At 43.1% G+C, this 144,179-nt stretch overlaps 2 protein-coding genes across 6 annotated transcripts; one reads left to right on the top strand and one right to left on the bottom strand.

Annotated features, from left to right (window-relative positions):
- Window positions 1–79,820: 79,820 nt before the first annotated feature.
- On the bottom strand, window positions 79,821–112,472 carry RPAP3 (RNA polymerase II associated protein 3). Of its 5 annotated transcripts, none has more exons than XM_015414042.1 (17): window positions 112,399–112,472; window positions 108,495–108,658; window positions 107,217–107,357; window positions 105,119–105,241; window positions 103,158–103,285; window positions 99,396–99,517; window positions 98,124–98,194; window positions 97,911–98,039; window positions 97,109–97,236; window positions 95,675–95,796; window positions 94,962–95,032; window positions 94,723–94,839; window positions 93,079–93,308; window positions 91,189–91,378; window positions 82,603–82,700; window positions 81,120–81,220; window positions 79,821–80,289 (listed from the first exon to the last, which is right to left on the bottom strand). In XM_015414042.1, exons 2-17 carry the CDS (start codon window positions 108,645–108,647, stop codon window positions 80,204–80,206), a joined length of 2,010 nt encoding a protein of 669 aa, XP_015269528.1. In that variant the 5' UTR covers window positions 108,648–108,658; window positions 112,399–112,472; the 3' UTR covers window positions 79,821–80,203. The 5 variants fall into 5 exon arrangements, with proteins under 5 accessions (XP_015269528.1, XP_015269507.1, XP_015269501.1 ...); XM_015414021.1 differs by lacking the exon at window positions 112,399–112,472 and adding an exon at window positions 112,292–112,387 and having other exon boundaries at window positions 108,495–108,679; XM_015414015.1 differs by lacking the exon at window positions 112,399–112,472 and adding an exon at window positions 112,292–112,387.
- XRCC6BP1 (XRCC6 binding protein 1) lies at window positions 112,470–127,322 on the top strand. Its single transcript, XM_015414050.1, has 6 exons — window positions 112,470–112,846; window positions 118,177–118,222; window positions 118,346–118,427; window positions 120,208–120,345; window positions 125,155–125,238; window positions 127,004–127,322. Exons 1-6 carry the CDS (start codon window positions 112,663–112,665, stop codon window positions 127,205–127,207), a joined length of 738 nt encoding a protein of 245 aa, XP_015269536.1. The 5' UTR covers window positions 112,470–112,662; the 3' UTR covers window positions 127,208–127,322.
- The last annotated feature ends 16,857 nt before the right edge of the window (window positions 127,323–144,179 follow it).

The raw sequence follows: 144,179 nt of genomic DNA, 5'->3' as shown, positions 1-144,179 counted from the left end.
TTCAGTGAGTTATCTACTACAACTCCAAGATCTCTCTCTTGATCAGTCTCTGCCAGTTCAGACCCCATCAATGTGTATTTAGGATTTTGGACTCCAATGTACATCACCTTGCACTTGGCCACATTGAACCCCATTTGCCATGTTGACGCCCACTCACCCATCCTTGACAGATCCCTTTGGAGTGCCTCACAATCCTCACTGGTTTTCACCACCCTGAACAACTTCATATCATCCACAAATTTAGCCACTTCACTGCTTACTCCCAACTCCAAATCATTATTGAACAAGTTAAAAAGCAGTGGACCTGCGGTACCCCACTGCTTACCACGTGTGTGGAATAAAATGTTCAAAGCACCACGTGAAGGATGCGTAGCCGTAATTCCGACCAACAGGACAGCCCAAGCACGACCAAATTCTTCTTTCATTTTCTGTTCTGACTCACACTTGCAGGGCTGGACTAAATGAGTCCCGGCCATCCCCCTTGCCATTGAGATCGTGCTCACTGGAGGGACTATTTTGCATGTCAAAAGACCCATCCTCCCTCCAGCTCCCATCCCATTAACCCATCGTCCTTAAACTCACAGGTCATTCAAAACATTGAAGTGTTCATGGCGCTGGATTGGGGTTCCACAGCCTCATTTTTAAATGCGTTTAAGCGCATATTGAGTAGTGGGTTTTTTTTTAAATCGTGCCCGTTCGGGATGGTTTGACGTCAGACCACCCCAATGGGATCAGACAAGTGAAAGTCCACAGTTGTCCCATCAGGACCAGAAAATTGCAGATTTAAAGTGGTATCTTTTAAGTACGGCTCCGAAGCGCAGCAAAACGGGATGACCATGGAACAGGGACATTTCCCAGATATTTGTGTCTGGACATTACCTTTAAATCCACTAGGCACTCGTGCCTGGTGCGGATCTAAAGAGCCATCTGAATGGACCCTTAGTTTTAATGTACCATTTTCTTTTGGGATATGTTATTCTGAATTTGACTATTCATAAATTTTTCCTCTACAACTGTGGTATATTCTGTGGTTTTATCTTATTTTTATCTTTCTGTACAGGCCACAGCAGAGAACTCAGACCAAGCGTGATCCACCTGGAGAAGGAAATGGCAACCCACTCCAGTATGTTTGCCAAGAAAACCCCATGGACAGTATCAAAAGGCTAAAAGATATGACGCCGGAAGATGAGCCCCTCAGGTCGGAAGGTGTCCAATATGCTACTGAGGAAGAGCAGAGGACAAGTACAAGTAACCCCAGAAAGAGTGAAGCGGCTGGGCCAAAGCCGAAAGGACGCTCAGTTGTGGATGTGTCTGATGGTGAAAGGAAAGTCCGATGCTGCAAAGAACAATACTGCATAGGAACCTGGAATGTAAGATCTATGAATCAAGGTAAGCTTGACGTGGTCAAAAATGAGATGGCAAGACTGAACATCGATATCCTAGGAATCAGTGAACTAAAGTGGACAGGAATGGGCGAATTTAACTCAGAAGACCATTATATCTACTACTGTGGCCAGGAATCTCGTAGAAAAAATGGTGTGGCCTTTATAGTCAACAAGAGAGTGCAAAAGGCAGTACTGGGATACAATCTCAAAAATGACAGAATGATTTCTGTCCGATTCCAAGGCAAACCATTCAACATCACAGTAATCCAAGTCTATGCCCCAACCACTGATGCAGAAGAGGCTGAAGTGGACCGGTTCTATGAAGACCTACAACACCTCCTAGAACTAACACCAAAAAATGATGTCCTCATCATCATAGGGGACTGGAATGCTAAAGTAGGAAGTCAAAAGGTAACTGGAATAACAGACAAGTTTGGCCTTGGAAAGCAAAATGAAGCAGGGCAAAGGTTAACAGAGTTTTGTCAAGAGAACACACTGGTCATAGCGAACACCCTTTTCCAACAACCTAAGAGGCGACTCTACACATGGACATCACCAGATGGGCAACACCGAAATCAGATTGACTATATAATTTGCAGTCAAAGATGGAGAAGCTCTATCCAGTCAGTAAAAACAAGACCTGGAGCTGACTGTGGTTCAGATCATGAGCTACTCATTGCAAAATTCAGACTTAAACTGAAGAAAATTGGGAAAACCACGAGGCCATTCAGGTTTGACCTAGATCGCATCCCTGATGAATATACAGTAGAGGTGAAGAATAGATTCAAGGGTCTGGATTTGATAGATAGAGTGCCTGAAGAACTATGGACAGAGGTTCGTGACATCGTACAGGAGGCAGCAATCACCACCATCCCAAAGAAAAAGAAATGTAAGAAAGCAAAGTGGCTTTCTGATGAGGCTTTACAAATAGCAGAGGAAAGAAGGAAAGCGAAAGGCAAAGGCGAAAAGGAAAGATTTACCCAACTGAACGCAGATTTCCAGAGAACAGCAAGGAGAGATAAGGAGGCCTTCCTGAATGAACAGTGCAAAGTAATAGAAGAAAACAATAGAATGGGAAGGACTAGAGATCTCTTCAAGAAAATTGGAGAAATCAAGGGAGCGTTCCATGCAAAGCTGGCCATGATAAAGGACAAAAACGGTAGGGACCTAACAGAAGCAGAAGAGATTAGGAAAAGATGGCAAGAATACACAGAAGAACTATACAAGAAAGACCTCAATGTCCTTGACAAACACGACGGTATAATCACTGACCTTGAGCCAGACATCCTGGAATGTGAAGTTAAATGGGCCTTAGAAAGCATTACTAACAACAAAGCTAGTGGAGGTGATGGTATTCCAGCTGAGCTATTCAAAGTCTTAGAAGATGATGCTGTTAAAGTTCTGCACTCCATTTGCCAGCAAATTTGGAAAACGCAACAGTGGCCACAGGATTGGAAAAGATCAGTATACATTCCAATCCCAAAGAAGGGCAATGCCAAGGAATGTTCAAACTATCGCACAATTGCACTCATATCACACGCTAGCAAGGTCATGCTCAAGATCCTACAAGCTAGGCTTCAACAGTACGTGGATAGAGAACTACCAGAAGTACAAGCTGGGTTTCGAAGAGGTAGAGGAACGAGAGATCATATTGCCAACATTCGCTGGATTATGGAGAAAGCAAGAGAGTACCAGAAAAATATCTACTTCTGCTTCATTGACTATGCTAAAGCCTTTGACTGTGTGGATCACAACAAACTATGGCAGGTCCTTAAAGAGATGGGAGTACCAGACCACCTCACATGTCTCTTGAGAAACCTGTATAAGGGCCAAGAAGCGACAGTTAGAACCGGATACGGAACAACTGATTGGTTCAGCATAGGAAAAGGAGTACGACAAGGATGTATACTGTCACCTTGCTTATTTAATATATATGCAGAGTACATCATGCGAAATGCTGGCCTGGATGAATCACAAGCGGGAATTAAGATTGCTGGGGAAAAGATCAACAACCTCAGATATGCAGATGATACCACTCTAATGGCTGAAAGTGAAGAGGATCTAAAGAACCTCTTGCTCAGAGTAAAAGAGGAGAGCGCAAAAGTGGGCTTGAAGCTCAACATCAAAAAAACTAAGATCATGGCATCCGGCCCCATCACTCCTTGGCAAATAGAAGGGGAAGCTGTGGAAGTAGTGACAGACTTCACGTTCCTGGGATCGCAGATCACCGCAGACTGTGACTGCAGCCATGAAATTAAAAGACGCCTGCTCCTTGGGAGGAAAGCGATGGCGAACCTAAACAGCATGATAAAAAGTAGAGACATCACCCTGCCAACAAAAGTCCGCATGGTCAAAGCAATGGTATTCCCAGTAGTCATGTATGGCTGCGAGAGCTGGACTATAAGGAAGGCCGAGCGCCGAAGAATAGATTCTTTTGAACTATGGTGCTGGAGGAGACTCTTGAGAGTCCCTTGGACTGCAAGAAGAACAAATCAGTCAATCCTCAAAGAAATCAACCCTGACTGTTCCCTGGAAGGCCAGATAATGAAACTGAAGCTCAAATACTTTGGCCACCAAATGAGAAGGGAGCACTCACTGGAGAAGACCCTGATGCTTGGAAAGATTGAAGGTCAAAGAAGACGGGGACGGCAAAGGATGAGATGGTTAGACAGTGTCATCGATGCAACGAACATGAAGTTGAGCCAACTTCAGAGGACGGCAGAAGACCGGAAGGCCTGGAGAGAGCTCGTCCATGGGGTCGCGAAGAGTCGGACTCGACTGTGCGACTGAACAACAACAACAAATACTATAACAATAAAGGTCTATGATGATGATGACTTGACAGCACTTTACACACACACATGCTTTATTTGCATGGGGTGGTATCCTATTATTAGTTGGGGAAAATTCCTCCAGCCCAAGAAGCCTTCCAAGTGCCTCTTCTATTGGAGGAGGAGCCACAAATTGGGGGAGGTCTCTTTAGGCTGGAGAATGGGTTCAAATGTTGCTTGATGGAGTGGTAGGATACCGACCAGTGTTTTCATTCAGTTGGTTCTTGATTACATAACCTTTGACATATCTCATTCCTGCCCCTCGCTATCCTCCCTTCCCTTATTAGGAGAAGTTTGAAAGGCCCCAAAACTTCAGTTGACATACCACCAGAAAGCTTGGCTCTGAGCTCATTGGCATTCCCCTCTCCACCCCCAGAAAATCAAATGCTCTGTTGCCTGTCAGTCCTTATCTCCTGCATCCGGAACGGCAACAACTCAGAGTATGCTTAGTGCTCGGACCTAGAGGCTTTGCACTCTGCTGCATACTCTTCAGTTCCCTTCCAAACACAGTTGCCACTCCACACACTTTCGCATGGCTGCTTCCATGTGAGCAGGACATCCAGGCAAGAGGTCCCTGTTTTAAAATGGCTTGAATGTTGCTTTCTCCTGGCTTAAAAATTGATTGAACAAGCCATTGGGTAGACTTACAGTGCAGAGAAAGAAACTGAGACAGAATATATTTTATTCTGAACTCTCTCTCTCTCTGTACTTTTCCTCTCAGTAAAATAAAAGCATTCACATTGTTCTGTATATCTCTGGAAGAAAAAGACAGAAGGCTTCTTTTATTTCAGTCACCTTGGGCTTAGCTACACTGCCTGACAGGCTGCATGTGTCTCTCTAGAGAGCAAAGAGAGCCATTAATAAAGAGATTGTCAGAAAGATGCTTTACTTAGCACCAAATGTCTTTGCCATTGCACTCCGGATACCAAGCGACAAAACTTTTATTGCTGTCATGTGTCAAGGTAAGTAACTTTAAATCTTAAGGGCCTCTTTGCCTTTAGATTGCTGATGACAGAGTATTTTATTTTCACAAGATAGCTGGAGTTTGGTAGAAGATTTGGAAATATACATTTGGGAATGAAAAAACTGAGGCAATAATTTCAGAAGATTACTGTGAAGATGAAAAGGGTAGTATCTTTCCTTTGGGATAAGATGAGCTTGAAATCTAGAGTAATTTCTGAAGCAATGCCTTGCAGCTTCACGTTCAGGGAAAGTAAGCATAAAAAAGAATACTCACCTTGGCTGTGCATATCCCAGCATTACTTTCTTATCTGCTTTATAAGGAGTCAGGACATTGATTTATCTAGCTCAATGTTCTCTATTCTGACTGTTGGCAGTTCCACCAGGGTCTCAGGTGGGGATAGATCATTCCCAACAGCTCCTGCCTGTTCAAACTAGAGATACCAAAGACTGAATTTAGTCTGCAGAACTTATCCACTGAGCCATGGCCTCTCTATATAATGGAAAGTCACCTCTACACATCTCAATGTATAGTCCATAGGACTGCCAGGTCCCTCCTGGGAACCAGCAGGGGATGGGGGGACTTACCAGTAGAAAGAGAAAGGCCCAAGCCATGTTGCTGGCATCACACAGGGAGTGACATCACCATGCCAGTGACTTCCCAGGTGACACTGTTGTTTGGGTAGAAACACTATGGTAAAACCAACTTCCACCATAGAATTTTTGCCCAAATACCAAAGCATTTCCTGGAAGTCACTGGCATGATGATGCCACTTCCTATGCAAGTCTAACAATGTGGGCTGGACCTTCCTCTTTCTACTGGTAAGTCCCCCCACCAGCCAGCTAATTGGTGGCTGGGGCAGGGCCTGGCAGTGGAGGACCCCCGTCTCCACTGGGGGATCTGGCAACCCTACTAGTTCATATGCAATAAACACCTACCAGGTTCATTGTTTCCTTTATGCAGTCTTAATCTGCCTTTCTGGGATGCCTAGGACAACTCACATAAAAAAAACTTAAAAATAAAATACTTAGTACTAAAATAGCCCAAACCTAACAAGTAATAAAACAACACTGAACACATGAAACTGCCTTATAGTGAATCAGACCATTGATCCATCAAGGTCAATATTGTCGGCAGCTCGGGTTCCGGTCCCAGCGACAGCACGTGGTACCGAGCGCGCTCGGTACCAACACTGTATTCTCAACCATTTTTTGAGAGATTTCATGGAGTCTCCTGTTTCTCGCCGAGAGCTCCTGGAGGGAGACTCGTGCAAGGCTCTTATCCTGGGAGGAGATGCAGGGTGGCGGCCTCTTTGGATTCTATGGAAAATCAATAGATTTGGATAAAATCTGGCTAAATTCAGGAGAGAAACTTATAAAGAAATTGTATAGAGTTCTGTTAGAATTTAAAATGCAAGATGAATTGGTAAAACCTGTTATGATAGCATGGCCTCAAGATTTAGGCCATAATATTGAATTAGACCAGTGGATGAAACTGTAGGAAACTAACATAAAAATTACTAAAGCCACGGTGTATAAAGAAAGTATCTACAAAGTGGCGCATAGATGGTACTTATATCCAGCCAGGCTAGATAAATGCCAAGTAGATGCTGTACCACTGACCCACGGCCCCAATTAACATAATGAGTTGATGTTTAATTCTCACACTGTCTACCTCAACTAGATAATATCATGTTAGCAATATAGGTATATTTGAACTGGACATCACCAATATGGGTCCCTCAAATATGAGAATTAGTAAAGAGGATTGCTTCTGAGCATGTCCAAAGGAAAGCAGTTAACTCAAATCAGTGACTACACATCTGAGTTTAGGATGGAACTTTCATGTTGGAAGATCCGGCTCCCCAATGCTTTTCATACATTTTCTTTGCAGAACATGCTTGAAGAGTCAAAACTTTCTTCTGGTTGTTAATTAAAAGATTCTCTGGAGCAGCTTTGGGACATAAGGACAGAAGGGAAATAAGGGCAGATGGCTTTGCTAACAAGTCACCAAATTGAATTTCTTTCAGATTTTGGGTTCAGTGACCAGCTGTATTGTGGTCATATCACTTACGGTAATATTTTCAAGATCAGAGGGTTTGTTTAGCGGGGGGGGGGGGCTTTTGAAAATTGTGCTGCTGTTCCCGGTATTTCTTGTTCATTAGGCACATACTAATCTTTCTTAATTTCCAGAAGTTTATAAACACAGTTAACTTAACATTCTATAAGATTTACAGTGCCTTCCTAAGCAGAGTTACATCCTTCTAAGTACATTGGACTTAAAGTGTGTATTTTTCTGCTCAGGATGGCACTGCTAAATCCTTTAGAAGAGATAAACAGATAATAGCCCAGCTCTCCCATTAATGTAATGTTTTTGTGTGGTAAAGGCATCAACACAATATGACTACTGCTTCTTCTGAATGTATCCCATTTATTGATATATTAGACTTCATGCCCCAGGAAGAGCATTATGCTCAGGACACAAGAACTTGCTGGTGGTCCCAGGCCTGAGAGAAGTCCAGTTGTCCACAATCAGGGCCAGGGCTTTCTCAGCCCTGATCCCTGCCTGGTGGAATGTTCTGCCAGAAGTTATCTATGCCCTGCAAGAACTGTTACCTTTCCACAAGGCATAGTAGTGAAGGATGATAGGGAAGTAGTGAAGGATGATAGCGAAATGACTGAGAAGCTGAATGCATTTTTTGGCTCTGTCTTCACTGTGGAAGATGGGAAGTGCTTGCCCACTCCAGAACCGCTGACTTCGGGAGGGGTATTGAAAGACCTGAGTCAGATTGAGGAGAGGAGGTCCTAAAACTGATAGACAACTTAAAACTGATAAATCACCAGGCCCAGATGGCATACATCTGAGAGTTCTGAAAGAACTCAAATGTGAACTTGTGGATCTCCTGACAAAAATATGTAATCTTTCATTAAGATCTGCCTCCATTCCTGAAGACTGGAAGGTAGCTAATGTCACTCCCATCTTTAAAAAGGGTTCCAGAGGAGATCCGGGAGATTACAGGCCAGTCAGTCTCACGTCGATACCAGGTAAATTGGTGGAAACTGTTATTAATGAAAGAATTAGTAATCACATTGATGAACAAAAACTATTGAGGCAGAATCAGCATGGGTTCTGTAAGGGAAGATCTTGTCTCACTAACCCATTAGTGTTCTTTGATGGGGTGAACAAACATGTGGACAAGGGGGACCCAATAGATGTTGTTTACCTTGACTTCCAGAAAGCTTTTGATAAAGTTCCTCATCAAAGGCTCCTAAGTAAGCTCAATAGTCATGAGATAAAAGGACAAGTCCTTTTATGTGCCTACTAATTATTTCCTTAATAATGGTTTCCACCAATTTACCTGGTATCGACGTCAGACTGACTGGCCTGTAATTTCCCGGATCTCCTCTGGAACCCTTTTTAAAGATGGAAGTGACATTTGCTACCTTCCAGTCCTCAGGAATGGAGGCTGATTTTAAGGAAAGAATACATATTTTTGTCAGGAGATCCACAAGTTCACATTTGAGTTCTTTCAGAACCCTCGGATGTATGCCATCTGGGCCTGGTGATTTATCAGTTTTTGCGTTGTCTATCAGTTTTAGGACCTCCTCTCTCATCACCTCAATCTGACTCAGTTTGTTATAAGGATTTCTTGGGTTGCTTTTTAAGAAGTCAGAAGTGGTGGTGTTTAAATTCATTTTTCAGTATAAACTGACTACTAGATGACCACATTCAATGAACTTGAATCGAACTTTGAGCTAAAAGCTAATTTGTTAAGCAGTACGTAAGACCACCATCTCTTGGGTTTTTAGTGGGTTTTCTTTACTTTCTCCCATAGTATGTAGATCCCCTCCCTAATTTCGTTGTAGTTTATAGAAAATGCAAATTAAAAAATCCCTTACGGGGGGCATAAAAAAAAGCATTAATAAAAAAGCACACTATGGCCTTTTTCACATTACCGTTCTAAGCTGAAAGATGGAAGTGACATTTGCTACCTTCCAGTCCTCAGGAATGGAGGCTGATTTTAAGGAAAGAATACATATTTTTGTCAGGAGATCCACAAGTTCACATTTGAGTTCTTTCAGAACCCTCGGATGTATGCCATCTGGGCCTGGTGATTTATCAGTTTTTGCGTTGTCTATCAGTTTTAGGACCTCCTCTCTCATCACCTCAATCTGACTCAGTTTGTTATAAGGATTTCTTGGGTTGCTTTTTAAGAAGTCAGAAGTGGTGGTGTTTAAATTCATTTTTCAGTATAAACTGACTACTAGATGACCACATTCAATGAACTTGAATCGAACTTTGAGCTAAAAGCTAATTTGTTAAGCAGTACGTAAGACCACCATCTCTTGGGTTTTTAGTGGGTTTTCTTTACTTTCTCCCATAGTATGTAGATCCCCTCCCTAATTTCGTTGTAGTTTATAGAAAATGCAAATTAAAAAATCCCTTACGGGGGGCATAAAAAAAAGCATTAATAAAAAAGCACACTATGGCCTTTTTCACATTACCGTTCTAAGCTGAATGTTATTCGTTGTTGGCCCAATTTCGAGTAAAGCAATACAGGGACAGGGGTTTTATACAGCAAATTTTCTTCCATTAATGAGCCATCTCTGAGGCACTATGGTCATTTCAAACAGTGCCGCTTCCCCACCACCACCGTTTTTCACTGCGCAATCTTCCTCTGACTTAAAACCCCCCAACATTCTAAGGTAAGCGCTATAGCAAACCACAGTGATTTAGGAGTGCAACAAAGGGGTTGAAAATGGGGAAAAGCTGTTTCCCTCAAAAGTGGCTGAACCACGCTTTGCTAACCTGACACAAGTGGGTTTGTATGAACAGGTAAATTAATTCCTCTAGCAGCCGGATACTAAAACGGGCCTGTCCGAAATGACAGGAAAAATCCATTAGCAACCAGTTACTAAAACAGAGTACAAAGGCAGTTTGAAAAGGATCTATGTGTGCTTTCTGCTATGTATGCACTTTTGTGGGCACTACTTCTCTGTCAAGGCCAAGGTCCATCTGTTTAGTATGGTATCATCAATCTCTAACAAACAAAGCAAAACTGTGTCATTTTCAGAAGAAGTGCTGGTATTCTAACATAAATGTATACAGAACAGCCGTATGTTCAAGGTAACAGTCTTCCACTGTATGCATACAAACAATTAATCTGACAGAATGGGAGCAAATGAATTTGTGGGCTGGAAAGAGAGTGGATTTTTATTCCTTTAGCAGGCATATACAAGTATGAACTGACATAAAAGTAGCATTTTTAAAAATGCTAATTTTAAAAAGAGGAGCAAGATCATCAATATATCAAACTTGGAATAAGGCCCGTAGTGGAAATAAATACAACAAGATCTAGAAAGAGGCTCTTGGAGAGTGCTCTAGCTTTGGGCAAACAGTGTCAGTTTGCTGTGGTGACCTCAGCAGGGTATAATGACAGAGTCCACTGTTTTCTCCAGAGGAAATGATCTCTGCTACCTGAAGAGCAGTTGTAATTTTGAGTGATCTCTAGTCCTCACCTGGAGATTGGCAACAATTGTTACCCAGGATGAAATGGCTGGTTTGGAGGGTGGAGTCTATGGCATTCTACCTGTCTGAGGTCCCACCCCTCCGCAAACCCCACCCTCTCCAGGCTCCACCCCTCAAATCCCCAGGAATTTGCCAGCCTGGAGTTGGCAACCCCATCTCCTTCCCAGCTAACCATCAACCTACCATTATCTGCCCCTTTGACTTCAGCTGACTTCCGCCCTCCCTTCTGCAGAGCAATTGTAATTTTGAGTGGTCTCCAGCCCTCACCTGGAGATTAGCAACAATGGTTCCCCATGAGGGACTGAGTGGTTTGGAGGGTGGAGTCTATGGCATTGTACCTGTCTGAGGTCCCACCCCTCCTCAAACCTCACCCTCTTCAGGCTCCATCCCTCAAATCTCCAGGAATTTCCCATCGGGAGTTGGCAACCCTATCAGGATTGGCCCCAATATGTTTTCTCCCAAAGGCCAAAGTAGGTGACTGGACCAAACTAAGTTGCCTACCATCAGGCACTGAGGGGAAAGTAGGGTTGCCAGCTATAAGGAGGGAAATACCTGGAGTTTTGGGGGGTGGATTCTGTAGAGGGCAGCATTGGGCGGGGGGGCGGAAGGACTCAGCAGGTATAATGTCATAGGGTCTACCCTCCAAAGCAGCCATTTTCTCCAGGGGAAACTGATCTCTGTCATCTGGAGATCAATTGTAGCAGTGGGAGATCTCCAGGTCCCACCTGGAGATTGGCAACCCTAGGGGAAAGTCAGCTGCACAGCAGGGGGTTGAAGAGAATGGTTTGATGGGTGCTGGGCCAAGATTGGCAACAATAGTTCCCCAGGAGCAAATAGCTGGGTTGGAGGGTGGAGTCTATGGCACTGTAACCTGTCTGATGTCCCCCTCTCCGGCCTCCACTCCTCAAATCTCCAGGATTTTCCATACCTAAAGCTGGCAACTTTATCTCCTCCCCTCTCAGTAGCCTCTTATTTTGCCTTAAATTGGTTTTGATGCCAGCAGAGTGAGAAAATGCCAGAGGCTCTGGGTGGGTGCCTCATCGTAAATGCACCAAACAATTCCTAAAGATTTGCCAAAACACTACTCTGTCATCCCTAAAATATCCTGGAAGTTTCCAACCTTGAGTTGGCAACCCTATGTCCTTTTCAGGCAACCATAAGCCTACCTTTATCTGCCTGTCTGTCTTCAGGTTTACATTCCCCCCCCCCCAGCCTCTTCCTAGGGAGAGGGCAGTCTTTCCCTGCAGTGGGAACCAAAGCAGCTGACATCATTCTCCTCTCCCCCGTATGATCCGCACAACTACCCTATGAGGTATGTTAAGGTTGAAAGTGTGTGAATGGTCCATAATCCCCCAGGCAGCTTTTAAAACATGAACCTGGGACCTGCACACCATCCTCTGAAGCGCTCTCAGGTACATATCTGTGGCAGAAATGGGGTGACTGCTGGCACCGTTTGCTATCATTTTTTGCCTTGTGGTATTCTGCTTGTGGTGTGATCTGTCTTCTTTGTGATGTGGCATGATTGTGTTATTGGGTTTGTTTCTTTTGAAGGGGAAGTGATGTGTTGTGAGTGAGGACATATTTTACCTCAGAATACACCAGGTCGCATAAGCAACTGACAGTTCCAACTGTCTTGTGGGGGGGGGAGTTTGAGGTGTGGAATGGAGTGAAGTCCAATCAGCTTCCATATGCAAAAGGCCTTGAAACGCTGGGCGGGACTGCACAAAGCAGCCAGTCAACCCAGCCAGCGTCTTCTGACTGACAGTTCTTGCGGCCAAACACTAAAGGTGTGCATTTGGAACGTTGGAGCCCACTACAGTTTTATATATAAGGGAGAGATTCTCAACAGGCCAACATCTATGGATACTTAAATCCAGAGACTGGAACCATGAACAGAGAAGACAGATCTCTCTAGAAATCTGGAAAACATCTCAGGTTAAACCCCCCCCCCCACCAGAAGCATCGCCTATAGCTCTAAGAAGTGGATGTCCTCAGTGGCCATAGCGAGGCAACCGTATCCTCTTCGAGCCTCGGTTTATGTCAGGAAAAGACAGGGGGGGCAAGGCCCTTTCCAGAGCTACTTTGGCCTTTGAGGGAGAACTCATTGGGGCCAAGCCTCACAGCAATGCCTTGCTGCCACACAATTTGCATGACTTACCCAGACCTGTTCAACAGAAGCCACCCCACCAAAGCCAGTGTGGTGTAATGGTTAGAGTTTCAGGCTAGGATTTGGAAGACCCAAGGGCTGAACCACCATTTTCCTACGGAACCTCATTGTGTGATGTTGAGACAATTACATATCCTCAACCTAACGTATCTCAAAAAGTTGTTGTGAAGAGAAAATGCAAGAGAGGAGAATGATGTAAGCAGCTTTGGGTACCCTTTGTGGAGAAAAATGGGGCATAAATGAAATAATAAATATAGCTGAAGACTGGAGCAGGAAAAAAGGTAGGTTGGTGGGTGAGAGGAAGAAAAAAGGAAGGAAGCAAGGAAATGTGAGGATATGAGTGTTGCCAGGAACAGGGAAAGTAGAAATACTGTGGGCAAGGGGATGAAGGGGGAAATGGCATGTCCCCTGCAATTCCTTGTGAGATCCTCACTACGCAACTGGGCCCAGCCTGCTGGCCAGCACCATCCAACTGAGCCATAGCCTTCCTAGATAGAGGCTGCCATAGGGAGGGGAGGATGGAAAGCTGAAGACATGGGAACAAAGATAGGTTGGCTCATGGGTTTGAAAGAGAGGGGGGGAAACAGAAAAAGGGGAGAGACTATAGGGCTTTCAGGCAAGGGTGAGAAGAAATTATGTGGAAAGGAGAAATTAGATGCCTCCTGCAAGTCTGTGTGGGTCCCCCACTTGTAATTTTATAAAGGCAATGCAGTGCAGAAGTGACTAGTAGGTTCCCATTATTCAGAGAGTGTTTAAACAGTGCAGGCATGATTTGATTTGATTTATTAGATTTCTACCCCGCCCTCCCGGCCTTTTAAAAGTCAACCTTTGATAGACTCTAGATTCAAGAATGGACCTTCGATAATGTTTCATATGATAAAGGGTTCTAGGACATTCTCATCTCTTTTTTTCTTTCCCTCCTGATCTTGATGAATAATCAGGGGTGAGAAATAGCTCAAAGACAAAAAATACATAGCTTTCACACTGCTTACCTGCCAAGAAGCTAGAGTGCCCCCTCATTCAACAGATAAAGTGATCATCTGTGAGGGTTTCTGTTAAATACTGGGTTCAAGACACATTGCAGTGAACAGCTCTACTTTATTAAGTGATTTCAGGAACAAGACTGAAGATTCCAGGGCAACAGCCCTGTTTAAGTAGCATGTAAAAACCACACCCAAACACACCCCGCTCCCAGCAATAGGCTATTTATATAACAGTGTCTCCTCATTGGCTACCTCTATTTGCATAACATTGCCTTCTCATTGGTTGCCTCTCGAATCCTGGTGGTCTATAGTTCCAGAGTTCCATGCTCAGCCCGTCTCTTATGGACAGACCTGGGATATTCCAGCCCAATACATAACACCCCTCCCTCCTAACTTCCAAAGCACTTTAACACTTGTATTCTTCCAGGTACACTTGCTTGCGTCATTCCCGCTGGAAATGCCAAGGCTCCTGTGGTGGTGTAGGCAACTCCGGAGCCGGGCTTGGTATGCCCAAAACTGCTCTGGAGTCCTGCATGGCGGGGACAGGGTCTGGAAGGTCTCTAGCAGGTGGTACAGGGCTTTCTTCTTCCCGGCACTCTGGCTGTTCGCTGTTGTGGGGTTACTCATTCCCGGTCAGAGGTGATGGTGGTGATGGTTCCAGGTTGCAATCCCCCTCCCTAGTGGAGGACGATTCAGGTTCCTTGGGCATCAGGCAATGGCGCAGCTGGTCAATGTGCCTGCATAAAAGTTGGCCCCTGTCTGTCGATACCTCTTATGATAGGGGTCCAGTGACTCAGGTAATCCTTGCTGGGATCTACGCAGGACCACTGGAATAGTTCTGCACAAAGAAAGGGTCCCCTGTAGAGAACCCGCTGGGGGGCCTCCTGGTTCACTGGAGTTTGGTGCAATTCTGCAGCTCAGTCTGGGTGCAGACGGTCCAGCTGCATCATGAGGCGGTGGCCAATTAAGAGTTCTGTGGGGTTGCGGCTGGTGGATGAGCTCAGGGTCACCCAATGGCCAAACAAGAAGATAGCTAGTTGGCAGTCCCAGTCTCCATGAATGAGCTGCTTTAGCGATTCCTTGGTAGTCCACACCATTCTCTCAGCCTGTCCATTGGTAGCCAGGTGGAAGGGAGCGGATCGCATGTGCCTGATGAGGTTCTGGTCCAACTCCTGGAACTCTCCTGAGATGAAGGCGGTGCCATTTTTGGTTATGACTGTGTTTGGTAAGCCATGGGTGCTAAAAATCTGTCTCAGGGCCCAGATGGCTGTATGGGAGGAGGCAGAGGTGACTGGCATGACTTCTAGCCACTTGGTGTAGGAGTCCACCAGGAGGAAGAACAGCTGCCCCTGGAACGGGCGTGCAAAGTCCAAATGTACCCATGCCCACGGCATGTGAGTCAACTCCCACTGGTGCACGGGAGCTCTCGGAGGTTTGGGCTGTGTCTCCTGGCAGGCCTGGCAATGCTGTACCCAGGCCCCGATTTCACTGTCCATTCCTGGCCATCACACATAGCTCCAAGCCAGTGCATTCATCCTCACAATTTCTGGGTGGGTTTCGTGCAGGGCTACCAAAACCCATTTGCACAGTGGTGGGGGCATCACTACCCAGCTACCCCACAGAAGGCACCCCTTGTATGCTGAGAGTTCATTTCTGTGGGATGCAAATGCTGTAAATTCTGGGCCCACCCAACCGGTGGGCCATCCCCTCCCCACCCAGTCCAGAATGTGGGAGAGGATGTGGTCCCTGGCTGTGTGATGTGAAATGTCCATGCCGTGTAGGGGGCAGTCCGGCATGTCTTCTGGTGCTTGGGGGCTGGGTTGACTGATCTGAGCAGGAGGCAGCTAAGAGTGTCAGCATGCCCCATAGACTTACCTGGATGATACTTCAGGACGTGGGCCATCCCCTCCCCACCCAGTCCAGAATGTGGGAGAAGGATGTGGTCCCTGGCTGTGTGATGTGAAATGTCCATGCCGTGTAGGGGGCAGTCCGGCATGTCTTCTGGTGCTTGGGGGCTGGGTCGACTGATCTGAGCAGGAGGCAGCTAAGAGTGTCAGCATGCCCCATAGACTTACCTGGATGATACTTCAGGACGTACTGGTAACCCCCCAGAAAGATGGACCAGCGCAGGACCCTGGGCGACAGCATCTGTGGTGTCTGGTGATCGGAGGCAAGGAGACCAAGCAGGGGCTTGTGGTCAGTGGGGATGGTGAAAGGGCAGCCATACAGGTAGTCATGGAACGTCTTCACACCCAAAACAATAGTGATAACACAGTACACTGAGTACAGAAAACAAACAAGCACTGTATAAATAACGCAGACCATGGAGTGCACAAAGGTCATGCAAAGGCAATTTATATTATAACAAAAGCAAAAATAACAAAAGTAACAAGGGACCACAGATATCAGTAAAGCAAGATTACATCACAACATGTGCAAGTCCATATATAGTATGCATAAGTTCATAAGTAGTTGACGAAGACACCGGATTTTGATCTTCGTTTCAAGGGTTCTTCTTCAAAGAGTTCAAACTACTAGAATTGTAAGTAAAATCCATACCATTATTATCATAGTGACAATAAACCAAACCATATCCTATATAAAGGTAAAGGTAAAGGTTCCCTTGCTCGAAAGCCAGTCGAATCGACTCTAGGGATGTGGTGCTCATCTCCGTTTCAAAGCCAAAGAGCCAGCGCTGTCCGAAGACGTTTCTGTGGTCATGTGGCTGACATGACTAAACACCAAGGCGCACGGAACGCTGTTACCTTCCCACTGGAGTGGTACCTATTTATCTACTTGTAATTTCTTGCTTTCGAACTGCTAGGTTGGCAGGAGCTGGAACTAGAGACGGGAGCTCACTCCATCATGCGGCACACTCGCGTCTCGAACTGCTGAACTACTGACCTTCCACAGCCTGCAGTTCAACATCTTAACCACTTGAGCCACCGCAGCTCCTATATATCCTATATACCAAAAGGTAAATATTACCTTCGTCAAGTACTGATAATGTACAGAGAGTACTTCCACTCAGCTGATGACAGGGTCCTTGAGTAGTACACCACCGGCACTTCTCTCCCATCCGGCAGTTGATGGCCCAATACAGTGCCGACGCCATAAGGAGAAGTGTCGCAAGCTAAGACAACTGGCAGCGTCTTGTCGAAATGGGCAACAACGTCATTCGAGGTGAGCAGCTCCTTTACAGCCTGGAAAGCAGCAGCCTGCCACTGGCCCCACACCCACGGGGCCTTCTTGTTGAGCAGGCGGTAGAGCGGCCCAGCAATTGCAGCTTTATGGGGTAGAAAGGAGTGGTAAAAGTTCAGAAGCCCCAAGAAAGCCTGTAGCTCAGCCTTGGAAGTAGGAACAGATGCATTATTGATGGCGCGGATCTTTTCGGGGGCTGGCTGAATGCTGGCAGCGTCCACAGAGAACCCCAGGAACTCAACACAGGGGACCCCCAGGAGGCATTTCTCCCATTTCACCTTCAGCCTGGCAGAGTCGAATTGCTGCAACATGGTGCACAGGTGGTCAGCAAAGTCCTCTTCCATGGGGGTGGCGATCAATACATCATCGAAGAAAGGTTGGATCCCAGGGATGCCTGGGCTTCAGCTGATTGGCAGGGAACAAGTGGCCCGTTGACTAGCTGGAGGGCCCTTTAAATATTTTAGCAGGGATGGAGAGGGGCTGTCTTTGGAGTGGGATGGTGGCATGTGGGCCTGAATCCCAAGTGGTGAATCGCCACTGGGAAAGGAGCCCCACACCACTGCTCTCTCCCCCCCCCCAGCAAAAAGACCCATTAAAGAGTCTTTCAACCGGTGGAGGTGTGGCCAGCAACAGCTTCTCTCCCTCCCTGCTAAAAGATTTAAAGGGCCCTCCAGCTGATTGGCAGGCCACATGCTCCCCACAGATCAGCTGAAGCCCACCCCCAGAATGCCCCCCAAATCCTCCTGCCGGTTCGACCAGGGGACCTGGCAACCCTAATCTTGAGATACACCACTCCCATGCTATTTGCAAGCTCAGTTCTAACTTCTGTTCCACATTTATAACCAGTAAGGATGATTACCATTATATTATCATGCATGGAGCTGCGGTGGCTCAAGTGGTTAAGAAGCTGAACTGCAGGCTGTGGAAGGTCAGTAGTTCAGCAGTTCGAGACCCGAGTGTGCCGCATGATGGAGTGAGCTCCTGTCTCTAGCAGTTCCAGCTCCTGCCAACCTAGCAGTTCGAAACCAAGAAATTGCAAGTAGATAAATAGGTACCACTTCAGTGGGAAGGTAACAGCGTTCCATGCGCCTTGGTGTTTAGTCATGTCGGCCACATGACCACAGAAATGTCTTCGGACAGTGCTGGCTCTTTGGCTTTGAAACGGAGATGAGCTCCGCAACCCTAGAGTCGGATTCGACTGGCTTTTGAGCAAGGGAACCTTTACCTTTAAAGGGTGGAGGGGGGGGAGCATTCTTTTACTGCTTTGATAGATGATAGGGAAATATTATCTCCCTCCTTCTGTTCATAATATTAACAATGGTTTGCTGCTATACGACTATTAAATATGCTCAAAGCTGCCAAACAGGATGGAGAAGAAGGAGTTGGGACCAAGACTGAAAAATGGGGGGATTAGAAGGAGGGAGAGAGGAATGAAGGCAGATCATGAAAGGAAAAGAGAAAAATGAAGGAGGAGAAAAGTGTGGAAAAGAGGAAACAAAATTAGGTAAAAGACAATTTTGCTTCCACACACTAACAGGTTGTCCCTTTAGAAGATCTGTTTGCACAGTCGGGACTATTGAGTTTGGTGGAACTAAACGAAGAGGAAACTAAAGGAAGAGGACTGATGAAGATAATGACCTTGTTAGGAGGCTACATCCTGGCAATGAATGTAGAAATCATGAACAGTACTGGCTAGTCTTGCCTTACTCCAATGCTGGCTTGGTTGATGGGTTTAGCAGGATCTGACCTTCACCCACATAGTAAAATTGGCAGAAAGGTCCAGCCAGCACAGTCTGAGCAATTGTTGTTTACTGTGCTCTGCATTCCCTGCATCCCTAGTGGCTGCATTGCAAAACTGCATTAGAAGTTTTAAAAAATGAAATTGCATTCCATGACTCTGCTTAGGGTGGCACTGTTTGTATACAAAAAGAAGAGCATAAGTACAACTCACTTTGATTCCCCCAGTCTATTGTACAGCTTATCAGAGAACTGGCAGAATGTTACAGAGATTGCAAGCTGTGCTCTGACATCCCCCCACCCCCAGACCCCCACAGAATTCTTGTGGCACCAAGCTCCAAAACAAATGGACTATTTCTGGTTAGACATGTACTAAATCACTTCCATGGGAAAGGCATGTGTTTCTCTTGGGTATATAAACAATCTCAATTCAATTCATTCCAGAAAGTGTATTATATGGAAGAGGGAAAAATTCAGTGCCCCCTTAGCATTATTAAGTCTCTGTCTAGTTTGGAATAAGATAAAAGAGGTCTCCCGCATAAAACTGCTTACCTCTTATCAGCTGCTTACACAACTGCCTTTATGTTTCTGTTCCAGGAAAGGAGTATAACAACATTTGAAAGCTGGGCCCTAGTTTACTCAGATGTAATAAGTCTCCATCCAGTTTGATGCTGTATGTTACTCTTATTTGGAAACAATTGGACAACATGAATCTTTAGCTGTACATAAGTTAATTTCTGACCACACTTGCCAGATATGTGGATGTGAACTTTTGACTGCAGTTTGCAGATCAAGCCCCGTTCATTTAGTAAATAAGTCTTGAAAGTTATGAAAGCTTAGATCTACCCAGTTCCAATGTTTCCATAAGGAAAAAAAAGCTGCTAGCCAAGTGTAAGCGACTGATGCATTTTAGTATTTTCCTGTATTTCCATGATGTTTTGTGCTTTCATGCCAATAAAGGTTTTGTTTGTTTGAAAAAAAAGCTGCTATTTTTCAAAGTTTCATGCATAATATGCGTTCTATTTTCCCCTACTTCCCCCCTACCAGTGTTTCCAAGAGCCATCAAAGGCCTCCAGATAGAATTGCTTCCCCCTCCCCCCATCAGATCTAAACATCAGATGGAAGCAAACCTCATACTGGGCTTTATGTGCCCCCACAGGGTGACCATGACCCCTGGAAACCTGTTCTTCTCAGGAGCCCTAGGTTCCCCTCCAGGTTGGAAGCTTTAATTCTTGAGTTATCTATTGCAATAGTTCTCAACTTTTCATATCTTATATGCCACCATTGACTTAAAAACTTGGGTCTCATCATGATAGAAACAAAAAGCCCATTTTCCCAAGAAGGACATTTATATGTTTTAAAGCATTTTGTTATTATATTTATCATTTGCAGTAAGTTTTAAGGACATAAAAAGTTGCAGAAGCACAATGGATAATCCCCGGCAGATAGGGTTGGCAGGAAGTGACACATCAAAGACAGTTGCTGGTGATGAGGCGGAATGGAGGATTAGGAGAAACACAGAGTGTTCAGGGTTACTACTAGCAGGCCGAAAGGTGACAGATGGATAATCGGTGTCAGGTAAGGTTGGCAGATGGCAGCATGTCAGACTTGCCAGTGGACATGGGGACCGAGGGAGAGTGAATTCTTAGTAATTGTTTATTTATTTTATTTTATTTATAGCCTGCTCTCCCCAAAGCCAGCTCAGACCGGGTAACATCAAACCATAAAATACAATTTTAAAACCTCTAAAACAGCATACAATTACAATAAATACAACAACATACAATGTTCTGTGTCCCACAGGACATATGTGCAGGCCTCTCATCCTGCCAGAGCGCCCCGGTACGTCGCTCCGGGAGAGATGCTCCGGGGGGCGGTCACATGGTGAAGCCCCACCCCCTTCTTCAGGCCGCCCTCTGCTTCGAGCCTCATTCTGTTGAAGAATGAGGATGAAGCAAGAGGGTAAGTCGGCTTCCCCACCCCCTCTGCCTAGCTGAGGCTGCTGGAGCAGCCTTGGATAGGCCTGGAGGCCCCATCCCCCCTTTCCCGGCGGAGCGCAAAGCTGTGCTCTGCCGGGAAAATCTTTCTCCCCCCTCCCTCATCCTCAGGCTAGCAAGGCTTCTGGAGCAGCCATGCTATGCCTGGAGGCCCATCTCCCCTTTACCCACGGAGCCCCCCTCCTTCATGGGAGGGCTTCTAGATTTCAGGCCCCGCTGGTGGACCTCTGGAGGGCCCCTGGTATTTTTGGCCGATGTCTGACACAGTGTGTTGGACTGGATGGGCCACCTGCCTGATCTAGCATGGCCTCTTTTATGTTCTTATGTTTGGCGCAGTGATGCTCTGCGTACTTGGTGCTTGGGTTGGCAAGAGTGGGAGGGCTTCTGGATTTCAGGCCCCACTGGTGGACCTCCGGAGGGCCCCTGGTATTTTTGGCCGATGTGGGAGGGCTTCTGAGGTGGACCTTCTGATGTTTTGTCCGTTGTTACCTCTAAGTGCAAGGTAGCTAACAGTTTTTAGCCTCCGGCTCATACATTTTTGTCTTAGTTCTGGAAAGATGTCTCCAGAGCAAACTAATTTATGCAGTAGCACAACAAGGAAAGGATTGAAGGAAGCTACTTCTTTTATATTTGTATGAATCTATTGATTATAAACATCTGTTCTCTTCTCCCCAGTAGGGACCCCAGTAGCTTATTTTTGTTATATTTATTATTAATTTACTTAATTCATTTATACCCTACTTTTCTCCTTAATGGGGGCCCAAAGTAGCTTATATCATTCTCCTTCCCCCATTTTATTCTCACAGAAATCCTGTGAGATAGGTTAGACTGAGAGAGTGTAACAGGCCCAAGGTCACCCAACAAGCTTCTATGGCCTGAGTGGGGATTTGAACCTGGGTATTCCAGATTTTAAATTCTCCTATCAGATCTGCTGTGCTCTTCTAATCTTTCTGTTGTAACATCTAGCCTAGAAATGCTGCACAAAAGTTGATCCTACTTAAACTGTTACACAGACAAATCTATCCCTTGACTGTGGTGCCAGAAATAAAGAAGCAATATCAGTCAGCTATTTCATAGCTTCTACATATCTGGGTACCAAATGTTTGATTTGTTGCTACTGACATTGATATCGGGAAAGCAGATCTTCAGTTTTCTTAGGCCAGAGGCTCAGAGCTAGATTTTATTTAAAGGAGGCTTCTGGCTTTTACTGCAAAGAACAGTCCCTTGTCTCTTCTGCTGTCTCTCGTCTATTTGTGCACATTGATAACCCTGCTTTTTTTCCAAATGGGACCCCTCCAGAAGGCTTACAGCATCATTCTACTCTCCTCCATTTTATGGCCCTCATTCAGCTAGGAGGAGGCAGGAGAAGAGGGAGGGTACATTGCTTCCTCCCTGCCTCTCTCCCCCCCTGCCTGCCTGGGGCCAGGGAGGGCCTTCGCGGGGCTTCCTTGCACTCCCGCCGGCCTTGCAGGTCCACCGCCGGGCCCCTCATGGGGCTCGGCAGTGGAGCTGCAAGGCCGGCAGTGGCGGCCGGAACCGTTGGGGGCGGGGTGTGTGGCCTTATGACACACTTCCGGTGATGTCAGGGGGTGTGGCATATGCTAATGAGTTATGCTAATGAGCTCCGGCAGCTCTTTTTCTACAAAAAGACCCCTGCTCCTAAGTATTTATTTATTTAAAACATTTTGGGTGCGTTCAGATGGCTCTTTAGATCCGTGCAAGGCACGGGTGCCTCATGGATTTAAATGTAATGGGTAGACATCAACATCTGGGAAATGTCTGTCTTCTGTGAGCATTCCGTTTTGCCGCACTTAGGAGCTGTACTAAAAAGATACTACTTTAAATCTAGAGTTTTTGGTTCCGACGGGCCAATCGCGGACTTTCCCCTGTCTGATCGTTCCAGAGCGCAATTAAAAATGGCGCCCGTTCAGGATGGTCTGACGTCAGACCATCCCGAGTGGGCGCCATTTTTAAAAAATCTTGATTTTGCGCATGCGTGGATAACCAAGGACACAATATCATGCCTACGCGCATGCACAAACTTTTGTTTTTTTTTAAAGTCACTGCGCGCCTCATTCAGTGGACACCGTCTAGACGATCCACAGCAGAAGCAGCTTCCCCCGGGGGATGTCTGGTCATGCGAGGATGGATTTAAAAGATCGGGATAAAATTTGAGCCGGCATAATAATGGGATTAGCTGTCCGTCTGAATGCACCCTTTGATTCTGCTTTCCACCCAAATAGGGTGCGGGATGCCATGAAGCAATCCAGAACTTGAATGGGAACATCTGTGGCTTTCTACTCATGCAAGGGCATCTTGGGATCCAGCCTTATCTGTGAGGGGTTGTATACCATGGTGTTTGGGGTAACATTAGCAGGGGTTCCTATATTAATAAACAGTGTTGAGCATGTCTGAACAGTAGGTGCTTATTTAAGAACAAGTTTCCATATTTTGGTGCAGCTGAAAAGGGAAGTCCAGTGATTCCTGAATCACTGGCAAAGAGCAACTATTTTATTAATCTGGCTGCAAGCCAGTTTGGCAGCTGTTATACCTTGGTGAACTTGAGTCTTACAATAAGTGCCAAGACATATGTGATTAATACCCTCTAGAATAAGCTACAGAGAGAGGAGTATGGCAAAGCCCCCCTAGATTACACCTTTTCACTGTGAGTAGTGAATAAGGTGGGGGAAGCTGTGCCTAATGATATGGAAAGTGGCTTTTAGTATCACAGCATCACTTCCCCAGCTGTCAAAATAACAATTTGTTTCCATGGCTTGAAGTGGACTGTGTACAGCTCCTTTACAGAAACACTTCTAGCTATTGGTGGGCTTATGGAGTCCATGTGGGTGCTTTAGAAAGAAGGAACAAATGCCGCCTCCATGTTGTGAGAACAGACAAAAATGGTTGATTGAGCTTGTCCTGCAAATCCGGATGCTGTTACACAAAATCAGCCTTTACACAAGACAAATAGTGGAATAAATGGCTGAGCAACTGCTTTGTTCTCGGGCTTTTAATGGAACAAAAACAGTTTTTATTTCAAACTGGGTGCTTGGTGAACACCAACAGTTTGGAAATGATTGCACTATATTGCTCTGTAGTCTTGAATATTATCTTCCATTGTGCTGTGAGAATTTGTTGACAAGATATCAAGAGGGAATGATGGAAGTATGTAGGTGTAGAAAGGCTCAACAGCAATACCCACTTATGTTGTGTTTGATCCAGCTCCTGTGGCTATCCCAAGTGGAAAAGTGGCTAAAAGAAATGTATGGGAAAGTGCAACTCGAACATGCTACAAAATGGATCTAAGTAAATTTCATGCTATCCATTTTGCAGTACAGACATGCCTTGATAACTAAACCACAAGTATGGAAGGGGGGCCATAGGTCTTAATTGAGCCTATCTCATTCCTTTTCTATCTTGGCACATAAGCTGTGGAATATGCTACTCAATATGCAGAATTCAGAATGTACATTCAGCTATTAATTAATTAATATCTGAAATGATTCCACGATTATATTTAATACTCAAAATTTAATTGCTAAAAATTGCAAAGGGTGGAAATATCCTGAAATCGTTAGAAATGTCTGACATACCTTTTAGTGCCTGAGCTGTCTGCTTCTATTAGTCATATGAAGACGAAGCAGGGGGAAAACACTGAGGGAGTAGGTCAGAAAGTGGCTCAGAAAGTAGATTATCCTCTGAAGAAGTGAAAATGTCTTCCATCCAGAATAGTAGATGTTCCAGCAAAATTGACAGAAATTTCTGTGCACAGCTTTCTACCTCCTGTCATGGTGTCAGCTTTGGAAAGGCTTTCTAGATCTATGTACATCCGATATCCCCTGGCGGCTTGTTAGATGAGCTTGTGGAGGACTGGCATAACCAACTCTCTGCAGCCATCAATGAGATCACTCCCCAATGCCCTCTGTGCCCTCACTCTAGGGTGGCATCTTGGTTAACCCAGGAGTTGCGGCTGATGAAGTGAAGTCTAAGATGGTTAGTGAGACAGTGGCGGCACGCCTGTAACAAAGCTAAAAGAACATCTTATAGGGCGTTTATGATATTTGTCAGCTTCACTGACATTTGTGGGTGAGGAAGGGGGCCAGACCAGTTCCAGGGTTGAGGCTTCTGAAGTAAGGATGCTGCTTGATCTCAGATAGCCAGGCAAGGGACTGGTTACTTCACTGTCCCTCAGCCCAACTTATATTTATTTATTTATTTAATAGATTTCTATCCCGCTTTCTCCGCTCAGGGTGGCTCACAACAGAATACGATCACATCAAACCATAAAATCATAAATACAGTATTAAAACTCAAACATAATAGCACATAATAAAGTGCTAGTACATTCCTTGATCTCGGTTAACTCTTCGGCCTTCTGCGGCTGTCCAGGGTGATTGGCTCAGGCAGTGTTAAGGGGACCAGCAGGCCAGGGTTCCGCCAGCATAGATATTAGTTGTTGGCAGTAGAGGTGTTAGTGGTGGCAGCTCCAAAGGCCTGGTGGAAGAGCTACGTTTTACAGGCCCTGTGGAACTGTGAGAGGTCCCGCAGGCCTTGATCTCTTCTGGGAGCTCATTCCACCAGACTGGAGCCGCCACCGAAAAAGCCCTGGCCCTGGTCACCACCAGTCTGGCCTCCTTAAAGCTTGGGAGAGCCAGCCGATTCTGGGTCCTCGATCGCAGCATCCTCTGGGGTATATATGGGGAAAGGCGGTCCCTCAGGTATGCAGGTCCCGGGCCATAAAGGGCTTTAAAGGTAAGAACCAGCACCTTGAAGCGAACCCGGTATGCTATAGGCAGCCAGTGCAGCTTCTTTACTACAGGTCGGATGTGCTTCCGAATCGGGATTCCAATCAGCAATCTGGCTGCAGCGTTTTGCACCAGCTGAAGCTTCCAGATTTGCGACAAGGGCAGCCCCATGTAGAGGGCATTACAGTAATCCAGTCTCGAGGTGACCATCGCATGGATCACTGTTGCCAGGTCATTGCATTCAAGGAAGGGAACCAACTGCCTGATAAGCTGAAGGTGGTAAAAGGCCGACTTGGCAGTGGCTGCTACCTGGGCCTCCATTGTTAAGGAAGCATCCAGGAGCTCTCCCAAACTCCTAACCTCCAGCGCTGGCATGAGTGGTGCCCCATCAAAGGTCAGGAGCGGGATCCCTACCCTCAAGCCGCTCCGACTCAGGCACAGGACCTCCGTCTTCATTGGATTCAATTTCAGCCAGCTCAGCCTAAGCCAACCAGCCACAGCTTGTAGCACCCAATCTAGGTCATCCGGTTTGGAGTCAGACTGGCTGTCTAACAACAGATAGAGCTGGATGTTGTCTGCATATTGGTGACAACCCAGCCCATGTCTCCGGGCAATCTGGGCAAGAGGGCGCATATTGATGTTAAAAAACATCGGGGACAGCACAGCCCCTTGAGGCACTCCACATTCCAATGGGTGCCTTCGGTATAGCTGATCCCCCAGCGCCACTCTTTGTCCCCGGTCATGGAGAAAGGAAACAAGCCACTGCAAGGCTAGTCCGTGAACTCCAATGCCGGTGAGGCAGTGGGTCGGTAGCTGATGGTCGACTGTGTCAAACGCAGCTGACTGGTCTAACAACAGCAGCACTGCCGATCCGCCCCGATCCAGATGCCTCCGGAGGTCATCTGTGAGGGCGATCGGTGCCATCTCCATCCCGTGACCTGGGTGAAAGCCAGACTGGAAGGGATCTAAGATGGAAGCATTATCCAAAAAGCCCTATAACTTGGCTCTTATTTCCGAGTCGCCGGATTCACGAGTATCTCACTCTCTCTCTCCCTCTCTTCTCCGCACCTTGTTCCTCCTAAGCACCAGGTGTCATTCTCCCTGGTCAGCGTTTGTTCCCCCTTTTTTAATCCTCCCCCTCCTTGCTCTCGCCCTGCCTTCTTCCCTTCAGAGGAGCATGGCCACGGGATTGGCCCACTCTCCGTTCCCATCAGTGTGCTCCCAGCCGGCTTCCTCATGATCCAGCCAGTGCCACTGAGTGTGCCACCCATTTCCTCCCCTGTGGCCTCCCTTGGCTGTCAGGGTTCCTTGGGTGGGCCTGGGAGGCAAAAGACTGGGACCACCTGGGAATCCTCGGAGGGTTTTCCCTTCTGGCTGTCTCCAAAACAGGGGAACCCCCTGTGGTTCTTCTCTGGGCTTAAGCCTCGGGCCTGTCCCCCATGGCTGCCTTCTTTGACCCCTATGGCAGCTTCCAAATCCTGGAGTTTGCAGAGGCCCAGTCCCTCTGCATCCTTGGTGGAGTGAGGAATCAGCAGGAGGGGTTGGTGAGGATTCCCCTCCTGACAAGATCCTATGAGATGACAGTCAAAGCAGTGAAGAGAGAGTACTATGCAGCTATGATTATGGCCGCGGTCACACGGACCTCTTACCATGCTAGTTTTCCCGCAGTTCTTCTATCCGCGACATTTTATATCGCTTGGAGGTGGTCAGACAGTCCCTCTGTCTTCCACTTCACTCGCACGAAGTACAGATCACACAGCGCGCCATCCCCGCGGCGGCGACATTTTATATCGCTTGGAGGTGGTCAGACAGTCCCTCTGTCTTCCACTTCACTCGCACGAAGTACAAATCACACAGCGCGCCATCCCCGCGGCGGCGCGGGATTTTAAAAAACAACAACTGTGCATGCGCTTGGGCGTACATACAAACTAAGAAGACCAAAATAAAAGCTAGTGCCTGTTTGCACATGCACATAACTTAAACCGGAAACACCAAAAAAGGGGGGGAGGGTAGCGCGGTCACGGTGGATTGTTGTCTAGATGCCAAAACCGTGGATACAAAGCGCGAGATATCGGAAAACACCTGTTCCAACGGGTGTCAGAAAACGCGGATAAAAAGAGCGGAAACTGTGGGACTGAGCCCGCTTCGGTGCAGGAGGCGGGTTTGCCAATATGAACAGGAAACTTTAATGCGTGAGGGATCAGCAGCGAAGCCTGCACTAAATGTCTGTGTGACCTGACCCTTAGTTTGTGAGCTCACGCCCAACCCAATTATTTAGAACAATTTGATCTATGACTGTTCTGCCACAAGGCAAACCAAATGGTAGGGAACTGGACATTGGCTGTGAGGCCTTTGCAAGCTATTTCACAGATAAAGTCTTGTCACTCCACCGTGATCTCCCTGCCACAATTGAGACAGTGAATGAACTTGAGGCTCCATGCATGTTTTCTAGTCAGGTTAGGGATTATTTCAGTCCGCTCAGCCTAGAGGAAGTTGACAAATTGCTCTCAACTGTATGCCCTACCACGTGCAGCCTTTACCCATGCCCTTCATGGCTAATTAAAGCTGGTTGCGATGGGTTTTAAGGCACCCTAAAGGAGATTATTAACAAGTCCCTCTCTGAGGGACTGTTCCCTAGGGCACTCAAAGAAGACAAAACCATCCTTGGATCTGGCAAAATTGGCAAATTACCGGCCAGTTTCTGAGTTGCCCTATTTGGGCAAAATAATTGAGAGGGTGGTGGCAATTCAGTTGCAGAGCTTTTTGGATGACACTTCCATATTAGATCCCTTCCAGTCCAGTTTTCACCCAGACCACAGGGCAAAGACAGCACTGGTTGCCCTCACAGATGACCTCTGGAGACATTTGGATAGGGGCAGATTGGCAGTGCTGCTGTTTTTACACCTGTTTGACATGGTTGACATCAGCTACTAATCCACCACCTCATCGACACTGGAGTCCAGGTGCCGGAGGTTAGGAGCTTGGGAGGGCTCTTGGATGCCTCCTTAACAATGGAGGCCCAAGTAGCAGCCACTGCCAAGTCAGCCTTCTACCATCTTAGGCTGATTAGGCAGTTGGTTCCCTTCCTCGAATGCAGCAACTTGGCAATAGTGATCCATGCAGCCAGTCTTCTGATGGGTCTCCCCATGCAGGAGCACATCCAGGCTGTGTTGAAAGCACTGCACTGGCTGCCGATAGCCTACCGAATTCACTTCAAGGTGCTGGTTCTCACTAAAGTCCTTTATTGTTCAGGGGCCTACATACCTGAGGCCTTTCCCCACATGTTCCCCAGAGAGCACTGTATTCAGGGTCTTAAAATCGACTGGCCCTTCCAGGTTCCTTAGGTGCCAGGCTGGCCATAACCAGGCTGGTATGAAAAAATATACAGATGTGTTCTAGATGCCCACAGAACAATACAATAACAAACGAGACTAGATTAAAGCCATAACATCATTTATTGTCTGCAGTGGCTCAAGTGGTTAAGACGCTGAACTGCAGGCTGTGGAAGGTCAGTAGTTCAGCAGTTCGAGACCCAGGGGTCGCATGATGGACGAGCTCCCATCTCTAGTTCCAGCTCCTGCCAACCTAGCAGTTCGAAAGCAAGAAATTGCAAGTAGATAAATAGGTACCACTTCGGTGGGAAGGTAACAGCGTCCTGTGCGCCTTGGTGTTTAGTCATGCCGGCAACATGACCACGGAAACATCTTCGGACAGCGCTGGCTCTTCAGCTTTGAAACAGAGATGAGCACCGCAACCCTAGAGTCAGATTGACTGGCTTTTGAGCAAGGTTACCTTTACCTTTAATAAAAAAACAACCACTTATTCCTTCATAGAAAAAATACAAAGGTCAATAAGATTTCACATAGCAGTCTGCTCCAGACTCTCAGTCTATATCCCTTTAACACTCTTGTATTCTCAAAAGCTGTCTGCTCCAAATTCAATCAATCTGTGTCTCTCTTTCCAACACTTTTTCCGGATACTTAAGTGTTTCAGACCTCTGGTCTTTCTTCAGGAACAAATCTATAAACAAAGAATTCCAGTGAAAGTACATTGAAATTACATTATATTATACTGGCTTATCAGTCTCTATAAAACAAAATGAGTATAGAAATTGATAAGTAAATCCATCTTACCCTATATAGGAATCTTACATTCAGTCTTACATTCAAATTGACACTTTCATTGATTCTGAAAATACATTAACATTAGTTACTATAACATTAATTGTTGGACCAACACTTATTTAGGATTTCCCCTGTAATATACTTACTACTTTTCTACTAGTCTGTTTGGGAAAGGTTTCCTCACTTATTTCCAAGCATGCTGATGCTGCTGCCAAAGTCATAAGAACATAAGAGATGCCAATGTTGGATCAGGCCAAAAGCTCATCCAGTCCAACACTCTATATCACATAGTGGCCAGAAAAACCAGTGCCATCAGGAGGTCCACCAGTGGGGCCAGGACATTAGAAGCCCTCCCACTGTTGACCCCCCCCCAAGCACCAAGATGACAGAGCATCACTTGCCCCAGAGTCCCTATCTATACCTTGTGGCTAATAGCTACTGATGGACCTCTGCTCCATATGCTTATCAAATCAAATGCACACAGACTATGCCTCACTACCTCCGTCCTTCTAAGAATGTAAATATGGTCTTAATTAGTTGCAGCTGTGTTTCTGAAACCTATATTTAAGGCAAAATGAGAGTCTGGAGCAGACTGCTATGTGAAATCTTATTGACCTTTGTAGTTTTTCTATGAAGGAATAAGTGGTTGTTTTTTATTACCAGACACTAAATGATGTTATGGCTTTAATCTAGTCTCTTTTGTTATTGTATTGTTCTGTGGGCATCTAGCACACATGTGTATATTTTTTTCACACCAGACTGTTTTAAGATTGTGTGTTATTCTTGTGGATTGGCCATAACCAGGGCCTTCTCAGTGGCGGGTCCGCACTGGTGGAACGAGCTCCCAGAACACATCAGGGCCCTGCAGGACCTTTTACAGTTCCACAGAGCCTGCAAGATGGAGCTCTTCCCCCAGGCCGTCAATCAAGGAGCCGCATCTAGTAACTGAACTGTGATAAGGCCCTGTTCCCCTGGAATTACCACCAGCAGCTTGTGCCTGCCAGTATAAATAGATCAAGATGAGCTGATCATCAACACACACTGTATCCCACTATGACTATTCCATCATGATTTGTTTCCGCCATCTCTATGCAATACTACTATTATCAGTACCATTGTCACTAGCCCTTTGATTGTTTCTGAATACTTATGATTGTTTTATAGTTGCTGTTTTATGTGTTTTAACTTTTCTGTAAGCCTCCTTGAGCCTGCTTTGGCAGGGAGGGCAGGGTATAAATCGAATAAATAAATAAATAAATATTTAGTGGCTGTTCCTTTTTCTATCCTGGATTAGTGTTGCACCTCCTGGTTGTATTGTCTAAAAAGTTCTATTATGATTTGATTGAATTATTTTATGTTTTAACCTACATGCTTGCTGCTTTGAGGATCCATGTAGGTGGGAAAGTGACCTATAAATATTATAAACAAATAAAAATTACAGCTGTATTGTTCAGAGATTTCTCCACATTTATCCTTTCTTTTAAAAAACCCTTTATTTATTCTTAAATCACCTAAACAATTGTCAGATGCATGTATCCATGCCAATTCATATAGGTGTTTTGTGGGACACTCTGTGCTTGCTTATGTAAATACCATGTGGCCATGTAATGAACACAAAATGATATATATGAACAAATATAAGATCAAAAATGAACAAGAAAGTTAATTTCCACATATTCTATTGAAATTTTAAAAATGACAAATGATAATATTGAATAAAAATGTCATGAGAGCAATGTTCAAGTAGGTTATTTTACTGCAATTGTACCAACTATATTTCTTTCATAGTTGTTCAGATATTGGGTGATACTTGGGTCCAGTTTATTTGTTCCATTTTTATTGCTGCAATCCTCATAAAATACCAAGTACTAATAGCTGTGTTTAGGAGTTTTATGTAGGTAAAGAGCTGCAGGATGAAGAGATTAAATACAGAAGGTGGAATGCCATGATTTCTCCCCAATTCCTTAAATAATGGTAATTTTTACTCTATAATTTTCTACCATTATAGATTTCTAAATTGTTCTGAAATTACCCCTATTCAGAGTGGATTCTGATTTGTTAGCAGTTGAACTACTGAGATATAGAACTGAACAGGAAGCAAGGTACTTATTAGGTAAAGGTAAAGGTTTCCTTGCTCGAAAGCCAGTAGAGTCCGACTCTAGGGTTGCGGTGCTCATCTCCTCCTCACAAAAACCAGTTTTCATGGAATACAAGGGACTGCTGAAGACACGCCTTTTGGTATATTAGATTTTTTTGGTGAGCCCCAGTTTGAATTGTGACACCATATATTACTGTACCCAATTTGGAAATTCTTCTCAATAACTGGTTGTACTGTTTCATGGTTGGTTGTTCCATTTTAGTATTGCGGCCTTCTAATGTGACAAGATCTGGACTCTTATTCTGAGAGAATTCCCCAATGTTGCAGAGGTAATCTGTTGTGACTCAAATAATCCCAGCAGAGAGCACCTAGGATATTTGACTGTTTAGGGTTGCCAACCTCCAGGTGGTGGGTGGAGATCTTCTGGGATTACAGCAGATCTCCAAGAGACAGTAGGGTTGCAAACCTCCTGGTAGCACCTGGAGATCTTCCTGCTGTTACAATTGATCTCCAGATTACACAAATCAGTTCCCCTGGAGAAAATGTCTTCTTTGGAGGGTGGACTTCATGGCATTATACCCTGCTGAGGTCCCTCCCCTCCTCAAACCCCACCCTCCACCCCCAAAATCTCCAGATATTTCCCAGACCAGAGCTGGCAACCCTAGACAACAGAGATCAGTTCACCTGGAGAAAATGGCCACTTTGGAAGGTGGACTCTATGGCATTATACCCCATTAAAGTCCCTCCCCTCCCCAAATCCTGCCATCCTCAGGCCCCACCACCCAAATTTCCAGGTATTTCCTAACCCAGAGCTGGCAACCCTATGACTGCTCCTTTTTACATGTAAAAATTGCCTACACGTTTCCTGCATGGGGGAAACAACACCCAAGAATATTACCTTATTAGCCTTTGAAAAGTCAGTCAGTAAGGAACTTTCTGGATATTACTGATTACTGAAAATCTTTTTCATTGTGATTACAATAATGGATTTTAATTTCCCCCAGTAGATTGTAGCTTTCTAACTGTAACTTGAATATAGAGCATACTTACTGGAACATGTGTGAACGAGTAATTGTAGTACTGTTCATTCAAATAACAAAAAAAGGGCTAAGTACTCCTAGGGGGGTTCCTCATTTGAGTAGATATACCCTGTGTTTAGAAAACGGAGAATCCTGTGGGATTTTAATTCAAGATGCCAGAGCAATTAAGATGCCAACTCAATCCCTATCATTTTGTACTCTCCTGTGCACCAGGCAATACATTTACTCAATGAGTGGGCAGACAAACACTTTGAGATATACCCAGACTTTCATGATTGCTATGTATGCCTACAATAAGACTTTTAATACCAGGCACATCTCTGCGTTATTAAAATATTTGTAGAATGGAGAAAGTGATGAGTCCTGCTTATTCCATTCTTTATTTCTAGAACATTGAAAGCTTTTCAGTAGACAATACATTATGAGGGAAGTACAGCCTCTGCATCAACTTTAAAAAATAACTCCAACTGTAAAGTGAGCTAGGAATTGAGTCTAGTGAAAGAGACAGAAAATATGGCAAGCAGGATTGCTTTATCTAGCAGACATTGCAATTCTTTTTAAAAAGGACGTCTTTGCTATAGTTGGTAAGGAATTATGGGCTCCACCATGTCTACAGCTGCACATGGACACTCATGTGCAGTACAACCTTTGAAATATCACTTGTGTAGAAGCTGAGTTTGTAAAGACTTCTAGATCCAACTATCATGTTCCAAGGACATGCCAGAGACTATCAGGGAATGCAGTCTAAGTCTGCAGTTCTTAATCATTATCGTACTAGTGTTGACATCTGAGCACATTTCAGGGTTATAGTTTAGCAGATCTAATAGTAGTTTTCAAAGTCTGAAACAATATTTATAGAAATACTCATGTCAAATAGTCTCTTTAACTTGAAGCTTTGAATTTCTTGATGCATCCTTTTGATAGAGATTCCGCTCAACTCTGCTTCAATAGGCTTTATATTAATACTAGGAGCAAGGCCTGTTGCAGCAACAATACAACGAGCTCTAGAAAGCCGGGGGGCTTCCCCCGCCCCCCCGTTCTCTACCTGCTCCTCAGACCCTGGGGGGTGGTGTGGTGAAGGGACGCCCCAGCAGCAGATCCCTGCCCAGGCCATCTCCAAGCACACAGAGGCCCGGCCCCGTGTTTCCTCCCCCCTCCCAAGACCCTGGTGTTGAGGAGTGACTGCACGAGCCACCAGTGGCTCCCTGCTTGGCCACATCCAGTGGCCTGCGGGGTACCTCCACTGCTGTCCTCCCCTCAGCCCGTGGACCCTTTTCTCTCCAGTTTCTCCCCTTGGGCCCATGACCCTCTCCTCTCCCCTCAGCGTTGCCTGGCCATTTTGCTGGGCTGCTCCCCTTGGTGGCATCCCTGACTGGTGTGCAGTGTTCCTGGGGCAGTGCTGGTGCTGCCACTGGCCACCTCCCTCCTTCCTGGCTGTCTGCCGCTCCTCCCTCCCTTCCCTCCTCTCAGCAGGCTGTGCAGAGGCGGTGACCACACCGACAGAGAGGAGCCCACACCACGGTAGGCCACGGCGCTTTCAATTTGTCTCCCTTGCCCCCTCCCTCCAACTGGTGCCCAGCTCTCTGCCGCCCTTGCTCAATCAGCCAGCCACGGGAGGGAAGCGCAAGGAGGCTGCGTCCGGAGTCTGGTGAGGAAGAAGATGGTGGTGGCGGTGCAGGCCAGGCTGGCTGGGCCCAGGGCCAGAGGGTGGCAGCAGGCCATGGCGAGGCCAGCCGGGCCCATCCTCCTGCCTCCCCGCCGCCAATGGGTGCATAGGGAGTAAAGACATGTGTGTGTTGCTGCCTCTGCTTGCTGGAGGGTCCATCCTGTCCAGTGTCTCCCTGTAGACTGAGGGCAAGATGCTGGCCCAGGCTTCTGTGGGTGGGACCCCGCCACGCACCCAGCCAATGCTGGCAGCACCTTCTGAGTGGCAGTTCAGGCCACCAACTGATTTTGGCATGCATAGAACTTTGCCACTCCAAAACGCTTTTATACATAAGGACAGATTACTCAATCTGAAGCAAAGTAAAGTCTGTATGACTCAACTTGAATCTTGCAAAATCCATATAAAGTGGGGGTAAGGTCAAGAATGAAACCTTTCCCCATCTAAGTCCACACTCAAATAACTGCTTTTTCCCAGTCATTTTTCTTCTGGTGAGGGGGTTATCTCCAGTTTTAGATTCCCACTTGGAGAAACCCAGTGTGGACAACACAGATGCGTTAGCACAGGTAGGAGAGGGTCCAATTTCTTAAGCTACACTTCAGTTGTCCTTTCTCACCCCTCATTTCATATTAACCTAGTGGTGCTCTAATACCTGCTTTGGCTTTGTGGTTCAGGGCCTATTCCTGCAGTGCTGCTCCCATTCCTGTCTCCCATAGGTTGATCTGCAGCTCCCCTCAGGATATCGTAAGGGATGACTGGAGATGCAGACAACTGTATAGGCAGCTTAAAATTAAAGAGCAGATAGTCTTTGACTAATTTATTTATTTATTTATTTATTCGTTCAATTTTATATCCCGCTCGAATCCCTGTCTAGGGGTCTCTGAGCGGCTTACAGATCGGTGCTAGTCAATCTGGCTCCCATCAGGAGTGGCATGTGGTATAATAAATTACATTTTGAATAAAACATTCTACTGCCAAGAGCTGTTTTCTTAGGGGGAATTAGGTGGTTATTAATACACAAGAATAGCATTTCGCAGGAGACGAAAAACAATATATCAGGAGGAAGTAATTGCCACTAATAGCTGTGCTTCTTTGTAATCAGTAAGTCAAACATTTGCTTAGCATCTATTGTGTTCATAATTAGTCTTTTCTCTGTTTCACATCTGCTGCTTGAAGTGAGATATATTTAATCAACAAGTTTTTCCAGATAATGATTTATTTCCTGATGGCTTCTTGCTTCATTTTACAATGTCTGTTCATAGGAAGAAAATAAATTATTGTCTCATTGAGATCCCTAAATGACTTTTGTTTACTGTCCCCAAAATGCACATCTATGCTTATTTTGTTTAAAAACAAAAAACAATTCTTCTAATTCAAGTAAAAATAATATTCTGAAGTACATTTCCTCCCTTTTTAAATAACATTTGGAAAACAGGAATTCAAATTATGGATGAGAAGGCTATTTAGCAGAAAGGGCCAAAATTGGAAATCTGTATTCAGCTAGAAGGCTGTGACAAATCTGTGTACTTTAGTTGCATATAATTAACACCATTTTGGCATCATTTTCATGAATGTGGGGGGATGCCAAAAACAGCTGCTGGATATAATGGCATTTTAGGCTATTGTAAAAAAAAATGAATAGAACTCTTATCATGACATTTGGCTTTTGAAGGTTTTTTTTAACCTACTTTTTTATATCTAGTATTCAACCACCTCATATTCCACATACACTCTGAACTGATGTAGGCCAAATACATTTTTGCCACCTCACCTACCTTTTGTGTGAATTAGGCCTGTGCATGTCACTGTTCCAACAGGACTTAAATTCTATTTCTATCTGCAGTGAATGAGAAACAATATGCCTCCATGTAAAAATCATATTTTCCAAAGGGGTTTTTTGAGTCATTTATTTATTTATTATTATTTATTTATTTGTTTTATTTTATTCAATTTTTACCCCTCCCTCCCCGCTACGCGGGCTCATGAAATGAAACCATCAGTTCCACCAAACTAAGCAATATTGGCACAATTTGTAATTATCTGTTTATCAGTACTGTAAATTAAGCACCATTTCCTTCTTTTTCTTTTGAAGATTTTATTGGTTTTTTTCCACTACACACTACAACAACTACCCACTACCACACCTAAACATCTACAGCCTAAAACTTAAAAAACACCAGGAGTTTCTAGACATGTTGATCTTCTATAAATATGCATAATTCTCATAATATATCATTCGTGAGTGAAATTCTTTTTCATTTTAACAGCTTAAGTACAAAAAAAATATTAATGGTTAGTGTATTTGGTTTGAACAAGTAATAATATTCATCAAACTAATTTAGTAAACAGTTATCAATTACTTTCCCCTTCTACCCTTTCCCCCCTTTTTATCTTCTTCAAAGTCTAATTTGACAGTTAATACTTTGGGGGCATCTGCCCCCAATTCTGATGCAGAATCTTCTTCTGGTGAGCTGCTTGTTCCTGTGTCAGAACTTCCCGAACCATGCGAGCTGCATTCTCCTTCTTCTTGATGATTTTTCTCTTCCTCCATTGGATTCTTTTTCGGTTTATCTTGTACTTGTTCCAGAAATCTTCGAGCTTTATCAACAGAGTCAATATTTTATTTTTCGTCCTTGCACTTGAACGTTATGTCTTCTGAAAAGAGCCATCTGTAAACTATGGATTTTTTTGCAAGAAAATAGTCAGTTCTTTGTACTGCCTTCTCTTCTTTCTAATTTCAAAAGGTATATCCTTCAGAATGCTTATTTCTGTGTCTTGAATCTTTAAGATGTTCCCATTTGTAGCTTTAAGCACCGCATCTCTGGTAGATCTTTTTGAGAATCTCATCACAATTTCCCCGGCAGGTTTTTCTTCTTAATAAATTCAGGATATGCTCTGTAGACCACATCCAGATTGCTTTGTATAATATCTGGTTTCATAACTGTCATGGGGGCTAATGCTTGGCCCAAAGTTTCTTTGAGGTTTTCAGCACTTCGCTCAGGAACACCTTGGAATCTGAACACATAAATTGATTTTTCTGCTTGGAGCCTGAGGAGTTGTTCTTTATCGGAGGTTCTTTCTTTTTCTATCTGTTTCACTTTTTGATCAAGTACAGAAGTTTTGAAAACAATTTTTTTATAGCCTTAGAGTTCTTAGCAATCTGTTTCTGGAGATTTTCCAAGTTTCAGTTGACATGAGTCACCTGCTACAGCAGGGGTTGCAATGCGTCAGCTAGCATGTTGGGGAAGTCTGCATTTGCTTCTGGTCTCGTAGAGTTGCTTTGCCAGCACCCAGAGAAAATTTCTTCTGCACCATTTTATCTTGTCAGTTAGACATTGTTTACAATCCAGAGAAGTAGATCTGCTTAATATTTCAGCCTGTGTGTGGAGGGGATATTTCCCTTTCCCCTGTCCATTAAGGGTGGGGGATCGAGCTCGCTTAAAAGTTCATAAACTTGATGAAGAGTAACTCACACGTCTGCTGAAACTTTCATAGTCAGAGAATTTCCTTATCACTGGAACTCCTGCATGCTCGTCTGGTGTGCGCCTCTGGAAACCATGATGGTCCCTTGGCAGCAGGAACTTCAGGGCAAAGCGTGCCTCAATTCCTTGGTATCAAGCCTCGGAAGCAGCACTACTGAAGCCCCTCTACAGGGGCTCCAGGAGGGAACCGGCAACAGCCAGACCCCCTCCTGTCTGCCGTGGGACGGTCGCACCGAGCGGAGCTCCGCTCGAGCACGTCCACCAGGCGAGGAGCCGAAACTGAAACCCAAGCACCATTTCCTTCTAAGGTTCTTCTCACCTTAGAAAGTTGTGAAATGTATTTGTTTAGATTCTTTTATCCTGCTCTTTCCTCCCTGGGGGTCCCAAAGTGGCTTACAGCATCATTCTCCCCTCTTTCATTTTATCCTGACAACAACTACCCTGTGAGGTTAGGCTGAAGCATGACTGGCCCAAGGCCACCCAGCGAGCTTCCATGGCTGAGGGGGGGATTTGAAACTGGGTCTCCTAGATCCTAGCCCAACACTCTAACCACTGCACCATACTGGGAATTCTGTGCATGCTTTTACAAAGGGTCACTCTGGCTGCTCTACCATTCAGAACACTGGCATGCACAAAACATCAGATTTTCAGTCTACAGTTTCTTCATGTCATGGACCCAGATTACAGCCTACCCTCCAGGACCTGTGGGCAAGCCCAGAAAAGCTCCTGAATTTTGAGAGAAAAGAAGCTGTACATTTCCTACATGCTGTGATAAGACAAGCTATCCAAACCAAAATAAGCTATCCAAACCAAATAAGAACTAGTTTATTAAAAGCCCTGGCCTGGATAGCCCAGGCAAACCCGATCTTGTCAGATCTTGGAAGCTAAGCAGGGCCAACCCTGGCAAGTATTTGGATGGGAGAGGCAGGCCATCAAGCCCCTTCTCTGAATGTCCTCCATGCCCCAGTAGGAGTTGCCAGAGGTCACCATGACTTCCAGGCACGGGTGCACACACACACACACCCGTGCACACACACACAAAATGTAAAAATACCAAAGAAAAAAGAAATAGTTTATTAAATAAAGACTTTTCTATTCCCCCCCCCCCCATATTTAGCACATCGTGGGACCAAAACCATTTCCAAAACTCTGATTTTAATATTGAATTAGGTGCTTTGACTATAGCTATAATAGCAAAAGCATCCAATTTGCATTTACAGAACTTGCAGGAATTATTTCAGAGAACGTCACTAAATAAGCTGTTGTTTACAGGAGTTGGAGAACTCCTCAGTGCCTGTTCATAAAACATGTTCATAGATCTCACCTCTCTCCATATCCCAAGGCTCAGAAACTTTCCTGAAGTCATTTACAGTTCCCTGGAGTCTTACAAAAATCACCCTTTGGGGAACATTTGCACACTTTTGACTGAGCTATCGGTACTAACCAATAATTTGTTCAGAGAGAAAGAGATGAAGACACAAATAAAAACGTGCTAATCCCCCAACAATCTCCTCTCATTTTGCTACTTGTAGGTGAACACATTTTTTTTGGCTTTTGCCCCTCTCTTTAGGAACCCCCCCCCAACCCAATTAAAATTAGACCAATAAAAACTCCCAACAATCTAAAACTTACAAATCTATCACCAAAGAGCCACAACCACCAGTTAATTGAAATGAACAGCTGTCTCAAATAAAAATCTCTTTTGCATAGCCTGAATAAATAAACAAACAGGGAGACAAGGCATTGTTTCAGCCTCCACCAGATGCCCATTCCAGAGCTGGAATGATCTGCCACTGTCCGTTCTTGTAGGAGGGGAAAGTAGAAAGTTGGCATGATCACCTTTGACTGAATGTGTACCTCAGTCATGTACTATTCCCCAAGGTTGCATTAAGCAGATAGGCTTGTTTGAGGCAAAGGACAGGGCAGGCATGAATCACCGGCCTCTAATAGCAACCACTCCTTCCTCGGTTGCACAGCCTAAAGCTTCTTTATGTGGTTGTGGTATCTTACCCTGCTGTATTCAAGCATTTAAAATATAGGCCCCATTGCTAGGTTGGAATCTGACAGTAATATGCTGGGTCTTGACTTTCCATAGCATCAGATCCTTGCCTTTCTTTTTCTTCATGCTGAGCAGAAAAAGAAACGAATTCAGTGCTAATTAAAGCAGAAAGACCTTTCCATCTGCTACTGGGGCAAAAGTGTACCTGTACAAGCTAATAAATGTTGTAAGTGACAAAAAAGTTAAAGGTGTGAGATATCAAATAATTTATATTCTAATAGCCAAACTGGCCAAATCTGAGGATACTTAATGCTGGTGAATGTAGCTGTGAATCGACAAGACAGATCTTTCTTCAAACTTGAAAAAAACACCCCATGTTTGTAGAAAAATCTGGAATTAAAAACAACAACAACAACAGTGAGGAGTTTTTAAAAAAACCCAAACTGATAAATGGAGTGCCTGTAGCCTTAAGAAATGGAAGCATTCTATGGTCATTGTTAGCCAACCAGTGTTTTAGGCTTGGTTTCTGTCAGTAAAAGGCAAGGGCATGGATTAGGGTCCTTAGGGTTTTGGCCTTGAGAGAGGACTCATTGGACCAGGCCTGGCATCAACAAGTAGGCTACCTGCAACTACCTGACTTGCATGACTCATCTAGGCCTGGCTGCTTGCTACTGTTCAATAGCAGCCACCATGTGAAAGCCAGTGTGGTGTAGTGGTTAGCGCTTCACACTAGAATCTGAGACTGGGACACCCAGGTTCAGATCACTAGTCTGCCATGGAAACTCAGTAGGTGATCTGGGGCCAGTCACATACTCAGCCTAAACTACCTTGCATGGTTGTTATGAGAATAAAAAGGAGGAAAGGGGAAAAAATGATGTAAGCTGCTTTGGTCCACCACTGTAGAGAAAGGCTGGGTATAAATAAAGTAAATAAAGACTATAGGTGAAGATGGAAGGAATATAAAAGGTAGGTTGGTCAATGGCTGAGAAAGAGAATGAGCAGGAAAAGGGGAGAGGATATTTGGATTGCCAGGAGAAGGGAAAGAGGAAATAATGTGGGGAGGACAATACAGAAGAAACTGATGTGCCCCCTGCAAGTCCTTGAGGGCTTTCTACCATGCAGGTAGACTTGGCCTAGCAGTTGGCTCCACACAACTGGGCCTGGGCATGGGCCATAGTTTTCCTAGGTACAGGCTGCTGGGAGGAGGGGAGCTGAAGACAGGGGTAGATAAAGATAGGTTGGCTGTTGAGTGGGAAGGCGAGAAGGAGGCAGGAAAAGAGTTATGGAGGCTTTCAGAGGAGGGAAGGGGAAAGAGGAAATAGTGGGGGATGGGAAAATGAAATGCCCCCTACAAGTTCTTGCATGTTTTGGATTGTATATTCTAATAGCCAAGTGGGCCAAATCTGAGAATGCTTGCTTTCTGTGAGTAAAGGGTAGTGGGAGGGGGAGAGTTCTTTCCAGGGCTGTTTGGCCTTTGAAGAGGGACTCATCTGGACTAGGCCCAAGGGCAGCAACCACTGGGCTACTTGATACCACCCAATTTGCATGAACCTCCTGCAGTGAGTGACTCAGCATGGCTGGACATTGTTATCTCCTTAAATGGGATCTCTCTCTCTCTCTCTCTCTTTGCCTTAAACTGTGAGCTGCCCTCTGACCCCTCCTCTCTCTGTGTGTGCTTTGTTCTGCCTAGAGCTTTTTTTCTGGGGGAATGCCCTAAAAACAGAGTTCTGGAAACTCTTCAAATGTTTAAAAGTTCATGAGTTTTCAGTATACAGATTGAAAACTTCATTTCCCTCTCAAGAGCTCAGCACCTCTTTTTCCTTTTTTTTAAAAAAAGTTGTTTATATAAAACAGACAATCAACATACAACATACAAACATAGAAACATTAAAAACATTGGGGAAGATTCATTATATCATTTTTTTCATGTTGTCATTTGACTTCATACTGTAATTAAAGGATTCGTTTCTTTTTATACACCTTGTAATTTTGATAATGTTAATAAACACCTTTTATTCACAGGTATATATTTAGTTCAGCTGTAAGTCTAGGAATTCAATATATGTTCCTCTATCCATTTTTAAAACCATGATTGTATGTCCTCAAAATCTTCTTTGTTATTTCCTCTCAACATTAAGGTTAGATTATCCATCTCTACAGTTTCCAGGATTTTACTTATAGGCCCCGTTCACATGGAGCATTTGCCACGCTAAAGATATGGATGATAGGCGGATTTTACGGGTGCAATCACACCGCAACATCTGGGAAGTGTAGTGCACCCATGGCTAATCCGTGGCTTCGTCTCGAAGATACGGAGTAAAAAACTAGTACTTACGATGTACTAGTTTCCGGAAAACGCGGGGCAAGGGCGGGTGTCTGATCGCGTCCCGTCCTAGTCCCATTGCAAACCGGTTAGGGTTTTTTTTAAGTCTGCACAGGATGCACACAAACGATCATGCGCATGCTCACCTTTTGGTGAGAAAAAAAATATTCCCGTTTGCCACGGAAGCGGCGCCTAGCAATTGCTGGTGTGATTGTGCCACAACACTTCTTCTCCATTCAGCAGGATAGCTGTGTGATCGGTATCTCACGCCCTAATCATGGGACCTCGACGGGACGTGTGATTGGGCGGCCGCGTGTTATTTTGCTCCGGGGCAAACAGCCACGCTTCCCCCCCACATTTTCCGGCCCGTGTGACCGGGGCCATAATTTCTTCCTTTGAAGGAGTTTCACTTCTTCTCCAGTGTTTGACATATAATATTCTTGCTGCTGTTACAATATGTATAGTAAGGTAAAAGTCTTGGTGTTTTTTTTAATATTTCTCTGGTGATATAGTCAATAAAAACAATTCTGGTGTATAAGGTACAGTAGTTTATAACATTTTTTTTGTAAAATCTCATGTATCCAGCTCCAATATTTTTTAGCTTTATCACAAGTCCACCACATATGAAAAAATGAACCAACATTATTTTTACATTTCCAACAATCATTTGGTAGGTCAGGGTAAAACTTAGCTAGTTTATCTGGAGTAATATACCACTATAAGACAGTTTATATATTTTTTCCTTATATGAAGTCGCTTTAGTAATCTTTACATTTCTTTTCTATACACGTGACCATTGATCTAAGTCAGTATTATGACCCAGGTTTTGCACCCATTTGTCCATACAGTTTTTAACTATTTCATATTGTGTTTTATCCTCTAATTATATACAATTCCTTAGTTTATTTTCAGTATGTATCAATATCTTATCCATTTCTGTTATATTTGTGTAAGAACCTAATGGTTTGTCTTTAGTGAATCTCAACTCTACTTTGTTAAGTCAGAAAATGTTAAGTCAGCATATATGTTATGTACCTCCTCCTAGGGTTGTGATCTAACCCCCATTCAGCAGGTGTTTGTCTGCTAATCCATTCACTTGCCCACCAATGCTGATGAATGCTGACTACAGAGAAAATGGCTAATTTGGAGGACAGACTATATAGCCTGCTGAGGTCCCACCCCTCCCTAAACCCCGCTCTCCCTCTTCCCATGCTTCATCCCCAAGTCTCCAGGAATTTTCCAGCCAGGCATTGGCAACCATATCTTTCCCACCTAACTGTGGGAAGAAAAGGTAAAACTTTCAGAGGAAGGAATAGTCAAATGTCAACACCTGGGTAATTTCATTTTAGAAATAAAGCACTTCTGTGCTCATTAAAATCACTCACATTAATTTTAGTCCATTCAGATCCAGAATCTTAGGGACATCCACATCCGTAAGGAATAAATGGTGTACATTGAAAGGTGAATTCAGATGTTTTTATTATTGAAATGTGAGGATGGGGAGAAGGAAGTGGTTTGTAGATTATAGATCAAGGTGGTGGATAGGGAAGGACAATTTATCTTCCTTATATTTTGGTGAGAATTGCCTAGGCAATATTTGCATATTGTTCTACACATTGAAATTGCTGAATAAATGATCCTATTGTTGTTGATATTTAAATGTGTACAGAATCAATGTTCTTGAACAGGAAAACAATTTAACATAGGCTCAAATGCTTAATGACTACCTCATATATTTCAGGCCTGAGTCCTGGCACCAAAAACAAGTCCTGAGTTTAGGAGAATGCTGGCCTACTGAAACACAGATCAGTGTCAAATTAACATTTCAGGACGTTTGAATGGGTTGAACATGGGTTTATGGGCTCTTGGTGTTCATAGTGACCCATTCAGAAAGTCAGAGATGTAACCACAAGCCCTCACGGAAGGATAGAAATGGCCAAAATCCAGCCATTGTCAGTAAAGATAACCCTGTGCTCATTTGGAGGCTGGTCCCATACCTGTCAAGCTCAGGTTTAACTTTCATTTCCTTAAGTTTTGCTTTCCCTCCTCTTTGCCTGTCATGTTGAATTCCTGAGGGGTGTGTGTTGTATGAGTGCAGGGGGGTAGTAGCCTTAACCATTTCTCAAAGTGTGCCCCAAGAGCTGGTTCTCATGAGATCAACCTTGGAGACTCTTTTCACTTGGCTAGGTTAGATAGGGCACCATATATCTGTCTATGTTGCCATAGAAATGCTTGGGAGTAGGTGTGACATATGAATGTGTGGAATGTTATGCTTTTACCTATAACCTATGATTTCCCATGGTTTTCTTCAGTCCTAACAAAAGTTCTTGCGCCTACAGCAAGCATATCTCTAATAAAGCATTTCACTGCCAATAGTGTGTGTGGAGAGTCTTAGCTGGGGACCTGACAATACCTGCTGTAACAGTATGGGTGTTGTGTACCAATGGAGACCACGCATGTGGTCGGGCTTGCACGTGGCCATGCGGACAGGTTAAGCTTCACATCCGAAGACAATAGCAGCGGAGGATCCAAGAGCTAGCCAATCAGCCAGCCCGGATCCTAAAAGGAACCAATGGTGGGAGCTGTTTGTAAATAAATCTATCACGAGTATGTGTGTGTGTGCGTTGAGCGTGGTTAAGAACAGGAATATAAGCAGGCCATGGGTCCCACAAGTCATCTCAAGTTCTCTTATGCATGAATAAAATATGAGCTGAAATCACTACACTATGCCTCAGTCTCAGTACTTTATAAGGTGAGAAAAGAGATGGTGTGGATTAGAAAAGAGCATCTGGCAATCTGATGTTTGCAACAATAGCTGCCAGGTAGAGTTGTGTTCCAGCCAGGACCAGAAACATACACATCAAAATAGGGCAGCTCCCTCTCTAGGACAAAGCTCCAGGTGAGATGCTGGAGCTGCATGTAGCAGCTAATAAACAATATAAGTAATTTCTGGCATTGTATTTGAGCCAGCTCTTGCTCTGCACAAAGTGAGCTCTTACTGAAGCTAAGCAGAGTCAAAGCAAGGATTTTGTGTTCAGTAGCTTTTGAGTGAACTATAAGTAGTATACCTGCAATTCTTCGGAGCTAGCATAGAAAAAAAATTGCAAAGGTGTAGTCCTAAAATATTGTAAATATGCTATTTCATAATATTGATTCTATGGTGGTAGCAAAATTTTGGCAAAATTTTGGCAAAATTAAACAGGAACCTTAAAAGCTAAGAAAATTTATTCCAGGATATGCTTTCATGAGTCAGAGTTCATTCTCCAAGGTGCTACCAGACTCCTGAATAATAGAATATGATTGTTCAGTAATTCAGTTGGAAGTCATTTTTCATTCATAGGCCTCTTCCTTGCAGTCTGCCCTAATTTTTTGGGATAACTCTGTCTACTCTGGTCTATGCTCAGTTAATGTCTACTTTGACATCACTCTCAACATTCTGTGGGTCTGTTGGGATTACGTCCAAGCTAAAGAGATAACACATTTTCAAATAAATAATTTCTAAATTAAATTGCATACACATAACTTGACCAATCTGAGGCTTGGCTTACTTCACTTCCCTCACAGCTATCTGCTTGGCCTCTTCCTGGGTTTTGAGCTGTAGTCCACATTGGGTTAGATGGTTTATTTGATTTCCATAACAACTGTCCCTCCCAATTCTTTCCCCACAGCCACAATGGAGGATTAGATTCCAACTAAGACTGCATCAGTTCAAAGTACAAGGCATATAAATGTTTCAGCCAGGGAACATATTTCTTAATTAATAGACATATTGCTCTGCCCTCTTAACATTAACGAAGGTTAGCTGACAGATACAAACACACATACCTCTGCTTATTATTCAGTGCCTTGATTTTTTAAAAAAGGAAGGAAAGCATGGGTGGTTAATATAAAGGAATCTGGCCACAAGGAAATAATAGCCAATCCAGCATTTTTAGAACTATACATGGTGATTTACTGCAGGAACCTAGCTAAGGTAAAGTTGACTTTTTTGTACAGTGCCTCCAAATAGAGGAATCCCCTCCTCCAGGAGGTGAGATTAATGCTCTCCCTAACTATATATCGAATAGTGACATATGACCCCAATCTACAGATCCTTAAATCTGTGGATCAAGACCACACTGCCGCTAAACATATTTTTTCTGCAAACTTGGAGTACTCTACAGGTTTGCAAAAAGTTTTTAAAGTATACACTGGGGGGTTAAATCCCCCCAAATTAAAAAAAACACCACTCATTGTCTGCATATGAGCAGACTACACACTTACCAGTTGAGCTGCTGGTGGTGGCTGCCACTGCAGATTTCAACTCTGGGCCTGGCCACCATGGCAGAGGATGCCAAGAGTGGTTACGGGATCAGCTGCCACAGTAGCAGACTCCAGGAGTGGTTTGGTGCCCGGCTGCTACTGTGGTGGATGCTGGGAGAGGCTCCAGGCCCGGCCGCACCAGCAGAGCATTCTGAGAGCTGCTCCCTGCCTGGCTGCCATGATGGTGTGCTCTGGGAGCCACTCTGAGCATGTCTGCATGGTGGAAGACTCCAGGAGAGCCTCTGGGGCTGCCCGTGGTGGTGGAGGATGCCAGGAGCTGCTCTGGGCTAGGAGTGACTCCCAGATGCTGACACTGTAATTGCAGGTGGGCAGTGGGGCCTGGAGTCATGAGGGGCAGAGAGATAGGATTTCCCCCCACAATTCTCACAGGTCTCCCACTTGTCTATATACTATTAGCCATGTGTGGCCTCCATCTGCAGATATTTAAATATGTGGATCAGGGCCACACCAAGGCTAAACAGATTTTTCTTCAAACTTGGGGGACTCCTCAGGTTTGCAGAAAATCTGAAATCTAATATAAAATATATGTGGGAGGTTTTAAATCAAACAGAGGCACTCCAGACTGACCCAACAGCAGATGCCAAAAGCCACTTGATGCCAGCTGTGGTAGAGGATGCTAGCAGCTGCTTCAGCCCAGCCACAGCAGCATTGGATGCTGGCAGCTGCTCTGGGTCCAGCAGCAATGGAAGGGGACTCTGACAGCCACTTCAGCCAGGCTGCTGAGGCGGAGGATGCTGGAAGCTGCGGCAAGGCCCATGGTGGTGGCGGAGGATGCCAGTAACCACTGCAGGGCTGGTTGCTGTGGTGGAGAATGCTGGCCCAAGAGTAGGTGGTATAGCCTGGAGATGCACCAGGATTTGTGATGGGGGGGATGGAATCCCCCCTGTGAGTCTCCCGTAGGGTTGCCAAGTCTGGGTTGGAAAACTGGGCTGGAGACTTTGGGTGTGGAGCTGGAAGAGGACGGGGTTTGGGGAGGGGAGGGGCCTCAGCATGGTACAATGTTATACAGTCCACCCTTCAAAGCAGCCATTTTTTCCAGGGGGGCTGATCTCTGTCAGCGGGAGATCAGTTGTAAAAGCGGGAGATCCCCAGGCTCCACCTGGAGGGTGGCAACCCTAGTCTCCCGGCCCCCACCCCATGAGGAGTAAGGAGAAAATTGGGTTGGGGAATTGGCACCAATGGGGGAAGGATTCCCCCTTTGTGAGTATTGCAGGTCTTCACTTATCATCTATGCATTAATAGCAAAATCTATGGATAGCTAAATCTGCAGATCAGGCCCACTTACCCTGGATTAAGACTTTTCTGCAAACTTGGATTTAATAGCAGCACATTGCCTCAGGTGTGTGTACATCTTTCATGAGACAGTGACCTGCGATGGAACCAGGGCATTCTCATCTACTGAACCCATATTTTCCCACTGGGCCACAGCTCCATGGAGATTCTTTTCAGACCAAGGCTTTATTGCTAGGATTGTCAAACATATGAGCCTGGGGGGAGGGTGAAGCTGGTGTGATGCAGGTTAATCCCCTAAAATGTCACAAAGACCCCATCGTGAGCTTCTCTTGCATCTGTTCCTGTGGCTATATAGTTAGAGTGTTGCCTTTGGGTATAGGGGGTTCCTGTTACTTCCCCAGTATCAGATTTCTATTTTGGATTATTATTACCACCTGGATCTCTGAAAGGTAGGTCTTGCCTTGTGAGAATTTTTTCCCCTCTTCCAAAATACTAGAACTTGAGGGTATTCAATAAAACTGATGGGCAGTAGGTTCAGGACAGAAAAAAGAAAATAATACTTTACACAGAGAGCAATTAAAATGTAGAATTCGCTGCCAGAGGATGGAGTGATGGCCACAAGAATAAACAGCTTTAAAAAGAGATTAGATAGATTCATAGAGGATATGTCTATCAATGGCTACTTGTCATGGTGACTGAGGGGAACCTCCACATTCAGAGACACTAAGCCTCTGAGTCCCAGACCCAGGAGGCAACATCAGAGGAAGGCCTCAGCCTCTATGCCCTGTTGTTGGCCATCCAGAGGAACTGGTTGGCCACTGTTTGAGACAGGATGCTGGACTAGATGAACCACTGGTCTGGTCCAGCAGGGCTCTTCTTATGTTCTTATGGATGCAGCATTTCTATTTCTCTGGGCTGAGACTTGAATCCATTGTAATGTGCTTTCCAGCTGAGCTCAAAGAGTTTCCTCCTGTAAGGAGATTCCAGTGTGAAATTGCATGGAATGGTTTCAGTGATGTCATCATAATGATAATGTTATCATGATATGTTGATTAGTATCTTCCATTCATGGCTAATATGGGGCCATCATTTGGAATGACATTATGATTGATAGGTTGTGTCAGAGTCACTAGAGACTTGGATGGAGCAGCTGTCATTGCTGGTGCACTCGCTTTTTCACCCTGCTGCTATTATTGTATTCTTATTTTACTGGCTGAAGGAGCATAGGGCCCTAACAGGTTATATTAATGAAACATCCATTTTAAGATTGTCTTGCCTGTCTTTAATCCTAGGTATTTTTACTAGAAAGTGTGATGTATTCAATAGCTGCCATTGTAATACATGACTGTAGGTGAAACACCTAATTGAAGTTCCATGTCAAGCTTCATCCTGGGCTAGGATCCTAATCCCTCCAATCCTATTGGTAGCCCAGGAAGAACAAACTAATCACGTGCCAGCAAGCTCCCTGAGCGGGAACGTCAGTGATTGGACTTTATGTATACAACCTTATTGGTTGGTATTTGTATAGTGGGCGTGGCTACATTAGCCGGGAGAGTTTAAAAGCAGAACAACTTCAATGCAAAAGCTGTTCTGGCTATTCATGTTGATCTGTTTGGAGTTGAGTTACGAGTGGCTGAATAAAGCTGATCTTTTGCTGATATCATTCTCTGACTCTTTGTTAAGTTACCGACTTAACAGAAAGTAAATCCCATTGAGCTCCATGGGATTTATTTCTGCATAGGATCAGCCTTCATTATATTAACTGTAATGGTTGAAAACTGTGATCTAAGCAGAGGTCATTTCGGGGGGGAATGCAGGGGAACACAGTTCCCCCGGGTGAGGTGCAGGGGGCGGGGCACATGACAAAGCTCCGGCCCCTGCTTCCGGCCGCCCCGCTTCCAGCCCTCATTCAGCCAGGAGGAGGCAGGAGAAGAGGGAGGGTAAGTTGCTTCCTCCCCGCCTCTCCCCACCCCTGCCTGCCTGGGGCCAGGGAGGGCCTTGGCGGGGCTTCCTCTCACGCCCGCTGGCCTTGCAGGTCCACCGCTGGGCCCCTGATGTCAGGGGGTGTGGCATATGCTAATGAGTTATGCTAATGAGTTCCCCTAGCTCTTTTTCTATGAAATGACCCCTGGATCTAAGCCAGAATGATATTTCTTTGGTGGTGCAGCTTCTTTAGTTTTACATAGACAAAATGTCTACCTATGCTAATACTTTGGCATTTGTTTCACTATTGCTCTCTTTCATTAATGTCAACAAAAATAAATGGGAAGGAAAGACCTTTCCTCAACAGCCATTCTTTCTCTCATTTTGTTGATGTATCAGAACAGTATATACAACATGATGAATTGAATCCACTTATGAATCCCTCCAGTACCACAAGCATGATTGCACATTATAAATCATCATAAAGTTACCTTCCTTTCAAAAGTAAATGACTACTATGTCAATAATGCCACCAGAAAAATGTTAAAATGGGAGAATATAAAACAATGGAGCTAGGGTTCTGCAGTGTATGTTGAAAAATGAGAAAGAGAAAACTGGTGTGTGGTCTCACCAGTATAAAAGCCACATCAGGCACTGATAGACATGTTAAATAATACATTAATAGCTAAGCCATTATTCCCTCTTTCTTTTGTTAATTGCTTTTTGCTTTACTTCACTTGTTTGGATAGGTTCACCCCCCACTTAAGGAGATGTTAGAAAAACTACTTGCCAAAGTATGACCTGTTGTACTCAAAAGGAAGATGACCCTGAATGTAGGATGACCCCCCAAAAAATGTTATACACAAACTTTTTATTACTTGTATGTAAATTTAAGGTGACCCCCCTCTCTTATTCTTGACTTTCCTCCACTCTTTCCTTTCTGTTGTTCTCTTTAAAGCAAAGTGCTTCAGGATTGCCAGTAATAATCCAAGGCCCCGGTCACACAGAGAATTAGGTACACAGAGGGGACGGATTAAGGGTGGATCAAACTGGTGCGATCAGATGCCAACATCTGGCAAGTGTCGCGCACCCACTCCTAACCCGTCGCATCCGGCTGAAAATGCGGATCGAAAAGGTACTAGGGAAAATGGAGTACCTACCAGAAGATCTGCAGCAATGGCAGGCGTGGGATCGCGGGTGCACCAGCAGCCCATAGCATCCTGCAGCTGTCCATGACCCGTGCATATGCACTAACGCGGGACCACTGTGTTGCCTCGCTGGCACTATGCCGTTGCTTCCCCAGTGTGTTCGGGTGCCGATGGAGGGAGGATGGAGCCACGGGGGAGTGTAAGATTGCACTCCTATGCTTCTTTTAGCTCCGCATCTAATATGCCTCCCTTCCCCAACGGATTTTCCCACTCATGTGACCGGGACCCAAGTTGTGAATATCTGAGGCAAACCAGAAACAACTGTATTTGCCAGGACTGGTAAAAAGGAAGCATACACAGAACAGAGTGGTTCTTGATAGTGTGTAATCCCAAAATGAAGTGGAGACCTAAACATGGTTGCATTTTAAGGGAGCTTTTACCCTGTGTTTGTCATGCCCTGGATTTCAACATGTAACATGACATGATGGTATTTTCAGAGGGTATGATGAATGGAAGGATATTGGGAAAACAAGGGAACTTATGGCACTCTGTAAATACTGACCACTTAAATAGACTCTAGCTGAACTATTGACATAGCAATAACCCATCACTAGTTGTCTTGAAAGCAGTTCCATTCAATGTCCATTCAAGTGAATAAGGATAATATGCTGAAGGTACCTCACTGGTACACTTCCTTTCCAAGCAACTAGGCAGCCTATCATCTGGACCCAGTTAACAATAGCTGTTTTATGAAAGCGATCAAAAAGTGAATCATCACAGTGGACAGGGCCATCAATTTGCAGCTGACTAATAGCAACCCTGTAGGGTTTTCAAGGCAAGAGACAAACAGGGATGCTGTGCCAATGCCTGTCTCTGCAGAGCAACCCTGGACTTCCTTAGTGGTTTCCCATTGAAGTACTAATGAGGGCTAATTCTGCTCAACTTGCAAGATTTGATGAGTTCAGGCTAGCTTGGGCCATTCAGGCCAAGGCGCATCATGATACAATCCTACAAATCATTAACAGTCAAATCTACTGCCACAAAAATCCTGACTCATGACCCACACAACTAATTATGCTCAATACGAATTAACTACAGTTAGAGAGGCACTTGTCTAAATCCAAGCAAATCGTATTTTCTGAACTATGGACTGGAATATGAGGATGGAGTAATGTATTGACAGCCAATTTACACATACTGGTAGCATCAAGTGATGAACATGCTTGTACAAGTCTGTCCTTATACATATACTTGTCCCTCCCCCTATCTTCTTTTATGTTTTCTGAACATGTGCAGGACACTTTCCTTTTACAAAGACATTTTTTAATTCATGCTCTTCTCCTCTGTCTCTGCTGAAGGGAAAAAGTGTTGTAAGGATTTATTGTATGTAGCTTTGCTGTGACCCAGTTTGAGTGAATTGCATATAAGAACAACAAAAAGCACATTGCCCAAGTCAAGGAAGTGTCACAATTGATGTCATTCCCAACTTGCTTCCCAGAGATACAATTTTTCCAAGGGTGAGATTTTTAAACTGAAGGAGACCTGGATCTGTCACAGATTGCATCTAACACTCATGACTGGTTGGAAGGCAAAAAGGAGAAACAGTAATACGTGGCTAAAAATAACATTTTCACATTCATTTTTTTTAAAAAGAAGAATGCCTTCAACAACCAAGAAAGGAAGATCCTCGAAGCTGTTGCAGGAATTTGCCATTTTGACGGTGTTGTCTTAAGCCTGAAGCCTGAAGCTGGACAAAGATCTATCTTCACACAAATATATTTTAAATGGTTACTTCTGATTATTCTGCTAATTTTCATTCTAACATGTTTAATGATTAATTCTGATACTTGAAATTTTACTTAAAAATTAATGCATTTCTAAATCACATTTTCTAACAGTGCAGTATAATAATTTAATACAGTATTATAACATAGCCATGTATTTTTTTTCTAAATTATTTAAAAGAGCAATGTAAATGGCATTATTGCTTCCATGAATAGAGCAAATTCACTCAACTGATTTTTGATCAAGTCTCCTTCCCTTTCTTTATTAGGTGAGCAGAAGGGGCTACTGGAAGGAGGCAAAGCCATTAAAAATTGCTTCAATGAAATGCCAACATTCACAGAAGCATTAGATCATTTCACCCCAAACTAAGTATTTCTGTGACCTGGGCTTGAACTAGCTGTCCTGCTCTCGTACTGTCAATGAGAAGTCCCTCAAAGAAAATTTTATTAGACATCTGCTTGTGAACAGGATTGTATCTACTGATTTATGAAGATAGCCTTCAGTATACCCACTGAGTACGGTAATAATAATTCTTTTCCTATTTCCACACATCAGGTGCATCTGATCTATATGGATCATAGAATATAAGAATTACAAACAGAAGCTCAGTGAGATGTGTAGCCGAACTCTGTTCTGTGACAGAGTATATTTTATCTGAAGTATCTCTAGCAGATGCCATTCTAGCCTTTTCTTGAAAACCCATCAGTGAGGAAATTCCACAAACTCACATGCCATTGCAGAACTGTTATTCAAGTTTATAATGTTTTTAACCACCATCTTATCTAAATCTCTGTCATGTATACCCTTTTTCTATGATCCAGTCTTTCCTATTAGTAGCACAGGGAGCTGGAGTAGTGAAGGTCTTTCCATCCGCTAAGCTCCTGAACTCACAAATGTCAAGACTCAGTGTATTTGTTTTGGCTAGTTTAAACATGAACTTTTGGATAAAATACTGAAAGGATTGTGAGTTCCGTACCTGAAAAGCATTCAGGCAATATTTGAAGAAGCAGTTTACACTGAATTGTTCAGCGCTTCTCTAATGCCTGAGTTCAACAATGTGAAGGCTAAAGTTGCTTCACACTCCTCTCCCCCACACATAGGAGGAAAGATAATAATTTCTACATTTTAAATTCATTTTTAGCTTTGCCTGGAAGCCTCCAAGCTGAAGGGTGAGGTTTTGTTGTTGTTTTTTTAAACTTTTTAGGTTTTCATATCAGTATACAGGAACAGGGTTTTTTGCAGGGAAAATTTAGACAAGGGTGTCTGGTGAGATTTGGAATTAGTAGGAAGATTTGGCAAGGAAGATTTGGAACTGATACGTGGATAATAAGCATATGCTTTCCCTTTGTACCTGTAGGGCATACTATTGTAGCACACCTATACATTTTTCTTGTTTGTGTATGTATGTGTGCACTTCGTCATCCATCTCTTTTTTCACAGCCACTCCTACCCCTTTGTTCACCATATCAATTGCTATTAACATTTTTGTACAGATAAAGAAATGCCTTTGAACATTATATGCAGAGTTATTTTACTCCCTGATGCTAAATAACCCAAGCCATGCTCCAAGTAGGAGGCCAGAAGAAATCCCAACCTCAAGATGAAAGCGAAGAAGTTTGACATTTAGAGGAGGACAAAAATCCAAAACAAACCATGTACATAGTGATGTTTGTCAAATGAAACAGTTTCTTCTCTATCTTTTTAAATAAATACTGATTCAGCATGGTAGAATTGCTCATCTGAACAGCACAAATCCGATTTATATCCTCACATTGGGCATAGAAATGAATGTTAGGAGAACCCTTAACATTAGCACAGGACAAAACTATAGTGTTTCCTTTCTAAAATGTTACTAATTTCATCTATATACATGATAAAAAGGAAAGGAAAGCTTCAGTCATTCTTGATCTCTGATGACATTCAGCCAAGTCCTCTGCAGAAGCTTGTAAGAGGGTAATGAAGACTATGCACTGGAATAGGCTTGCCAAGCCCCCGATGGGGGAGGGGGAACCCCTGATTTACAAGCCCCTTACCCACTTTTTAAAAATTCGGGCGGGGGGGGGAATGGTGACCGGAAATTGCTGCTCTAGCATTTAAGTCCTCCAAGTCTCTATGGTTATGAAAACCATAGAGACGAGAGCTAGAGCATGTTCCCTCTAGTGTGCTCTGCCTGGAGCACAGTTCTGTCTGACTTCCGAGCTGCCCCTCCCCTCTCAGAAGCCCTGCTCTGCTCAGGTGCAGTGATATTTCCCTCCTCCTTGTCTCTGGCATCGCAGCTCTTTCCTTCACCAGCCTCTCCGATATTCTGCTTGAGTGGTGGTGAGAAATCCCTCTTTTAAGTAGCTTCCCTGTAGTGTGTGTGTGGGGAGGGGGGGTTTGGGTTTCAGAGTCCTCTACCCAAAAGCCATTTGCTCTCGGAGCTTTTTTTTTTGGGGGGGGGAAGCTGTGTAGTCTGTTTTTGCATGCTTCCTGCAATGGCTGTTGGCAGAGGACGCTATTTGCCAGCTCTAAAGTTTTACTGTAGAAAAAACTGTGAATTAAAAACAATATATACACAAAACAGGCTTCTATTTGCAGTGCAAATTATTGAAAATTGAAGCAAAACTCCCCCCCCTTTTTGACTGCTCACGACAGAAAGCTGAACTCTTGCTAATAATGGGGATGTACTAAAAGGAAGGACAGGATTGCCCATTGGAAACAATGGGAAACACTTGAAGGCCCATTGGAAATAATGGGAGCCAGGAATGCCAATTGACTTGCATGGGCTCCATTGAAATACATTACAGGACAAGTAGAGTTGCAATAAAAACGTGGAATGGATTTTTCATTAGGGTCTCTGGGCCCAAATACACTACTCTGGGAATGGAATGAGAGACCACAGAGTGGAATGACAGCCCCAGGGTGTAGCAGGACTGTTCTGGGACTGGAATGGGAGACCATGGAGTGGAATGACAGCTCCAAGGTGGAGCAGGAGTGTTCTGGAACTGGAATGACAGGCCCAAAAGTGGAATGATAGCCCCAGAGTGGAGCAGGAGTGTTCAAGGACTGGAATGAGAGACCACAGAGTGGAATGACAGCCCCAGGGTCTAGCAGGAGTGTTCAGGGACTGGAATGACAGGCCCCAGGGTGGAATGACAACCCCAGGGTGTAGCAGGGTTGTTCAGGGACTGGAATGAGAGACTACAGAGTGGAATGACAGCCTCTGGATGCCATAGGTTTGGTCTGGAACAGGAATGACGGGCTCCAGAGTGGAATGAAAGCCCCAGGGTGTAGTAGGAGGGTTCTGGGACTGGGATGAGAGACCACGGAGTGGGATGACAACCCCTGGGGGTCGGAGGAGTGTTCTGGGACTGGAATGAGAGACCACGGAGTGGAATGACAGCCCCAGGGTGGAGCAGGAGTGTTCAGGGACTGGAATGAGAGTCCACGGAGTGGAATGACAGCCCCTGGGGGTAGCAGGAGTGTTCTGGAACTGGGATGAGAGGCCCCAGAATGGAATGACAGCCCCTAGGTGTAACGGAAGTGTTCTGGGACTGGAATGAGAGACCATCAGTGGCTATAAACCACAAGGTATAGATAGGAACTCTGGGGCAAGTGATGCTCTGTATTCTTGGTGCTTGGTGGAGGGCAACAGTGAGAGGGCTTCTAGAGTCCTGGCCCCACTGCTGGACCTCCTGATGGCACCTGGTATTTTTGGCCACTGTGTGACCATTTGGTCAGAATTAAGCACATTGAATCCTATTGATTTCAGTGTAACATTTCAGTGTGTGCTTATTTTTCCTACTGAAATCAGTGAAAAGGGCTTCACTTTTGACGTGCTGTTTGCTTGTTTTTTCCTTCTGATTGTTAAATGTTTAAATTAAAGCATTTTATGTTTCTTAAAGCATTTTGTTATTTTTGCACTGGAAGGAGGCCTAAAAGCCTAGAGGTAATGTAAAACAGGGGAAAGGTGGGGTGGGAATTGATATATGACACTGAATTTAAATTTTATTTTTTGAAAGAAGGTTACTTCAGAGGGAGAGGTGGGTTTGGGGGAGTGCCTGGAAAGTAACATCACAGGAAGAGGTGAGGTTTTGGTGCAGTATACGGGAAGTGACATCACCGGAAGGGGAAGTGACATCACTTGCCATTTGACCTGGAAGTGACATCACAGGAAGTGACACCCCCATAGTCTCCTGGCTCCACCCCCAAGGTTCTCAGATATTTCTGAATTTGGACTTGGCAACCCTACACTGGAAAGACCAAGATCAAAGCAGTTTCATTCCTGACCTAAATATGTTCAGTGAAAAGGCATGTATTGAGTTTACACACAGAAACAGACATATATGTTTTAATGTCCTGCTTTATCTGTATTATAAATCCTATGCCTCTGTAGCACACAGGCATGATCCTGCTCCCACCCTCATACATTATCCTCCTTAGAATTTGGATAGAGCTATGGTCATGGCAAAAACCCAACGAAGTGTTTATTTCTCTCATGTAACTAGCAGAGATAGAGAACTATTGAGCAAGTCAATCTTCTGGCTAGAACATGACTATGTTGACATAACATAACCCTTACGCAACATTTTGTGTAAATCCGCTATGCCAACATTTCAATTTGATCAACCAGCATAAAGGATTTAGTACCAATTGTATTCCTACTCATAGCTACAACTCAAGGTATGGATTGCACTGGTACTTTAAAAATGCAATTATTTTTACTAGGAAAGTTTTCACAATAGTACAGAATCATGATTTTGCAATCAGCTAAATCCATTTGCCAAATTAAGCATGAAAATGCAATCCTTTCTGCAAAGACGCATGCTAAGCTGAATGCCTGGGAGTAGTTCTTTGCATATCTTTATGGAGCAGAGCCTATTAAGAAGAACCAGTTGGTATCCGTACTCATTTAAAAGCTATTACCATTCACAAGTATAATTAATTAACATCAATGAATACATAAAAGTATTTTTGTGTGTGCTGAGAGGGAAATTAAGGCAGCAGCAAGTAAAAAAAATGAACAAGAGAAAGGAAGGCCCAGAATACCAAAGCAATAGTGTTTAAAACATGCTAAATTAACTGAAGAGCAGAGCTGGCACGTCTCAGTCAGCCCCATTCTTCTATAATTCTAGAGCCATTCCAGACAATTCGTTTATTGCAAAACAAATGCTCATTTGCTGCATGGAATCATAGCTTTCTCTCAGAGAACCATTTCTCTTTAGGGGCATTGCATTTTTGAGGAACTGAACAGAAATTTATTGTTGCTGTAAAAAATCCTGTTATGTCTAAGATTAGTGGAGTAACTGCAACTTGAGTGCTGTGGTGAAATGTGGCTGTGTGAATGTCATGGGCATTGAGTAGCTAGTTTCCATGACATCAATAATGATGAATAATACAATTCCTGATTGTTACGCTGTGACCATAATCATACAGGTACACACTAAGCATGCTGGGAACTTTAATATAAACACAATTATGAGGTGAACTTTCCTTAACTGAACTTCATGGATTATACATGAAGAGAGTTCCAGATCAGATTAATTTGATAGCTTTTGTCTTGAATGTTGTGCCAAGCATCTTTGTGCCTGCACACTAGTTGCTTGTGTTTCGGGTCTAAGCTGTGCCTTGATAATAAGTAACAAATAACACACTTGACTGAATCTTCTTAGATACCAGAGAAAAGGTATGTATCCCCTTGGGTCATGGTCAAGTCACTAGAGTAACCTACTTCTCAAGAGGCGAACTACTCCATCCCATCTTTGCTTCTCTCTGGTTAGACACATCCTTTAAAAGATCAACGCTGGGGATATTGTCTGCTTTTTGCACCTGAACTAATGGCAAAATTGGCTAGGCTCATGGATAGACACCAAAGCACAAAGAGATATCCTAATACTAATTTCAGCTCAAATCCACATATTTTAATTTTGTAACTATGTACCTTTCATCAGTTGGGAGCAGCAGCAGCATATGGGTTTTGGTGTGAGTGGTGGCTATGAAATGGAGGTCTAGATATGTGCATACAAACAGACACATCCAAATTCACTTGGATGCATCTGAGCAGCTCAGCAAATGATTGACTCCCTGATTGTAACCCACAAGCAGGATGTGAATGTGAACAGAACTTGTAAGTGATAGAACATCTCTGGTGGACACCAATTTTTACTGGGAAAAACAGAGGTAACTTTCTTAAGATTGTCCCTTCTTGGACCCTGTATGGGGTTTAGCAGAGCCGCCTGTGGTCACCGAGTGATGAAGCGAACAAACGGAAAAAAAGAAAAAAAGCGGCTGAAACCGTGAGTTGTCAGACATCGAGAAAAAGACTTAAGCGCGCTCCCCCCAGCAAAAAGATTTAAGGGAGGAGGAGGGGAAACCCCCTCTCCCGCAAACAGAGATTTTGAGCGAAGAAAAAGGGGGGGGGGAGCAGAATCTGAAAAGAGAAGCGGTCCCTTTTGGTGCGTGGTGAGAAGAGGCTAGAAGATTTTTGTCTTAAAAAAGCGTTATTTGAACTTAAATAAAAGTAAACAAAAAAGCAAGATGTCGGAGCTGAACTGTGAAACTAGCGAACAAGAAAGGAGGAGCTTCCGGTGTAGGCGTTTCATCTTTTGTTGTGCCGGCTGTTAAATAAACAGATTGCGTGTGACTGTGACCTTGACTGGGACTGTGAGAAAAGAATTGAGCTGTGACAAGCGAGAAGGTGCCCTGAAAAGCGCTTTTATAAGTCAACAGTTGCGGAGAGAAGGTCCAGCTAAGAGAATGGCAGCGTTTAAACATATAAGCGAGAGATGGAAACAGGAGAAAACCATTCTCAAAGCCAGAGACCTTTTGAAGAGGCATGAGAGAGCAAGGATTATGGCATTTGCAGTTTGCAAACAAACAGCGGAAGCAGCGACCCGGAGGAGAAGCCGAGAAACCGGAGAGGAGTAAATAGAGGAAGTTCCTGCCTGAATTCGGAGATTAAAAGAAGTCAGCCCGTGGATGATCGTTTTAAAAATCGTTGGAAAAGACTTTGCTAGCGGAGTACCATTGGGACACTACTAATATACTAACATGGACAATGCATTTAACCGGTTTAAAAAAAGAAGTTTGACAACACACAGAAGAAGCCAAAGAAGAAAATTTTAATATTACTAACAGATTAACTTTACCAGTTAAAACATCACTCACCTTTCTCTTGATCCCACTATATACCCTCCCCCTTTCTAACTAAGCGAAATATCTCTCCTTTTTAGGAGAGGAAATAAAGCTTTTAAATAATAATAATAATAAAAAAAGATTGTCCATTCTTGTCTTTACATTTTGTTTCATCTTGTTGCCTGTGCACTGTTCACACCAGTGTTCCCTCTAAGCTGAGTTAGTGTGAGCTAGCTCACAGACTTTTAGCCTCTGGTTCACACATTTTTGCCTTAGCTCAGAAAGGATGGCTCCAGAGTAGACTAATTTATGCAGTAGCCAAATCGCTCGCTCACAACTTTAATGCCGGTAGCTCACAAAGCAGAATTTTTGCTCACAAAACTCCACAGCTTAGAGGGAGCATTGGTTCACATGTGTAAAGAATGACACAATAATTATTTGTAAGTCATTGAATACCACAGCATCCACACATCTCTGTTGGTTCTGTATCTGAACTAAGGGTGTATAATATACTCAGGCTGCAGTAAAACGTGCCATTTGGCACAGTTGGGAAGCGCTCCTATTTCATCCATTTGTTTTTGGAATGGAGTCGCTCAATCAGACAGTGCAATCAGACAGTGCAGACGGGTGCGGGTTTTAAATTTTTTTGCCTGCTTTTGCACATGCACAAAAATGAGGGTGCAGGGTTTTTTTGCACATGCGCTTTCCAACTTCTGGGATTCGATTCTCTGCTTTGACTGCTCACTGATCCTTTCACGAAACATTGTGATCCCTTTGGTTCACAGTGAGCCATGGTCGCCTGACAAAGATCACTCCCTTTCCTGCTTGCTTTCAAAGCTGGCTTAGAGATGGGGACAATTATGCAGTTATGTGCATATTGCTAAATGAGCAAAAAAAATGGGACCCAGTCGGGATGGAATGAGCAAACCATCCTGATGGCCTGAGAGCATGCTTGACTAGGGATACTCCATCCATGTCCTATTGGCAAGTATTAGGACTGGAGTTTCCCAGGTGTCTTCTTACTCCATTTCAGGGGCGGACCAGGATGGGGTGCCAACAACTGTGGAACCTTTCACAGATGTTGCTGTCTGAACATGCACTTTCGATCTGTCAGGCATTGGCTTCAAAGTTGGATCTAAAGGCATGTCTGACTGCAGCCTCATTTTAGTTTCTTTATGTTTTTTACGTTGTTGTGAGCCTTTCCATTTCACTCATTGTCACTGCTAATGTTCCCAAATTATGTGTTTGTTTTATGTTGTTTTGTATATTATATACCATATTATGCCATCTCAGAAGTACAGCATTTATCGGTGAATTGTGTGTGCAGTTGACCATTGCCAGCCCTTAGAGTCATCTGACTTAGCCAGCATCGGATCAGATTGGCTATATCTGAGACAGTCAAAGTCTTCCTGGAACAACTCCTGGATCTTTTAATGTTGGGAATTAATTGTCAGGGAATTTAACAGAGGCCATCTGAACTAAAAAGAAAAACTGTTTTTCCCTGTTTCCCAGGAAACAGCATTCCTCCCAGCCCATCATAGCCACAGGACCGATCAAGCAAGTTACCTTGGCCAACCACACAGTCTTTCTTGGAGGAGCGGACAATCATTAGCTGCAACAGCCCATTATGTTTGCCACTGGCACCGTGTATGTGCTGCGTGTGAGAGATTTTTGTGAGAGATTACATTTTGTGAGAGAATCCTCACTTGGCTGGATGTAGTCTGCCTGTATCGTGCTGAACTATTTTCTTGATGGACTGGTTTGCTTCATTTTGATTATTGCAATGTAACATGAGCTTCCCTCCATTATAAAACTCTCTTATATCTCCACAACACAGTTGGTGAGGTGGATGGGCACCTCACTAGACAGACACTCTGGAAGGACTACTTTTGCTTGCAGTTACAAAGTTTGGTTTTGGTTTTTTGTTTTGTTTTGTTTAAAAAACAAATCTGGTGGCCATTTTTGTACCTTTTCCCACTATGCAGAGAGGATGATTGGGGGCATCTTATTCAAGTGACTTTAAAATCAGGACACTCAACAAAACCAGATAAGCGAGACTCTGAAAATGATGAGTCAAACAAATGAGAAGGTGAAAGAAGTGGACGCCACTACCCAAAAGGTGAAGAAGAAAGTACAAAAACGGGAAAAGAAGCAAGTTTGTACAGAAGAGCAGTTGCAACTTGCTACAATTACAAATGGAAAAGACAAATATGATCCTTCGCTTTCAGGACATGCCAGAGACTAAGGGGGAGAATCTGAAGGAAATGATGAGTGAAATACTGGCCCCAGTGACAGAGATGAAGGTAGAATTTTTGCTAAGCAAAATGGATGTGGCCTACAGGTCATATTCAGGATACATAAAGAAAAAATAATCTGCCTGGGGAAATTGTCGTAAGATTCTCAAAGAGGCATGTAAGGGATGCAATCCTGAAAGCAGTATCTGGAGCACCCCTGAGAGCTGGGGAGAGTGTTATCAGAGTACTGAAGGATATTCCAATTGAAATAAGACAGCGGAGAAAGAAATACCTTGTTCTTTTTCTTCAAACAAATTCAATTGGATATAGATGGCTAATTCCAGAAGGCATCACCTTTAAAATCAAGGATAAAAAAGAAAATATTGACTCTGTTCTGAAAGCGAGAGAATTTTTAAGAGTCCAGCTGGGAGGGCCAGAGGAGGAAGAAAAAGAAGAAGACAGCAAGTCCAGTGGCGTGCTGGACTCAGGTTCTTCCGGAGAGGACTCTCTGTCAGAGAAAGGGGCAGTCGTTCCTAAAAGTCCTTATAAGTTGCGGAAGAGACTGGACAAGAAGAAGTGAAAGCTGAAGGACTCTGAACTGTGCCTTTGAAAAATTTTGAATTGAGATGCTTTGGGGTATTTCCTTATATCAGTTAAATTTAAGATGTGGGAAAAGTTAACAGAATATGTGATTCAGTTTGTAATGATATTAATATGATTAAGACTAGATGTGTACTCAAGCTGATTAGAAGATCTCCTCTCTTGGGTTTTTAGTCAATAGTGGGTATCTTTTCTTTATCCCCTAAATGTAGTCCCCTCCCTTATTTCTGTTATAGTTTGTAGTTTTAATAAAAATGCAATAAAAAATTCCCCATTGGGGAGCAAAAAAAAAAGAAAAAGGACTTGGGTCATTTGAAGAGAGGGTGGGTTAATTTCCAATTCTGATAACATTTGGTGAACACAGTATGCTCAGGAAAACCTGCCATTTTCCACACATGGAAAACAATGGGCAGATATCTGAAATGATCTTACTGAAAGTGGAAATTGAACCTGACAAGTCTTCACAATATAACAACATTTCTGAGATTTTTAAAAACTTATATACTCCCTTTATTAACTTGCAATACAGAAGTGAAATGATAATTTTTCTAATGCACACTCCTAATGATTTGCTTAGGATCTTGTATAAACGTTTCCTGGAAAATAACCTTGGAAACAAGTTGGTGGGAGCAAAACGTAGGTCTCAGGAGTACTGGAACTGAATTGAAATATGATCAATTGATACTCGATCCTGTTCCACAGCCATTATTAATTCTAAACTTGTGTTAGATTAAGAAGATAAAAGATGCAATTATCAAATCTCATTATCAGAAATATTCAAAGACGTCATTTGTTAACAATTGTCAGGAATTCCAGGAGTAAAATACTGAAGTAATAAAATCCATGAGCATGGTAGGTCTCAAAAGGCGTATAATTCTCAATTACATGCTGTATTCTAGCAACATGGAACGGAAAAATACATTACTCTTGATGCAAGAAACTATGAATTTTATAAAGATTATTTTGAATTGTATGGATGTGTGTTTTTAAAAGATGGTCTCAGCAGACTCGAAGATCTGTAAAACTGTGAAAGCTCCAACCAATAGTTGGTTTAGAGTCCTGTTGGGGCTAATTAACTGAGCCTCAGGATTCACCCCAGAGTCTTCCACATGGATTCTTCACCACTCACAGAAGCTACTGTCTCTCATAAATTCCTTGTTCAACTTGGAGCTATTCTTATACAGAGTGTATGGAATGAATTACAGTGTTAATATACATGGTGGCAAACACAAACAGGAAGAGATGATCAAATTAGGATGTGAGCATTTTCACACTGTCTTTTTAGGAGAGGGTCTTTCTGTTATCTCTCTCATGGAACACTGCCTTGATGTGGCGAGGGGGCTTGCATGGCTCGATGAGGCTGTGGACTATGCCGTGGAGGGCCACCCAGGATGGACAGGCCACAGCAGAGAACTCAGACAAAATGTCATCCACTGAAGAAGGAAATGGCAACCCACTCCAGTATCTTTGCCAAGAAAACCCAATGGAAAGTAAGAAAAGGCTAAAAGATATGACACTGGAAGATGAGCCCCTCATGTTGGAAGGTGTCCAGTATGCCACTGGGGAAGAGCAGAGTAACCCCAGAAAGAGTGAAGTGAGCTACTCATTGCAAAATCAGACTTCAACTGAAGAAAGTTGGGGAAACCACTAGGCCATTCAGGTTTGACCAAGATCACATCTCTGATGAATATACAGTGGAGGTGAAGAATAGGTTTAAGGGACTAGATTTGATAGACAGCGTGCCTGAAGAACTATGGACAGAGGTTCGTGACATTGTACAGGAGGCAGCAATCAGCACCATCCCAAAGAATCAGAAATGCAAGAAAGCAAAGTGGCTGTCCGATGAGGCTTTACAAATAGCAGAGGAAAGAAGGAAAGCAAAAGGCAAAGGTGCAAAGGAAAGATTTACCCAACTGAATGCAGATTTCCAGAGAACAGCAAGGAGAGATAAGGAGGCTTTCCTGAATGAACAATGCAAAGTAATAGAAGAAACTGATGGATTAAAGTACCCTGGTCCTGCTCCTACATTTAAGAACATAAGAACATAAGAGACGCCAATGTTGGATCAGGCCAAAGGCCCATCCAGTCCAACACTCTGTGTCACACAGTGGCCAGAAATACCAGTGCCATCAGGAGGTCCAGCAGTGGGGCCAGGACATTAGAAGCCCTCCCACTGTTGACCCCCCCCCCAAGCACCAAGAAGACAGAGCATCACTTGCCCCAGAGCCCCTAGCTATACCTTGTGGCTAATAGCCACTGATGGACCTCTGCTCCATATGCTTATCTAATTCCCTTTTGAAGCCGTCCATGCTTGTAGCACCCACCACTTCCTGTGGCAGTGAATTCCATGTGTTAATCACTCTTTGGGTGAAGAAGTACTTCCTTTTATCCGTTCTAACCCGACCGCTCTGCAGTTTCATGGAGTGCCCACGAGTTCTTGTATTGTGAGAAAGGGAGAAAAGTACCTCTTTCTTTACCTGCTCTTTCCCATGCATAATCTTATAAACCTCGATCATGTCACCCCTCAGTCGTCTTTTCTCCAAGCTAAAGAGCCCTAAGCGCTTTAACCTTTCCTCATAGGGAAAGTGTTCCAACCCTTTTATCATTCGAGTTGCCCTTTTCTGCACTTTTTCCAAAGCTATAATATCCTTTTTAAGGTGTGGTGCCCAGAACTGCACACAGTATTCCAAATGAGGTCTCACCATTGATTTATATAGGGGCATTATTATATTGGCTGATCTGTTTTCAATACCCTTCCTAATAATCCCCAGCATAGCATTGGCCTTCTTTATTGCAGTCACACACTGTCTCGACATTTTCAGTGAGTTATCCACTACAACTCCAAGATCTCTCTCTTGCTCAGTCTCTGCCAGTTCAGACCCCATCAATGTGTATTTATATTTAGGATTTTTGGCTCCAATGTGCATCACCTTGCACTTGGCCACATTGAACCCCATTTGCCATGTTGACGCCCACTCGCCCATCCTTGACAGATCCCCTTGGAGTGCCTCACAATCCTCACTGGTTTTCACCACCCTGAACAACTTTGTATCATCCGCAAATTTAGCCACTTCACTGCTTACTCCCATCTCCAAATCATTAATGAACAAGTTAAAAAGCAGTGGACCAAGTACTGATCCCTGCGGTACCCCACTGCTTACCACCCTCCACTGAGAAAATTGCCCACCTACACTCACTCTCTGTTTTCTATGAACTAGCCAGTTTTTGATCCATAAAAGGACTTGTCCTTCTATCCCATGATTTTTGAGCTTACTTAGGAGCCTTTGATGAGGAACTTTATCAAAAGCTTTCTGGAAGTCAAGGTAAATAATATCTATTGGATCCCCCTTGTCCACATGTTTGTTCACCCCCTCAAAGAACACTAACAGGTTAGTGAGACAAGATCTTCCCTTACAGAAACCGTGCTGAGTCTGCCTCAATAGGTTTTGTTCATCTATGTGCCTACTAATTCTTTCCTTAATAATGGTTTCCACCAATTTACCCGGTATCGACGTCAGACTGACTGGCCTGTAATTTCCCGGATCTCCTCTGGAACCCTTTTTAAAGATGGGAGTGACATTAGCTACCTTCCAATCCTCAGGAATGGAGGCAGATTTTAAGGAAAGATTACATATCTTTGTCAGGAGATCTACAAGTTCACATTTGAGTTCTTTCAGAACTCTCGGATGTATGCCATCTGGGCCTGGTGATTTTTCAGTTTTTAAGTTGTCTATCAGTTTTAGGACCTCCTCTCTCGTCACCTCAATCTGACTCAGGTCTTTCAACACCCCTCCTGAAATCAGTGGTTCTGGAGTGGGCAAGCACTTCTCATCTTCCACAGTGAAGACGGAGGCAAAAAATGCATTTAGCTTCTCAGCCATTTCCCTATCATCCTTCAATACTCCTTTTACCCCTTGGTCGTCCAAGGGCCCCACTGCCTCCCTGGCTGGTTTCCTGTTTCTAATGTATTTGAAGAAAGTTTTATTGTTGGTTTTTACGTTTTTTGCTATATGCTCCTCATATTCCCTTTTTGCCTGCCTGACCTCAGACTTGCATTTTATTTGCCATAGCCTGTGTTCCGTTTTATCAGCCTCACTGTGACTAGCTTTCCACTGCTTAAAGGAATTCTTTTTACTTTTTACAGCCTCCATTACTCTGTTTGTTAACCATGCAGGCTTTTTCCTATACCTGTTTGTGCCTTTCCTAACCTGCGGAATATATATTTTTTGAGCTTCTAGGATCGTAGTTTTAAATAGATCCCAAGCTTCCCCAATTGTTTTGACCCTTTCTACTTTTCCTTTCAGTTTCCTCCCCACGTGTCCCCTCATATCAGAGAAATTACCCCTTTTAAAGTTAAAAATGGTTGTGTGAGTCTTTTTGGCCAATTCTCTATTTGTACAAATGATGAACTCAACAACATTATGATCACTGTTTCCAAGCGGTGCAATCACTTTTACATCTCTCACCAGGTCTTGAGTGTTACTTAGGACCAAATCAAGGATCGCCTCTCCCCTGGTAGGTTCCGTGACCATCTGCTCCATAGCACAGTCATTTAGAGTGTCTAGAAACTCAATCTCTTTTTCCCGGCTAGAACACATATTGACCCAATCAATGTGTGGGTAGTTAAAATCACCTATTATTACACAGTGTTTTTGTCTAGTTGCTATCTTTAAGGCATTCATCATTTTATAATCCTCCTCTATCTTTTGATCTGGTGGGCGATAACAAACTCCCAGTGTTAAGTTTCCTTTTGGCCCCCCTATTTCAACCCATAGAACTTCCAGAAGCGAATCCAATTCACTTAGCCTCTCAATCTTTCTAGACTTTATACCCTCTCTGACATACAGAGCTACCCCACCTCCAACCCTTCCCCCCCTATCCTTCCGATATAATATATAACCGGGAATCACTGTGTCCCACTGATTTTCCTCATCCCACCAAGTTTCAGAAATACCCACAATGTCTATTTTTCCCTCCGACACCAAGCACTCCAACTCCCCGATTTTACCTCGGACACTTCTAGCATTTGTATAGAAACAGCTGTAATTTCCCTTACAAGTTAAGCCTGCATCCTTCCTCTTGCTATCTCGAGTCGTTGTCCGGCAGTCCATGTCACCAGCCATGGCCTCTGTGGACAATTTCAATCCACCTCCCTGTAGAAAAGCAACCGGTACCCCCTCACCTCTCTCAGATGAGCCAACCCGAACCAGAGACTTTTCATCTCCTGTCGGCTTTCCCCCAATATTCAGTTTAAAAGCTGCTCTGCCACCTTTTTGATTTTAAGTGCCAGCAGCCTGGTTCCTTCTCGGGACAAGTGGAGACCGTCTCGCCTGTACAGCTCCCTCTTGTTCCAAAAAGTATCCCAGTGCCTAACAAACCTGAACCCTTCCCCCCTACACCATCGTCTCATCCACGCATTGAGACTCCTGATCTCTGCCTGTCTCTCCGGCCCTGCGCGTGGAACAGGTAACACTTCTGAGAAGGCTACCTTGGAGGTCCTGGACCTAAGTTTCCTGCCCAGCAGCCTAAATTTCTCCTCCAGGACCTCACGACTGCATTTCCCCACATCGTTGGTGCCGACATGCACCACGACCACTGGCTCCTCCCCAGCACTATCTACCAGCCTATCTAAAACACGCGTAATGTCCGCTACCTTCGCACCAGGCAGGCAAGTCACCATACGGTCAGTACGCGGGTTCGCCACCCAGCTGTCTACCTGCCTAAGGATCGAATCACCCACTACCAAGAGCCCCCCTCCCACCCTGCTCAGGGATGGTTCCTTGGTGCAAAAGGAGAGCCGCTCACCAGCTGGGGAAGAGGTCCCTTCTGAGGGCACATTCCCCTTATCCTCAGCACGGTGCCCTGTTTCCCCTAGACCCTCATGCTCCCTGACAGCAGCGGGGCTGCCAGATCCAGAGTGGGACGTAGCTAACAAGTCCCCGAGAGTCTTTTCTGTGTGCCTAGCTGACTGTCTCTGCTTCTCCAGGTCAGCCACCTTGGCCTCAAGGGAGCACACACGTTCCCTGAGAACCAGGAGCTCCTTGCACCGAGGACACACCCAAGACTTCTGCCCAGTGGGCAGATAGTCATACATGTGACACTCCGTGCAAAACACTGGATAGCCCCCAACCCCCTGCTGGCATTCTGGCTTCATAATTCTTTTAAAATAAATAAATATAATCCCCCTTTTAAACCCTTGGTATTTATGTGGTTTTTGTTATCAAGTCAAATTATTTTACGGGAAAGACAAAGAGCCTAGGGCCTTGCCTTTCTGGCTCTTTTTGGGCTTCTTACAGAGCCCCTAGTCTAAGAGTCCCTAGGCTAAGAGCCACAGGCAAAGAGCCCTTTAGCTCGCCCTTCGTGCCTCTGGCAAGGTGCTTCCTTAAATAGAGGCCTCCCCCAGCAGAGGTCAGGCAGCAGCTATTCAAATTCAAATTCACCCAGGCACTCAATCACAGGCAAAACAATGCCCCTGTGGAAGGAAGGAAGGAAGGAAGGAAGAAAACAGACTGCATTATGCTTTGATGCTAATGTTCAATTAGAAGACAAGATTGAGGGGAAAGTCTATCCAGTTCAGAAATTCATGGGTGTTGGTTGTTGCTGTGCTAATAGCTAAGAGAAACCAAGCATCTTGTTTTTAAAAAATTCAGCTAGAAGCAACCCCCCAAGAAGCAGAAGAAATTAGGAAACAATGTCACGGATACACAGAAGAACTATACAAGAAGGACCTCAATGTCCTTGACGACCATGATGGTGTGATCGCTGACCTCGAGCCAGACATCCTGGAGTGCAAAGTCAAATGGGCCTTAGAAAGCATTACTAACAACAAAGCCAGTGGAGGTGATGGTATCCTACCTCAGCTATTCAAAGTATTAAAAATGATGCTGTTAGTGCTGAACTCCATATGCCAGCAAATCTGGAATATGCAACAGTGGCTATAGGATTGGAAAAGGTCAGTTTACATTCCAATCCCAAAGAAGTGCAATGCCAGGGAATGTTCAAACTATTTCACAATTGTGCTCATTTCACATGCTAGCAAGGTCATGCTCAAGATCCTACAAGCTAGGTTTCAGCAGTATGTGGATAGAGAACTGCCAGAAGTACAAGCTGAGTTTCAAAGAGGTAGAGGAACTAGAGATCAAATTGCCAACATTCACTGGATTATAGAGAAAGCAAGGGAGTACCAGAAAAATATCTACTTCTGCTTCATTGACTATGCTAAAGCCTTTGATTGTATGGATCACAACAAACTGCATAATAGAATGTAGAGACATCACCCTGCCGACCAAAGTCCATATAGTCAAAGGAATGGTATTTCTAGTAGTAATGTATGGCTGTGAGAGTTGGACTATAAGGAAGGCTGAGCACCGAAGAATAGATTCTTTTGAATTATGGTGCTGGAGAAGACTCTTGAGCATTTCTTGGACTGCAAGGAGATCGAACCAGTCAATCCTAAAAGAAATCAACTCTGACTGTTCCCTGGAAGGCCAGATACTGAAGCTGAAGCTCAAATACTCTGGCCACCAAATGACAAGGGAGCACTCACTGGAGAAGACCCTGATGGTAAAAGAAGTGGATGACAAAAAATGAGATGGTTAGGCAGTGTTATCAATGCAACAAACATGAAATTAAGGAAACTCCGGAGCACAACAGAAGACAGGAGGGCCTGGTGTGATGTGGTCCATGGGGTTGCAAAGAATTGGACTCGACTATGCAACTGAACAACAAATTTCTGTTATGGTAAATAATGACCACAGACCTCTAGAAATAGTCTTCTGTGCTGCCAGTTTAGGAGTACAACAAACCACTGCTCCATACATTCATCATGGAACACTAACTGTGCAAAGACAATTCAGCTGGTTAGTTGTCTTATCCCAATGACATAGGACAAGTGAATAGTTCTCAGTCATGTATATCAGAACTATTTGGTTGGCTTCCCCATTGCTCTTGTCATACATGAAAAAGCTCTGACAAGTTAAGAAAACACTGCATGCCTTGACCTGGATACCCCGGGCAGGTCCAATCTCATCAGATCGTGGAAGCTAAGTTGGGCCGACCCTGGCAAGTATTTGGGATGGGAGACCTCCAAAGAATGCCAGAGCCAGAAGGCAGAAGCAGGCTATCAAGCTTCTTCTCTGAATGACATCTATGCCCCAGTAGGAGTCGCCAGAGGTCTCTATAACTTCCAAGCATGGGCACACACACACACATGCACACACACGTGCACACACTTATGCAAAAGAAAGAAAGAGAGAGAGAGAGAGAGAGAGGAAGGAAGGAAGGAAGGAAGGAAGGAAGGAAGGAAGGAAGGAAGGAAGGAAGGAAACAGACTGCATTATGCTTTGATGCTAATGTTCAATTAGAAGACAAGATTGAGGGGAAAGTCTATCCAGTTCAGAAATTCATGGGTGTTGGTTGTTGCTGTGCTAATAGCTAAGAGAAACCAAGCATCTTGTTTTTTAAAAATTCAGCTAGAAGCAACCCCCCCAAAATTACATGTAGCAAATAAAAACATGTATGACTAGGTGGAAAACCGTCCACAAACATTGACAAGAAAGACTGAAATGGAGAGCAAAATGTCTGTTTCCTACCAGATATAATTTAATGCAACTGGAGAGTTCTGTCTGTCTGATAATACACTAGCTATTTCCATAACCCCATCTAGCTGTGTGCAAATAATTTAACAACAGCTAACAAAACAAACAACAAAACAAAAGCAGAAATCATTCTGCTCTGTCTGGATTTCCCTCAGGATTGCTGTGTATATTATTTGCAGGTGTGATTGTACCACCTGTACAGGTGGGAATTTTAAAAAGCTAATTCTAATAATGTAATAAATAAGATAAAACAATGTATTTGGTAACTAGTATACTCATTGCTTCAGTTGTCTTTCTTTGAAGTTTCTCATCAACATCATTTCTCATCTCCAAGGTTTGCTTACCTTAAGGAGGACATAATGTTAATGTATAATGTCTTCAGGCTCCCCCAGGATGCCAAATGAACCTTACTCTTTCCTTCTAGGTCTCCATAGTAACCAATGGCAACTTCTAACAATGCCTGTCTGTTCAGATGCAGAGCATTAACTCTCTTCTGCTCAAGTCTGAAAAAACACAGGGCTCACTGACATGTTACAGTGGGTATTTTAGTATCCTGAAATGTTTGAAGCTGTGGGGTATCTTATAATGTCTCACAATGCCAGATTTTTAATCATATCAACTTATTTTTAGCCTTTAACTGAAATGAACTAAGGGTGAGAGCAAAAGCAGCCCACAGGAAGAAATGCAGAAGTTGTTTCCTGCTTGGCCAGTCAATTAGTAGTTAGCTTCGTTTTCCCAAATGTACAACTGAAATATGAGTGACCTACCTCATGGGTCTTTTTTCAGTACACAGAACACGCACAAGTTAATGATAGTGACCCCGTAGGGGTGTTGCCATGAAGCCACTTCAAATGGAGTTATTAAAGACTCTTTAATATCACTGCCCTGTTGTATTGTGAAGAGGGTGTGCCAGAGCAATGGACAGACCTGTGGTCCTAAGTGAAGTGCCCAATGCTGGACTATGGACTGTACACTGTGGCCAAGGGAAGCCTTGTGCCAAAGAAGTATGCTAAGCCAGATGCGGTCCTGGGACTACAGAAGCCTTCTGCCCCTGCATCTCTGCATCCACAGCTGTACTATGATGCAGACCAACAGCCCTGGCCTCCATGAACAGTAGCAGACTTGAAGAGAATCCATGTTCTGACAGAGGACCCATGTTCCTGCACAGAAGCCATGAAGAAATCTCTTCTTCACCACGTAGCACATTCCTCCCCCTCCCAAGGGTTTCCCAAACAAAGACTTAAGACAAAAGAAGTCATTAAGCCTTCCTGCCACCCATCCAAAAATGCCTCTGCCAAGCACTGGATCATTAATGTGAAGCATCGGACCAGCAATGTGATTGGATACTTCTACCCTCTCCTTTGTCTCTCCCCCTTCTCCGTGTCACTTCCTGTCAACCATCACCTCTCGGTTGCCCAACTGTCAATTCCTTTGTGTCCCATCCAGAGTATAGTTTTTTTTCTAATACTTCCTGGGAGCCAGTGACCACATGGCCATTGCCTCAGGTCACAATTTAGCTATTTAAGGTGAGTTCTCCCTGAGTTCGCTCTCTCTTCTCTTCACCCCTTCCTACCTTGTTGGTTCCATTCTCGGCTGGTTTGGAATCAGTCCACGTATGTCGCTGGCTGACTCATGGTTTACCACCAACCCCATTTGTCTATTTTTCACTGCATGATCTACTCATCTCATCAGACAGGTAATGTATTACCCATCAATGATACTCCTGGTCATGCAAACATCACTATCCTTTCAGCTCTGTATTCTTAGTCCTGTATTGTGAATGTGAATGCTTGATTATTATTTTTTGTATGCTTGAGAATCATTGAGTAAAGAAATCAATTATTTTAGCAATATAGTCTCCTTGTCTATTCATGGGCTCTGAGAATTCTGACTCTGGTATACACAGGTTATGATCCTATATTTTATGCCTATGACATTTAATATTCATTATTCCCCAATCTTAGTAATAAAAAAAGCAATTTGGCTAACAGGATTTTCAAGGCAAGAGACTTTCAGAGGTGGTTTGCCATTGCCTGCCTCTGCATCACCACCTTGGCATTCCTTGGAGGTCTTCCATCCAAATACTAGCCAGGACCGACCCTGCGTAGCTTCCAAGATTTGACAAGATCAGGCTAGTCTGGTCTATCCCAATCAGAACAAGTTGCATATGCAAATATTGTGTTTCCTAGAGTTCACAGTGTCCATGCTGCAGGAGATGTTAAGAAGGTTAAATAACATAGGTTATTACCTATGCCTTTATTATTTAAAGAGGGCTACATATTACTATACATTTCCTACTGTGAAAGGGCACTACTGGATTCAGTTTCCTTTGGGAGATCATAATATGATAATGTTTTTGTAACATATCTTCATTTATAAATATACAGTCAAGGAATCATGGAAGAAAACCTCTACTCTTAACCCTGGTAGAAAATTCCCAGAGGAATTACTGGTACTCCAAGGCTCTTCACTTCCTGAAACTCAAACTTTTAAAATCTGTTTTTTATCCTATGCAAGTTCAAACTTCAAAACTGCTGTTTCTCAGATATACATCTGCCTGTGAAATGGATACTTACAAAGGGCTGTGGAACTCTCCTTTACAGAATAATCCAGTCATTAAGAAACATTACATTAGTTTCTTAAATCCATGACACCTCAGTTACAGTCTAATTTGCAACCAATTCAGAACAATATTATGGGCTACTAACTGACATATACCTACCACAGAATCACAGTCCAACATAAAAGTTAATGTCACTCAGGTCCTTTCAAGTCAATGGACTTTGAAGGCTATTACTCTGCTTAAGGTGGTACTGTGAGTACTGGACTGTGACCTTCATGTGTAACTTCTGTTGTTACCATACTTATAGATACTATCGACTCTCTGATCCTCATGGTTTTCCCAGGATGTCAGATCCACAGGATGTTAGACATTCGTAGCAAAGTGTAGATGATAGGCAACCCAAGTGCTGTGCTTTGAAACCACTGAACAGGAACATGTTATGGTCTATTAGACAAGCAACAGTTATGGTGGAACTCTTATTTAAGAGATGCATTCATTTTTAAAATACAGCAAGTTTCTAGTCCGCTGCCAGAAAATGTAGGAGGAAAAACTCACGAGTATCACAGACAAGGAAGCATGAAAAAAATGAGCCAGCATTTTTGCACGTGTGTGTGTGTGTGTGTGTGTAGGGCTTTGTGATACTGCAATGATTAGCTGCAGGATTCTTTTTTTCCCAGGCACTACCCTCAAATCTTCAGGAGTTTCCCAAGCTGGAGTTGGGAAACTTAATCCAGACATGCTGGAGAACTGCTTGGCTGCTTCTTGCTCTTTGATGGCAGTTCTTTTTTATGGTAGCTGAATAGAAGATCTTCTGGCTAGCTGGATTCAAGTATATTAGAGGGGTCCAGGCTGGTCATCTTCTGTGTCTCCAGTATTCCTGCAAAAAGCTCATGAGGAAAATCAGTATAACAACATGAGTCCTGGGATTCTCCTGGAATGACCAACAATCTCCAGACTACAGATATCAGCATCCCTGGAGGAAATGGCGGCCTTGGAGGGTGGACAATATGGTGTTGCATCCCTGCTGAGCTCTCTCCCTTCACCAGACTCCACCTTGCTCAGCGTCTACCCCCAACTCTCCAGAAATTTCTCAAGCCAACTGTTGGTAACTCTAGTAGACGCTCTTTCAGGGATAGTTTGCCTTTATAGGGCTGCCAACCTCCAGGTGGCACCTGGAGACCTCCCACTGTTAGACTTAATCTCCAGATGACAAAGATCAGTTTGCCTGGTGAAAATGGCTGCTTTGAAGGGTGGACTCTGTGAAAATGTGCAAATTTTCTTTGGAGGTTTGAACTGAACAAAACCTTCACTCTGAGGTTTTGTTTTGTTTTTAATTCTCTCTGGGCAGAGAACAGGCAGGAGGGGGAAAGTCAGTTCAACTGCTTTCCAACCTCACCTCAGCTACCTTTTTAGAAATGCTAATAGGTCTAGCGAGAGACAATGGGATGGTCCATCCTCCCTCCCCCAAGCAGGGAACAAAGATTTGGAGGAATTAAGACTAGAAAGACTTCAGGAAGAAACTCCTGGAGATCTCAGGAAAGGTTTCTCTGACCTGGCCTGACTGGGTCAGTGGTTGGGGAGAGATTATAAAACTTCTGGGAACAGGAGTATGGGCTCTTGGGTGCTGATTACATTGAGACAAACAGAGCTCTTAACTGAGGTCTGGAGAAGGCAGCCATTGCCATGTGCTGGCCTGCACATCTGAAGGAGGCTTGAAGGTAATGGCAATGCCTGTAAAGATCTGTAACTTTCTAAGCTAAGGAACCTACCTTATATTAAACATCTGATAGGGCATGTATAGAGGGAGGGACAGAGGAATTGTGTTTTATCTGTTTCTTTTGAACCCCTTGCTCAGTCTGGTGCTATACTAAAAGTATGCTTGTGAACATTTTCTTTTAAATAAATACTTTGTAACTATTGATCAGGGGTGGGCGGTGGAAGACATCCACCATCTTGGAGAGACTATTTTAAAAGGAGCTCCAGGAGGAAGGGGATGGCAGTCAGTTGGCAAGTGGCTACTCCCCCAGTGGTGCACCAAGCAGTAAGCTATCCCTGTGATAACCAGGAACTTGGAAGGGAAGCTGGGAGTCCTGACCCTCTCAGTGAGCAATCCCTACAAAGGTCAGGTGGTAGTGGAGGTTGAACAGAGAGAGAGAGAGAGAAAAGTCCCTCCAGATGCTGGGAAAACCCAGACAGGTAGGGTGGAACAAGACCTGCAGGCCAGAGCAGGACCGTTCCTGCCACAGACTTGAGAGCATTCTACCCTGCTGAGATCCCTCCCTTCCCCAAACCCCACCCTACTCAGGTTCCACCCCCGAAATCTCCAGGTATTTCCCAACCCAGATCTGACAACCCTACTTCAGTTGGTATTTCTAGCAAGGGGACTGAAAATGAGATTAAGCAGGTATCATGCTGCCATTATATGAATCTTTGGGCACATCCACATTTGCAATAACTTCGAGTGTTCTCTCATCTCCCAGCAGAGCTTCTAAAATTATCAGGGAGCGGGAACATTTTCTCTGTGAAGACAGGCCTCAGAGTTTGGGGTTTTTAATGTAGAATAAACAGATAACTAAGTGGGGATACTGAGAATGTTGTGACGAACCTATTTAGCAGAGAAACATACTCTTTGACAGCTGCAGTTCTTCATGAACCACACCTATCTCACAGCTGTCTGACTTCAACAGCATGCTGAACACAGCTTTGCAGTCATGTAGTAGCTGTGGGAGTGGAATTTCTTTCATTTCCTTCTCTTTTGTGGCTTTTACACCTGTGCAATATATGACTGCCCTCTCCTGCAACTTGGCTGATCCTCAGGTTGACTTCTGCGGTCCCTTTGAAGTTTAAAGGTGGGAACAATCTGTTCCTGCCTCTCTGCTGTTTTCAGATCTACCTGAAATTCCTGAATATATCTGGGATTTTTTTCCTGTTTTTTCTGAGAAAACCCAGATACAATAATAAATCTGAGCGATTAATAGTTGTGGTCCAAATGATCTTACTGATGTTATTAGAACTGGATTTCACCCAGTGTGTTTGGAAGAAGGCAGATCAACCAAATACTTAATCACCTTTTGGCAACAAGAACAAAATACGGTTATTGCAAGGTTATCTATAGCACCTAGAATTGGGCATCAGCATCACGTTGCAACTCTTTAAAATCGAAAGACGTATGAGCCAAGAGAGGGTCAGTCTTTGTGATCTACCAAGGCATGTTTTTACAGTCTACTGAGGCATTTACTGAATTATGTACTTGACATTTTCAGACATACATTAATAATTACAGTCATCCAACATTTAAATGAAACGAACAGTTGTGATGTTGAATGTCAAGCTCCTCTTGCTTCACTAAAGAAATAAGTTTTCATTATGAAATCTACAATAATCTAACAGAAATTGCTCATTTTTCTGCAGGGATATAAATTCTGCTCATCTTGGCATTTAATGCCAATACTGAAAAAGATGCTAGTCTGAACGTTATTTTCTGCAGATAAGAGGGAATGGCAGTAAAATGACTTACTCCATATATGAAACCTCAGTTCTTCTGTGCCAGGGGAAAAAAAATCTTTAATGAGCTGTCGTTATTAATGTGGTTCACTGCAGCAGAGTCGGTTACTGGAGAAAAAAAGGTGTGTGGGGGGAATCAGAGAACATTTCCCCCTCCTTGTTGTTTGAAGAGTAATGTATGTATCACAAGAGGCAATCCTAGAAGAACGGTTTCTTGTTTTGTATAATTGCCAGAGCACGATGTGGGACTCTATAAAACATAAGACTGCTCCTATGAGAGCATGTGGAACAAATTAGTTAGCCTTTAGGTACCACAGGACCATCATTTTGCTGTAATAAAGCCTATTGACAATTCTCTATTTCACAACAACTTGGCAGGATAGTCTGTTTCCATGATGGGTGATCTAAGTGAAATACTGTCATATTGTGGTCAAAACACTGATGATCGCCATGTTGAACCAAGTGAAACAGTATACTTATTTCCCTTATGTTGACAACTAGTACAGATGATTTAAACTTTCAAATTATGTGTGCTGTGTTAGGCATAAATACTCAGAACAAAATCAAAACAAAATTATTATATATTTCAAGGCTGGTAACTGTCCAGGTGTTCTGCCATGCAGGCAGAGGTATGTGCTTATTATCTTAATGTTGGAAAGGAGACAATACAATGTTATAAACCCACTGTGATGAATCTGCCATCCAGTCTGTTTCCTGGGATTAATCTACTGAGAAATTATTTGCTGGTTGGCCTGCAATCCTAAATTCATGCCTAAAATCGCCTGGATTGTGGTTTGCAAGCTGAGGTCCAAGCAATCTTGCCTCACGACCCTCCCATGATCCTCTATGTGGGTTTTGTAGGTTTGGGCATCTCATGGTGTAACACGTGGCACTTCTAAGCACTGTTTCCCAATGTGGCACCCATGCTTCAGGAAAGAGGACAAGGCCATTGCCTGGTGGGGTTTGTGGTTGACAGATGGTTCCCACCTTGAAACAACTATCTCCAGAAGAACAGCTAAGCTGCTAGCCTCCTTGAAGTGCAGGCCTTATGCCACAGATGTCAAAGAAATGGGGGGGTGGACTTCTGCAGCCCTGGAAACACCAATAGCGGCCCTCCAAAGCTCAACAGGCAGAGTTCGCCACCAATAAGAGAGCTCCCATTCTGCTCTTTGGGAGTAGAATGATATATACCCCCAGCTCACATGCAGCCATTGTTTTCTGTCAGCAATAGGCACGCTGTGCGTTAGTTAGAGACAGAGAGGGAAGGGAACTGGAAGTCATTCCTCCTGGGGGTGTTTGGTGCTTACTCAGGGCTCTGAAATACCTGTCCTGTTCACACTAAGCAGAGGGGCTTAGCTTCATTGGTTCCTTGACTGAGGCCCCCTCCCCACTGGGCTTAATGACTACTAGCTGTCTGGCTGGGATTGGAGTGGACTCAGGGCTCTGAGTGACCTGTCTCATTCCTCACGCTGGGCAGAGGGACTTAGCTGCTGGTTGCCTTGCCAGAACATGCCCCCCTCCCAAATACTTATTTCTGAACACCTCTCCCTGGCTGGGGTTGTGCTTGGTGTTAGGCTCTGCCTCTGAGGCAGCTGTCCTTCAGCTCACGAGAACCTTACAGCACAAAATAGTTGCAATGAAAATGCAAAGTGGATTTTCAATTAATGTCTCTAGGCCCAGATAAACTGCTCTGGGGCTGGAATAACAGCCTCCCAAGTGGAATGATGACTCCTGGGAGTAGCAGAAATCTTCTGGGGCTGGAAAGACAGCCTCTGAAGGGGATTGATGGGCTCCTGGGAGTAGCAAAAGAGTTCTGGGACTGGAATGACAACACCCAGAGCAGAATGACAGCCCCGGGGAGTAGTAGAAATGTTCTGACAGCTTCATGGGTTCGTGTGAACCCATGAACCACGAACCTCCATTTTCCTGGTTTGTGCCCATCCCTATGCTGGACTGTGTACCACTCACTTAATGGGTATCTGAGACTGCTGAACAAGAGCTGGGGATGCCACCAACTGACCTCCACCCAGAAATCTCTGTGCTTGCCTTGTGTGTGGGACTGAAACCTAATCCTGGTGCAATCATGCAGTTTTTAAATCAAATCCACCTATGAAGTTTTACTCCCCCCTTGTTGAAGAAGCTAAAAGCAGTTAAAACATATTTCAATAAAATAAACCATCTGATGTCACTGTGCTAATCTTATTGAAGGACTCTATGACACTGGTATAACAATCCCCTACCCCAAATGGCCAACATGATCTTAGCAGCCAAAGAATGTTCTTTAGATGTTAGAAAATTTGGACTTTCGGTTTGTCTATTATTGGAGATCACCCAAAAGATAATGACAAAAAAAAATTGGGATAAGAACTATGCAACACCCACTCAGTAAAAGAAAATTTATATAAAAAAAGTCGTACTTATTCAAGCCAACCTTTGGAATTAAGCATTTGTGAATTTATTCATAAGAACAAAAATCCAAAAAGCTTTTAACAAGCAAAATCAGTTAATACAGAAAGAGCATAAGAACACTGTGACAGCTCAGTATCAGCTGGATTCAACAACATGAATGAAGAATCCTGCGTAAATCAGGGGTTAGCTAAACTGCATTGCAGAATGTTTCTTAACTATCTGGAACGTCAACACTTGCATTACGCACTTAGCTGTTGATAAGTTTGGATACAAAGAACCATGCATGGGACACTGCTTTCTTGCTCCCTCCAACAAGCCAATACAGATGATTGGAGACCTAAATGACATGGGAATCAGCACAGGGAAATACAACTGGGATGGTGGAAATTAACTCCTATATCTCTGAGTAGAAGGCATGTTGCTCAGTCTGCAGTTTCTTCCCATCAGTTACAAGTGCCTTACAGAAAAGGCGTCTTCATACATACAGATGCAGAAAGCCATTAGTCTTAAATTCTGTATCTTGTCTTGAGGTCTTTAACTGAGGAATCATTTAAACCCAACTGTTTCAAATGACTGAACAATGAATGTACAGCTATAAATAAAAGAGATAAGGGATTTAGTAATACTTCACTAATGAATTTACTGATTCATTACCCCATAATAATAAAAAGGCAGGCTTTTAACTCAATATATAAATAATGCTCATTTCAAAAATCCATTATTTTAAGATCAGACATATCATATGACCTAGTTTCTCACATGATACCTTTCCAAAGGTGTGAATCAACTATGTACCATCAATAAGCTCTTGAAAAATGAACAAAACTACCAAGTAACAGCAACATGTACATGTCAAAAGTTGTTTAAAAGTGGGTAAGACATAGTTTTTTTGAAATCAACAAGTCAAACCTCTGTGGGTAGTAGCTAACCTGACTCAGCTGATGAGATGCAATTTTTTTCTTTCTTACTCGGAACCCTTATGCAGTAGCTTAGGTTTACCAAGCAATGCTGCTGGGATTTGGTCTATTTGCACAGGATTGCACTGGAAGCTGTAACTCTTCTCTTATAGCCAGACCTTGCTGGAGTCTCAACACTAGAATTCTCCAAACTAAGGCTGTAAAAGAAAGCCTTACATATTTCCACTGAACCAATAATTACTAGTAGGAATGTTGAGTCTTTCCAAAAATTCAAAACTACATTAATTGTACAGTGAGCAGTAGAATTGTACAGTGAGCTACACTATCACTGTTCTTAGTGCTTTTCAGAGCAAAGTATTTTCTCCCATATGGATGGACAGAAATCTCTCCTAAACAGTTAAAACTCAAGATTCTGCTGAGGTTACTGCAATCTACAATAGCAACCATGGTGGTCTCAACTTACTATCTAGATTTCAGTAGCGATCTGGACTGCATTTTCACTTACTTTTATTCTCTGAGTCTGACATGAACATTACTGCCATATCAAATCGTTTTGATTCTGACAGTTTCTGCAGAATTTCTAAGATCAGTGAAGGCTTCTCTTTTCTACAAGACAGGAAGATGTTATGAAAAATAACTCTAATTGGGAAAATTTATGACACAAATATAGTACTGTTAACTTCAAGTTGGAGCAGAGTGTGTAAATTAAAAACTAACACTTGCATGTGAACTAAAATGAATACATAAAGCAGTGATTAAGCTAAAAGCTCCCCCTATGACAAGCTGCAAACCAAATATGCACCTGTTGATAATTTAAAAATCAAGTCGTATTGAGAGAAGCAGGAACATCTTAATGAACTGAATCGCTATAGTTGTTGCATATAAGAAACATCCCATTACTGACATTCCAATGATAAATTATGTTCTGGCTTCTCACCAACATAAATACCCATAGATATTCCCTTAGCCTTTATTTCCTGTTTGACAACCTCATCTTACTTTGCTGTAGCTATCTGGTTACTCCCACCTCAACTTCTTCCTTTCTATATGTGTAGCATAAATATTTAGTGTTATATTCAGTACTAGGGATGCGATGCATTCTCTTAAACACAGGAACTAAAAAGTAAGAAGCTTAATATTCATGTGGCTCAATGAAGAAGACAGACACTGTTCGATTTTGAATTCTTGGCATCTTAGAAAGAAAGCAGGTCTACAGACTCTAGGACATGGTTTTCAAAGTGAATCTCTGATTTCACAAATCAAGGTGCACTGAAATCGATTGCCCAAGAACAGGTACAAGGAAGATCCACAAATTTTGACTCCCTGGCAAGACGTTACTTGTGGTCATCAAAAAACCTCGCCATTCTCAATCTCCTAGAAAGCAAAGGAGTTTCTTGGGACTGTCTCCCAAATGCAGTTCTTTGTGAGAGATTGACACATTAATCTCAAACTGCAATGTTTCCAACGGAGCAGCAAGCTTTGAAGGCATTCCAAATGGCTCCAAAACACAGTGTAAAACCTGAGACAAACTTCAGAAAGGGCAGGGGCTTATCTTCAACCTTGTTCTGTGCTTCAGAAGCTCCAGTGCCTCCAAAGTGCAGCATAGTCAGATGACAGAAGAGATGATTGTCATGGTAACTCTTTTTGTGGATCATTTCACATAGATCCATTTATCGCTGGATTTTCATTCAAGTATCTTGTACAAAAAGCACCCCAGCAAAGTGTTTCAGCATGAAGCAACAATTTTGCTGCAGTTGTTCCCTACATTTAAACTGCCTACTTTGATTAATAAAACATCACATTTCCTACAGACTGAAGCAGTATTAATTCTAAGTACTGACATCTTGTTTGTTTCAGTCAGCACCACAACCAGTGTTCAGTGCAGCAGGACATGTGCTGTGAAAAACATCAAAATTGCTTTCCAGAGCTGAGTCCAAGTGAAAGGCATCAGTGTTGAACAGCAAACAATCTAAAAGTTATCAACTTACCCAATATAAAATCTCTGCAGAGTTTTCAAAATTTGGCTAAATACATCTGGATCCAAGGAGTTTTGGAATATATTAGGATAAAGTGAAGGATCAATTTGCTTTGGGGAAAACACACACAGAGTTAAAGCAGATCTCAAATACAATCCTTCTATTTCCACATAGTTGCATAGTTCCAGTAAAAAAGAAGCAGCAGCACAGCAATTAATTAATATGCTCTATTATTCCAGCCATTTCCAAGCTGTGCTCCATTGGGTTTGATGGAAGCTTATTAAAAGCACCTCAGTGAGAACACTGGTACATGAGGTACAAGGTTCCATTAAAGACAGCGCGCCCTTCTCCTGCAACATGCAGTCTCAAAGAAGTGCTAGATGTGCCTTCAAGCACACTTTTGGTTCACAGGACACCAATAAAACCTACATTAACAGAATGCCTCCTCCTGGATGTGGAGGAGGAACCTGTGACAATAAACAGGGGTTTGTGTTCGAGGCTGGTCAGTGCTGCTGTTGCTACTTGATCTGACAGCAGTGTTTGACACGGTCAATCATGACCTATTACAGAGGGTGGTGCTTCGGGAGAGAGTCTTGCCATGATACCCCTTGATATTTGGAGTCCCCCAGGGAGCATTTTCTCCCCAATGTTATTCAGAATCTATATACACCCTCTCACCTAGCTGGTGTGGAAATTTGGGCTGGGCTGTCATCAGTATGAGAGCCAGTTTGGTGTAGTGGTTAAGTGCACGGACTCTAATCTGGGAGAACCGGGTTTGATTCCCCACGCCTCCACATGCAGCTGCTGGATGACCTTGGGCAAGCCATAGTTCTGGCACAGCTGTCCTTGAAAAAGAGCAGTTTCTGTCAGAGCTCTCTCAGCCCCACCTACCTCACAGGGTGTCTGTTGTGTGGAGGGGAAGGGAAGGAGTTTGTAAGCCGCTCTGAGACTCCTTTGGGTAGTGAAGGGCGGGGTAAAAATCCAATCTCTTTTTCTTCTTCTTCTTCTTCTATATCTGTAGATGGCCAGCCAGCCTCTGCCCCTGAAAATCTGGCAGGGGTCTTGGAGGCCATGGTTGGATTGTTGAAGCAGAGCCATCTGAAATTAAATCCTATGAAGACGGAGGTCCTGTGGCTGGGCCGGGGAGATTCAGGTGTCAGCTCCTGACAGCATGCCTTTAACATCGGCGCCAACTGTGAAGAGTCTGGGTATACTGGATGCCTCCTTACTGATGGAGGCCCAGATCACAAATGTTGCCAGACTGGTGTTTCTATGTCTGCATCAGGTCAGGCAACCAGCCCCTTTCCTGTCTCACCCTGACTTAGCCACAGTGATTCATGCAAGTCACCTCCAGACCAGACTACTGTAACCCACTACACAGGACTACCTTTGAGACTGACCCTGAAGCTTCAGCTGGTCCACAATACAGTGGTGTGAGTTCTTACGCAAACTCCACTAAGAGCACACATCCAACCTGTGCTCCGCCAGTTGCACTGACTCCAGATTTTCAAGGTGTTGGTTTTCACCTTTAAAGCCCTGTATAGTCTGGGACCAGCATACCTTTGGGACCGCCTCTCCTGGTATACCCCCCCCAAGAGCATTATTTTCTTTAAACAAAGACCTATTGGTGGTTCCTGGACCAAGAAGTATTCAATTAGCCTCGACCAGAGACAGAGCCTTTTCAGCTCTGGCCAGCCTGGTAGAATGCTCTACCAGCTGAGATCTGGGCCCTGCAAGATTTTGTGCGGTTCTGCAGGACCTGTAAAACAGAGCTGTTCCGTTAGGCCTATGGTTGAGGCCCCTGACTGAGTATAGAATCATAGAGTTGGAAGGGACTTCCAGGGTCATCTAGTCCAACCCCCTGCACAATGCCGGAAATTCAGGAATACCTCCCCCTCCATACCCCCAGTGACCGCTGTTCCACACCCAGAAGATGACAGAAAAATCTCCAGGATCTACAGCCAAACTGGTCTGGAGAAAAATTGCTTCCTGACCTCAAAGTGGTGATCAGCCTTTCCCTGGGCATGTAAGAAAGGGCCACAAGAACTAAGCACTGATGCAACCCTTCCTGCCCTCCCTCTCAGGACCTGCCTAAATTCACAGAATTAGCATTGCTGTCAGATGGCCATCTAGCCTCTGTTTGTAAACCTCCAAAGAAGAAGAGCCCACCACCTCCCAAGCAAGTCTGTTCCACTGAGGCTCTGTCAGGAAGTTCTTCCTAATGTTTAGCCGAAAACTCTTCTGATTTAATTACAACACGTTGGTTCTGGTCTGACCTTCTGGGGCAACAGAAAACAACTCCGCACCATCCTCTTACAACAGCCCTTCAAGTATCTGATGGTTATCATATCACCTCTGAGTCATCTCCTCTCCAGGCTAAAAACAGCCAGCTCCATGAACCTTTCCTCATAGAACCTGGTGCCCGGACCCCTCACCATCTTCGTTGCCCTCCTCTGGACATGTTCCAGTTGGTCTATATCCTTCTTAAAATGTGGTGCCCAAAACTGAACACAATACTCTAGGTGAGGTCTAACCAGAGCAGAGTAAAGTGATACCATCACTTCGCGTGATCTGGACACTATACTTCTGTTGATACAGCTCAAAATCGCATTTGGCTGTTTAGCTACTGCATCACTTTGCTGACTCATGTTCAGTGTATGGTCTACTAAGACCTCTAGATCCTTTTTGCTCATACTACTGCCAAGACAAGTCTCCCCCAACCTATAATTATGCATTTGATGTTTCCTACCTAAATGCAGAACTTTGTGTTTATCCCCATTGAAATTCATTAAATTTCTTTTAGCCCAGTTTTCCAGCCCGTCAAGATCATCCTGGATTTCCGGTCTATGGCGGCACACTGAGCAGACTCATTTCCCGGACCTCCCAGGGGGTGAAAGCTGTGCACCAGCAGAAAGGAAGGGGGGCGAGGAATCGCTACCTCCCACGGAGCCTGGCTGAAAGGCTCCTAGCCAGGGGACTTTTGAGAGGTTGCCTCTTCACCAGCGCAATGCTGGGGAATCGAGGCGCTTCTTCATCCTGAGGGTCCTCCTGCTGAGTGTCCGAATGGAAGAAGCGACGCTGACAGGGGCAAGCGCTGGAGATCGAGCGGTTAAAATGGAGGCTAAACGAGGTCGTATGACTGAAGATGAACTGTGAGTCGGATTAAGGCGTATTTGCAATTAAAAAGAAAGCTCCCTACCCCACGGACTAGAAAGTAAAGCAAGCGAGGGAGGGGCCCCTCCCATGCGAACAATGAACCAATGTATCACTACTCAGAAGACACAATTGAATGAGACTCTTAAAATTACGGAACAAACAGCTGAGAAAGTGAAAGAAGTTGACGCCACTGCTCAAAAGGTGAAGAAAAAGGTACAAAAATTGGAAAAGAAGCAAATTTCAACAGAAGAACAGCTTTTACAAATGGAGAAGGCAAACCTGGTCCTTCGTTTCCAAGGTGTCCCAGAGACCAAGGGCGAGAATCTGAAGCAAATGATGAGCGAAGCATTGGCCCCAGTGACAGATTTGAAGGCGCACTATTTCATGAGCGAAATGGATGTGGCCTACAGGTCCTATTCCGTATACATAAAGAAGAAGAATCTGCCTGGGGAAATAGTAATGAGATTCTCAAAGAGGCACGTGAGGGATTGTATCCTGAGAGCGACGGCGGGAACACCCTTGAAAATTGGGGACAGTACTATCAGGACTCTGAAAGATATCCCATTTGAAATAAGACAAAGGAGAAAGAAATAAAGATTTAATTCTTTTTCTTCAAACAAATGCAATTAGCTACCAGTGGTTATATCCAGAGGACGTAACCTTCAAACTACAGGACAAAAAAGAAAAGATTGACTCTGTTTCCAAAGCACGGGACTTTCTGAGAATCCAGTTGGGTGAGCCAGAGGAGGTGGATAAAGAGGAAAAGGACAGTAAGTCCAGTGGCGAGCTGGACTCGGGTTCTTCTGGAGAGGACTTTCTGTCTGAGAAAGGAGCAGCGGCTCCTAAAAGTCCTTATAAACTGCGGAAAAGACAGGATAAGAAAAAATGAAGGCTGAAGGACTCTGAATTGTGCCTTTGAAAATACTGTTGTTAATATTGAGATGCTTAGGGGTCTTTTTCCAACAGCTAAATTTAAGATTTAAAAGTTATATTAGCATATCTGACTAAGTTCATAAAATTGTTAGTGTTTTAAGGGATGGCATTGTGTACAAGCTAATTTGATGATCTCCTCTCTTGGGTTTTTAGTTAGTAGTGGTTATCTTTTCTTTCTCCTTTAATGTAGTTCCCCTCCCCTATTTCCATTGTAGTTTGTAGTCCTTATATAAAATGCAATTAAAAAATCCCCTTTGGGGGGCCAAAAAAAGAGATCATCCTGTATCCTGACTCTGTCTTCTACCATATTTGCTACCAGATAGGCAGTAATTTTCTCAAAAAAAGAGATAAGGTTAGTCTGACATGACTTGTTCTTGAGAAACCCATGCTGGCTCTTAGTAATCACAGCCATACTTTCTAAATGCTCAAGGACTGTCTGATTATTTGTTCTAAAACTTTCCCAGGTATAGATGTCAAGCTGAAGGGTCAGTAGTTACCCGTATGACAGCTTCCTCGATGGGCCTCCCTCCTGTTTCCCATTTTTGACCTTTCCCCAATGCTGCTGATTATAATTCTGATGAAATTGTACTCTATGCACCATCTATGTACTATGATTAGTTTTTAATTTTTAATAGCTTTCAATAATTATTTATGGATGTTTTATAATATGTTGTTACTTGCCCTGAGGCCTGCTGTAGAAGGGGAGGGCGAGCCAGAAATCTAATAAATAAATAAATAAATAAATAAATAAATGTTCTTATGCAGACAAGTCTGAAAGACTGTTATATCCCATATATTGTTCTAAAAAGGACTACTGTGGGCTGTCATAGCAGGTGTCATACATATAGATTCGCCGGACACCAATACAAGACGAGAAAGAATGCAGGAATACAGCCTTAGAGCCTCAAGATACACCAGAAACCTTGCATCTTTCAGGGATCCCCACCCCAATGGTAGGCAATGAAGTCTGAAAGGGTGAGCAAATAAGTTTCTTGGCTACATCAAGGGGATTCAAAATGCCTGAACCCAGAGACACGCTTTTAGCAGTTTGCTTCAATGGTACTTCTGCACAGCCACTACAAAGTCCCTCCCTCAATCCAGCAAGGTAACTCCAATTTGAACAGAGGGCCTTTGTGGGTCTCCACAGACCAAACTCAATCGAATGGTCCTCGAGATCTTCTCTACAGCCTCTTTGCTTTCAGCTGACCCTTCCAGCTGGAGCCAAGGGACTGTACCCATAGGAACTGCCCACAGAACTTAAAATGTTGAGGGCTGTCACAATTTTGTCTCCCTAAATTGAGCTGCTTACCCTAAACCATAAATCTAAATTTCTCTGTTCTTCACTTTTACTGTTTTCCACATTATTTTATTAACTCATGTTTTGGTAAAGTGAACATCATCCTTTCACAAATGGTTTAAACAGTGGCTTCTGCTATGTTAACTACGTTTTATATCTCAGAAGTTTACAACACGATTTCTTAAATTAAAAACAGAATCTGGAGAATATATCTGTGCTATCACAAAGATCAGGTAAAGATCTAAAACGTTTCCCAAAAATAGTAATGATACAATAGTGACTTCAACAGAGAAAACTCACTCTAAATTTTGTCCTACATGCCTCTCTGATCCCTAGGAAAGCCAGGGCATGTGTGTAATCAAGGTTTTGATTCCAGCAATATTAATTCATTAATTTTTCTCTTACCATCAACTTTATTAACACAGAATTAATTCATTTACCACTTCTATTGCCCAGCATTTCCTATCTCGCATGTAAGACTATGCTGATATATAGCTGTCTCAGTAAGTCTAAAAATGCTCTCAGGAATCCTTAGAAAGCATTACTAACAACAAAGCTAGTGGAGGTGATGGTATCCCAGCTGAGCTATTCAAAGTCTTAAAAGATGATGCTGTTAAAGTGCTGCACTCAATTTGCCAGCAAATTTGGAAAACGCAACAGTGGCCACAGGATTGGAAAAGGTCAGTATACATTCCAATCCCAAAGAAGGGCAATGCCAAGGAATGTTCAAACTATGTTCAGTAAAATGGTAACATTAAATTAATATGAGAGATAGCAAAGAATATAGCCCAGTATAAGCAGAAACTGTGGTGAAAATGTTGTATTTAAAGAAGGCATCATGAAGTATGCAGATCTCTCACACATAGTAAGCTTATGTGACTAGTGAGCTTATGTAGCGGGCTGGGCCTCAGAGTTCCCAGGACTGATAGTTCTGGGAGACTTCAGAGTCCATGCCGATGCCTCTTCGCAGGTGTCAGACCTGGTGTCATCCATGGAAGCACATGGACACCCCCAGATTGTATCAGGTTCCATATACCAAGCAGGTCACATACTGGATTTAATCTTTGGCATGGGGATAGATAGGTATATATCTGAGTGCCATTGATAAGAGTTCCATGGTCAGATCATTTTGCCTTGAAGGCCCGGTTGGGTGTCCCAGACCCTTTTTTAACATATGGCATGATGATAAATACTCAGGAGAAAATCAAGTCTAGGCAAGATATCAAAGATGAAAGTATAAACATTCAATGGCTGCTATATTATCAGGCTCAACATTAAAGGAGATTATTGTTGTTGCTGCTGTTGTTATTTGCTACATTATAAACCGCCCTCCCCCAAAGGGCTCAGGACAGTGTACATCATCATAGAACACACAACAGGTTAAAAATACAATACTAGATAATAAATAGTAATAAAATCAATACACAGACTCCAGATAGTCAAAATACATAAGATTCCACTCCCTCCATAAGACGAGTTGTAGATCGGACTTGGTGAAGGCCATGGTAAGATGCTGTTCCTGTTCTCCGCCACAGGCCCGGTGGAACATCTCATTTTTAAATGCCCTGCAGAACTGAACTAGGTCCTGCAGGGTGTGGATGTTACTAGGCAGAGAGTTCCTGGCTTTAGTTGAGGACAAAAAATGAGAAAGGGGGCGGGGAATCAACCCAAGATATGGCTGTGATATTAGGGTCAAGATATCAAAGAAGACGGGGACGGCAAAAGATGAGATGGTTAGACAGTGTCATAGATGCAATGGACATGAAATTGAGCAAACTTCAGAGAATGGTGGAAGACCGGAAGGCCTGGCGTGATCTGGTCCATGGGGTCACAAAGAGTCGGACTCGACTGTGCAACTGAACAACAACAAAAACTGATCCTTGCAAAACCAAAAGAAGCCAGACCCAGTGGGTCCAGTGATATAAGCATGTAAGTAGTATGTGGCACCAAACTACTTTCAACTACCACTTTCCATCTCAAACTACTCCAGGAGAGGTGCTAGGAAATTATCCTCACCCCAATTAACTGAAGAGAAATGTGACACCACATGCCCAATTCCCTATAGACCATACGTGTTTCAGCCCCTTAGGGCCTTTCTCACTGGTCAATACTACAATTGTTAAACAACACACATCTAGAAACAAATATATGAACAAAGATTTTCTTTAGAGCCAGGTGTTGCTTTCTGGAATTGTCAAAAGGGACAGAAAAAAGGCAAATTATTACATATCAAATGCACATAATAATTCCATAAGAAATTTTTTAAAAATGGAAAGATTTTGCTGTTATTACCTCATGTGATGTGCAATTGCTAAATGTTTACACTGTAGGCCACGGATAATCTCTCATGGTAACTGCACACACTCTCCAAAATTGCTCTACACCAAAATGATGACGTATTTTAATAATCTACTGTAAGCCGCCCTGAGCCTGCTACGCAAGGCGGGCAGGATATAAATCGAATTAATTAATAAATAAACTCTTTAGAATGTTAATTGTTGGACTGAGGAATTTTGGGAACAGGTCAACAGGTGATTACCGAATGTGAGCTGAGTATCTGCACTGGTGTGTGTTTATGCATACCTGTAACTCTGAAACACAACCATGTCAAAATAAAGGAACCCTCTCATCATAGGATACGTATCTTTATTAATATAAAGGTAGCTAAATAATAATAATAGTAATAGAAGAGGAAAAAGAAGAGTAGTAGAAGTTAGATTTATTCCCCACCCTTTATTCAGAGTCTCAGAGTAGCTTACAATCTCCTTCCTTTCCTCTCCCCACAACAAACACCCTGTGAGATAGGTGGGGCTGAGAGAGCTCTGAGAGAACTGCTCTTGTGAGAACAGCTCTGAGGGGACTGTGACTGACCCAAGGTCACCCAGCTGGCTGCATGTGGAGGAGTGGGGAAACAAACCCGGTTCTCCAGATTAGAGTCTGGCATCTGCTGCTCTTAACTGCTACACCAAACTGGCTCTCTGGGTACAGCCCAACCAGTTCTGCTCCTATAAATCACTGGGGCTTACATTGAACAGTTGCGCCGTCCAAGATGATATTACGGCACAATGCCAAAATTATGGCATGAAAAAGCAAAGCAAAACTGAGGATGGAAGTTTGTTCTAAAGAAAGGTGCTATGACAGGCCATCAATTAACATACAGAGAGTAATTCCCATTCCAACCCAAATTTCAGCTATTACAAATATGATTTTACCTTCAAGTAAGTGTACAACTGATCAGGGAAACCTTTTAATTTTCTGAAATCTGATTCCAGTTGGAAAGCATTCACAGGGACTGGAGGCAGAGAAAACGTAGACACGGGAAGGAGAGCTGGGCTTCCTGTCTCAGCCGGTTTTTTCAAACTACAAGACTGTAGAGCGGGTGACAATCCCTCTTTCTCATTACTAAGAGGTATAAAAACATTAAGGTAGACATGAGATAGTTCTGCTTAAAAACTTGCTTTCAGAAACACATACCATTCCACGAATAAATGAGCTGTTGCAAAAATTTCTTTAGGGCTTCTGCAGCAACACCATCAAAACAAATCAAAGTCAGCCAGCAATTCTTGGTGGACTGTCCAGTTAAATCTGCATGAATAGCCTTATATTTAATTTCACCTGCTGGAATCTCACTAGCCCTAACCAATCTTTGAGCATCTCTGGTACACACGTTTCTTCTCCCAAAGCTGTGTACTGTTTTTCCCCTCCTTTAAATTATGACTAACATAATACCTGTACACTGGAGCTGCTGTGCACAGTGAATTAAGACAGAAATAAAAGAGGACACCTGAAAATGACAGCCTACCATAAGGAAGGAAGAGAAGCAAGACAGTGGCAAGGATGAGGACTACAATATGAGTTTCAGACTACAGTTCATTCCATAAAGGGCATGATTTTGCACCAGCAGTGAGTGTTCATGGGATGTTTTGGATCGGACCATTTCCTAACATAAAACCAGCATTACGTAATAAACATTTTTCAAGTAAGTATTCACTGCAAGTAAGAATTCACTTTAAACTACATAGTTCACACAATGCTCTTTAAAACAGGCCGACCTATGTATAGTTCTAATGTTCCTGGAAATCACACAACAAAGCTTCTACTTGGATTCAATTTTTTGGAAGTGGTGAAATATAAAAGGCTAAAAGAAACACTTTAGAAGAATTGAAAAATGCATCTTTGCTTCCATATATATTAAATGGAATTAAGGAATGAGGGAAAAAAAGAATACCAACTGCCTAAATACAGGTACATCCATATAACATATATCAATAAAAACATAGTTCAAAATCCTGTTCTAGAAAGAATCCTCAGTTTCAGTGCACTAAAAGTGAATTTCCATAGCTCAAAAAAGCCAAATTTCCCCCCACAATTTCATAACACAAAAGAAAAAGCATGTCAAATGTACAAGCACTCTTAGTACTGATTATAGTATGGCCACTTGCTCACCAGTAATTTATCTGTCATTCTATCTGGCTTATTTTCAACAGATTGAAACTTGGCTGCAAGAGTGATCTTTTGTCAAAAGTACACTATACATAGTGTTTTCTAGAAGCTGTAAAGATGTGGGAATAAAAAACCTCCACAATAGGCCCATTTGTATACTTATACTTATTAGACCAGGAAAAGCAATTGTGAAACCTGACATTTAAGATTCATTTAAAAGAAGCAAGTTGTACACACTGACAACCACAACTGTTTGCATTAACTATCCTTAGCTAAATTTTCAGGCAGCTTAAGGAAAAAAGTATCACCAGGCATTAACATTTCTATTTTAGTTCCATTAATGAAACTTTTTCCTGTCTAAGGATTGAATCCAGTGCCTTGTTTCTGCTTGAGTTTCCTCTGTCCATTATGGAGGTAGTCCTCCACTGCTCAACACAACATTTCTCTGGCATCAGATCTTTCTGCTCACCAGGCCAGGAACTGAAAACAGCCTAGACAACAACAAGAGCAATGTATTTTGCAGCAAAGGATCACCTTTGCAACAGACAAAGGAGAGCACAATCAGAAACCAGGCAGAGAATCCCAGCCAGTTTATCTACTTCAGCAAAAGATCCCTGCTACCTCCACTCAGATCTGATACTAAAAATCAGTGCACTTACCGTATAATTAAAGAATCACTTATTTCTTCCATTTTCAATAGTTTTGCTTCGGGAGTATCAGCTGGAGAATGGAAGTCATCTTTGCCTGGATTCTTTGTAGGCGCTGCAGCTTGCATTGCTTCTGTACTTGAAGAAATGGGCCAACCAGGCTGAAGGCTGGTGGTAGCTACTGAATCAGCACTTGGCATCTCATCATCCACTTCTTCAATTATTATTCTTCTCAAGGATTTCTAAACACAACACATATCTGTAGTAAGTGGAGGGTACATGGGCTCAGTTTTATGCTCATGAGCAACAGGACAGAATTCTGCAAACTGGGTTAAGCATATCACAGTAAAAATGAAGAGCACATGGTGCACACTTCTGTAGGCAAATCACTCAAGATGACACCTCATCCTCTCTAATACAAGTACTTAAGGAGAGGCACCTTATACAGTATATACATTGGACTGGTCTGCTCATGGAAATGGCCCTTCCTTGCCTTCCCACAGAAATCTACTATGACTCCTGAAACAAAGTCAAGAGAGCCTCACAGACTAAACTGAGTGAAATCATCCCTCTCTCCCACTCCTGCTAGCAGAGCAAGCTTCCTACTCATGCAAAAAAAAATGGAGATGTTAACCATTTCTCCTGCTTCATTTGAGGACCTCCCCCCCAATGCATGGTATTTTTCCACCAGGTTCCCCCAACCCTCAAACTTTTGGGAGTCACAGGGAGCTAACTGTGGGGAGGCTGTGAATATCCACTCCCATAAGTGCCTTCTAGAAGTGCTTCACAGGATCTGCCCTATGAAGTCCAAGAGTATGGCTTAAGGGTGTACAACATGGCACTTTTTCTAAAGCTTTAGTTAACATCTAAAGTCCAGTTTTAGTTAACATCCTATATAAGGAGCCTTTACCATAATAAAATAAAGTTGAGATATAAATGTAGTAAGTACATGACTACACCAGACGAGATCATTCATAACTGTCCACTGCTTTACCTTGCATCCTCTGCCTCACCATTGTTTCTGTATTAAGTTCAGATGTGCCGTCCTTTACTATCTGTGGTCTTTCCCTCTTCCTTTGTGGATAGCCTGCTCTCTTTTAGATTGGCAAGGAAGGTAGTCAAAGCTTGCTCTCTCTTTCCAGAGTGTTTTATCTTCTTCTTTACACAGCCTGTCCTGCTCCCACCAACATTTTGTCCAGAGGGTGCAAGGAGCTTAAATGTTAGGGCAGGGAGAGAATGACTAACTACTGGGGGATGCACAGAAAACCAGATCAAAACCAGCCCCAAGAAAGGCATTTGAACCCCTGAAATGGCTGCCTTCTTTAGATCTGATTAGAATTTTATTATGGCTGTTCATTGATTCTATTGTTTTAAAATGTTTTTAATTATTCTATGTACTGAATTAGTATGTTGTGACCCACCCTGAGCCTGCTTGTGGGGGAGGGTGGGATATACATGAAATAAAATAATAAGAAAATCTTTGCCTCAAATCCCCAAAGATTTAATGTGGAAGCAAATCAAGGACATACTTGTGTTTAATAGTTCTTTTTCATTAAATTATTTGTACATACAGCAATTCCTATTCAGAAATGTTACATGCCAAAAATGTATTTACATAGCTATATGGATACATATATATCTTTCCTTTCTACTTACTATTGATCTCAGATGCATGGGTTTATCAATGGGTTTCACCAGGTTTTGTGATTCCATCTCATTCTTTAACAGTCCAGGATATTCCTGATCTGGGCACAGACCTTTTTCAATTAATTCCTTTAAAAAGATTAGTCAGCCATTCATGAAAATGTTAACAATCAAAAATTCACAAAATGCACACTTAAAAATGCATTTACTGAAAATGCAAAACAGCAACAGAAACTCATAAACACACTTACATTCTTAAGCTTCGTTACTTCATTAATTGCTTGCTTATTTCCAGGTTCCAGCTTCAAGACCATTTCAAAATCTGATAAATCCATGTAATAAATGCAAATGGTCACATTTAATAAATTCTTTAGGAAATATACCAGTTTTCAAAAAGACAGCTCTTCATCTACATGTTTATGTGAAACAGTTGAGATGCAACCTCGCCTAATTTAATTACCTTTAAGATTATTGAATTCAATACAAAATGAAGCAGAAATTTCTCCCACTATAAACAATAGGACTTGCTTAGCATCTGCACAATTATGCCCCTAATTATTAATAAAAGGACTGACTACTTATCAAAATCAACATTATTGACATGAATTATTAAAAATATGTCAGAAACTGGGTTCTATCAATTACAGCATCCAATCTGTGAAATGAAGTACTGGAAACAGGAGGTGCTCCCCCTTTGCCAGCTTTCACGAAGAGATGCAAGGCAGTGCTGTTTGGGTCTGACTTGGCTGGGCTGTATTCAGCGTGACTTGATCGGTGTGGCTTTGTACTGTTTTTATGCCCTGGCTTGTTTTAATGACACTGACCTATTTTTTTTAATGGTTGTGTTTAAAGGACGTTGGGCTATTTTAATAGCTGTGTTTAAAGGGCTTTGTATTATCATCTTAAATGTATACAAGATACATTTACTGCATAAAAAGACACCCTCCTTTATTGAAAACCTCACCTTGTATAGCTTCTTTAAATTTTCCCAGTGCTGCTCTAGCAGTCCCTCTTCTGGCATAGGCTTTAGAATACGAAGAATCCAGTAATACGGCTTGACTACAATCTTTCTCTGCCTCTTCATATCTCAAAGAGAATTTTAAACAGATTACTCATTGCTGATGATCTGATACTATTTTGATTCCTTACAGCTTATACTAACTCCAGCTTGACATGCAAACACTGAACAAACATGCAAGTATTAATTTGTGTCATATCAGGACCTGAACACGTTACCTGCTCCTTGTTTAAACCAACCTCAGTGTCATGACATTGGGGAAAGTGCTTGGATTAATCAGGGAGAGGATAGTTGGTCATATGTATTTTAAATTTACTTGGAAATTTCAAAAATGCCACCTTAAATTCAGTAAAGAGTAAAATTAATTTACTTTAAATTATTATTAGAAAAGACTTATTCTGCCAGCATTTCAGTAGATATGCACCACTCAGTCTGGAGCAGGGGTGGCCAAACTGCAGCTCGGAAGTCACATGAGGTTCTTTCACACAGTTTAATTTAATGTCAATAAAAAGTAAATCTGCATATTTTTCAATAATATTTGTTCATGTCTTGTGGCTCTCAAACTTCTGACATTTATTCTGTGTGGCTGTTACATTAAGCAAGTTTGGCCACCCCTGGTCTGGAGGGAAGAGCCTGGAATCTTCTCCACTCTTTGCATCACTGCTAGGAACTAGAAGGGACTGCCATACACACCTGCATGTACCCCTTAGTATCTTTGTATCTTACAACAAACAGTATATGTTTAAAATCTTGTGACCTGTTCTGGTAGCCAATCTTGATGAAAAAGTGGGCATAATACAGATTTTAAAAAGAGATATGTGTTACAGATGCTTATTAAAATTTCATATACTGAGAACCTTGAAAAGCTTCACAAGGATGCTGTGTCACAGTGGAATACGTAAACTGAATCAATTACACACAATTTGTAAGTTAACAGTAGTGCTGAACACATTATCTTGCACAGCTTAAACTATTCTCAGGCTTCAACTGTTATGCACTCTTGGGAGCAAGTCACTGAACAGAATAGGAATGAACAAAAAATATATACATAAACTGTACTTTGGCATCATGCATGCATGAAAGGGGTGCTTGCATGATATAGCTCCACACAGGTTTTAATTTTATGCAACACCTGTTTGAAATCAGCACAGCTTGCTCATGTTCTGAAGAAAAAGAAAGGCCAATTTTATAGACCAGTAACAGACCAATTCAAGTGGCAATATAATCTCCCATAGTGTATGTCAAGGGAATTGCCACAGTAGAATTAAATACAAGATTGCTTGCTTACACATGTTTTAAAGAAAATCAGAGGTCAGTTATTTTAAAACTGATATCTCAGAAAATATACAGAGGAATGACTGTAAATGCAGCACCACTCACTTTTGAGTTCTTAGGTAGGCCATGGCTCTGTTCGCTGGGAGAAGAGCATTGGTGCCATCTGCTGCAATTCCACGTGTGTAACATTCTATTGCTGCTTCATATTTACCTTCTTTGAAATATCCATTTCCCTAAAATATTCGGGAAGGAAAACTGAGCATTTATAGTGTAGGGAGTAAATATATTTATACCTATCAATAATACTCTGAAAAACAAATCTATACTAAAAGGATACAAAGTATTTCTAAAGAGCATTATTAATCTCAAGAGCAATTAAGGAAAACTTACATAGTAAAAATAAATCCTATAAATGTAAAGATTACAAAAACAGGGCAAACAATAACCTCAGTTTATCAGTACTCTGGCCATTCATCCTTGCAAACATATTCTGTCAATAACAGTTTTCCTAAAGCAAAGCCATTTGTTATTCAACAATGAAAGTAAGATGCTGGCATCTGAGAACTGAATTGTAAGTGACAAATAGGAAAAGCACTATACCCCTTCACTGTAATGCTATAAAGCAGGTTGCCACCACACCAGGCTGACTGGGGAGGGATCCCAGTTCAATTATCTGCTCAGAAAAATACTCTGGTCCTATAATCAAAGTGTTGAACACCTAGTTATTCAGTATCAGCTCAGCCCATTTCTTCTATTTTTCACACCCTGAACGAGACTCCAGTTCCACAATTAATTACTTTTGCTATGTAAAAACGCCCAAGAAACGTGACACATGATTGATTACTGTAAGATTACAGCCTTTCCCACCGTCCCATAAGTTCTTGTTAAACAGTTTTGTTGTATTTACCAAATCTTTCTCTGCAATAGCCTTTTGTTTACACTGCTCCATATCAATTTGTTTAATTTCTTCTACAGTTTGTGCTCTCTTGTGGGCATCTGTTTCTTCAGACTGAGAATCTTCTTTTAACATGACAGCCTGAAATAAAAAGGTAGATAATATATGCAAACTATTGCTACTATAAACAAAAAAAAAGTCATGGTATCCTAAGAACTACTTTACCTGTTCAATTTTCCTGAGTTCACTTTTTGCTTCAAAATTGTCTGGATCCAATTCTAAAACTTTTTCATAATCTAAACAGTAAAACAACAAATGAAATTGGAGTATTTTCAAACCATGCACTAAATGTTACATGTGGTGTAAAGGGGGAAAGGAGGTGACTGAACCATTAGAAAAATTAAAATTAGCAACAAATGTAGTATATGTCAGCTGTATTTCTTATATAGGAGACATATCACAATGATATACCTAAATTAGGTATACCATATACTATATACTATGCAAACCGGACACATCTTTGACTTGTCTAGAGGTTAGATTCAGGAGGGTAGCCATGTTGGTCCAAAGAAGTAGAACAAAGTTTGAGTCCAGTAGCACCTTTAAGACCAACAAAGTTTTATTGAAGGTTATACCTTGCATAAAACTTTGTTGGTCTTAAAGGTGCCACTACACTCAAACTTTGTCTAGAGGCAGTAACAGTAGGAGCTGCAGTGGATCAAGTGGTTAAGACACTGAACTGCAGGCTGTGGAAGGTTGGTAGTTCAGCAGTTTGAGACCCGAGTGTGCCGCATGATGGAGTGAGCTCCTGTCTCTAGTTCCAGCTCTTGCCAACCTAGCAGTTCAAAAGCAAGAAATTGCAAGTAGATAAATAGGTACCACTTCAGTGGGAAGGTAACAGCGTTCCATGCGCCTTGGTGTTTAGTCATGCTGGCCACATGACCACGGAAATGTCTTCGGACAGCGCTGGCTCTTCGGCTTTGAAACGGAGATGAGCACCGCAACCCTAGAGTCAGACTCGACTGGCTTTCGAGCAAGGGAACCTTTACCTTTTTGTAACAGTAAGCCTACAACTAATTTTGAGAGAAGAGTGCAAAAACCATCAAATTTCAGAACATTATTGTAATTCAACAGACTTTAACCAGGAAAGAACTACATGGGAAATCAGCACTCAGCATACCAGTTAGTTAACTCAGTAATCAAATGCTGTTTATTATTTAATGTTAGTTAACTCTGGATCCAACCAGAGTTTCTGCTGGTAAAAAAAGGAAGGAGGGGTACTGTTTGATCACAGAAAAAGGCTGCAATGAGAACTGCCAAGCCTGTATTTTTAAAAGCCATTTGCGATGGGGGCCATAGTATGGAGAGGAATTGGGTGAGACTGAGTGAAAAAGATAACTGGCTCCAACCCAATCAAACAGTATAAACAGCTCAAAAAGATACGATAGATATTTACATACACATACAAAAAAAAAAACATTTAAAAACCAAACATACCTTCTTTAGCACCCATAAAATTTTGCAAAGCAAAGCGAGCTGCTCCTCTTCTGGCATAAGCCTTTGTATAATTTTTATTTATGGCAAGTGCTAAGTTACAATCAGATTCTGCCGTAGAATATCTGTAAAAATACTGTACGTTTGTTACTCAAAATACACATTTTTTCAATACATATTAAATGAAGATGTGAAATTTCATGAAAATTTGTAAGGGTGCCTTTCCAATTCCTAGACATCCATACTGATGGTAAACTGGAGGCAGCATTCAGGAATATGATACCCTGGACCACACTCTATATTCCCCACCGTCTCAGCGTATAGTCTTGTCATGTGCTGTTTGCATCTCCCCCACCACAATAAGTCAATGAAGATTCACAAGACCAGGTTGTTTCAGAAGGACCTATCACTGATTTCAGGCCCATGTATCTTTTGGGAAGCCACCGGCATTCCATTCTGGTTCTAAAATATTGCTATTACTCATTATTAAATTCACTGGTCTGCACTGCTATTTCATGAGCTGTTGAGCAGCAAGCCCCCCTGGTTCAGGGGAAACTTGCAGAGCCTGATCATGTTCCACAGCTCTGTCTCCACCCGTTTAGATATCTACCAGCTCTCACTGCCTCTCTTCTGAAACCACAATTAAACAACTCCCAGGAGAATATTTTAAACATGTGTGCAGATTTTGGGTTACTGAATGTGAAGACAAACATTCCTTGAAAATCAGCAGAGGCAAGAATTACTTATTTTTCAGTTATGCTAATAGTTATTTAACTGCTTTTATTCAGTTCTTGTCTTGCTACAGGATTGAATTATTTATCCCCTCCTCATTCCAAGTTCATCTTTATCAAAGTTTATTTATTCATAACTCCTTAAGAGACTAGTGTTTTGACAGACTGCATCATATGCCTCTCTCTCTCACAAACTCTTAAGAAATCAACATTTCTGCTCTTGATATTAAAAGCTTAGGGAAGCAGGCGGTCACCAGAATTGTCAGATGGTTCACTTCTTAGTTAAACTGAAGTGAGAAAGAGGAATACTGGCTTCATTATCTGTACATGGACATACCAAAGGCGCATGGCACCAGAAAATACACACAAAAGGATTACACATTAAATCTGAAGCTGCTCCAGCAGAGAAGCTGCAGACGTGACATTTGAGGTTTGGGACAGCAGTGTTGGGATTACAATTGAAGCAATATATACTAGCTGTCTACATTTATTTACGGAAGAGACATTCTATTATCTCCCATTTGCCATTCTGTCTTGTAGTTCCACCCATGGATTCTGTATGCTGGGAAGTCTTAACAGCTAAAGGGAAGGGGGCAGAAGTTGCTATATATTGAATTGGAAGTATCAGTTTCAATGCTAGTATTAGTTTTTCTGCAAATCTGAATTCTGACCTTCCAAGCAACACACGATACTAGAGTCTGTATCTGCAGTATGCCAAATCTAACAATAAGGAATTTATCAACACATTACTAAATATAACCTAACAGACAAGTTACTATAGTAAAACAACAAGCAAACTGGTAGCAAGTTTTGAAGCCTGACCCCTGCATGGGGGGCGGGGGGCAGGGGCGGTGTAGAAGAAACAGGACAAAAGAGCACGGGATGTGTTGATTCTCTCAGCTCCATTCCAGTTGGGGTTTACTCTCTTTACGCTCAGGGTTTTGCACCAACCATGGAATAGTAATTTATTTTATTTATTATCAGATTTATACCCCACCCTCCCAGCTGAGGCCGGCTCAGAACACAAAGTAAGGAGCAGAACACAAAGACTTCTACACAGAATCTTAATCCATGTTTCACAAGTGTCCATAATGTCTATGAAGACAGGGGTTTTTATTGATCTGAAGTCCCATAGTTGTGTGTATGTGATTCTGTCTATGGCTCACAATCAGGATCTTAGGAAAAGTGCACTCCTGCACTGCAACCCAAATTCAATGATAAAAAGTTAAATATGTATTTTAGGTATGCAAAGGGCTAATTCTGAAAACTTTCTTTGGTAATTTGTTTTATGCTGTAGACAAGTAGAACTGAACGTTTTTGTGAAGGAGTGTGCTGAAAAACTCAAGTCTGTGTTTTTGGTCACTGAAAGACCTAGCTTTGAAGGAGTTTTTATTCATATGTCTCAAAACATGGGCTTGTTTTTTTCCTCTGGAATCTCTCAAGTTTGGAGTCATGGAAATATACATCTACTAGTAATCAGGCATGTTGTAGAAATAAATGTAACGAGCTCTAGAAAGAGGGTCTGGAGACTCCGTGGAGAGAGAGGGGGAGGGAGGGATGGACGGACAGGCAGGAAACTGTGGGGCAGGATGACAGACGCAAGCAAGCGAGGTGGACTCAGAAAAGCTCGAAAGTGAAATCTGCAAACAGGGGGGAATGGGGGGAAGAGAGAATCAGAGGAACGGAGGGAGGGAGAGAGACAGAAAGAAACCAGGCAGCCGGACTGAGAGACAGAAAAGCTGGAAAGGGGAGAACTGCAGAAGACACTGCAGGGGGAAAGGCAGCGTACTTACCTGGAAGTTTTATTGCACTCAGACTTCCAGGTAAGCGCACTGATGACAGGGGGCCAGAGGTGGTGGTAGGAGGAAGAGAGAGATGGACGGGCAGATGGGACAGGCTGGGCAGACCGGAAGCAGAGAGCGGAGCGAGGGATGGAGAGGAAAGAGCACGATCAAAAGAGCGGCAAGGCAGAAAGGGGAAGTGTTGGAGGGTTGTTAAGAAAGCGGAGGGCAGAGGGATCCTTCAGGTGCTTCATGGCAAGGCGTCGCCCTGTCTGTCTTGGCAGAGGTCCACTCAGCAGAGAGAGGTAGGGAGCCTCCAGGAGAGGGGTGGGGGATGATAGAGAGGAAAGAGGCAGGATGGGGAGCAGACGGATGCCACCCTGGCGAAGGGGAGGCCCGAGACAAGGCAACCCGTCCCTCGCAAAGCGTCCATCCCCTTCGTCAGCTCCCCCCAGACTGAGGCCGATACACTGGGTGTGGGCTCTGTGGGCAGGAGCAAGGCAATGCAGCGAGGGAATGCAGTCCGGGGATTGGCAGTCTTTCAGAGTGGCAGCTGAGGGACCCAAAGGCTGTGGGAGCGTGTGCACGGGGGGGGGGGGGGTGTGGACTCTTCCCCGATGCAAAATCCTCTCAGATTGACTGCTCATTCAGCCAGTCAAGTTCTGATTTGAAGATCTTAAGATTTGTTCATAAAATACACCCTAATAAGACTTGTGATAATCCCCAATTACAGCATTAAATTTAGTATTTCTAGAAGAGCTGACTCTAGAGACGAGGATATCAAAGGACAACAGTAATTATTTAGATTTAATCAAAGGCAGGGTTGCTTTCTATTAAAGCACCTGTAGGTATTTAAGTAGTATATTACTTTTGTCTTTGGGTTCTTCCTTGCTTCCTTGCTTAGTGGTAATATCTACAATATATAGCAAAGGGCTTTAGTTCTTATATTACTTCAGAAAATGAGAGAAAAAACATCAGTCTTGTTCCATTTTTTAAAAGTTAAGACAAAGCAACCTGTGAATTTGGAAATGAATTAGTCCTAAAGGATTTGGCTTGTTAAATAAATAGTGAAATCTTGATTTGAAAGCTCATAGCTTTTGAATTAGAACAAAGATGACAGAATCTTTTAAGGGAAATGATGATACGTAACAGAATCCTCCAGGATAAGCACACAACGAACTTAATTATCATCAACCTCTCTTTCTTATGATTACACATAAGCAAAGCATACAGCTATACAATATAAGCCTTACTTTTTCATTCGAAAAAAAGCAGATGCTCTGTTCGTAGGCAAAACTGGATTGTAAGGATCTGCATTCATTCCTTTTGTGTAAGACTCTATTGCAGCATCATAATTTCCTTGTTTAAAATAATTATTGCCCTGTTTTTTTTTTAAAAAAGAAGACAACACACAACTTGGACAGTGCAACAAGAGTATTGCAAGTTGTCACCTTTCTCTATTCACTTGGCTTTTGCCTGTTTCTTGAATAGAGACACCTGGTAACTACTATCTATACCCAGATTAGACTAGCATAACATATCTACATGGCGTTACCCTTCAAAACACCCAGAAACTTCAACTGGTTCATACTGATGCTACTCAACTGTTAATGGGCATAAATCACCAAGAACATTATTACCCTCATTTTAAAACACCTGCATTAGATACACAAATGTTCTGGATTCAGATAAAGTGATGGCTTTAGCCTAACAAGCCCTGAACTGTTCAAGTTCTGGTATCTGCTACAATCATTCCCCACCGCCACAAGGTTTGAGGTCAGCCAATAAGGCCTCACAAAGAGCACTATGTCTTCTGGAAGCTAAATCAGCTTTCCCAAAGATGATGGCCCCAGAATTTTGGGATGCCACCACCTGGGAAGCCAATTTGCTCTCTTTTCTTGCATCCTCTATGTGAAGGATGTGAAAATGTTCCTTTCAGCAGCTTTTGATACCATCAACATAATATTCTGTATTTTCTTGGCTGGGGGCACCACTTTGGTAGGTTTCACTCAGAGGTAAGTGTCAATATGGGATACTGGAACAGTTACCCTTCTCTATGAGAGTTCCCTAAGGGACTCCTCAATGTTCAGTCCTGTTTCTCCTACTTTTAAACATGCACAGTGCTATAAGTATTCTATGTTGTTGATCATGCAGAGAACATTTCTTGAATGTTGACAGAAATAAATAATAAGAAATAATGTAGCTGGAAGCTGATCTATAGCACTGAATCTGTAATGCAAGTCTAAATAATCAACCCATTTGCAATAATCATGCGCTATTTTTCAAGTTTCGGGCAACATATGAACATCTAAAGCTATACTATACAGTAGCAGACCACCGGTCTATGTAGTACTGTCTACTCTGACTGGCAGATGCATTCCACGGTTTCAGACAGGGAATGGTCTCTCTACTACTGCCACTAGAGCTCCGTTAATTAAAGTTGAGAACTGAACCTCGGGTCTTCTGTATGCAATGCATGCTCTACCACTGAATGATAACTCTATCCCATATATATGTATTTACCATGTTCTTTTGTATTCTAATAAGATTTTCAGTAGTCATCATAGCATTGATTTTTGACATCTTATATGCAACTGAAAATCATACAAGACTCGTATAGCAAACCTGATTTGTGCTGCAGAGAATAAGACCTATTGGCATTAACAAACTGGGAGGCTTGAATACAGAAACACTGTTCTAAGTCTAGCTTGAGCAAGCAATTAGATTAATATTTCTTAATTAAAAACAAACAAGAAGGTACTCACAATCATATAAAGTTTTTTGTAACCCTTCACATCTCAGTACCACAGCTAGCAGAGTGATGGTGCCAAATAAACTATAAATCACAGCTGTGATCCAAAGAGTGGGGGCTTCACTATATTATGATTTAAAAACTTTTTTTAAGTCCAGACTTGTTCCCCAAGTCGTATCATAAACTGTAGACATTTCCATTAGCTTTAATACATTATATGGGCTTCCTTGAGGATGTGAAAAACAATCACATGCTCTTAGAGAGATCTGGATATCCACCTTCCAATTTTAGACAGGTGAGAGTGACTTCTGAAACTCACACTGAACTATCAACTTTTTCAAAGTAAAAAATACATAGGACACAGAGACAAACTACAATAATTCAGAGCCAGTAAAAAGAAACCTGATGGTGAGAGTAGGTATCAGGAATTGGGTGTCCTTCATTTAAAAACAAGGCAATAACCTTTTCTTTCTCAATAAGCGCCTTTTCTGTGTCTATATGAATTCCGTCTTCTTCAGAATCTGACTCTAGAGACACTGAATCGTGGGTACTGTCTTCCTTATCCAGTTCTTCAAGGATCTTATCCTGAAATGAAGTACATTTAAAGACACTTAGAAGTTAAGAACTATCAGAAAAGAAGTAAAGCAGATATTAAAAATTATTGTGTTATTACAATACCAGTAATATCAGTTCTTGAAATTATATTATAGAAAAAGTACCCTGTTAAAAAAAATTATTTGCATGAGCACCTCTAGACTACTGCTAGAACATGTAATCTTCTGATCCAATTTTCAGTTATTCCATTTCATGCTTATAAAGGTCCCTGCCACATGGCAGGGAAAACACCGGTCAAAGTGCGGCTAATTAGAGCTGCACCAAAATAGAGACGCTGCGGGCGGGATCCCACGGATCCGGTGAGCCGTTGCTCCCCGGCACGATCAGATGCTGGGGAGGAAGAGACGAATGGGAGGGGGAGGCTGCCAAACTGCGCATGTGTGAGTATGCGCAGTTCGGCCGGGGATGCACCGGCGATCCCACGGCCAGCCGTGATGCGGACCTACCAGATGAACCACCTAGGTAGGTGGTTCATGTTTGCTGCGGGGCTGTCGGGGGAAGGGCCAGATCGGGAACGGGCCCACAACACTTCCCAGATGTTGCGGTGGGATCGTGCCCGTTTGCTGCACCCCCAATCCGGCCCACTCCCGACCCAAAACCCCTCGTGAGAACAGGGCCAAAGATTGCCAAAGCAGTACTATTCCTTTATACTTTACCAAAAATACATACTATAGAGTAACAGCAAATGATTATTTATGTAATACTTTATTCTACAGAACTCTTGCCAAGAGCTTTTTTAAAACATCTGGAAAGCCACAGTAATATCACAAGGCTGAGCAGCTGCTTATGAACGCTTCTTGAAAAATATCTCCCAAAGAAAAAAACTAAGGCAAAAAGAACAAAACCAGTGCCAGTTTTGCAGCCACAAACCACCTCACAAGGAATGATAAAAGTGAACTTCTACAAGTATTTTCTAAAACTCCCACAGCAGTTAAGTCTGAATTCTTGAATTTCAGCCTAAACATTTAGTTTCACCGGTTTTAAGGCCTACGGCTTTCAGTCTGTACCATATGCAAAATGTAGTGGTAGATGTTGGGCTGTATCACAATAAACCTAAGTTGGGTGTGGGGAGGGGAATCTTTCATAGTTTTAGATTCTCCTGATGTAAAATTAGTGCACTAGGAGATGATGAATTAGTTTTCTATATGCACTTTTTAGTGTGGATAGGAATTCAAACAAAACCCCCACTCACCCCTCCAAAGCATTCACTACTTCATTCTACAGAACATAAACATGGAGCCTACCATAACTGCCTTAATGACTTCTTTCCTGGAAATAAATGCCAAAAGAACTTAAATCCATTGAAAAATTCACATTAAAAAAGTTTAGGATATGGTGCAAGAATGCAAATCTAGCAAGAACTATGGAACCTTAATTCAACTCAAAGCAGACATGTTTAATCTAAGAATTCCTTGTTTTGTGAATTAGAAAACTATATATCAAAATGGAACACAAAGCAAAGAACAATTAACTCATATAGCTCATATTCATTGGTTTTGTAAAGTTATAAAAATAGTTCATGAAGCATATTTAATTCCTTAATACATGAAAAACACAGAAATATAACAGAGTACAAAAAAACAGGATTGGTCATATTAATACCATCAGTAAATGTGAAATTAGTCCAACATACAAAGAAAGAGGAAAAAACCCTTTACAGAAATCACATATGGCACATGAATGGCTGCATATACAACTATCATCTAATGGGACATTTCTATTTTTAAAATTGCTGATAACCGATTTCAATCAAATATTAGTTTTTACATATGAATCTTCAGTGACATTTGATCACTTAAGTCCTACCTTAATGCAGCCTTATTAAAGAATGTGACAACTCAAAATTTTATTTAGAAGTATTATATAAAGTTTAACATTACATATCCAAACTTCACAAAATAAAATTGCTGTAATTTGGCTTCGTCTTATGTACAAGTTAACTCACCACATCAAGCTTTCCCCATGCTTCATAATCATAAGATTTTATCTTGTTCTTTTTATTTTCTTCAGTTGTTTTCTTGGAGACTTTTTTAATTTTGCTCTTCTTTTTCTTCTTATAAGCTTCATTTCGAATTGGAGGTAAATCCTAAATAAAGAAAAATGTGGCTCTTTGCTTTTACACAACATTTAGTAATTTAGAGATAGACGTAATTTATAAAATTGGCCTGTCAGTACAAAATCAGCACCCGCCAATGCACTTCTTGTCGCTTGCTATTAGTCTTTGCAGTCTTTGCTCCAGATGGGGATATGCATTCACATCTACTTAAAGAGATGCATCCAGCCAATTCAGCAGAACCCAATGAGCAATGCAATATGGACGCAGATTGATTTCAGCATCAGAACTGTACATGAATGTCCTTGCTCAGTGGTTTTCAAGAAATCACCTTAGGTTAGATCAAGACTAAATTTTCCAGTGGCAGAATAGAACTTTCCTGCCTTCCCCCTTTCATTGATCTCCACAAAAATGTTACTCCTGGAGGATATGTGACCCTTCAGAATGACATGAGGGGAGTCTGCAGCAGAAAGTGGGAAATCGGCAAAAAGTGCCAATGTAGTCTGGATTCATTATCATTAATGGATTCTGAACTACAAAGGCTGTAATCACACTAGTGAAGGTAAACAGAGGGTCCCCTCCTCCTTGAGGTCAGTTAACACAAGTGATTTAGCACTAATATCTTTGATTACTTGATGTTCATCCTTGCCATGCTTCGAGGAACTCAAGAGTGGCATACATAATCCCCTACATCCATTTTACTGTCACAGCCTGCAACGAAGGTTGAGAAAAGTGTGACTGACCCAAGGACACCCAGTGAACTTAATCGCAGAATGGGGATTTGAACCCAGGCTTCCACACCTGCAACCCTATACACCATACTATCAGTTAGTATGTGCTGCCAATGCTATTGCTCAGACTGCCATCAAGCCAAAATACCACTGGCAGTGCACAATTTCCTTGAGCTTCCATAAACTAGAAATGAAATCTCAGTAGTTTCAACTTTGGGTACAACGTACAGGTAAACTATAATGTTAAATACATGCTGCTGAAACTAAATCAGTTTTGTAGTTTATTTATCTGATGCACTTATGTAGAACTTTTTGGCCACTGAATTAAAGGCAGATTACAATTATTAAAATAGCTTTATCAATTCCATTTGAATCAAAGGAAGTAGTACAGATCATATTTTAACATTCACATATCTTAACACCATAGCAGGGCACTTACCTTTACTAGAGTTCCGCTCTGCCGCCTTAAATCTGAATCCTTTTCTTTAATATCCTTTTCCCAACTTTCTAAGTCTTTCACAAAATCTTGTAGCTCTTCTGCATTCTGCCGTACTTGCAGCTGTAACTCTATTGCTTTATTTGGTGAAGTCATCTGGTTTCTTTCTGTGTTGGGGAAAATCCAGGCTAGTAAAAAAGCATTTGCAAAAGACTTTATTAAGGGAAGAGGGAGGAATGAGGGGGAAAGAATGCATTGGGAAGACCAAATTATTCCATAAACTTCACCCCTGGGTTAAAGCCAGAAGCTATGCAAAACCCGTTCCCCCATGAAAATGGCAGAACTTCAAGTAACCATCAAGTTTAATCCAAATACAGCAAGAACACAAAGATTTTTTACACGAACAAATTAAAAGTCTCCAAGCAGTAATCAGGATTTCAAGTTCTTCAGATGATATGTGCAGCAGAACAACTGTACAGGCAATCTAGGCAAAGGAAAAGAGAATCCTGCTCATTACTTGGCAATTATTTAGGGCCAAGCTAGATGACACTGTATCCCCAAATCTGCCATACAGATATGGTACGATTTTAGATCACAGGGTGGATAATAATAAATTTTAAATCATTTTTAAAAATCAGATTTTTAAAAACTGAAATTGTTTTTTAAAATTTAAATTGGATTTTTAATGGAATGTTTTTTGAGGAAAAATCTATCTAAAGATAGTTTTCTATTTAAGATACATTATAGTCCAAAGTGCTTACCTTTAAAGCCCTACATGACCAGGGACCGACCTACCTGAGGGACCGCCTTTCCCCATATGTACCCAAGAGAACACTACGGTCAGGGGCCCAACATCATTTGACTATTCCGGGCCCCAAGGATGCAAGGCTCACCAGTACCAGGGCCAGAGCCTTTTCTGTGGCGGCTCATTACTGGTGGAATGAGCTCCCGGAGGAGATCAGGGCCCTGCGGGACCTATTACAGTTTCGCAGGGCCTGTAAGACGGAGCTCTTCCACCAGGTCTTTAAATAGGAGCCGCCACTACTGTTGCCATCAATGAGCCTATCGAATTTCTGGATCCTAGGACTGGCCCAGATGTATCGCTAGGTCCATCGGTTCGTGGGATGATGATCGGACGAACAATATGGATTTAGATCTGAAAGCACGCCATCAAATGTTTTAGCACTGCGAGCACTTTATTGCTAATTGTTAATTACATGTATATGAATGAGTATGTATTTTATGTAGTTTTAAATTTTTATGGTTATGGTGACTAGGTACATTGTACCGCTTCTGTTAGCCGCCCTGAGCCTGTTCGCAGGATGGGTGGGGTATAAATATAATAAATAAATAAATAAAGGTTATTCATCATGAAATATGGATTAGTTGTAATTATGTAGCTTGAGACTGTATATTATACAATGTTTAATTTCTCTGGTAAATTAATTCCATTAATTCATTCACAATGTCATGCTCTCCCAGTGGTTTCTGTAAGGCTATTTTGGGCAATTGTTTTGTCTAGATTATCAGATGCTTGGTTTTGCAGTTCTCAAAGCTGTGAATTTGTGTCTGCATAGATAACATGCATCTTCTTCACGGCAGAAATGTCATAAAATAAACATACAGAATTAAGAGACCTCAGTCCTGTTGGTCCTCTGCAAATCTATGCACACAGAATCAACCCCTTATCTCTTACGCGCCAAGTTTCAAGAAGTTCAGTGAATATAAGATTGTTTGGGGTGGAATAGGTCTGGATAAGAAGATGTTAAGAGCTAAATGTGAGGGGGGAGCGGCAAGCAGTACAAATGAAAGTGAAACTTTTTGAGCACAATACTCCAGAAATCATGAGATCTTTCTAAGTGTATCCTCATGCTTCTAAAGCAAATACAAAAATACGTATGCTATATAATGTTATTGTTTCAGTTAAACAAAACAACTTTAAAAAAGGTCTCTCCTTTTTAGGAGAGTTTAATACTAAAAAAAAAAACTTTTAAAAAGGGTATCTGAGGAAGTGTGAATAAACACATGAATAAAACTTTGTTAATCTTAAAGGTGCCACTGGACTCAAACTTTGTTCTGCTGCTTCAGACCAACACTGCTACCTGAATCTATCTTAAATGGTTATTGTTAATGATTATTTTTCTTTCTCCAATAAAGTACAGCAGAAAAGTTGTCCAACTTTTGGTGTGGTGGTTAAGTGTGCAGACTCCCCACTCCTCCACTTGCAGCTACTGGATGACCTGGGGCAAGCCATAGTTCTGTCAGAGCTATCATTGAAAGAGCAGTTCTTGAAAGAGCTCTCTCAGCCCCACCTACCTCGCAGGGTGTCTGTTGTGGGGAAGGAAAGGGAAAGGAGTTTGTAAGCCGCCCTGAGACTCCGAGTGAAGGGCAGGGTATAAATCCAATCTCTTCGTCTTCTTCAAATATGAATGATTAACCTATTAAACCAGAGACAGTTCACCTTGCGATAATTTCATAATTATCTATATCAAGTGGTAAATATACAATTACTAATTTTCTGATACAACTAAAACTAACGTGAAAAATGATTACACTAAAATGAAACCTTCATCTGGGTTGTAAATGTTAAGGCCAGCAAGAATGAGCCTTTATGTAGAAAACGATGGTTTAAATCGAGTCATACTGAATCATGACTTAAATCAAATCCAACCCTGTTCGATTATATGTCACAGAGGACCAATCCTGCAGTGCGGGAGGATGAGGGACTCCTGTCTGACCCGTGCCATTTTCAAGCACTGAATGATCTTGAAATAGCAAGGGGAGGGAGATAGGAGCCCCTCATCCCATCTGCACCAGTGTCCAGCATTTTTAAAAGTTAAAAAAAAATATGATACATCCGTGGCAGAGTTGGGGACATGGTATCATCTTTTCTAGTCCTCAGTTTGCTGCTCTCTCTGCATAAATCTTATTGCTCTGGAGAACACAGAGGCATTTGCAATGGCAACAGAGCAGTGCAACCTGCAATGAAAAAGGCAAGAGACTGCCATTTGAAAAAAAGTAAGCTGGGAACATAGGGAAGCTAACAGATCATAGCAACAGATTGCTGTAATACGATACTGTTATAACAATCTCGCAACTGCCAATTGGTGAGAAAGAGAGAACCAGAAGCCCTCCAGTGGTGCAGCGGGAGCTGAGGCACGAAAAACAGACCATATGAGACCTTAAAACACACACACCCCTTCCTGGCTACTCAGCGCGCAAAGGCACTTTGCGATCTTTCCAAGAAGATCTTGTTGAGCCAGGTTTAGGAAAGACTGCAACACAGCACGGGAAAATCTTTTAAAAAACTGATTAAAGGATGATGTCTGCCCTCCAATCCACCCCAGTACGGATAATAACCCAGGGCAAACCTTCCTATACAGCCAGCCTCAGTGGTAAGAAAAGTGTTGTTCTACTGCTGGGTTTTGGAGTGGTTCCCCCCCCTCCCGTGGATCCACACGGCTGGTGCGACGTTTCTTACAGTGGAATCCTATATACACAATTACTCTGTTCTAAACCCATTAAAACCAATGGGCTTGGACTGCCGTAACTCTGCACGAGGCTTCAAACACAACAGTGAAAGAAGGCGGGATCTGTGTGCGCTTGAAGAGAGAAGACCTCCTTCAAAACTCATCCTTCCACGTTACGACTTTTCTCTTCCCACCGGGAGCCTCCTCGCCGGTTCCAAGGATGCTCCGAAGGACGCCTGAGCAAATCGCCCCTTCACAGTCACTACCTCCACACTCCCCACTGGTGTATAACCCGAATCCAGAGCGCGCCTAGACGACATGCCTCCTCACCTGCGTGACACCGACCAACCCCCACCGAGACCGCACTTCCCTTCCCTTTCCCAGAATCCCAAGCACTACAAAGCAGCCGCGCGACGTCAAAGATTACGGGCCCTCACTCTCTTAGGTTGTCTGCGACTATCTCCACCCCGCATGCGCATCGTCGCCCCTCCGGGTATCATGGTTACGAACGCTAACCGCAGAGAGACGCCCCTCCCATTCCTGTTTGTGATTGGAGGAAGCAATGCGGCGGAACAGCGAGGTTTTACTTTATGGCTACGATAGCCGACAAGGCACAAGTCAAGGAAACAAGCGTTTCTTTTCCCTCCTCTCTCTCTCACCCCTCCTCCCTTGTGCTTTGAATACGACAGATCGACTTCCCGATGGCTTCAGAGGAGCCACCGCAATCGGGGAGCAGCGGCAGCGAGAAAGAGGATGATTTCGGGTATGGCCTGATCCAGGACCGGCGGCGCGGAGAGACGACGAAAGCGAAGTCTTTTCTGTACAACAGCCTGTTCACCTTCAACCACAAGTGTCAGGTGATGCTGAAGATCGCCCTGGACACCAGTAAGTGACACTCTCCGGGGAAGGAGGCGGGAGGGCAAAGCAGAGGTATTGCTTCCTGGGCTGTGTTTGGGCAAGAGCTGAGGAGCTCCAACAGCCCTGTTCCCCGATTCCTATCGCTGGCCCTAGTTTTTGACTTTGATTCAAACGGCTGCTTAAGACCAGCACGGCTACCCTACCCCTCTGAATCTACTTTCAGCAACTGTTATTCTTCAAGATCTAGGTCCTTTGCCAGAGAAGTTAACTCTGGAGAAATGGGAAAGTGGGCACATCTTGCCAATATATACATGTGTAGGTCAATGTATACACTAACATTAGTAAGACTCGATTCAGAAGTTGAGGCTGTAGAATTGCGTTCAGAATGCACCTGGAGGATCACATTTTTGAATACTTCCCTGTATTAAAAACCTCTCTGCGAATAGGAGATCACTGCAAACTGAAAAGAAGGTGGTAGAACCTTTGCCTCTGCTGTGATAACTTTCTGTTGGCAGAGAGGATTTGTATTTTTTAAAATGAAGAAATGTTCAAAGCTGCATCTTCAACCTCCATTCTGAAGTGGTACGGTTCATTCTGCCACCTTATTCTTCTGCCTGTGTGAACTAGGTCTGAGGTAACCCAAAGTGCCCAGACTGGCATTTCATGCACTGCTGCTGTTGAGAACAGATTGTAGACATTTGGACTCTTATCTCAATATTTCTAGGCAAAAGAGCAAGCACCTGTTTGTCAATGTGGGCCAGCCAATTACAGAGTAAAGTACAGCTGTTAGGTTAGAACCTTTAGCAGTGTATCATTGGGGTGGTGGCAGTAGTAGCTTGAGTAGTGATCCTTGGAAGTACAATTGGGATTTTACAAACATAATCTCTAATTTCATCTGTAAAGTGTGAGATGGTATGGGAGCATAATCCTTTAAATGCCTAGGTCCTGTCCCTAGATAGATGAGCCATTGTTCTCTTCCCTATGGGAATTGCTTTGCTTTGGTCTCATGACTGGATCGCTTGTGGATGTCTTTAAGGAAGTAAAGAAACAGCGAGTATCCATAACCAAAAATATGGTCCACATAATAACTTTTATTTGTTTCAATGGAAATGACACAAAACAGTGTGACAGCTTTCAAGTTCACCACAATTATTTATTAGTCTGGATGTGAGAAAAATATAAAGGCCCGTAATAACTGACACTGATACTTTGGATTGGTTATCGTTCTCTCACTACATATATAGGCCAGTGTAATAGTTTTCACTTTTTCTCTGTGAGACCTTTTTTGGGTAACTTTTGTAAAGGCACCTCTCTGTACTGTTCTGGGGTAATGTGTTATGCCACGTTCTTACCTTCCTTATTTTCATTGCTACCAAAGGCTCTCGCCTTAAAATTTTTAGTTGGACTCAAAGAACAGAAAGGCTTAGTTGCATATTGTCAGGACCCACAGCCAAACAACTGAGCACACACCTCCAAGAAAGGTTTTGCTTTATTGTTAGTACTACGGTTGCAGTAACATGGTCACTGTTAGGAATGATGAGCAAGGAACAAGCATGAAATGATATAGAAGATTCAAGAGGTCCCCCCCCACCTGTGGGCCAATCACCCCTTTTCCCATGGGCAGGAAAGAGTAACCGATCCCAGGCTGAGAAACAAAACTAGTCTCACGGTTAATTAAAGTGGAGACACTACACAGGCAGGAGTACAAGGTCAGAGATAACAAGGGGAGAAGCGAGAGGGAAGGAATGTGGCACCAACATGTACACAGGTCAGGCAGGCGAACTCAAGGCCCATAAACAATATGGCAGCATAGCTGACATTCTGCCCACCTAAAGAACAATCTCTCGGCTAATACCCCGGAAACTCCCGGTAAAACTCCCATAAAAGCTGAGGGGCCTGAATATCCCCTACTTCCACCCATTCTTGGTGCTGGGGTCCAAAGTCTACCCATTCAATCAATTAATACAGTTTGCCACGTTTCTGTTCAGAGTCCAGGATTTTAGACACTTCGAAATGTTCCTCGCCCTTTACCATGAGAGGAGGGGGCACCGGCCTTGTTGGGTGCCAGGGACTCGGACCTGGGTCCCACTTCAGGAAGCTGAAATGAAACACAGAATGGATATTCGTCATGTTTTTAGGAAGTTCTAGATCCACAGTAACCTCATTGATTAGACATTTGACTTTAAATGGGCCAATGAACTTCCAGCCTAGTTTGCGGCTGGGTCTTAAAACCTTAATGTTGTTAGTAGAGACATAAACAGAGTCACCAGGCTGCAGAGCCCAACCCTCCACCCTTCTCTTGTCAGCCTGAGCCTTGTAAGCCTCCTTCGCCACCTCTAATGTTTTGCACAACAAAAGCCAGGAGTCTTTAAGTTGTTGACACCACCGTGCAGGATCCCCCGGGCCCAAGGCGTCAGCCTCGAGGAACGGCATAGGGGGGCTGTCATAGCCATATAGAGCCTTGAAAGGGGACATTCCCGTAGAGGAATGAGTCGTGTTGTTGTAGCAAAATTCAGCCAGCGGCAACAAGTCAGCCCAATCATCCTGCTGGTAGTTGGTGAAGCAACGTAAATATTGTTCCAGAGTCTGATTCACATGTTTGGTCTGCCCATCAGTCTCTGGGTGATAAGTGCTATTCATGGCCCGTTCTACCCCTATGAGTTTCAACAGCTCCCCCCAAAACTTGGAAGCGAATTGGGTCCCCCAGTAGGAGATAATTTTGCCCTGGAGCGTGTGAAGGCGCACCACGTGTTGCAAAAATGCCTTCACTAAAACCTTTGCGGAGGGCAAGGAAGCAAAGGGGACGAAGTGAACCTGTTTAGAAAACAGATCAACAATCACCCAGATGACAGTCATGGATTTACTAGGGGGCAAGTCCATGATAAAATCCATAGAGATCACCTCCCATGGTCAACTCTGAGTGGGGAGAGGTTTTAGCAGCCCCGGGGTTTTCCCCGGTCTAGGTTTACACATGACACAAGTTTTGCATGACTTAACGAACGAGGACAAATCTTTGCACATGAGTGGCCACCAAAATTGTCTTTGTAAGAGCTGAAGGGATTTGACAAACCCTGTGTGGCCGGCGAGTTTGGAGCCATGGACCGCCACCAATATTTCCCCCCGCAACGTTTTAAGTATGAATAGTTTCATGCCGCGGTACCAACATCCATCCGCTTTCAGTTCCAACCCCCCCCCCTTCACCTTCCACCTCCGCTCTGTCATCATCCGAGAAGGTGGAGGCAAATCTGGCAGTCCAGGTGGTTCCTCCCACTTGACCAGGAGGGGAGGGGGTGGACCCGGACAGCTGAGCCAGGGGGAGGAGCCCGCACGACTTCAAGTTGTCACCGCCCCACCCAGCTGCGAGGGTGTGAACATGAAGTCCAATATCTTCTCCCTTTGGCTGTCATGTTGGGGGAGGCATGACAGTGCGTCAGCTAAAGAATTTGCTGAACCCGGGAAATGGTGGAGCATGAACCAGAACTTAGAAAATAAATCAGCCCATCACAACTGCTTAGCGCTGAGACTATGGGGTTTTTTCAACACTTCCAAGTTTTTGCGATCAGTCCAAACCTCAAAAGGCACTCGGGCCCCCTCCAACCAGTGCCTCCACGTAGAAAGCACTAGCCAGATAGCTCCCGCTTCTTTGTCCCACACAGACCAATTGTGTTCAGTCTCATTAAACTTGCGGGACACGTAGGCTAGGGGGTGTAACCGCCCATCGTCCCCCTCTTGCAGGATCGCCCCCCCCCCCATGGCAACATCAGATGCGTCGACTTGGACAATGAATTTTTTATTCTCATCGGGGTGGGCTAATACCGGCTTCGAAGTAAAAAGCGCCTTGAGGTGGTCGAATGCCTCCTGGCATTCGTTTGTCCAGAGCAGCTTAGCACCTGGTTTGGTAGCCTCCGGGCCCTTCCCTTTGGTTTTCAACAGATCAGTGAGGGGCAAGCTGATGGACAAAGTTGGGTAGAAAATTTCGATAAAAATTTGAGAATCTGAGGAAGGATTGTAGCTGGCGGTGGGTGCGGGGGGCCTCCCACCCCAGTACATCCCTTACCTTCCCCAGGTCCATTTCCAGCCCCTTCCCCAAGATTCTATACCCCAAAAAGTCAATGGCTGTTTGGTGGAACTCGCATTTGGACAACTTAGCAAACAGTTTGTGCTCATGTAACATCTGGAGTACTTCCCTCACCAATTTCACATGTGAGGGTAAATTGGGGGAGTACAGCAAGACATCATCTAAATAGACCAGGGCCCCATTGAACAAATGTTTGTGTAACACCTCGTTGATCAAGTTCATTAAAACTCCAGGAGTGCCCTGGAGACCGAATGACATTACCCTATATTTGAATTGGCCCAGAGGGGTATTAAAGGCAGTCTTGTGCTCATCCCCCTCTTTAATGTGCACTCGGAAGTAGGCATCTCGGAGGTCTAGTTTGGAAAAGATTTTCCCTTTAGATGCCTCGGCCAACAAGTCTTTAATGAGTGGCATGGGGTAAGCATTGGTAGATGACACCGCATTCAACCCTCAATAGTCAGTGCACAACCACACACACCCGTCCTTTTTCCGGAATAGCACCAGAGCGGGAAACGGGGAGGAAGCCGGTCTGATGAACCCTCTGGCTAAATTCTTGTCAATAAATTTATGGAGTTCATCCTTCTCGGCCGGGCCCATCGCATAAATCCGGACCTTGGGTAACTTATGCCCCGGCAATAACTCAATGCTACATAATGCACTTCAGTCACTTATGCACCCATTTTGTATTACTCTACAGGTCTGCATTTTAATCTACACACACACACACACACATATATATATAACCCCCTATTAAAACACAGAAAAACACGTAAAAAAATTTACATAATGAAAGCATCACAACCAGTTTTGAATGCAGTGATTTTTCAAATGAATGATATACTATGATGGTAAAGGTAAAGGTTTCCCTTGCTCAAAAGCTAGTCAAACCAACTTTAGGGGGCGGTGCTCATCTCCGTTTCCAAGCCAAAGAGCCAGCGCTGTCCAAAGACATTTCCATGGTCATGTGGCTGGCATGACTAAATTCTGAGGCACACGGAATGCTGTTACCTTCCCACTGAAGCGGTACCTATTTATCTACTTGCAATTTCTTGCTTTTGAGCTGCTAGGTTGGCAGGATCTGGGGCCAGAGACGGGAGCTCACTCTTTTACACAGTACTAGGGTCTCGAACTGCCAAACTTCTGGTCAGCTCAGCATCTTAACCTCTGAGCCACCACGGCTCATGATGGTAAGCACTGTTAAATAAATGGCCTGTTGCTTTATTTTCTGCACAAGAGGTTTGCTTAGGAATATGTATAATTGCATTGCTGTTTACTCTAGGTCCATATGCTAAACTGCTACTTGATGCTATGAACAATTCTGGCTGGTAAGTGAGGTTTTGGGGTTTTTTTAACCCAAACTATTTTATATATTTATTGTATTTATGTTTGTGATAAAATTCGGAACCATACTTGCACTTTACCTATATCACCATGCATGTGTTTCTTAGCACTGTTTTCAAAGACCGACACTTTTCCTGTGAAGATTGTGACGGATGTGTCAGTGGTGGATTTGATTCTTCGACATCACAGGTAGATACTGAGCAATGCATGATACTCTTGACAGATACAAGTCATTTTATACTTCACTGTATTAGCAAAGGTAAATTGTTGCATAATTTTATTAAAGAATTTGTTATATTCATGATTTCTCTAAACTGGTGAGTATATTGTAGTTTTGTTGAGAGAATGTAATGAAGTTACTAAATGTCTGGAAAGAGTACACACTTTACAAATGGATTTTTATTCATTTATATCCCGCCTTTCTTCCCAGTAGGGACACAAAGCAACATATTCTGTTCTCCTCTCCTCCATTTTATCCTCATTACAACCCTGTGAGGTTGATTAGGCTGAGAATAGGTGACTGGCCCAGGGTCACCCAGCAAGCTGCCATGGAGGAGTGGGAATTCGAACCTGAGTTTCCCTGATCGACACTCTCACTACTCCATCACAAGAGTAGATAGAATGGGAATAATCCATCACAGGTCAGAGAAATACAATTAAAGTGGAGTGTTCCAAAAGTTGATAGCACAGTATTGTTGTCCTATACAAAAATCAGCAGTGGTGAATTTTGTTTATATTTGCTGCAAGCCATAATAAAACCCATAATACTAGGAACACTAGCCACAGCAAGCTGGGATTGTGTTCACTGGATAATGTTTTTCTTCATGTTCTCCTTGGTGCTGATTTCAGGCTTTATTGTACGTATAAGAGGCATTGCGACAGTTCGTTGTCTTGGATGTGTTCAGTTTGGCCAGGAGACAGAAGAGCTGGAGTGCCTCAGTGAAAGGTCCCTAGGCTGGCGTCTCCTTCTCTGGAGAGGCAAATCTGCTTTCTGAATGGGAAATGGGGAAGAGATGAGGAAATCTTGTTTTATTTCAGGCTGTAAAGTGACCTGACAATCTATCTCCTTCCTGTTTCCCCACATGTAATGTAGGAAAACTGGTCTGTAAATGTTGGAATGTAGCTCTCCTTCCTCCCCTTCTGTCGCATTTTAGCAAGAGGATAATGCATCTCCCCCTCCCCAAATGCTTGCATCACTCAGCTCTTAGGGGGAAGAGTGAAAGCGGCTCTTTGCCCACCTGTGCTGGGCCTGATTGACTCAAGGAGAAAATTCAATGGCTTGTGGGAGTCAGACTAGTTTTAATATCGATAGTTTTGAGGCCTGTTTTATTATTTTAGTGTCTTTCCAATCAAAAGGGCTTTTTTTGTTACCTTATGAGCCACCTGGAGCAGGACTCTGGAGAGACAGCATATGTTTTATGTGTTTAAACTTTTTATGTAAGCTGCCCTGAGCCTGCCTCGGTGGGGAGGGCAGGGTATAAACCAATTAAATAAATAAATACATCTACATTTTGTAAATCCAGTTAATGTGTTTCAGGTGATGGATGTCTCCAAATATTTTCATTCAGTATTTGAAAGGAAAAAAGTTGAGAGAATATATTGTTCAGGGTTGTAAAGCAAATAGATATAAAGTAAAAGTAGTAGTAGAAGGAGAAGAGATTGGATTTATACCCCACCCTTCACTACCTGAAGGTGTCTCAGAGCGGCTTACAAACTCCTTTCCCTTCCCCTTCCCACAACAGACACCCTGTGAGGTGGGTGGGGCTGAGAGAGCTCTGACAGAAACTGCTCTTCTTCAGGAACAGCTCTTATCTGAAGTACGGCTTGCCCAAAGTCCTCCAGCCAGGTGCAAGTGGAGGAGTGGGGAATCAAACCCGGTTCTCCCAGATTAGAGTCTGCACGGTTAACCACTACACCAAACTGGCTCTCTTATTTACTTAGTTAACTTCTTTTTGTGTTTGTGTTATAGATTGTTCTGTGTCAAAACAACATTCGCCATCAATCGCACATGAACAGAGTAGTCACACATGAACTTATCCATGCATTTGATCACTGTCGTGCACACGTGGACTGGTTCAACAACATCAAGCACTTAGCTTGCTCAGAGGTAAGTTAAAACATTGGGCTCAGGACTTATTTAATAGTGCTACAGGAATACACATAATACTTAATCTAAAAATACTTCATCATTATAGTTCAGCTGAATGCCTTCAGGAGCAATCCCAAGCAGATTTATTCAAATAGAAGTTCCATGATATTTAATGGGGCCTGTTCCCAATGTTCTTAGGACTGGAGCCTTGATTTTCTTTGCTGCAGGCCTAAGACATTTTTTTTTTTAATTTCATTTTTGCAAACGGGAGCAATCAAGGGCTCTGTTCAATTCAAGCTATATATAAAAACTCAAGAAATCACCATTTTGAAAGCGGGGGGGGGGGGATACAAAGCAGCAGAACATGGGAAAGCAAGCAAATTACAAAGCCACAGATCTTTTTGAGTTCCGTAGTATTTTTGTTAATTGTGATAGACTTATATGAAAGAGCTGTTTTTAAGGGGAATGGTTAGGGAATTAAGAAAAGAAGAAGAAGAGATTGGATTTATACCCCGTCCTTCACTACCCAAAGGTGTCTCAGAGCGGCTTACAAACTCCTTTCCCTTCCCCTCCCCACAACAGACACCCTGTGAGGTAGGTGGGGCTGAGAGAGCTCTGACAGAAACTGTTCTTTTTCAAGGACAGCTGTGCCAGAACTATGGCTTGCCCAAGGTCATCCAGCGGGTGCAAGTGGAGGAGTGGGGAATCAAACCCGGTTCTCCCAGATTAGAGTCCACACGGTTTACCACTACACCAAACTGAATTAAAAATACAGATGGTGAATTATGTAAATTGTTCAAACCTAATTTTATTGATTGATATGTGTAAAGTAGAATAAATCAAGTGGGTTGAATTTGGCCAGTGTTTCCTTTCAGTATTGCTTGTATCTTCTCCTTGGTGAAGCATCCATTCCATGTGGCTGTTCTCCAGCTGGATCCCACGATCCCTAGCCTTTTTGGTAGTTTAGAAAGACCCCTCCTTCTTTCACCAGCAGAAAAGCTGATAGGATGTAGTCCTAGAAGAATTGAGCAGTGACTCAAGAAAGCTCATACCCTGCCACAAATTTTGTTAGTCCTTAAGGTGCTACTGGACTCTTGTTCTTTTCAAGGTGTAGTCCTCTGTGTGTAAATAAATAAAAGATGGTGATGCGCCATTCTGAAAAGGGGGGAAACATCTATTTGCCAGAAGGTTGAACAATGCTTCTCCAAAGTTTTGATATATAGTTCCTTTTTGGATTAAAATTTGAAGCACAGTTAATTTTGTGTGTGCAAATGAAAATATGTATATTTTCTTGATCAGCTTACTGAACAAAGGGCAGCCAATCTGCTTGTAACCACAGGAACCACAGTGACTATTGTATCCAGTGTTCTGCCCTTCCATCAGGGATGGTACTCAGCTTTTTGGGCAGTGAATGTGCTTTAGGGGTAACAGTGTATGTGGACTGGCTTAGGAACTCGTAATATGTCTCAAAGATGTGACATCATCTCTCCTTTGGAATGTAGAGAAGAGCTGTAGAAGGAATGAGGAAAAGGGTTCAAGGCTGCACAGTCTTCCCCACACTGACCAGGGCACACAGAAATATCATATATATATATATATATATATATAATTCCATTATGTATTGGCCATTTCCAGCCCTCCCATTGGCTGTGCAGTGTGCTCCATCAACCATTGGCCCATCAACTGCTACTCAAGAATACTCACGTGCCATTGGCTGGGTGCTGGTCTGCTCCTCTCTCCCGCCCACTGCCAGCCTGGACACTCTTCCCTCACAGAATAAACTATCAAAACAGCTGTCTCTCCTGACTAAGACACTTCTCCCACTTGGCTCCTGTAGGACTAACTTTTCCCTCAGTGGCTATTGCTAGGCAACCAAGCTTGGTTCTGTCAGTAAAAAGGCAAAGGGAGGAAGCCCTGTCCAGGCCTTTGTGGGGAACTCATTGGGGCCAGTCCTGACTAGGGTTGCCAGCTCCAGGTTGGGAAATTCCTGGATATTCTGTGGTGGAGTCTAAGGAAGCCAGTTTGGGGAAGGGAGAGGCCTCAGCTGAATAGAATGCCATAGAACCCACCCTCCAAAGCAGTTATTTTCTCTGCGGGATGGGGAATCTGTTGTCTGGAGTTCAGTTGTGATACCCGGTGATTTTCAGGCTCCACCTGGAGGTTGGCTACCCTATGTATAGCAGCGCTTCAGAGCAGGGTCTGCTAGACTCAGGCTCTTGTTGTGGAAGTTGAGTGGGTGATTTCAGACCAGTCACAGGCTTTCAGCCTAACCTACCTCACAGGGTTGTTGTGCAGATCAAAAGGAGGAGAGAAAAATGATGTGAGCTGCTTTGGTCTCCACTGCAGAGAAAGACTGTACTTTTCCTCCTGGGGAACCATTGCTGCCAATCTCCAGGTGAGGACTGGAGATCACTCAGAATTAAAACTGCTTTCCAGACAGCAGAGAGATGGTTGATGGTTGGCCGGGAAGGAGATAGGGTTTCCAACTCCAGGTTGTGAAATTCCTAGAGATTTAAGGGATGGGGCCTGGAGAGGGTGGGGTTTGTGGAGGGGTAGGACCTCAGACAGGTACAATACTATAGACTCCACTCTCCAAACCAGCCATTTCCTCCTGGAAAACCATTGTTGCCAATCTCCAGGTGAGTAAACAAAAAAAAGGAATCACAGTTATAAGGAAATATATCAAACTAACAAACACTGTAATAAAAATGACAATGACGTTTAATAAATCTTATGAATATCAAATTATATTACAAATGAAACTTTTACAATATTACTAAGGAAATCCTAACATTCTCAAGGAAAAACCATCATCCTCAATGAGCACCCGGTTATCTTCCTCAGGAGTAATCCTATTATATTGAAAGGTGTCAGCCTCTTGATACAGCTTAACTTCTTTTTTACTTTCTTCAAATTATCTTCTGGTTCCATTTTCAAATTATTACATCTTAACTTCTTTTTTACTTTCTTTAAATTATCCTGGAACAAACATGGTTATTTAGAATGGAAAGAAACATGAAGCTGAATGGAATATTTTGTTATAATTTTTAAATTTTTGAAATTATTAATAATTGTTAACTTTTAACTTACTTCTAGTTCCATTTCAAGTGTTTGAATTAGGAACAAGGCAGTTAATTTATTTCTAGTAGTAGCAACCAGTCCTCTTTTTTATCCGGCTAGAAGCCTTCTTTTTAAAAATTGGCTGGCAATTGCTCTCTATCTCAAGTTGCTGGCTCAATTGCTCTCTAGTTGTTTATAGTGGTAGCACTTCAGTCCTCTTTTCTACCCGGCTAGAAGCTTTCTTTTTAAATAGGCTGACAAATGCTCTCTAAAAATTATTCTGATTGATTCCCTGCAGCTGCATGTTGAATATCCCTTTCTTAAAGGTGTAAAACATTAACAAGGTTGCTAAAGGCTGAACTCCTGTATAATACTTCCACTTTTAAATAAATTTGTGTTAAATTTTTTTTAAAAGAAGGCTTCAGTCCCCCTGGAGAAAATGGTGGGCTCTGTGACATACCCTGCTGAGGTCGTCCCCCCCCCCCCCGAAGACAGTCAGTGTGAAGTAGCATTTAGCGCTTCAGAGCAGGGTCTTCCAGACCCAGGTTTTTCCTGTGGAAGCTGATCGGGGGGAGGATGAGACTCCGTCTCATGAGTCTTGCAGGTCCCCGCTTGTAGAATCTGAATTCTAGTTCTGATGCCTAAAATATGGACTCACTGTGACATTAGCTGTTCTTACTGGGACAGTAGGACAAATAGAATCATGGGATGATACAGGTTGTGTATTTGCTATTTACAGATTTTCAATGACATTTATATTGCGTATTTAGTGTATAAAACAGTCAGGCAAAATTAATCACTTTATAATGTACTTATTAGCCTGGACCAAATTGATCGAACCATTCTAAACAAAATTTGCAATAGAAATTGATGGAGAAAAAAATCAAACAAAATTCAATTCATACATAACTGATACAAGAAACAAATAATAAATGACGTCTAATTAGAATTTTCAAGATGAAATCGACTCACAAGAAGGGAGTCCGCAGCATATACCTGATTCTCTGGCAATAGTTTGTAGGATCATCAGAACTCAGTCTTTATATTAATGTCCTTTTCTCCTCCCATCTCAATTAAAGGTTTTGGGTTTAAAACAAACAAACCCAAAGCATAGATTAGGACCAAAGAATACTTCCACTCAGCTCACTAAAGAAATGTCAGTAATTAAGAATCATAATGAAAGCCATATAATGCAATAATTCCTAATGTCTTAAACCTACGGTTTCAACCACCTATACTTAGTACCACTGCTGAGGGGGATTGTTCATTTGATGGAGTTAAAGGTCTGTTTTATAAAACGAAGTGGGATTGTTATTGTGGAAGGCAGGGAAACAACTAGGGTGACTGCTTCTGTTCAGTTTGACACTGATGAATAGCAAGGAGTTTAGTGCTCTGTTGAGCTGGGCAGGTTCCATGCAGAGGCGGCATAGAAATGTTTCTAAATAAATATTTTTTTCTACAGCCTTTCACTGGTGCAGGATAAACAGCTGTGGAATGTTGTTGAAAGTTTCTTTGTGAATAACCAGTCAGATCTAATCAGTTCCTGAATATCCAGCAGATAGATTTCTCTTTGTTCCCTCCCAATATTCTGTAGCTTCAAGCAGTTATGATATGAGGCAGATTAAGGAAAGCGTAATAAAATGGAAGATCATTGGTTCAGCCTATTAGTTAGTGGTTTTTTGTCCAGAGGACACTTCAGGTATAGGTAATTGTGTTGTCAGTTCTCTGAAAACCTTTTCCCATACTGCTGTTTTCCCCCCCTACTAGATTCGAGCAGCTAATCTCAGTGGGGACTGCTCACTCTTGAGCGAAATGACCCGGTTTAAATTTGGCTTGAAGCAGCACCATCAAGTAAGTTGAGCCTGACCCCTGAAAGAAAAGGGGGAACTGCATTTACATGTTGCCTTCCACTGGGCTGGGCTGTCCCTGTGATTCTGAGGCTCAGATCCTCTGATGGAACTGCAGAGAGACAAAAGTAAAGGTAAAAGTAAAGGTTCCCTTGCTCGAAAGCCAGTCGAGTCCGACTCTAGGGTTGCGGCGCTCATCTCCGTTTCAAAGCCGAAGAGCCAGCGCTGTCCGAAGATGTTTCCGTGGTCATGTGGCCGGCATGACTAAACACCAAGGCACACGGAACGCTGGTACCTTCCCACCGAAGTGGTACCTATTTATCTACTTGCAATTTCTTGCTTTCGAACTGCTAGCTTGGCAGGAGCTGGAACTAGAGACGGGAGCTCACTCCGTCATGCAGCAACTCGGCTCTTGAACTGCTGAACTACTGACCTTCCACAGCCTGCAGTTCAGCGTCTTAACCACTTGAGCCACCACAGCTCCAGAGAGACAAAGGGTACCAGTAAAACCGATAGATTGCTGCTTTCAGTGATACTGTCTTGTCTTTTGCTTTTACCTTAGAAGTCCTTGTGCTCTTCTCTTTTCTGCAATATCTTAACTACTCTGTGTGTGTGTGTGTGTGTGCGCGCACATGCTTGTGTGTACATATGAGCATAGCAGTATGCAACTTCTTCACACACATCAAATAAATTTGGTACATACTCAGACATGCTAGCTTTTGCAAACAACTTCTTAGCAGAGGCTGGATTACCTTTCCTTGTTGTTTATCCCCCCCACACACACACACCATTTTTTGACCATCTTCTATGTCACTGTAAGGACTACTGTCCTACTGCACATTTCCTAGTTGAAATGAGTGCTGGAATACAAGAATGTCTCTCTTAACCGTTTCAGAACAACAGAAGGGTCCAGGCGAGGCAGCTGGCAGTTGATCTGTACTAAGGAAGGTGTGTGGAGAGTCTATGCTGTGTAGTGGTTAGAGTGCTGGACTGGGATCTGGAAGGCCCAGGTTCAGATCCTGTTTCTGCCACAGAAACTTGCTGGGTAACCTTGGGCCAGTCACACTCGCAGCCTAACCCACCTTGCAGGGATAAGTGGAGAACTATATAAGTTGTTTAGGAGCAACTTAAGGAGCTCATTTTAGATTAGAGAAACACAGATGTGATGGCTGGAAGGGTAGATAATATTGCTGCTTGTTGGCTTGCCCGGAAAAGCTGCTTCTTAGGCATGTGGGAAAATTGCTTTTTTTCAGGGCGGTTCTAATCCAGTGTTCAGATAAATGCTAATGTTTTTCTTAGCTTCGTATCAGCAACTGGCTGCGTCAGATCAGCTTTCTTTGAATTTATATCTTTGGGTGATTCAATATCTGAGTTTTCAGCTAATGGGAGCTCAGCCGGGTATGATGAAATGTTAGTATTGGTTCATTTTTGTTAAAGTCAGATTCAGATTGTGCCCACCAGCTGTTGCATCAATCAAGGCAGTTGTTCTCCAGGGAGTGACTCATACCTGATAAATATCCACCATAAACAATTTGATTGGCTGTCAAGCTGAGCATCTTGGTACATTCCCAAGTCTATACTGCCTATGAAAAATTGAAACTAGTCAATTTTGCCTGAGTAGTATCCTTCTGAACAATCACAGCAAACATGGCTTTTAACTATCCTTTTGAAACATTCCTGTGGTTTGTAATTATTGGCACTGACTAATGTAAATGCATCAAGATTTCATAGCTTGTTATTTGAACCTGTTTTTCCCTCTCTTTCCCCAGACCTGTGTACGAGACAGAGCTGTTCGCTCTATCTTGGCGGTTAGAAAGGTCAACAAAGAGAGGGCTGAGAAAGCTGTGGATGAAGTCTTTGACGCCTGTTTCAGTGATCATGAACCATTTGGCAGAGTGCCTCATAGTAAACAGGATGCAAAATACGCATACAGAGATTTTCAGAACCGTCATCGATACTACACAAATGTATAGACAGAACTGTCGATTTCTAGCTGCTGAACAACATCATTTGAGGACAATTGACAAAAGATGAGTTGTACTGAAATAGTGATGATAACAAGGATCCCCTCTTATTGGACTCTGGTTATTTCCTCTTCAATTCTGTGTTTCATTCTGCATAGGAATTGATTTCAGAAATATATTTTTTCAATGCATATGTGAAACTGTGTGTGAGGAGTCTGCCAGGAATTAGTTTTGCATGTGTCTTCCTTGAATAAATACAAATTTCATTATTTTTTAATACATACATGTATGTTTTCTTGGGTTAGTTTTTTGAGCAATGCATCATCCAGGCTGCAATGTGCCAGAATTGGACAGTGTGGTAGAATGCATTGCATTGTGGGACAAGTAGCCATAGGGAATATCTAGTAAAGTGCAATCAAGTGGAGCCATGGCATCCACTGTTAGAGTGCAAATGACAGGCTGGCTTACATTAAAAAGTTGGGGACCTTCCTGCGTCAGCAACATGGATATTTGGGTCAGCACAAAGATGCCTTCATTTCTAAGGTGCCTTCTAGCAGTGGAATTTGTCAATGAGTTCTGATCAACAAAACTGATAAAATCTGTGAACAATGTCGTATATTAATGTTTAGAGTCAGTTTGGTGTAGTGGTTAAGAGCACAGATTCTAATCTGGGAGAACTGGGTTTGCTTCCCCACATGCAGCTGCTGGTGTGAATCTTGGGTCAATCATAAGTTCTTTCAGAGCTCTCAAGGACAGTTCTCAAGAGAGCTCTCTCAGCCCCACCTCTGTTGTGGGGAGGGGAAGGGAAAGGGATTATAAGCTGTTCTGAGACTCCTTTGGGTAGTGAAGGGCGGGGTATAAATCCAATCTCTTCTCTTCTAGATTTGGGAACATCTGGCGTATTATTTCCCTATGGAAGCCTTCTCATTAAGGCTTCTGGAGTGACTGCTTAGCTCTTTGTCCATTTATATATCTAATAGCCAAGGTGCCCCCTGCCTGCGGATATCTAAATTTGCACATCGGAGGCACCTAGGGGGCAAAGAGATTTTCCTGCACTTTGGGGCAATCCCCAGAAATGCAGAAAAATCTAAAAGGCTCAGCTGCGGCTGCTTCCTTCTCCTCCACATGGAGCTCCCCTTCTTGTCCCTTCTAAATGTGTACAGTGTTTCAATATGGTAAATGAATATCCCTAAACTAGGCAAATTTATGTTTGTGCATATGCATCTCTCTAGCATTGCTAGAATTAGCAGCCTCATTCAAGCACAGGGCTATGAATGGGGCCTTCCATGGAAGGAACTTATGTGATAAGTGAACAGGGTATATACCAATTCTGTGGGGGCCATCTGCTGGAAACGAGCCGCTACTACAGAGAATCCGTACTTCAACACTGGATATCTGCGCCTTTGAGGAAAAAGAACTACCGCCGAATCCAAGAAAGATCCTGCTGTTAGGTGCCTAGTTAGGAAAAAAAACACCCTCCCCTTACCATTGTACTCCTAGCTTAGATAAAATTGTGTCTGTAAACTGCTCTGAGCCTCTGGATAGGGCAGTATATAAATCGCAAATGTAATGTAATGTAATTGTAGAAAAAAATACAGGAGCTTTATAATATCTAGACACATTTGTGTGTGTCCATTCTCTTCTCTCTCTCACACACACACAAATGTGCCTAGTATTTGAAAGTTCATAAATTCTAAAGCTCTTATCCTATAAGTAAACAGTATATACCAATTGTAGATCAAAAATGTAGGCACTTGGCACATTTAACTTCAATTATTTTTATGTCCACTGTGGCAGAATTTGCCTGCTCTGGCTTGCAGGCCTTATTCTGCTCTGCCCTCCTAGGTGTTTCTCCACACCTGGAGATGCCTTCCTTCTGCTCTCAGGGTAGCCCGCCGCTACCACCACCTGACCTGTGTATGAAGGGCCAGGACTCCCTGCTTCCCTTCCATGTTCTGAGGCTTTGCCTCTGTGTCTCCTGCTGCCCAGCGTCTGTTCACCATGGGGACAGATTACTGCTTTGAGTGCCCCTGGAGGAATAGCCACTTGCCACCTGCCTGCCTTCTCCGGCTCTCCTTTTAGAATAGTGTGTCCAAGACAGTGGAGGTCAATGTGGTACAGAGAACCACTACCAGCATACAAAGTTATAAATTATTCATTAAAAATGTTTACATGCAGACTTCTAGCACAGCACCAAATTGAGCAAGGGATACAAAAGAAACAGGTAAAACACAAATCTTCTGCCCCTTTCTCTATACATGCCCTATCAGATGTTAAAATAGTACAGGCCCCTTTAGGATGTTACAGATCCCTGCAGAGGTCCATTACCTTGAAGCTTGCTCCAGCTCTTCAGGTAAGCAGATGGTTGATGGCTGCCTTACCTGTGTAGAAGAGGTCTATGTGTGCTCATGGAAGCAGCACCCAAGGAAAAAAGGCCTCTTTCCTGTTGCAAGGATTCTTTTTATCATCCCTGTTTCGCCACCCGCTGATCAGGTCAGAGAAGTGTTTCCTGCCGCTTCTTCTGGGAGCTTCTTCTGGGAGCTTCCTGCTAGGAGGAAGGGGGAGATCTTAACCCACCCATTATCTCTCCTGCTAGATCTATTAGCATCTGAATGAAGGTGTCTGGAGAGCAATTGCACAGATATCCTTCCTCCAGTGCCTGATCTCGGCCGGGGGGGGGGGGGCGGGGAATTAAACGCAGAGTGGAGGCTTTGCTCATCTCAAACCTCCCAGGTGAAAAACTGCATTTCTTCACATCCACAATGCAAAAAGGTGAAGTGGTTGGATTCCTCAGCAACAGCCAGCTGGAGTCCCACTCAGAGAAATCTAAAGTATCTAAAAGTGGGCAGTCTTCAGAAAGTAGGGCTGTTCCATTTAGAAGATTAATCAGCCATATTAACTGATTAAACCATTTTGATTAAAAAGGTGCTTAGAGGTGTTATTTTTAATACAAGTACATATGAAAACTAGAGATGACCAACACAATCTTTGAAGAGATATTTTCTCCTGAATAATAAAAAAGAGAGAAATTATAACTGCTGTAAAATATGTATCTACTGTTGCTGTTGTTCAGTTGCACAGTCGAGTCCGACTCTTCGCGATCCCATGGACCACATCACGACAGGCCCTCCTGTCCTCCGTCATCCTCTGGAGTTTGCTCAAACTCATGTTCGTTGCATCGATAACACTGTAACCATCTCATCCTTTATTGTCCCCTTCTTCTTTTACTTTCAGTCTTTCCCAGCATCAGGGTCTTCTCCAGTAAGTGCTCCCTTCTCATTTGGTGGCCAAAATATTTGAGCTTCAGCTTCAGTATCTGGCCTTCCAGGGAACAGTTAGGGTTGACTTCTTTTAGGATTGACTTCTTCTTTTTTGGCCCCCCAAAGGGGAATTTTTTTATTTGCATTTCTTTAAAACTACAACAGAAATTGGGAAGGTAAAATTCTACAATCTAAAGGAGAAAGTAAAAAGAACCTAACTAAAAACCCAAGTGTGGAGTTTTTACAATGCTTAAAACATAGTTATTACACTTATTCAGTTACTTTCAAGCCTGAAGAGTGCCCGCCAATCATCATTTCTGTTGACAAAACCAGCTTATCAGACTAGACAGAAAGTAATTCTAAAGCTAGAACACACATAAACACAGCCCTTAAGAAAAATTGGCATCTCCTTTTACGCTTTGCCCCCTCATAGGCAAAATCTTTAAAACCAATGTTCCCTAAGTAAGAACATTACAACAATTTATCTTCTTCTGTCTTAGATGTATCTTCTTTTTCCAATTAATTTTTAGCTTTTATAAGGCCAGATCTGTCCATTCATGATATAAACCAAGTTCCTTTTTCCAGGGACATCTTCGCTTCCTTAAATGTCTTAAATCAAAAGAGTCCTTCCTTTTGTTGCATTAAAAACACACTCATTGGAAAATCCAACCTTTCTCTTAGCAAGCAGATCTTGTGAAGTTGGGCTAGCAAGCCCTTTACTCCAAAAAAACGCTTTTCGATCCGCTTGCCAATCGAACCGCAAGTAAACTAAACTTTATAATCTCCTTACCATTCATAAGTCTCTATGATCAAAGTGCGCACCAAATACTGTCCCTTTAAAAATATAGCCGATTTTAGTACAGATCCACTTTAGCCACTAGAGGGCCCATGATTCACTTTAAGGACAGAGTCTATGGTTAGGTCACATGACCTAGCTTTCCACTGTTCTCCTTCCTGAAGAAAACATTGGTCCCGCCTCCCTCTTTGCCTCTCATCACCATCTTTTGGGCATGTTTACATTAGCCGAGAAAGAATGCCAAAGTCTCTACGGTCTGTTTAAATGCTCAACTTTCTTTCAGAAAAAACTCTCCGCTACAGTCCATCGCTGCAATTTGATCAGTCCCTCCAATCATGCTTTCGCATTCATTTAAAACGTCGGGAGATAGGGCATCCCCTCCCCCCTTCCATTTATAGTAGGGGGACTTCACATCTAGGCTTTGCTGTCTCGTTTCAACAAAAACTCACTCATCAGTCCTTGAATCGATCCACCAGGTCCTGAGACGGCCCCTAGGATCACACGAGGCAGAGAAAATCGCTAAACCTCCAAGCGCTTGTCCCTGTGGTCGCTTCGAATCGAATACTGGGAATCAGGGCAGGACCTTTGGGGCAGAGAGTATTTTATTTTTTATTATTTTTTTATTTTTCGTACTTATACCCCGCCCTCCCCCGAGGGCTCAGGGCGGCTTACAGAGGCAAGAACACTTGCCATGGTAAAACAATCATATACATAAAAATTTAAAATATATACTACATATTAAAATCTTAAGTTAAATCATAAATAAACAAAGTGCTCAGTGCCATTCATACTCCAAAGATGGCGGATCATCTGTCCAAAGTCCCCAAGGAGACGGCAGAAGGATTGTTCCATAATAGATGTTTCATCGGGACCTCAGGGCGGTGGTAGTATAGTAGGGGCGGCGGCTCCTACTCGAAAGCCTGGCGGAAGAGCTCCGTCTTGCAGGCCCTGCGGAACTGCATCAGATCCCGCAGGGCCCTGATCTCCGGGAGCTCATTCCACCAGGTAGGAGCCGCCACCGAAAAGGCCCTGGTCCTCGTGGCGGCTAGTTTGACCTCCTTGGGGCCCGGGATGGTTAGTAAGTTTTGGGCCCCTGACCGTAGTGCTCTTGGGGGAACGTACGGGGAAAGGCGGTCCCTCAGGTAGGCTGGACCCTGGCCATATAGGGCTTTATAGGTAGCGACCAGCACTTTGAAGCGAATCCGGTACGCTATTGGCAACCAGTGCAGCGCTTTCAGCACAGGCTGCACATGGTCTCTTCTAGAGAGACCCATTAACAGCCTGGCCGCAGCATTCTGCACCAGTTGCAGCTTCCGGATTTGCGACAGAGGCAGCCCCATGTAGAGAGCGTTGCAGTAGTAGAGTAGCCCCCCTGTACCGGCTGATGGCTGGAGGTAGGGCTCTCCAAAGCCCCCTGTACCAGCTGATGCCTATGGGCTCCATGGGGGAGTGTGCACAATCACGCTCCCTCCTAATCCCTGATTCATGGCACACATCTCTCGGAGGAGCCAAGAGACGCAGCCATCGTTGAAGCGCTGGAGACAGGACCTCTTTTAGGACTGACTTCTGATTTGATCTCCTTGCACTCCAAGGGACTCTCAAGAGTCTTCTCCAGCACCCTAATTCAAAAGCATCTAATCTATTCTTCGGCGCTCGGCCTTCCTTATAGTCCAACTCTCGCAGCCATACATGACTACTGGGAATACCATTGCTTTGACCATGCGGACTTTTGTTGGCAGGGTGATGTCTCTACTTTTTATCATGCTGTTTAGGTTCGCCATCGCTTTCCTCCCAAGGAGCAGGCGTCTTTTAATTTCATGGCTGCAGTCACAGTCTGCGGTGATCTGGGATCCCAGGAACGTGAAGTCTGTCACTACTTCCACAGCTTCCCCTTCTATTTGCCAAGGAGTGATGGGGCCTGATGCCATGATCTTAGTTTTTTTGATGTTGAGTTTCAAGCAAACTTTTGCACTCTCCTCTTTCACCCTTAGCAAGAGGCTCGTGAGGTCCTCTTCACTTTCTGCCATTAGAGTGGTATCGTCTGCATATCTGCGGTTGTTAATGTTTTTCTTACTTTCGGCTTGTGATTCATCCAGGCTGACATTTCACATGATGTACTCTGCATATAAATTAAATAAGCAGGGTGACAATATACATCCTTGTCGTATTCCTTTTCCTATGCTAAACCAGTCAGTATTTCCATATCCGGTTCTAAGTGCCGCTTCTTGATCCTTATACAGGTTTCTCAGGAGACATGTGAGGTGGTCTGGTACTCCCATCTCTTTAAGGACCTGCCATAGTTTGTTGTGATCCACACAGTCAAAGGCTTTAGCATAGTCAATGAAGCAGAAGTAGATGTTTTTCTGGTACTCTCTTGCTTTCTCCATAATCCAGCGAATGTTGGCAATATGATCTCTCGTTCCTCTACCTCTTCGAAACCCAGCTTGTACTTCTGGCAGTTCTCTATCCACGTACTGCTGAAACCTAATTTGTAGGATCTTGAGCATGACCTTGCTAGCGTGTGATATGAGTGCAATTGTGCGATAGTTTGAACATTCCTTGGCATTGCCCTTCTTTGGGATTGTAATGTATACTGACCTTTTCCAATCCTGTGGCCACTGTTGCGTTTTCCAAATTTGCTGGCATACGGAGTGCAGCACTTTAACAGCATCATCTTTTAAGACTTTGAATAGCTCAGCTGGGATACTATCATCTCCGCTAGCTTTGTTGTTAGTAATGCTTTCTAAGGCCCATTTGACTTCATACTCCAGGATGTCTGGCTTGAGGTCAGCGATCGCACCATTGTGGTTGTCAAGGACACTGAGGTCCTTCTTGTATAGTTCGTGTATTCTTGCCACCTCTTCCTAATCTCTTCTGCTTCTGTTAGGTCCCTACCGTTTTTGTCCTTAATCATGGCCAGCTTTGCACAGAATGTTCCCTTGATTTCTCCAATTTTCTTGACGAGATCTCTAGTCCTTCCCATTGTATTGTTTTCCTGTATTACTTTGCATTGTTCATTCAGGAAGGCCTCCTTATCTCTCTTTGCTGTTCTCTGGAAATCTGCATTCAGTTGGGTAAAGCTTTCCTTTTCACCTTTGCCTTTCACTTTCCTTCTTTCCTCTGCTGTTTGTAAAGCCTCAGACAGCCACTTTGCTTTCTTGCATTTTTGCTTCTTAGGGATGGTGCTGATTGCTGCCTCCTGTACAATGTCACCAACCTCCATCCATAGTTCTTCATGCACTCTATCAAATCTAGTCCCTTAAACCTATTTTTCACCCTCCACTGTATATTCATCAGGGATGTGATTTAGGTCAAACCATGGTCTAGTGGTTTTCCCAACTTTCTTCAGTTGAAGTCTGAATTTTGCAATGAGTAGCTCATAATCTGATCTACAGTCCGTTCCAGGTCTTGTTTTTACTCACTGTATAGACCTTCTCCATCTTTGACTGCAAATGATATAATCAATCTGATTTCGGTGTTGCCCATCTAGTGATGTCCATGTGTATGCATCATCTAAAAGATGCAGTAAGCTTTAGTTATTTGAACTATTTTTTCATGCACTAGTTTAGAGAGATTTAATTGATCAATCAACTCAAATTCATATGATGATTCTACTAAGATGTCCTTACTTGGATGAAAACCTTAACAAAAGCTATCTGCCGCTTCAGTGCCCGTGCAATAGCAGTTGTACAGCTGTACTTAGAATTTTATAGGCAAGATTAGCATTTGAAAGTCCTTCACTCTTGGTTGTATGAGCTTGCAACCTTCTGTGGTTGTTTCATGTTAAATGCATGATATTCTAAGTGGGAAAGCCTCAGTATGAATAATAGAGTCATGATGCTTTTGCAGAGAGAGAGGGAAAAAGTCTGACCATCCAAGAAATTACCGTTTAAACTATGACATGAGTAGGGAAGGGATCTGTCCTCCTGTTGAACAAGCCTGAGATGCTTGTATTGAATGAACAGTAAGGCTTGATTACACAGTATATGAAAGCATTCTGAGAAAATCATCTGTTGGCATTAGTCATGGGTGTATATGACTGCATGAAAAGATGACAGTATACTGAGTGGGCTTCAATTGCTGGAGATTCCCAAGTCTCCATAAATCATAGCAACAGACAGTATGCAATGTTCAAACGTTACTTAAAGGCCTCCTGCCAAAGAGTGGCTGGCTATAATTAGTATGTGGATTTTTAGCTTTTCTCACCTTTCCAGTTAAGCAACCCTAGTCTCTGCTCAGTTTTCTACTCCGTTTTGTGTCTGTTTCCTCAGGATCATGCCCTCTTCCAACTTCCTTTTTTGCTACCTTTTTTCCTAACCCCGTTTCTGTAAACTGCTCTTTCTCTCTGGCATACCTAGGAAGGACGTTTTTAGCTGCAGATTTATCTTTGGGACATCCTCTGCCTTGGTGGACTTTGAGGTCTTTAGGACACTATTATACAGAAAGCATATAGAGGAGTCACTTGTTGTAGTCTTTCTTCACTATTGAATTGTTATGTCAAATTTTGTCTTCTATTCTTTTAATTGTTACTAGTGTTTTGGAATTGTGACCACTAATTCTACTCTATTAATTGTTTTATTGTGATTATGTTGCAATAGACTATTGTCTAATGGCAACTTATGAAATTTGTGAATGCTTTGATGGTCTACCCTTGCGTTTTTCATCTCTGTACATTTCATACGCTTCGAGTCCCTATTGTTTGGCTTATCTCTGGCAGCCAGAGCTTTATACTTAGTACAACTGTAATTCAGGGGCCACTCAGCATTGAGGCATCCAGTCACTGGCAGAGACATCAATGTTACCACTTCAGCAAATCCTGTAATGTAAGAATAGCCACCTTGTATATTCTTAAGGACCACTCTGTTCACCAGTCGACAATCCAGGGGCCAGAAATGCACTTTATGCAACAAACTCCTCCCCTCACAAATGTTCTGTAATAAACTTGGTGCTATCTGGCAGTGAGAGTTGCCCAGATATGGAGCACATGTGTTTAGGTATAACAGAACCAGAATGGTGGTACCTTCTGAGGTCTACAGCCCAGGAAGGATCTTACTACCCACTTCTTGGTGTCTCTGCTTGCCTGCCCTCTTTGAGTGAGGAAATGACAGGAGAAAAGAGGGAAGAGCATTTGATGTAATTTAATTTTTATTCATTTCATATTAAGGACATAATATTAATTCATTGCTAGCAATCATAGTTCTATGGAAGAATATATCCCAGTGGGTGTTACAAGTGCTATTCTTCCTTATAAACAAACAGGAGTTTGTTTGTACCAGAAAGACTAACATATTTATTGTTGCCTAAGCCAATGTGGCTGCGGTGGCTCAAGTGGTTAAGACGCTGAACTGCAGGCTGTGGAAGGTCAGTAGTTCAGCAGTTCAAGACCTGGGTGCCGCAAGACAGGGTGAGCTCCTGTCTCTAGTTCCAGCTCCTGCCAACCTAGCAGTTCGAAAGCAAGAAATTGCAAGTAGATAAATAGGTACCACTTCGGTGGGAAGGTAACAGCGTTCCATGCGCCTTGGTGTTTAGTCATGCCGGCCACATGACCACGGAAACGTCTTCGGACAGCGCTGGCTCTTCGGCTTTGAAACGGAGATGAGCACCGCAACCCTAGAGTCGGATTTGACTGGCTTTCGAGCAAGGGAACCTTTACCTTTAACTTTAAGCCAATGTGAATAATTTGCTGAATTTTACGATAAATTAAATTGAATTAACTAGTGTTAAACAATGTCTCTTTAAGCTATTGTTGATTCGATTGAATCTATTGTTAAAGTCCTTAATTCCCATTTGTAGAAGTGTCTGTTTCAGCCCTAACTAGGTTTCTCAATTTAAATGGGGTTAGAGTTGGAGAGCTCAAATAGTAAATGCATCTAATTTGCATTTAATATTGAAGTTTCATGGAAGAAAATATCAGCAACTATATTGAAAGGAATTAATTTTATGCCCGTTTTTTAGCTGATAAGACATAGGCTACAGTCAGATGTCAGGCTTAGTGTGGTCCGGCCATGTCTCTAATTTATCTGGTGTTATTTGTTCCAGAGAATTTAGTCCAAACATGCCACCCTCATCCCGCCTCACCACATGCTCACCCCATGGTTGACTGTTCAGATTACTGCTGCATGGTAACCACAGATTGGGTGCTTGGGCAGCATCCTTTTTCAAAAATTTGTTTTCTGGGCATGCACAGAAGTACTTATTCAAACCACTGCTCCTTTTTGACACCTCTGCAATCCTTCTGCCAAGTACTGTGATCATTGGTTCCTTTACAACTATATTTCTTTGCCAGAAATCACTCCCTTTCTCACCTGGTCTTATTCCCTTTCCCACTCATTTCATAGGGAAGTTTTCCCTTTTTCTCTCCCTATAGAGCTTTTCTGCCACACCAATATTATGAAGTGGCTTGGAGTAAAGTTCAGAGGGCAGAATCCTGGCTGCCAATACAGGAGCCTAAATAGGGACTATTTCCACTGCCATCCCACCCCAAGAAACAGCAGAAAGGGGCTTTTTTCTTGAATTTGTCACTCAAAAACACACACACCCCATCCCAACAAAATATTACGGCATATAAACCCACAAATGGTGCCTCACAACCCTGTGGCAGATATCTACTTATGTGATTTTTTAAGGAGCGAAAATGGAGGTGAATGTTCAGACTTCCCTTCTGGCTTAACACCACAATGGAGAGTTCAGACATCCAGAAATGCGGGGTGAAACCAGTCAATCCATTAACTTCAGACTTTCTCTGGTATCAGAAAACATCGATTTTGGCACGGGTGAGAACAGGAAGCAGATAGCTGGGGAACAGGATACAAGTGATGCTGTCTGATAGTGCATTTTGAATCTGTGTCAGGCTCTTTGGCTGTCCCAGACAACTGCTCCCCCGAGGCCGTCTTGATGTGGGTGAGCCCAGCTACTGCTAGCTACCTGGGTTCGCTGGTGGTCTCTTGTCTTCTCTCACCTGGATGTGGGGGGCCAGAGGGTTCTAGCGGGTAAGGAGGACTCGGGGGCCTCAGAACGACGGGGTCAGCAGAGGGTTGCCTCACCACTCTTCCCATCCTGGTTTCTGGCTTCTTAGCTGCTTGTCACAGCTAGGGGGCGTTTTCCTTCTCTCTAGCCAGCCACCAGTCTCCCCAGCCAGGCCAGAGTGTGCGGACTCTAATCTGGGAGAGCTGGGTTTGATTCCTCACTCCTCCACTTGCACCTGGCTGGATGACCTTGGGCAAGCCATAACTCTGGCACAGCTGTTCTTGAAAAAGAGCAGTTTCTGTCAAGAGTTCTCTCAGCCCCACCTACCTCACAGGGTGTCTGTTGTGGGGAGGGGAAGGGAAAGGAGTTTGTAAGCCGCTCTGAGACACCTTTGGCTAGTGAAGGGCGGGGTATAAATCCAATCTCTTCTCTTCTTCTTCCTCCCCAGCCTTCTCCTTGCTTGCCTTTTTATTACCCCCTCATCCCCATTCCATCCCGCCTCCCTGGGCCCCACCCCCAGCTAAAACCTGGGATGCCGAGGTTGCTTCCTGCTGCTCCACCCTCTTCCCGCACGTCGGTGGCTCTGGGCCAGCTCCTCCTCTCTCCCGTCGCCACATCTCCTCCAGGCCCAGCCTGGGGATTCCCCACTCCCCCTTGCCTACCACCGGCTGGCGCCGTCCTGGCCGTTCCAGCCTCCTACAGGGCCTGGCTCGGCCCTCGGCCCCGTCCTTTTGCTGCGGACAGTCCCGCCCCTCACGAGCTGCCTCCACCTTGCTGCTGGGCCCTTGGAGGGCTGCCACACTCCCCGGCCCTTCCCGGACCGCTCTTGCTCTGTCACCACTTGTCGCCTCTTCCCTCCTGGTAAATTGGGAACCCTGAGGGGACTGTGGGGCCAGGGTACCATTGTAGGGGTGCTCCAGTCCCGGGGCCTTCTGAGGAGTACCAGGACAATCTGGAAGGAAAGAGCAATGACATCAGATCAAACAACCCATCTGATCACACCCATAATGACTAATGTGATCAAGTGACAAGAGGACAAGTATGGTTTGTGTCACCATAATCAGCTTGAGGGAAAGATATACTGCTTAGAGAGAAAAGTTATTTGAGCAGCTTCGAACTTCAGCTTTAGTGAGCTAGTGCGATCAGGAGGGAGGGATATAGCTAGAAACAAGAGCAACTGCCCCTCAGAGCTGATCCTACATGCTCATGCATCCTTTCAACCGATATGAATCCCCTCCACCTTCAGCTTTGCCTATTTAATCGCATTACAGTATAGAATAGCTATTTCCTGTACAAAAACTATGATTAGTATTGATTATATTGCAAAATCTCCAATATTCTGGGTACCAGAGACACTTTAGGTATGATCTAATTTCTTCATCTTCCTGTACTTCTAAAAATGTTTTCTGTCCAATGAGAAAACTATTTATAAGTAAAAATTAGAGTTGCAATGACTGCAATTTTAATTTTGGGCAATGGCAGATGGATCCATGCGGAAGAATCTTCTAGAAGGGGATTGAAAGGATTTGGTAGAATTGCAGACTGGATAGGTCAAAGCATAAAGTTCCCAAGACTGACTGATGCAACATGCAATAATATAATTATAAAGTCAGTTCCATTTGACTGCACCCTTGTGAGAGTGTGACTCAGGATTTAGACTTGGGACTGACAACCTTTGGGGGATCAAGTATCTTAGTTATCTTGCCAAGCACTGCTTCACTTTTCCCTCCTAAATTTCATGTGGAGAATTTGTAATCTTGTTTTCAAGAAGTAATTTTATCAGCAGTCCCCTGTTGCACAGTTACTGGCTACAAAGTGACTGAATATCTGAACAAAAGGAGTTAGAAAAATACCTTTATATGCCTATGGAGAAAATTGCAGGCTAAATTCTAAACATACCTCCTTTGATGTAAATTGGCTGACCCTGCATTTTTCTAAATTCCCTGGGGATCAGCTGGGCTTTGCAATGGCATAATCTTACTTGTTAATATTCCTTTTAACCTTTAAAACCCCTTTTAGTTCATGTTTTCTATGATGTTCCATTTCAAGAGGTCCTTGAAAGTTTCTCATACTACCTGTACTCTGCATACCTTGTATCAAACCATTGTTGCTAATAAATATTTTAAACTGATGTGAAGGACCTAGTGTCCTGATTGCTGTGTGAAAGCGGGGCTTCCCATTTGTCAGCTGTGTAGGCAGACCAGCTGTTATGAGGGCATAAACTCCATGTACCAGTAATCAGTACCCTATGCAAGAAAGGCTCTGTGAGGAGATAATGAGGAAGTCTAAATGCTTGTGAAAATTACTTGTTCATATACATACAGGACTCTGAAGAGTTCAGGTAGATGAAACAAAGATCACATATTTTGTTCTGTGTGCTAAATGCAAATTGCAGGCTTGTACAGGCTCAATTTATCTCAGGGCTGTGCAGGTAACGGAGGGGGGAGAACCTTTCAAATATTGCTCAGCTTTGCTATCTGAAAAGTACGCAGACAGAGAGTGATTTCAGCAAAGCGTACTTTATTCGATCAGGAACAAGACACCTTGGCCGGTTCGCAGGCTGGCTTATATTCCCCTGGAAACCGCCACCCAAAACACACACACCCACTTCCCAATAGGTTATTTACAGTGGCCGAGAGTTCCATAGGCTCTCGGCCACAAACCTAGCTCCCTGATTGGTGCGGGCTAGGATCTACATAGTCCATTGTCTCTTTGAGCGAAGCTTGACGTTTGCTCCTGACCATGTGGAGCCCAAGCAGGCCACGCAGTCTGAGCTGGATACATTACACCCCTCCCCTCTTGGTCTTCGATACACCCCTGTTCTGAGCTCTTTTGTTCCTTAAAAATGCTAATAACGATTGGATTAATGGTAGAAGAATATCCCAAGCACCTGGAGCAGCGAAATAAAGGGGAAGAAATCTGTGGAAGTGAGCTTTATTTATACAGGAGAGGAGTATCTGGGGTTTTATGCTATTTGTGTTAAATTGTACTGTTTTAATTGTGACACATAAACCAACTTGAGCCATGAGAAAAGGCAGGGTACACCAGCTGTTCTTTGATAAATAAGTGGAGTAGGAATCTGGGACAGCAAAGATGCAGAGAAGGGGTTAGATGGCAGTGTGGGCAGAAAAGAGCTTTGCACCCAGGGCAGTGGGGGCAGGGAGCTGCAGCCTCTGATTGGGGTTGCTGTAGTTTTGCCTAGGAAGGGGAAATTGGTAAAATCTAAGTCTGTTATTGATGTCTGTCTGCATATATGGAATTGTGAAGCCATCACAAACAATAGAAAGCACTTTTTCATTGGTCCTTTCCAACTGAAAGGTGGGCATAGCTGCTTTATAATCCCCTGCTGCCTGTTTACTTTTGATTAATGCTCTGCATGCTGAAATGATCCTCCCTGTATCCATTACCAGGATGTCCTACATTTGATTGTCATTCTACCTCTCAGTGAATATATTTACTTAATATTTAGGAATAGTATTTAGGATCAGTAGTTTCGAAGATTAATTAGATTGCAGATTAATAGAGAATTTGGGTCCCTTTGGAAGATAAGGTTTGTTGGATAGAATAATTTAGATTAAATTTAGATGTTAGATTTATAGACTTTGTCTGTACGTGCTATGTCTATGTGTGAAAAACATCTTTTCAGTTTTTTTCTGCCTGTGCTCTCCTGTGGCAGATGGTTTAAGAGGTGAGTATGCTTATGTTCTGGCAAGATAAAATGCGGGTATGGTAGAGGATACTGGCGCATTAGGGCACTACCTGCATCCACTGCTGTACCATCTGTTTGGGAACAAGAAGAACCCTTGTTTCATGTGTCCTGCTCCAATTCATTACCCTGCCACCTTGTTCAGCAACAGCACTTTGGAGCAACAACTGACAGGGGTAGCTCTGCATTCATGCTTGATTCTAGCAGACAGGTGGAAGAGATATTGCAGCTTCAAGGTGGGTGAACTTCACGTTCCAGTGCCACCTGTGTGCAAGAGGGTGAATAAGGCATGTATGATGCCCCTGCCCACCTCTCTCTCAGAGGCAAGATTCCCCCTCCATTTTTCTTTCTCTTTTGTGACTGAGCCGCCCAAGTTGTCTGTTGTTTTTTTCCTGAAGAATTCTGGCTGTCCCACTCTGTCACAGTATAATATTTTGGCTCTTTGTTCAGCTCAGGAACCTGAGGGAAGGAATGGGAGCCCCCATTAACTTATTTGACTTAAATGGCACTTAAGAAGTTTTTATATTAACTGCCTTGTTGAGATCCTTGGGATCTAAGTATAACCTGAGTGCTGAGTGATAACTTTTATTGATTTACTCATGCTGTTGGCTTGGTCAACCTTGTGATGACCCTTTTTACCTCAAGATCTTCCAGGACTGATTTGAGGGGGCAAGGGTAGCATAGGGGATCCTTCTGCACCCATGCACCACTGGTGGTATTGTGGAGCAGGGTGTGTCTGTTTGGATCTACCCAAGCTGAAAATATACCTGAAAATTACCTTGTCAGTATTTTGGGGATATATTTTGTCATCCCAAATGTATCTAGGTTTTCTCAGGAGAACTGGGGGGGAAATCCTGAAAACATTCCGGATATATTTTGGAATTACCAGGTAGATATGAAAACAGTGGAGAGCTGGGAGCAGTACTTGAGGATCAGCTGTGTTGGTAGGGAGCAGACTGTTCTCTCCAGCATGGCTTGGGGCTGGCTATACAGCTTGGTTTAAACCAGACTCCAGGAGAAGTCTGCCCATGGTTAGCTGGGCCAGTGGGGAACTGAGAGCTTCCTGCTAACTCAGCTTTGCACTGGCTTCTCCTGCGGCAGAAGTCAGTGCAGGATCAACTGGGCTGGTGAGAAGCTGAGAGCTTCCCACCAGCTCAGTGTTGTGCCAGCTTTTCTTTTTTTTAGGTCAAAAGACTTTTTATTTTCCATTAATATCACATTTTGCATCTTTTTATCAGTTGGTTAAATATTCCCTTTTCCCTCCCTCCCCCGAAAGGCTTCCCACAATGCACTTCCCTCATGTCCCACATAGATAAACTCAGGATAACATCAAGTACTTAATATTGTTCTAAACATAGTAAATTTTGTCTCACGTCCCAGTTCTTTTCTAAATATATCTTAAAGTCTTTCCATTCTTCGAAAAATTCTTGGTCTTCTTTGTTGTTTAATTTTTTAGTTATTTTATCCATTTCAGCCATGAACAGAACTTTTTGTATCCATTCTTCCAGGTCTGGTATTTTTTCTTGCTTCCAATATTGTTATCTTGCCGTTGTTATCAGATACCAGAACATTGTCTTTTTTGTTACATTCAGTTCTTCCATTTTTAAACCTAAGAGCAGAATTTCAGGCGTTTTCTTAAAAGAACATTTTAGAATCTTTTGCATTTCACTGTGGACCTTTGTCCAAAAGTCCTTAGCTTTGTCGCATGTCCACCACATGTGATAAAATGAGCCTTCATGTTTTTTACATTTCCAACATTTGCTAGACATATTCTGGTTCATATTTGCTATTTTCTTAGGTGTCATATACCATCTATACATCATTTTATAACAGTTTTCTTTTACATTAGTACATACAGATAGCTTCATAGAATTTTTCCACAAATATTCCCACGTTTCTATGGTTACTTCCTTATTCATATTAACTGCCCATTTTATCATTTGCTCTTTTACAGATTCATCCTCCGTAAACCATTTCAACAGTATTTTGTACATATTAGAAACCATTTTCCTCCCCCCACTTTCCCAAACAGTTTCTATTTCGTTTCTATCTTCTCTAAAACCATAGTTCTTCTTATCCATTTTAAAAATATCATAAATCTGCATATATTTCAACCATTCGTAAAAATATTGAATTTCATCCTGCCCTTTCATTATCCATTCTGTTCCTTGCTTCGTAATTAAGTCCCTATAAGGCAACCACTCCTTGCCTTGCTGTCTTGAATATGGTGTCAAAACTTCTGTTGGTACAATC

This window comes from Gekko japonicus, unplaced genomic scaffold, assembly GCF_001447785.1.
Source record: "Gekko japonicus isolate JY-2015 unplaced genomic scaffold, Gekko_japonicus_V1.1 scaffold1218, whole genome shotgun sequence".
Lineage (NCBI taxonomy): Eukaryota > Metazoa > Chordata > Lepidosauria > Squamata > Gekkonidae > Gekko > Gekko japonicus.
The sequence above is the reverse complement of the archived record's forward strand: the minus strand, read 5'-3'. Positions and strand labels throughout refer to the sequence as shown.

Excerpts from the sequence above, each read along its gene's own strand:
- RPAP3 (XM_015414042.1), bottom strand. The coding sequence starts at position 108,647 with ATGACTTCACCAAATAAAGCAATAGAGTTACAGCTGCAAGTACGGCAG. Across the intron at positions 98,040-98,123 it reads AACTCAGGAAAATTGAACAG|GCTGTCATGTTAAAAGAAGA; the intron begins GTAAAGTAGTTC and ends TTTTTATTTCAG. Across the intron at positions 95,033-95,674 it reads ATTTAAAGAAGCTATACAAG|ATTTTGAAATGGTCTTGAAG; the intron begins GTGAGGTTTTCA and ends TGGATTTATCAG.
- XRCC6BP1 (XM_015414050.1), top strand. The coding sequence starts at position 112,663 with ATGGCTTCAGAGGAGCCACCGCAATCGGGGAGCAGCGGCAGCGAGAAA. Across the intron at positions 118,428-120,207 it reads TTGATTCTTCGACATCACAG|ATTGTTCTGTGTCAAAACAA; the intron begins GTAGATACTGAG and ends TTTGTGTTATAG. Across the intron at positions 125,239-127,003 it reads GCTTGAAGCAGCACCATCAA|ACCTGTGTACGAGACAGAGC; the intron begins GTAAGTTGAGCC and ends CTCTTTCCCCAG.